At 39.5% G+C, this 144,179-nt stretch overlaps 1 protein-coding gene across 1 annotated transcript; it reads right to left on the reverse strand.

The window, feature by feature from the left end:
• Nucleotides 1-6,990: 6,990 nt before the first annotated feature.
• Nucleotides 6,991-79,079, reverse strand: CDS1 (CDP-diacylglycerol synthase 1). Its single transcript, XM_047856831.1, has 13 exons — nt 78,440-79,079; nt 60,898-61,025; nt 53,938-54,034; nt 46,980-47,077; nt 43,579-43,718; nt 26,215-26,273; nt 24,442-24,524; nt 23,080-23,167; nt 20,608-20,676; nt 17,864-18,016; nt 16,279-16,398; nt 13,669-13,772; nt 6,991-9,762 (listed from the first exon to the last, which is right to left on the reverse strand). The coding sequence occupies exons 1-13, from the start codon at nt 78,554-78,556 to the stop codon at nt 9,633-9,635; spliced, it is 1,386 nt and encodes a 461-aa protein (XP_047712787.1). The 5' UTR covers nt 78,557-79,079; the 3' UTR covers nt 6,991-9,632.
• Nucleotides 79,080-144,179: the final 65,100 nt, after the last annotated feature.

The following is a 144,179-nucleotide window of genomic DNA, read 5'->3' on the forward strand; positions in this document are numbered from 1 at the left end:
TAGAGGAGAACACCACCAACTTGGTAAAGACAATCTATAAAAAACCTATTGGGGCACCTAGATGGCTCAATTAAGCGTCCAGCTCTTAATTTTGGCTCACGTCATGACTCATCATTTGTGAGATCAAGTCCCATATCAGGCTCCATGCTTGCAGCACAAAGTCTGCTTGGGATTCTCTCTCTCCATCTCTCAAAATAAATACGTAAAATTTTTTAAAAACTTAAAAAAAAAAAGCCAAAACCTAAAATTAACATCATACCCAATGGTGAGAAACTCAGAGGTTTACCACTAAGATCAGTTATAAGGCAAGGATGTCCCCCCACTTACCACTCCTTTTCCAAATCATACTAGAAGTTCCAGCTCATGCAATAAAACAAAAAGAAATAAAAATATACAGTTTGAGAAGAAAGGCATGAAACTGTCTTTGTTGGCAGATGACATAATTGTATGTAGAAAGTAAAAAAAAAAAAAAAAAATCAACCAAAAAACCTCCTGAAACTAGTAAGTATAGAAAGGTTGCAGGATATAAGGATAATATACACAAGCCAATCATTTTCCTATATACCAGCAGTGAATGAGTGGAACTTAAAACCACAATGCTATTTACATTAGCATCCCCGAAAATGAAATTCTTACATATAAATCTAACAATATATATACAAGATCTCTATGAGGAAAGGTATAAAATTCTGAGACATAAAATCAAGGAACTAAATAAATGTAGAGATATTCCATGTTTGTGGATAGGAAGAGTCAATATTGTCAGAATAATCAGTTCTTCCCAATTTGATCTATAGATTCAATGCAATCCTAATTAAAATCCCAACAGATTGTTTGTGTATATCAATAAACTGATTCTAGAGTTTATATGGAGAGGCAAAAGACCTAGAATAGCCGACACAATATTGTAGGAGAACAAAGTTGGAAGATTGACACTACCCAGTCTGAAGACTTACTTAAGGTAAGTGATAAGTCACAAGCTTACATATAGTAAGCTGTAAATAAGACTTAGCTACAATAATCAAGACAGTGTGGTATTGGCAAAAGAATAAGCCTACAGATCAATGGAACAGAACACGGAGCACAGAGGTAGAAGCACATAAATATAGTCAGTTGATTTTGAGAAAGGAGCAGAAGTTATACAATGGAGCAAAGACAAAAAGGGTGCTGGAAGAGTACCTGGATGGGTCAGTCGGTTAAGCGTCCAACTCTTGGTTTCGGCTCAGGACATGATCTCACAGTTTTGTGAGTTCGAGCCCTGTGTCAGGCTCTGCGCTGACAGTGCAGAGTCTGCTTGGGATTCTCTCTCCATCTCTCTCTGCTCCTCCCCCACTTGCACTGTCCCTGTTTCTCTCAAAATAAATTTTAAGAAGGTGCTGGAACAACCAGACATCCACATGTAAAGAAAAAAAAAAAGTAGACACAGATGTGACACCTTTTACAAAAATTACCTCAATGCCTCATAAACCTAAATGTAAAATGCAAAACTATAAATCTAGAATATAACAGAAAACCTAGAGGACAACATCTAAGTTGTTGTGACATCATAGTAACTACATCATAGCAGCTACAGAATAGCCACATACCACATGGTAACCACATCATAGTTACAACATCAAAGAAGAAGTTACAACATGAAAGAAGGAACTGATTAGCTGGACTTAATGAAATTTAAAATTTCTGTCCTGCAAAAGATAATGTCAAGAAAATGAGAAGATAAGCCACAGACTGGTGGAAAATATTTGCAAAAGACACATGTGATAAAGGACTGTCATCCAAAATATGTAAGAATTCTTAACAGTAAGAAAATAATCCCATTAGAAGAAAAATGGATCAAAGACCTTAATGGGCATCTCACCAGAGAAGATGTACAGACGACAAGCATATGAAAAAATGCTGTTCTGCCACGGGTCCTGCTGCTTGTGTGGTCACCGCATGCAGACCTGGGACCTCCTTGGTGAAGCAGTAGCTGAGAAGACTCCCGCACTCACCATGGCTAACAAGAAGCCCATGGATTCTTCATCTTTCAGATTTCAGCAGATGAAAATAGCTGTATGCTCTTTTATCATACGGAATGAGAAAACTGTGGGTATCTGAAGCAAGTTGGACTGGTGCTACTTTAAAAGGGTTTGTTGATGAGGCAGATCAGATTCTGATTGGATGGGCAGCCAATCAATGAAAGACACACCCGCACAGTTGAGGATGAAGGATGAAGATACAAATGATGTGTCCCAGTGGCAGAAAGGCCGTGTCTACCAAAAAGTGAACCTGCTATTTCACTCCAGAACTCTGTTCCTCCAGACCAAGAAGACATTCTCAGTTAGAAAACCGCAGTTTGGTTCTACCACATTCTGACTACTACAGGATAATTTTCTCTATTCTTTCATTTTCCTCTTCTCCATTCCTTTATTGTACATAAAGTAACTATATGTGCATAAGCATATTGCATTTTTTTAACTAAATGGCCAGTGATATGTTTTGATCAATATTAGATGGAAATGGGATGGGGAAAAATACGGATTCTATGGAAATACTTCTTTTCTCCGTTAGTGGCATGCTCATTTAGATCGTACCTTTATGTCCCACTAAGTTATTTTGCTCTCACTGTTTAACCAAAAAAGAACAACAGAAAAATACTTGCTCACTTTGCTCAATTGGAGAACTTAATGTTTCTTATTTCCCATTGTAAAACCAAGGTCAATTTTATAACTGTTTTTGTACATAGCTGTTGCATGTAGGGCAGTCTGTCTTTAAATAGGGATAAATTTAAAAGAAACATATCCTAAGTCGTTTTCCCTTCAAGTCAAATGTCTTGTTGTTTAAATAAACTTCTTTTTTTTAATAAACATTTTCTTTTATTTATTTTTAATTTTTGTTTAATGTTTATTTATTTTTGGAGAGAGACACAGAGTGTGAGTGGGGGAGGGGCAGAGAGAGAGGGAGACACAGAATCGGAAGCAGGCTCCGGGCTCTGAGCTATCAGCACAGAGCCCGATGCGGGGCTCGAACCCACCAACTGTGAGATCATGACCTGAGCCGAAGTCGGACGCTCAACCGACTGAGCCACCCAGGCGCCCCTAAATAAACTTCTTGTTAAAAAAAAAAAAAAAGATGCTCCGCATCATACATTAGGAAAATTCAAATCAAAACACTTCCATGCCTATTAGAATGCCTAAACTCTAGAATATCAACAAAACCAAATGCTGGCATGGAGGTGAAACCATGGGAATTCTTATTCGCTGCTGGTAAGAATGCAAAATGGTGCAACCACTTTGGAAGATATCTTAGTAGTTTCTTACAAAACTGAACATACTCTTACCATGTCATCCACCAACTATAATTCTTGGTAAATTTTACCCAAGGGAGGTGAAAAATTATGTTCACCCAAAAACCTGACGTTACAGCACACTGATGTTTACAGCAGCTTTATTCATAACTGCCAAAACTCGGAAGCAACCAAGAAGTCCTTCAGTAGGTGAATGGACAAACTGCGGTATATCCAGACAATGGACTATCATTCAGCAGTGATAAAGGAGCTATGACACCATGAAAAGAAGGAGGAAGCTTAAATGCATATTACTAAGTGAAAGAAGCCCATCTGAAAAGGCTACATACTGTACGATTCCAACTATATTCCAGCTAGAGGACATTCTGGGAAAGGCAAAACTATGATTCCTGAAAAGATTGGGGATTAGGGGTGTGGGGAGGAATGAACGGGAAGCACAGAGGATTTTTAGGGCAGTGAAAATACTCTGTATAATACCATAATGGTGGGTATATATCATCATACATTTTTTCAAATCCAAAGAATGTACACCACCCAAAATGAGCCCTGGTGTAAACTGTGTACTTGGGTGACTATGATCTGTCAGTCCAAGTTTAATCAGTTGTAACAAATGCACCACTCTGGTTGGGATGTAAATAATAGGAACGCCATGAATCTGGTGATAGCTGGAATGGGGGGGGGGGGGGGAGTGGGGAGTGGAGCTATGGGTTAATGGGAAATATCTGTAACTTCCCCTCAACTTTAAACTGCTTTTTAAAAAAAGTCTTAATGAAAAAAGAAAGAAACCAAAAAGACAAAAAAACCACAGCCTGGGAGAGAATAATTGCAAGTCATGAATTTGAGAAGGGGTTTGCTATCCAGGACATATAATGTTCTCTTACAACTCAAGAGGAAGAAAAACGATCCCATGTAAAAAAGGGCAAAGATACAAACGGACATTTCATCAGGGAAGATCTACAAGTGGCAAATAAGCGCATGAAAAGATGCTCAGCACCATTAGCCACTTGGGAAATGCAGCTGAAGTCACCGTGAGACACCTCTATATCCCAGTGAGAATGGCTACCGTTAAAAAGACAGCCGGTGCTGTTTTGGTGGGGCTGTAGAGAAATTGGAACCCTCGTATGCTGCATGCAGGAATGTAAGAGTGTACAGCCACTTTAGACGGCTTGGGCATTTCTTTAAAAGTTAAACACGAACATCATATGACCCTGCAATTCCACCTTTAGAAATCTGAGAGAAATGAAGACATAACCAAAGACATGTCCACATTCATAGCAACATTTTTCATAACCAAAAATTGGAGCTAACCCAAATGCCACTAGTAAGTAGGTCAGCAAAATACTGTATTCCTTAAAAGGAATGAAGTACTGATACATACATTATGCCAGACGCAAAACACTACCTACTCATGTGGATGACATGTCCAGAAAAGGCAAATTTATAGACACACAAAGCAGAGTAGTGGTTGCCTAAGACTGGGGGTTGGAGTGGGGATTAGCTGCAAATGGGCACCAGGGAACTTTGTTGAGTGATGGAAATCGTCTCAAACTGGATGTGGTGATGGTTGTACAATGCTATGGTACATAAACTATATCTTGATAAAGCTGTTGAAAAAGCAAAAGCAAATGGAATTGCTGGCAATTCAGTTGTGTGTCTTACCTATACTAGCTGAAGCCTTTGGGTTCCTTTTCTTCGCAAGTTTTTCGAGGTTAAAACTGATCAAAAATATACTTAGTAGAGTACTCAAAGACGTTCTCCAAACTTACCGCTCTTTTAGGTCCTGTCTGAAGTTTGACACTGCAGTTTTTATTCAAAAGCCACCTGGACCCATCAGACTCAAGCAGGATGCCCAGTGGAAAGAAGGGTAAGAGCTTATGCCCCCAAACCGTACTGTTGTGTTGTAAGTTTGACAGAGCGCAGTTTGAGATTTCATTCTCTAAGAGGACACCATTGGGTGGACCATCCCTCAATAATTTTCTCTATCTGAACAAGGCTTTTGCTTTACAACCACATGTCCTTTGTACACAGAGAACCAAGCTGTATTTTCTCAGCTCCTTTTATTTTTTTTCAACGTTTATTTATTTTTGGGACACAGAGAGACAGAGCATGAACGGGGGAGGGGCAGAGAGAGAGGGAGACACAAAATCGGAAACAGGCTCCAGGCTCTGAGCCATCAGCCCAGAGCCCGACGCGGGGCTCGAACTCCCGGACCGCGAGATCGTGACCTGGCTGAAGTCGGACGCTTAACCGACTATGCCACCCAGGCGCCCCTCTCAGCTCCTTTTAGAAACTCACTTTGCCATTTTCTAACATTCCATTCATCAACGCTTAGTCTCTATGTTATCTAATGATTCAAGAATGTTCTCCCCTTTTCCACAGGAAAAGGATGACAATGGGATTAAGGCAGGACAGGTATCTGATTTTGGCTCAATTGTCTAGACCTGTCTTTTTATTTGCGGACACAACGTACAGCATCCCAAATGGAGCCCCCCTTTAAGGCCTGACTTTTAAAGTTTGTAAAGTTTCTGGAACAGGTGGCAAGAACTGGCTGTGGATGGTCTATAGGGCAGACAGATCCTCTGTGGAGGCCAGAATGGTGGTCTCCCATTTCCGCACTCTGGTTTACACATTTGTTATTGCCCCAATCAACATCCGCCTCATATAGTATTTCCCTACTTTTGTCACTAGGCAGAGAACTACAGTTCTTGTTCTTGGGGCTGGATGTCTGGGAAACATTCTAGGTTTGCTGAATTAGATGGGCTGCTACCATTCAAGGGACTCTTCATGTTAACACCACCTAAATCGTAAGTGGCCAAATGTGGTTACCTTTTTGGTCAGTTCTAGCAAACTGTCTCACTTTGCACTGGATATGGGCAACAGATGAGCAGATAGGAAGAAAGGAAACTAAGGATTACTAAGCTCCTCTATGCTGGACAAAATCATGGTACATTCATATGAGTTTTTACTTAACCCTAGGAACTAGGAAAAATGACATCCATCTTAGAGTTATGCAAAATGAGAACTGGGGCAGGTGAGGAGGGGCTAGCCAAGAAAGATCAGTAGGAATGTACACATTTGGGTCTTAAGACTCCACACTCAATCATTGTTCGGAAGCTTGAGGGCCTCGAGAGTGCTGGCATGGGAGCCAAACACCGGAAACACAATGGCTGATCAAAACTGACGCTATTGGGGCGCCTAGGTGGCTCAGTCGGTTGGGCATCCAACTTCGGCTCAGGGCATGATCTCGCAGTCCATGAGTTCAAGCCCTGCATCGGGCTCTGTGCTGACAGCTCAGAGCCTGGAGCCTGTTTCAGATTCTGTGTCTCCCTCTCTCTCTCTGACCCTCCCCCATTCATGCTCTGTCTCTCTCTGCCTCAAAAATAAATGTAAAAAAAAAAAAAAAAACTGACACTATTCAGCGTCCATATAGCTTAAATCCAGATCAGAGGTTCACAAAAATAAATGTGTAATTATAAGCTGTGGAAAATATCATAAAAATTCAGTCCTCTATTGAGGACATCATTTTCAACAAACACACATTCCACCATCACAGAACCACATATCCCAGCCCTGAAGGTGTCACTGTCAATGTTGGTGATGGAATATACCCAGTACACGATGCTTACACATCAGCTGTCACTTTGTAAACACCAGCTGAATGAATGATTCTTCTCTGATGAGAAAATGGCACAACAAAGTTAAAATGTGATTTGTTTCAATTTTATTTTCCTATCTCAGTTTCAGTAAAAGATTCAGAGAACTTATTAACACAAATCATAAGCTATCTCCCACCCATATACAGTATATGTCCAGTTTCTTTTTTTTTTTCACTGAACAAAGTGATACTTTGTTCAAACCAAAGTACCAAGGAAGGGGGGGGGTGGGGTGGGATATGGGTGTGGTCTTTTTATTCACAGACAGTAAATGTATATGCACCACCACTACGGGAAAAGCACTGAGGAAATATTTGCATCCCACAGGTTAAAAAGTCAAGCAATTAATACAATTAGAGTACCTCCAAAGATAGCAGATTTGGAACAATTAGCCATTACTGTGAAGGAAGTCCCTAGTCGTCTTTTTCTGCCACCACATTCCTACACTGGAATTTAAGCCCTCCTCGTGGTGCAAGTATAAAAATTATCGAAGTCAGGGTTTTATGGCAATCTCTTGCTAAAATATATTCTATTTTAATATACATGCTACAAAAGTACACTAAAAAGGTCAATCTTTAGAGCTCTGTTAAAGAATTTACTTTTTCACACATAGAATAATGTTCACCCACCTCTAAAACCATATTTGAGGGAAGCTATTACTGTGACCCCAAATATTTCTAGCTTAATATTTTATTGTTAATAGTATTTTGTTTATAATATTGATTTTATAATACGTGTATTCAGTAATGCTCTTATAATTCTGTATCGCAGCGCCTCACCCATCACTTTAAAAAAAAAAAATGCAGAAGGAACTGTGTGCCTCCAAGCAGTTCTTAATTGGGCAATCACCAAGTTTTCAAAGTTCCTGTTACAAATTTTTTCATTTTATTTTTTAAACTTTGTTACTCTAAATTCTTTTAGGATCAACATCTGGAGCTTTTAATTAGGCAAATACAAATGAGAGATGCTAAACATGAACTTGTAGGTAGCCTTTGAAAGGAAAAATTCCCTCCTGTAATAACATTCCCAGTGCCAGTGCTAGGTTCTTACAGGATAGAGTGAAATGACACTGACTGAGCACCTCCGGGGCAGATGAACTGGCCGCACGCACGCCAAACCAAAAAACCAGACTCTTGGTACGGAGTTTAATTCTATCTATTATAATCGTGTGGTGCACGGGAGGAAGCTGCTAGTTATAGATTTACATCCAGGGATCCCAAGCAGATACGTTATCTTTTATCTCAGAGTAGAACGGAAATATAAAATAATTGAAATTTATTTCTGATTTAAACAAAAATAGTACTCTTTTCATTAGCAAAACATTCTTGAAAATATATCTATTTCTCCTCTTTGAACAGTTAGCCAAGGAGCACTAGGCAACTTCTGAAGGTTTAATGCCAACTGTTCAATACAATAAATACGGATATAGAGAGCACACAGCAACAGCAGCTTATTTACATTCACTGATGACAACACATTTCTTATCCGGTTACAGTGTCCAGTCCAACAAAGGAAAGGTTTGGCATTCATGTGCTTTCTGTTCTGAAGATGAGAATCACTTCTGCTTGATTTTCATTCTTGGAAGAAAAAAATAACGAGCTGTTGTCCTCGGATTTGATGACATGATGTGAAAGAGGAACGGAACAAAGATTGGCTGTACCCACAGAGTTCGTCAGGGATTGGGTCTCCAGGCAGATTTCTTCTTCCCGGGTGAGTGTCCGGGGGGCTTCACAGGCACCAGCAGGGAGGCACCCAGGACACAAGTGGGCAGACCCTAATCTGGGGAAGGGCTACTCTTGCACCCCCTCTGTGCTTCAGCCTCCACCCCTACTTGCCACCCTCTATATCGATCGTATGTGCTTGAGGCTGCAAAACTGATGGAAATCAGTTTAGAGGGAAATGAGGAAAAGCAGAGAATTCGACCAAGAGGTGGCCTGTTGTCACGCATCACTGTCTTATGCTGCCTCCTGAGCTCCTGTCATCTGTGGAGGATGCGTACATGATGTTCTTCATAGCACAATTCTCCTTTGTTTTTCTTGAAAATTTTTTGCAAGGTCATGTTTTTCCAAACAATTTTATCAGGAGTTTGAGGTCTGCTCTTTTTGAACCTACCGAAAAGTGGAATGTTTTTCCCTGGCAAATGATTACTTCTTTGAAAAGCAGACAAGCTTCTTTTTTTTTTTTTTTTTTTGGATCCAACTTAGCCCTTCAGAAGCAACTTCAGACTAAGAGGAGGAAGTACAGGAGAACTAACTTCCTGTTGTGCCTTACATAAAACATTTTGTTAAAATTAAGAGCAGCTCCAAGTACAAAAGTAAATATTTGTGCAAAGGGCACAATGCCAGATGCAATCTTAAGACATCCTCAATTTTTACTCTTTTTCTGTCTGACTCTTTAAAACACAAAGTCTTTTACATTATGAAATCTAGGCAAGTCAGGGGAAGGAAGTTTACATCAGAAAATACTCTTTAGAAAAAAGTACAGGATCTTTTGCTGATCACTTGTTACTCATTTCATAACTTAGCTCAAGTGTTGGTTAAATATTCACAGTAATTTTAGAGAAGAAACATTCATGTCTTTAAAACTTCAATCCATTGCATTTTCAACCAGTTTTCTGTACAATTACAAAATTTCATCTGTCAGTGCTTTTCTGTAGAATTCCTTATTGTCAGTCCTTCCCATTCCGGACCCAGCTATAACTTCAAGGTGGGCTGCAGAATTCCTTTCTCAATTAGATGAGTCTTGAGGGTTTTGTAAATATTTAACTGCTGTTCCGGCTGAAGCACCAACAGCTGCTGTAGCACTTTGCTGGGATTTGGACCCCTGAGGACAAAGCGGAGAAGACCAAGTTCAGGCTATTTTAAGAGAGCTCAAGGAGGCATATACCCCCAACTGAAAATAAATCATGCACTTAAGCGCAGAGTGACAATCTTTACTTGACCAAGCTCACTTTCGTGCCCAATGTTAGTGGCAAAGGGAGGAAAAAAACCCAGAAACATTCTGCACTGAGAGGCATACAGTCTAGATTTGGGAAGAACGCACCAACACAAAACCCAGGAACGACACTAGGCAGTTTAGGGGATGCAAATCTAAGTTCTACAAAACTTCTCAAAAGGGCAACCTGACTGAAAGGTGAGAACAGCTAACAAGTCCTGAGACTGGACAAGACACAAAAACTACCAAAATTCCTGGTGGATGAAGATAAGCCAAAAGAGGACATGAAAATATACTTTACATTTTTCAGCCTCAGGGGCGCCTGGGTGGCTAAACTGGTTAAGGGTCAGACCTCAGCTCAGGTCATGATCTCACGGTTCATGAGTTCAAGTCCCATCAGGCTCTGTGCTGACAGCTCAGAGCCTGGAGCCTGCTTCAGATTCTGTGTCTCCTTCTCTCTGCCCCACCCCCACTCACACTCTGTTCACTGTTTATCAAAAATAAACAAACATTAAATTTTTTTTTTTTTAATTTAGCTTCAAAGAAACTTCAAGAAATGCCCCTGGGGAATTATGAATGTTCAAGAGACAGGGCACAAAGGTGCTGGCCCAGCACAAAAGCCCCAACCCAGGATTTGCAGTAGATGCCACAGCCTTTGTTCCAAAGAAAGTCTTAGGTGAGCCCCAATATAAGAAACAAAAGTGAGTCTTTTCTAGTTGAAAAAAGGCGGACAGCCTGCCCCCCTCACCCCCACCCCCAGCAGTCCCTGTGGTGACGAGATAAGCCTAGCTGGAACTGAAGCAACACCAAGGCAGCCCGTGATGCCCTCACCCTTCTCTCCAGGGGACATCCCAAGGGCAGCGTAGGGCCTCTCCTCAAGCAGCAACCTCAGCAATCCTCGGGTTGGCTCCTCCAGCATCCCCACTCCAGCCCTTCTCTTCCTGCCCTTCGCACTCTCAGTCAGAAAAGGTTCTAAACAGGACTCCTACCCTCTCCCTGCTGTGACACTTTTGCAGTCAGGGGATTGTAACTTCCCCACCCTTAGACGCTAGAACTCAACCTGTTTATACCTGTGTGATCTTCTCAAGTGTCATTCTCTCAAATTGGGAATGAACTGATTCAGAATTTAATGTGTATGTATTGTTCTTTGCAATTTCTACAGTCTATTTGAATCAGTAAAGGAGAGTATGGTTTACTTTTTGTAAAGAGAGATTAGTAAAATCCAATGGGAAAAAGCAAGACATAAATGATATATGGAGAATGGCACCGAATTCTGAGAAATACTGTAAATCATAAATTTAGTTATCCATGTAAGGACTATCAGTTCAAATGGAATTATAGGAAATAGGAAACCCAGCAGCAAAGAAATGTCTGTTATGCAGGGATAACACAACAAAAATCTTTGATTAAAAAAACTGCACGATGTCATAGATCAGCCATCCCATGGGTTACCTTCATGCACGTGGCTCAACTCGTTTGCCAAAAGTGTGGCCATATGTCTCTCACGGCCACTGTCCACTCAAGTCAGGGCACAGCTTGTCTTACATCTCTTCAAAAGATTCAGCAACTTCAGAACAAACCCAGAGTAGGGACCCACAGAGAAAAGGAAGGGTATTCTAGCAAGTTCAGCTAAATGCAAAATTATGTCAGCAGGTGCTCCCAGCTAGATGCATCCTGGCACTTGCCCTGTATTTCTAATAGTCTAAATATTTGCTTTCAAATGGTAGACAACATGGCTCAGCATGATTCTTCTCTATGGAGAGAATAGCAGGTTAAAAAAAAAAAAGTTTGAGTTAATGCCCTAAAAGCTGCTACCATCTGAAAATAGAGTTCTAAGGATTTGAGCATTAAATACTAATAAAGATATCAGTAAATAAATCATATAAATGGATTAAATATTCCAATTAAAAAGACAAAGGCTGTCATCTTGGTTATAAGAAAACAAATCAAGCTATATGCTTGTTAGAAGAGAAACACACTTTAAATATAGGGATAAAGGAAAGCTAAAAATGAAACCCTAGACAAAGAAACCCTATATAAACACTAACCAAATGAAGGCTGATGCAGCTCTTCTAGGATCCAACAAAATAGGCTTTAAGCAAGTAGTATATAAAGATGGATGTTATATAATGACCTTAGGAGCGATTCAATAGGGACACAGGACAGTCCTACATGTGTATATACCTAAGACAACATCAAAATACATAAAGCATAAACTGACAGGACAGAAATAGGTAAATTTACAATCACAGTGGGAGATTCTGACCAAGCTCTCTTCCTCACAGAATGATGAGATGGGAAAAACAAACCCCAAAAATCAGTACAGAAGATGTAGCTAAACTTCACCTAACTGGCACGTACTACCCTATGTTCCCAAACTGTGGAACGCACACTTGTTGCATGTGCACATGAACACATCCCTGCATAGATGGTATGCTGCGGCATAAAACAAGCCTCCACCAAAAGAAGGAAAAATAAAGAGTATGTTTTCTGACCACAATGGATGGAATTAAGGCAAAAATCAATAAAGGAAGGAGAATGAGGAAATCTCCATTTGTATGGAAAGTAATCAACACCTTTCTAAATAAAGCACATGTCAAAGAAGATATCCTAGTGGAAATCAGGAAATATTTGTAACTGATAATGAAAATACAAATATAGCATATACTATGAGAATAAGGCAGTACTTAAGAGGGAATTTACAGTATTATATGACTATATTAGGCAAGAAGACTGAAAATCAATAAGCTTTATCTCATGAAGTTCAAAAAGCAATAGCAAATTGAATCTAAAGAAAGATGAAGGAATGAACGATGTGAGTGGACATCAATGAAATAGGAAGTTAACAAAGCCAGAATTTGATTCTTTGAAAGATCAATGTAGTAACAAGACTGCTCAAGAAAAATAAAGATTAATACAAAAACTCCTATACTGCTCAGGCTATATATTTAAAATGTGTATTTAAGGATCTACAAATATGAGTTTCACTCCAGATACTCTATAAAGGAAATACATGTGTTCTGTGGTCAGGCACTTAGTAGAGACTATGGAAAATAAAGTTCATGTGTGGTTGCTGTGGTTTGCTTTCACACCCCAAGCTGGCATTTTAGGGCAGATCCAAAACCTTAGGTTTAACAAGAATAAGCCACCCTTTATAAAACAGCAATACCCTCCCACTCACCCACATCTCCACCCCCACAACCATAATCCTCAGCCCGCTCTACTTTTCTCCATCACACTTAGAACCACCTAAAACGCTATGTTTAGTTGTTTATCTTTCACTTCTCCACCTTCTCCGTCCAACTCCCCAGTAAGAATATAAGCTCTGAGGTCAGGAACTTTGTTTTGTTCTCTTTGTGATACATCCTAGAATATTTCCCAATGCATCAGAGGCACTCAAGCAATAACTGGGGGACTGGATGAATTATTATGTCCTCCTCCTTTTTAATTAGTATTCACTAATTAAAAAGAAAATGTAACACCATTGTAACACCACAGAAAATGAGAAATTAAATTTTCTAATATTTCAATCCAGTATTATCCACATTAACTAGATCTTACCTTGGTCCTATTAAAGACCATGACATACACTATTGTTTAAGTTGTTCAAATATATGTAACATAATTATAATGTAACCATACTTCTCAGGGCAGTAAGATGTGACAGCTCCATGGCCACCATTCCCCTTTGATATTACATAGTACCACTGACAGAAAAAGCAACTCAAACTAATGCCTACGGGAATGAGAACTCAAATCATCTAATAAAACATTTTTTTAAAAATCAAAAAGTACCTTATAAAACTTGTGATGTACACATGCACAAAAGTTGCCATCAAATACTGACAATCAAATCTGTCCATTATTCCGCCATGTCCAGGAATGGTGTTTGCAAAATCCTTCAGAAACAAACAAACATATGAGTAAATTTTAAAAAGATCACCTGCTATCGGGGCGCCTGGATGGCTCAGTGGGTTAAGTGTTTGACTTCAGCTCAGGTCATGATCTCACAGTCTGTGAGTTCTAGCCCCACATCAGGCTCTGTGCTGACAGCTCAGAGCCTGGAGCCTGCTTCAGATTCTGTATCTCCCTCTCTCTCTGGCCCTCCCCTCCTCATGCTCTGTCTCACTCTCTCAAAAATAAATAAACATTTCAAAAAAATAAAAAAAATCACCTGCTATAAAACTCCTACCTGGAAATGTCTCTTTGGGACCACAGGCTCTCAGAAAAATACTACAGGATTTTTCCACTTAATACAAACTTACTGTAACATGTCTAACAAATTAAAATCACATCTTTTAAATATGCACCGATGTTGGAATGATTACCAAATTGACTAGCAACATACAAGTAACACTAATTAAATATTAAATCCAGCACTAACTTTTTTTAGTTAATAAAGCTTTTTCTAAATAAAAAGCGCTATCATCTATTATTAATCTAATACTGCTCTAGTCTCTTTTCCTGTTTAACCAGAAGTTATTTAAGGAGCTATTCTAGTGTTGAGACAGATTTACAACTGGTTCTAACTCATGTTTAATAGTTTTTACTCTGAAATATTTTGCTATTATAATATATATTCTTTTTTTTTTAAGTTTTAGGATAAAAAGAAAATCAAAATAGATCACATGGGACACATTAGTCCATTAAATGGCCAAACTGAGGGAATGGTTACTACATCTCTCCAATGGGCTCTGTACAGACATAGCCACATGTCTGAGTGCTGAGGATATAGAAATGATGGATCACCCTTCTAGTTTACTCAGGCAACCAAAAAACACCTAAACAGTTGTTATACCTTCATTTCAGACATGCAAAATGGTATCATCATTCAACAAGAAACCCTGAATTAGAGACTTCTGAAGAAAGTATCATTCTAAATGCAATATTTCTCTATCTAAAACAATTATTGAAAAATTCTTTGGTTACTTCTTGCCAACACATCTCCTTACTTCTCTTCCCTACTAACCAATGCACAAAAGAGCCATATTAACTCAACTCCATTCTGCTGTTTGCAGGCTTTACAGGACAGTCTTCACGCATGGCTGTTGTTGTGGTTCACTGTGGATGTGTGTTATCTCCCCTAGAAGGCAGTGAGCATCTTGAGAACAGAGACATCTTATACACTTCTGCATACTGCTTTCCACCTAACATAGTATCTTCCCCACTGCAAGTGTTCACTGAGTTTTTTTGTTTTTTTTTTCCCCTGGCTTCTGGGCCCTGTGGGATCTGGCCTTATCAATTATGCATTCTGATCACTTACTCTCTACCATAGCCACACTATTCTTGCTCCCTTTCAGTCTAAGCTCCTTGTCTCCTTTGTACTTTCTGGAACACTCTTCCTTAGATTTCTCTACAGGACTCATCCTTCTTCTTTTGTCAGACCCCTGCTCACATGCTACCTCCTCCAGAGAGGCCTGCCCTGTTCACCCCACCTTCAGTAGCCACTCTGACTCCTAATGGTACAACATCCACTCTTAGGGAAGGCATGTAAGGACAGCTGAGATAACAGGGCAAACATATGTCACTTTATGAGAACCTAAATTAAACAAAACATAGGGATAACTTTAAGTATCTGGAACAGGGATCTGCAAACTATGTCCCACAGGTCAAGTCTAGCCCACTGCCTGTTTTTGTAAATAAAGTCTTATTAAAACCCAGTCATAACCATTCATTGACATATTGCCCATAGGGCTTTTGCACTACAGTGGCAGAGTTCAGAGTTCAGTAGCTGTGATAGGATTAATATATGTATGATTTCTCCATTTACACAAAGAGTTTACTGAGCCCACAGCTAGTAGAATGAATGGTCATATGCAAAGGCTCTCCTGCTTGTGTCTTTAAGGGAGACTATGGCATAACACTAAACCTCAGACAATTCATAGTTGGATTCTTGCATGAGCACTTGAAGTCCCAACATTAAGTGACACATGCCATTCTATAAATGAGGTGGACATGACATTTTAAAATGTATTAATATGGGGCGCCTGGTGGCTCAGCCGGCTAAGCATCCAACTCTTGGTTTTGGCTCAGGTCACAATCTCGCAGTTTGTGACTTTGAATCCCACATTGGACTCCATGCTGACAGTGCAGGGCCTGTGTGTTTGGGATTCTCTCTCTTCTCTTCTCTCTGCCCTTCCCCTGCTCGTGCTTGCTCTCTCTCACAAAATAAATAAACTTAAAAAAAAAAACTTAAAAATAAAATGTATTAACCTGACCTGACCAAAATTTAATGAGATAGAATACACCAAAATTAGCCAGGAAGCATTTCTATGAGGCCAAAACAACTACAATGTAAAAGTTTTTGCCCAGAGGCTAAATGTGAGAGACCAAGGGAAAACCAAATTACAACTATATTACATTCTCTAATTCTCTAATAATGTAACAAAGATTCTAAACACATACCTTGATTTTGAAAGCTCTTTTGAATCCACTGGCAAAGAAGCCTCCAAAAGGGCCAATCAATGACGCAAATGTTGAAAGAGCAATGCTGTGTATCTGGAAAGGATACAAGCTCACTGTTTCCTAAACAGAAAAAAAGGGGGAAAGGGTTTAACTGCAATAAAATTATATTTGAGCATACCACCTAAACTAAGAACCAAGATATAAATATTAAGTCAAACCATTTGCCACATTTTTGTTAACTTCACAAACTTTCAGGATCGTGGGAGAAAAATATTTTGTACGCTCTCAATACTATTCTCTACGTAGCCAGCACTCTCCATTCCCTCCGTAGGCATACTGGCAGCACTTGGAACACTCAACTCTTGCAGTTGATAGGATACTCTAGTTTATCTAGAAACTTCTACAACACTTGAGCTGTAGGCTAAGAATTGGTTGAGTTGATTTCTGAATTTGTTTCTTACCAGTAGAACTTTGTAATTATATATTTTAATTCTGTATTTTATTTCACTTTAATTTTGTATGACAAAATAAAAGGAAATTTGGTCTTTGTCTCAAAGCTGCTTTCAAAAAGACCACCAAACTGAGCACCAGCAAGACAGTTATAAAAGATTCAGAGAGGAGATAACAAAAATTGAGAAGAATTCTACAGTCTAATTATTTTGTAAATGCTTGGTTCTTGCTCCATTTTAAAGAAACTAAAACTACAAGTTGTAGACAGTACATAAATACTGTGGTTTAAGAAAGATTCTTTAGAACACCAATCTCTGGACCCATTCTCAAAGTGAAGGCCTTACCCCAAAGCAAAGATCAGTAGTGTCAAAAAGTTTTACAGCAGATAACAGATGGCTTGGACACTGAAAACAATTCTTGGAATCCGTGCATTGAACACTCAAGGAGAGAAATAATTTACTGGTTAATCTGCTCCTCAAAATTGTGGATTTTAGTTAAAAATATTTCAGATACACACACGTACACAGTACACACCTAACTGTTTCATCCCCACTTTAACCAACCAACCACCAATCCTGATGGCATGGATCAGCAGGGTTCTACCAGACAGCTTGTCAACATCCTTCAGTGAGAGACGTCAGTATTGCTTTTAAATGCCAACAGTGTGCTTTTTGAAGGTAAACTGATTTCTTAGAAGCAGCTGCTTTCTGTACTAGTACAGGTCCCCTAAAAATCAAGGGACTTTGAGCTGCTGAATTTTAATTATGCTTTAAATTGAGTCAATTCATACCAGTTACAAGGGAAGCTCACTGTAAACCATTTGATTTGTAGAAATCTAAGAAATACTGAAAAATATTTTCAAAAAAAATACAAGATAAATTAGCATCAGTAATCAAATTATCAAGTAAATTCCTAAGAGACAACTGGTTTGTGATAGTAATATTCATTTTATGTTTGAGAAAGGGAAGTCACAAGGGAATAGAAAATATTATTGATGCTAAGTAGACAGTGATACCACTTCTGTATCATTGAATTTAAAATTCTGTACAAATTGATTTCTTGCAAAAAGTTTAGTCCTATTTTTAAATGAACCTTAAACTCTGGGATGCAGGATCCTTAACTATGTTTATCTTACCCGTCTCAACACCGCCTTTAGAAAGGGAGGAAGTGAATAACTCTGAAGCTGGAAAAGTTCTGAGGGTTCACATTCTGTAACGAAGGAGTTTACATCACTTCGGTATTCCACTGGGCAGACGAAGTACTGATATTTGGATAACATGTAGGCAGCCTGAATAACAAAGCAGGAGTCCATGAAACATTGAATGAAAAAAACCTGTCTATCATATTTCTTAACTATCATAATGTGTCAGAAAGACCAGAGACAGAATGCCAAAATTTCTTTGCATTCACATTTTGCTATGTATTTTAAAAGTTAAATGGTCTTAAATGACCCAATAAAAGACTCTGAAAAGCCATTAGAAAACAAAAAGGTTTTCCGGGCGCCTGAGGGGCTCAGTCAGTTGAGCATCTGACTCTTGATTTCATCTCAGGTCACGATCCCAGAGCCCAGCATTGGGCTCTGTGCTGAGCATGGAGCCTTGCTTAAGATTCTCTCTCTTTCCCTCTGCCTCTCTCCGTGAAGGAAGGAAGGAAGGAAGGAAGGAAGGAAGGAAGGAAGGAAGGAAGGAATGGAGGGAGGAAGGGGAGAGAGAGGGAGAGAGACACAGAGAATGAAAGGAAGAAAGAAAGAAAGAAAGAAAAAGGTTTTGGAAATCAGTGATCTTACAATCTTTGTACGACGACAAAAAGAAGGAGGGGGAAAGAGAGAAAAAGAAAACTGCTGTTTTACAGCAAGGTTTTACTTTTTTAAAGTACACATAATGAATGTTAGCAGAAGCTAACAATTATAAAGGGATGAGAGAGTACAGGACTGAAATTTATTGCATAAATTATGGTTATATTAATTTCAACAATAAACAACTGGTTATTCAAAATTACTAATAAGTGAAAAACACCATTGTTTTTAACCAATCCAGGAAACTATTACTAAAGTATTCTTATAGCCATATCACTACAATTTTTAAAACTAGCTATCCTCAGCCATGGGAGAAGATACATAAAATATTTCATTATAAATTTAAATTGCTAGACAACAGTAACCCTCTTATTTTGCAGCCATTTGCCCCATTATATTGCTGAAGAATGGTTAACAAATGTACAAATATGACACTAGGAATGGATTTAATCCAACCATTCCAACCAGTTTACTCAAAATCATTTATTAAAAAATATATGTAAGTAATTTCCTTCCTTGTTACTTTGTCATGCATTATATTCTTATAGAGTAGCTCTTTATTTTCTTCTAATGATATGGCTATTCTTGTAGTATTTCTAAATAAGTCTTTAATGATACTAATACCACATTCTTATAGTATTATTTAACTTAATATTCTAATTATACCTGCTTTGTGATGTAAAAACATCGGACAAGCCTGGATCTCTTTTCGTTGTTCTATTTATCAATTATTATCTCACCAGTATTCTACCACATAAACATCAGAATAATTTTACTCAATTCTATTGCCACTTTCTTGAGAATCAACTAAACTTGCGAATTAAACAGGGCAATTATGGTAGTATTCCCATCCAGGAACCTGGCACATTTCCACTTATTTGTATTTTGCTCCCTCTCAAAGCTCCATGTTGTTACCAGTTACTCCACATCTGGCTACAGAATATATTCTAGAACTATCAGGGACTAGACTCTTTAAAAATTAAACTTCCTACCAGTTATTTTTTTTGCATACTTCTATCCAGCCATTTTACTGTATCTTTATTAATTCTCATGAGACCTCTTTTAATACAAACATAAATTCCATAATTGTACACTAATTATTAAAATGTTAACAATATCTATTATGCATGGCTAAAAGTAAATGTCAATTATTTTTATCAAACTTTTCCTGCAAGTTGGGTTTACAGCAGCAAACACCCCCACTAAATCAATTAGCCAGCATGCATTAAGGAGACAGAGTTCTTCAACATCGTTTATATTCTCTGCTTTTCTCAAAGCCACCACTTGTCCCAGCACCTGTGTCCCTGTGTCCCCCATAAGGCAGAACAGCTGTTAGAAACTGCCAAACACAACAGCACAACAGCGGGTCTCAAATCTAGCTGTACGTCAGAATTAACGGGGAGTCCACTGACGGGATAGGGCTGGGACATATATTTTGTATAAGCAACGCGGACAATTCTATTTTTCTTTTTTTTTTTTAAGATGTATGTATGTATGTATTTACATATTTTTAAAGTTTTTTTTTTTAATGTTTGTTTATTTTTGAGAGAGAGTGACAGAGCATGAGCAGGAGAGGGGCAGAGAGAGAGGGAGACACAGAATCTGAAGCAGGCTCCAGGCTCTGAGCTGTCAGCAAAGAGCCCAACACAAGGCTCAAACTCATGAACTACAAGATTATGACCTAAGTTGGACGCTTAACTGACTGAGTCACCCAGGCGCCCCTACTTATTTACTTAAGAGGGAGGGTGTGGGTAGAGGGAGAGAGAGAGAATCTTAAGCAGGCTCTACACCCAACAGGGAGCCTGTTGTAGGGCTTGATCTCAAAACCCTGAGATCATGACCTGAGCTGAAATCAAGAGTTGAACACTTAACCAATGGAGTCACTCAGGCACCCCTCTCCCCAGGTAATTCTGATATGAGGCCATGATGAGAACTACTGGAGTACAGAATTGGCTCTGTTTAATGGGTTTCAATAAATACATTATTAGCATTTTGTGGTTCAATTTTTTTAGGTTCAAAATAGATTGATAAATTTGCCACCATTTTCAAAATATAAATAAAATAAACATCTCAGTAAAACTCACAATGAATCCAAACACGACTGTGGAAAAGAAACCGCCAATGAATCCTTCCCAAGTCTTTTTAGGAGACAACTAAAAAAGGCCAAATAAAATTAAAAAGTTACTACACTCACAAAACACACAAATACATATGGCAAATTGTTTTCAGTGAATTCCCACAATACCTTATACATCTCTCCGTACTTTTTTCTTGATGGAATGGCTTTGCAAACCTTTTTCCTTCATTCCATGATCCCGATTTATTTGTACAAATTTCTCTAGTAATATCTAACACATTTTAGACCCTCAAACTGTGAATATATGTTTCTGTATAAATAACCTCGATTTATTTTTTTCTCTCCCAAAGAATTATGAACTCTATATTGAAATCATCGTCCCATGACTTTTATGCTTATATAAACCCCCACAATAGGGTGGTTCTTGCAGTAAGGGTGAGATATAGTCATTCCAAGTACATATGGTCTGTATTGACCTACTACTGACAAAAAATAGAAGAATGAGTATAACAAAACACAGACATTGCAGCACATGAGATTTTCATATATTCTCAAAAATGCCATGCATTCAACAGACCTCTTCCTGAAATGGCAAAACACTCCAGATACAGTATTTGCTCCACAAGTATTCACATATCCTTCTCCCTTGGGTCACAATCTATGTCTGTCTCCATGAAGAAAGGAACATGTTGTGCTTCTAATAATAGATACTGTTTCAGATTCCGGCTATTGTTTCTCAGTCAATGGGGCATTCAGGCAGAGAAATCTGGAGGAAAGTTTGGAAATCAGTGATGCAGGGGCAGGAGGAAAAGATTTGGGAGTGCACAGCTCTAACTGCCTGAGGTGCCCTATATGATAAGGACTGATGTATGGGGAGATCACTGATGGCCTCTGTGATGACTCTTTCAGTGGATGGGTGGGGACAGAAGCCAAATAAATATCAGACAGAAGTTTCTGCAGACAGAAACAGGTGACAGGCTAATCTACATGATCTCTTTATAGACCTTTTGTCCTAATGATGTTCATAAAACCCAAAGCCAAAGTGTTGACAGAAATGGTTTCTTGACAAATCTGATAACAATTCTTCCACAGAGACAATTTCCTAGGATGATTCAGTATTACTGTCATGAAGTAGTTGACTCAAATTCAAAAGTGCCTGTTGATTATTTTAAAGATGACTTCTCAAATTAAATTGACCTATATAAAACTGATTTAGGGGTTAACTTGCTTAATCACACATGGGTATATTATACAACTAATCCAGCCTGGTAAATTCACTAGAAATCTGTGTCCAAAATCAAACAGTAAGATTCCTCTACAACCATAACAGCCTCTCTGAAGGCTTTCTAAGCCAAAAACTTACCTGGTACAGAAGTCTTGAATATTTAATCACTTGCTCTGATGCTGCAGCAGCTTTAGAAACTTTTAAAAATATATATATACCTTGCTTGCTGTATCCCTCCCTATAGCTCAGCCTGATGCTGTATGCTGCTGGACTCTTACATGGGGAAGAACTTATGGAAGACTTTTAAAGGACAGGCACATCCATGTGTTCCTCTGGGAACACTTAAGCTACTCTTGTATCATACTTAACAAACAGGTTTTGTATCTGCACAATTGTCCCAGTCCCTCCAAACTGCCTTCATACAGTAACATCAAAATAGCCAACCAAAATATTCCTGGGGATATTATTAAAGACTTTGCATAATACATGAATGGGGAGAACCCTATCTAAAGCCCCAACACAAAAAGTTTGTTTAAAGGTAATCAGTTCTAATAAAAGGTCTATTTTTCCATGAGGAATCAGTTTGTTTCTTTCTTCCCCAAAATGAGCACTGTATAATTCATTAATTCATTTCTTTCTTTGCCTCCACTGAATGTAAGCAGAACCAAATCTAAGGCAAAACAACATGGTCTTTTCACATGTATTTTCCTTTCCCTTATCTTAACCTTTCCTTATTACATGCATTATCAGTATTTTATTGTAGGGCCTCAAATTTTTTCAAAATAAGCTTGGGTGTAAAAGTCTTACAAGTGGACAGGACTATGGGAAGGTGATGAAGTGTACACTTTTAAAAAAAATTTGGTAAAGGAGGTGATAGAGGAGACAGTGACAGAGGAGAGCAGAGTCTAGGAAAGGCTTGTTTGTAGGGTTGCTGGGGAATGAAGAAAGAAGAATTGCACTATAGCTAACAGAAAGAAACCAGCAGAAAGATGAAATGAGCCTTCTTCACAAGACAGAGGACAAATGATGGAGTCAGGTCCTTACTGAGGAGCTAACAGGTTGTCTAAGAATCCACATGGAATCACTGGGAAACATGACTCACTGCCTCTACACTATGGCTGTTAAGCACAGCTAAGGAAAATCAAAGCACCTCAGAAATAAAAATGTGCAACAGCACCAAATTGTTGGAGATCTTCTCCAGTGGCTAATCTTTAAGGTTATGGTAATGGCTTGCTTGTGATGTTGTTCCATTACCTTAATTAATGGAGTCCTCCCAAAAAAAAATCCAAAAAGGTAAGCAGTTATGTCATTGCAAATAACACTTGATATTGGAACAAGGAACCTTAAAAAAAATCAGAAAAAAGTCCATATGATTAAGTGGCAAACATTTATATAGGTTTATGACTCATATTGAACCAATCCAATAGCCCTTTGGATTATATTGCAGCCTCATCCAGAACATAACACTTGCCAAAACATTAGTAGAAACAATAAGTATCAAGTAAATTTTCCCACTAAGCAATTCAGCAGAGCAAAATCTATAAATAAACTAACATACCAGGAGAATATTGCTAAGGAAAATATTAAATAATCAATTTAATTTTAATATTAAGCAATCCATTTCTATAGCTATAAACTTTCAAATTTTACTTTTATGAGGAACAAGTTATAAATAGAACAAAGAATTTAAAAAGCAGTCTTTCAAAATGGAAATAAGTCATCTGTTTAGACACAGTATAATCTTCATAAATTTATACCAAGCTCTTAATAAAAATTCTTTTTCAGGAATAATTATCAATTTCAATTCTATCTTAGCCTATAGTTACATTAAACCCTACTAATTGTACAGAACCTACTAATTTCAGTAACTGCTCCCCATCAATTAAAAGTCTGCATATGGAAGACAATCTTTGTTATACACACACCTCAGTATAAACAAATTAAAACACAGAGCTGTGAAGGGTTTTATTTTGACAAAACCTATCACCTCTAAAAGATTTTAATTAATGGACTTAAAAGAACGCAGGGAAAATATGGTCAGATTTCTTAAAGCATAAGTTTTTCTCCACTCTGATTTTTAAGTAATAACTTTCGTAATTTTAAACAAAAATGCTTTCTGAATCTGCAAGGCACTGCTATGTAGCAAGTAACTCCATCTGAAATCTGGACACCTACTCCTGTGTAAAGGCAGAGTAAAACCTACCCAACTTTCACCCAGAGAAAATACATTGCCAGCATTCTGTTTGCTGACAAGCAAACATTCATGTACTTTTTGCATTCCACAAAAATAATATACTCTTTTTAAAGTCTATGTGTGCTTTGTAAAAAGGCACACTAAGGTGCAGTAACACCCGAAAATGTTAATTAATTGTGGGAGCTTTTAGGAAGACTTCCTGCATTTTATTTGGAACCCGAATAAGAAGGGTTTTCAAGTTGTTAACAAAGCATTTGTCTTCAGGTGTCAAATGGTAAGCAAAACTCAGGAAGACATTTTAATGAAATAGAGCAACAACAGAGAGCACATTTTAGTAGAAATCTGAAAGACACTGTCCAATGTGAAAGAGCTTTAAAAAGGCTAGGATATAAATACAAAGCAGCATAACACTGTCCCCTTACCATATCATGCCTTCAAACAGATTTTGGATGACAAGATGTGACTGGGTAACTGTTATCAGTAAAGTGACATGAGTCCACGCGAACTGTTAATAGCCCAAGAACAAAACAATTAGTGAACACAACTCATCAGTGCAGCCCTGGAGCAATAGCAATTTTGAAACACAAGTTTCTAGCATGACTTTCAGTCAAATTTTAAAAGGTAGGGTCATACAGAATAAATGCTGTTAGTAAATTATATTCATTTTGGTTCCTACTGGAACCTTAAAACCATGAAGACATTTAACAAAGTAATCTTAATTCATACACAAATAGAAAGCTAACAGTATTGATACACTACTAAATTTAAAAACATATACAAAATATACAATAATCTTGAGTCATTAGTTAAAATGATAATGAGAAAGTTATGGTGGTTGTTTCAGAATTTAGAGAGAAACATTTTCCTTGGCATTCTGCAGTTATTAAAAATGCTAAAAATGATTTTTCTTTCAGAATTCACTATGGTAGCTTTTTCCCATTAGGAGTTATTTCTGACTTCAAATAACTCAAACCAGCAGGGACCAATTACCCTTAAGTGCCAGCTCTTCATTCTCGAAAACTGGTCTTTACAGCACTATTCAATGACAGTATTTGATTTCAGATTTTCAAAGACTTGTGTGTCTCATCAAGTCCATCTAGCCTGAGAAATGTCACTTTAGTAATTTTTAGCATCATCAGTATGAGGACAATATGAATGAAAAAAACTAATGTTTCTATATGTTTGTCTTACAATTTTGATTAGAATTTATAAAATGTTGATAATTCTTAATATTTTGATTTATTCATAACTTATTTCCCATTTTGGCAAATAATATATTAGTTGTTTTGTTTTGTTTTTTATCTGTATAAAAGATCCAATTCTTTTTATCCTGGTTTCTTCAAAACGTGTATTTAATTTTTTTCAGTAGGCACCATTTATATTTTCATAGCACATTCTATTATTTCTAACTTGTCTTGATGATTTCTAGATTCTTATGGAGAATTTTAATCTCCTCTCAAGATCCCCAGAAATTAGAAATGTAAGAAATTCTAGCTTCCCAGTGAAGATGCTCAATAGAATGTCTTAATGGAGAAAAGCAAAGGATAAAGAATAGGAAATATATCCAAATCCAAAATAAGCCTAACACATAAATTCACAGATTTAAATACCATTGTAAATGTAAATTTTGTAAAATGTAAATTTTGCATTTTACAATCTTATAATTGGCCAGCTTTTAAGAAAATAAGTTCATAATGCACAGTGATAAATTTCATTAAACACTGAACATACTTCAATGATACAGTGCAAAAAAAACACCTTAGGGCAAAAAGAATTATGCAATCAACTGTGTGACTAACCACAACTACCAAGAAAATATATGTTCTGTTCTCTTTATGCTCAGGCTAACAACAAATAAACATAGATACTTTCTCTAGAAAAACATGGTATGTGTTTTCCTTACTAACTGTTCAGGAGACTATGAACATGCTTCAAATATTTGATTTTCATTTTATAGGCTTTGAAAATATTCAAAGAAAGAGTTTGGGAAACTTTGAAAACAGTTAAAATTTTTAAACCTTCAAAAACTTTACAACTTAAACCTTGTGTATTTAATAGTCAACCAAAACTGAAATGCCCCCACGTTAGGCAAAACACCAACTAGCAGATTAGATCTACTCACTACAGAAAAAAAAAAATTAAAGGTGAGTGTTTTTATTATATACAGTAACTACAGAATAATAGTTAATACAGACCATATAAAACTGCAGACGATAATGTTTCTTCACCAAGCTCAGCACAAACATGCAGAAACCTGTTCAAGAACAAAACACATGCGCTTGTGCAATTTGTTACAAAATGTAAGATTCACCAGCTCAAATAAGCCAATTTTCTGAACCACTTCTAGATATAGTTTAGCACTTACTCATAGGTCACCTCTCCTACTCATATTAAGCATTTTATTTTTTTTATTTTTATTTTTATTTTTTTAGGTAGGTTTCATGTCCAGTTTGGAGCCCAATGTGGGGCTTGAACTAAATGAAGGCCCTGAGCTCAATACCTGAGCTGAGATCAGGAGTCCGACACATAACCTACTGAGCCATCCAGGTGCCCCTTATAATAAGCATTTTAAATAAAAGCTTCTTGAGTGAAATGATCTTGTATTCTCCAAAATGCCTACTATATTCCATGATATAAATTCAATAAACATCCCCTGCATTAAGAGAATTAGTCTCTTGCAAATATGTGAACATGAAAAAACAGATCTTGAATTTCAGCTGAATAAAAGTTATCTGCGTAGAGAGAAACAAAGTTACCTCCAAGGGAAAACCTATAAGGCTATCAGCTGATTTTTCAGCCAGAACTTTGCAGGCCAGAAGGGAGTGGCATGACATATTCAACGTGCTGAAAGGAAAAATCATACAACCAAGAATACTCTATCTGGCAAGTATATCATTTAAATTTAAAGAAATGATAAAGAGTCTCCCAAACAGAAGATAAAAGAGTCTTACAAGAAGTATTAAAGGGGCCTCCTTAAGTAGAAAAGAAATTACCATAAGTAAACATAAGAAAATTATGAATAAAAAGATGTAAAATATGATCACATACATATAATACATGGGGGGGAGTAAAAAAAAAAGGAAAAGAAAAGGTGTTTGTTTCTTTTTCTGTTGTTTTTTTTTTAAAAATGTGTTTGAGGGGCGCCTGGGTGGCACAGTCGGTTAAGCGTCCGACTTCAGCCAGGTCACGATCTCACGGTCCGTGAGTTCGAGCCCCGCGTCAGGCTCTGGGCTGATGGCCTGGAGCCTGTTTCCGATTCTGTGTCTCCCTCTCTCTCTGCCCCTCCCCTGTTCATGCTCTGTCTCTCTCTGTCCCAAAAATAAATAAAAAATGTTGAAAAAAAAATTAAAAAAAAAAAAAAAGAATGTGTTTGAACTTAAATGACCATTAAATTAATGTAGACTGCTACTTAGAATGTTATATATGAATCTCATGATAACCACAAACCTAAGATCTGTAATCAACACAGTAAACAAAGAGAAAGAAAGTCAAACATAAGACTATTGAAACGTATCAATCACAAAGAAGGAGAGCAAGAAGGAATAGAGAAGAAATACAAAAACAGCCAGAAAACAAGTAATAAAATGGCAATATCTATCAACAATTATTTTAAATGTAAATGGCCTAAATGTTCCAATCAAAAGACATAGGATGACAGAATGTATAAAGAAAAGAGGCCCCTCTGTGTGCTGCTTACAAGCAATTCACCTCAGATCTAAAGATACATATGGGGGAGGTGCCTGGGTAGCTCAGTCATTTAAGCATCCGACTCTTGATTTAGGCTCAGGTCATGATCTTCTGGTTTGCAGGATCAAGATCCATGTCAGAGTCTGTGCTGACAGTGCAGAGCCTGCTTGGGACTCTCTCTCCCTCTCTGTCTGCTTCACCCCCACTCATTCTCTCTCAAAATAAATAAACATAAAAAAAAAAATAAAGACACATACAGACTGAAAGGGAAGAGATGAGAAAACATCTACCATGCAAACATAAGTGGGGAAAAAAAAAAGCCAGCATAGCAATACTTATATCAAACAAAGTAGACTTTAAAACAAGGAATAACAAGAGACAGAGAAGGGCATTATATAATGATAAAGGGGTCAATCCAACATGAGGATATACCAATTATAAACATCTATACACCTAACACTGGAGCACCTAAAGCAAATATTAATGGACACAAAGGGAAAAACTGATGGTAATTCAATAATATTGAAGGACTTTAACACACCAGTTACATCAATGGATAGATCATCCAGGCAGAAAATCAACAAAGTAAACAGTGCCTTTGAACGACACATGGGACCAGATAGACATAAGAGATACATACAGAACATTCCATCTAAAAACAACAGAATACACATTCTTTTTAAGTGCACTTGGAACCTCTCCAGAATAGAGCACATATTAGGCCACAAAACAAACCTCAATAAATTTAAGAAGACTGAGACCATGTATCTTTTCCAATCACAATGGTATGAAACTAGAAGTAAATCACAAGGAAAAAATGGAAACACCACAAACATATGGAGGCTAAACAATATGATCCTAACAACTAATGGGCCAAAGGAAATCAAAGAAGAAATTTAAAAAAAATACATGGAGACAAATGAAAATGAAAACACAATGATCCAAAATGTTTGGAACACAGTGAAAGTAGTTCTAAGAGGAAAATACATAGTGATAAGGGGCTACCTCAAGAAAGAAGAAAGCTCAAATAAATAACCTAACCTTCACCTAAAGGAACTAGAAGAAGAACAAGCAAAGCCCAAGGTGAGTAGGAAAAAAGGAAACAATAAAGAGCAGAGCAGAAATAAGTGACATAGAGACTAAAAACCACAGTAGAAAAAAAAGTCAGTGAAACCAAGAACTGGTTCTTTGAAAAAATAAACAATATTAAGATACATCCTTAGCCAGACTCATAAAGAAAAAAAAGAGAAAAGACCCAAATACATAAATCAGAAACAAGAGAGGAGTAACAGCTAAAACTAGAGAAACACGAAGGATTATAAGAGAATACTATGAAAAATTATATGCCAACGAATAAGACAATCTAGAAGAAATGGATAGATGAAATGGATAAATTTCTAGAAATACACAATCTTCTAAAACTAAACAGGAAGTGGGGTGCCTGGGTGGCGCAGTCGGTTGAGCGTCCGACTTCAGCCAGGTCACGATCTCGCGGTCCGGGAGTTCGAGCCCCGCGTCGGGCTCTGGGCTGATGGCTCAGAGCCTGGAGCCTGTTTCCGATTCTGTGTCTCCCTCTCTCTCTGCCCCTCCCCCGTTCATGCTCTGTCTCTGTCTCAAAAATAAATAAACGTTAAAAAAAAAAATTTTTTTAAATAAAAAAAATTAAAAAAATATATAAAACTAAACAGGAAGAAATAGAAAATCCAAAGAAACTGATTATAAGAAATTGAATCACTAGTAAAAAACTACCAAAAAATTAAAGTTCTGGACTAGACAGACTCACATTCAGAAAACATTTAATACCTATTCTCCTCAAACTATCTCAAAAAATAGAAGAAAAATGTCCAAATATATTCTACAAAGCCAGCATTTGTAAAGAACTTCTACAACTCAACACCAAACACAAACACCTTACACAAAAATCAGACAAAGACATCACACAAAAAAACCAAAAACTACAGGCCAACCTTCCTGAACACAGATGCAAAAATCCCCAATAAAATATTAGCAAACCACATACAACAACAATACATTATAAAGATTCACCAGGATCAAGGGGGATTTATTACAGAAATGCAAGGATGGTTCAATATTAACTAATCAACCAACAAGATATACACCATCATCAATAAAATGAAGGACAAAAATCATATGATCATCTCAATAGTTGCAAAGCATTTGACAAAACCCAACATCCATTAATGATAAAGTCTCAACAAAGTAGGGTTAGAGTATGTATGTGTACACACACACACACACACACACACACACACACACACACACACACACACACCCTACAGCTAACATCACACTCAATGGGGAAAAACTGTGAGTTTTTCCTCTAAGATCACAAACAAGACAAGGATGTCCATGCTCCCCACTTTTATTCAACATGGTACTGGAAGTCCAAGCCACAGCAATCAGACAAGAAAAAGAAAGAAGAGGCATCCATATTGGTTAAGAGGTTAAACGGGGATCAAGACATGATACTATATACAGGAGATCCTAAAGACCCCACCCAAATACTACCAGAAGTAATAAATGAATTCAGTAAAGTTACAGGATATTAAATTAATGCCTAGAAATCAATAGTGTTTCTGTCCACCAATAATGAAGTAGCAGAAAAAGAAATTAAGAAAACAAGACCATTTACAGTTGCACCAGAAAGAATAAAATACCTAGAAATAAATTTAACCAAAGATGTGAAAGACCTGTACTCTGAAAATTATAACCACTGATGAAAATAATTGAAGATAACATAAACAAATGTAAAGATATTCCATGCTCATGGATCATAATAATTCATATTGTTAAAATGTCCATATTACCCCAATCAATCTACAGATTCAATGCAATTCCTAACAAAATACCAAAATACCAAGCATTCTTCGCAGAACTGGAACAAATAGTACTAAAATTTGTATGGAACCTCAAAAGACCCCAAATAGCCAAAGTAATCTTGAGGGGGGAAAAAAAGGCTGGAGGTATCATACTCCCAGGTTTCAAGATATACTATACAAAGCTGCAGTAATCAAAACGGTATAGTACTGACACAAAAACAGACATATAGATCAATGGAACAGAATAGGGACACCAGAAATAAATTCCTGATTATATGGTCAATTAATCTATGACAAAGGAAGCAAACATATAAAATGGGAAAAAGATAGTCTCTTCAATAAACAGATCTGGGAAAAATTGGACATGCAAACATACAAAAGAATCTAGACCATTTCTTAACACCATACACAAAAATAAACTCAAAATGGATTTAAGACCTAAATGTGAGACCTGAAATCATTAAAATCCTAGAAGAAAGCACAGGCAGTAACTTCTCTGACATCAGCCATAGCAATATTTTTCTAGATGTGTCTCCTAAGGCAAGGGAAACAAAAGCAAAAGTAAACTACTGGGACTACCAAATAAAAAGCTTTTGTACAGCAAAGGAAACCATCAGCAATATAAAAGGAGACCTACTGAATGGGAAAAGATATTTGCAAATGATTTATCCAATAAAGGGTTAGTATCCAAAATATATAAAGAACTTCTACAACTCAACACCAAAAGAACACAAACAATCCAATTAAAAAAATTCAGGACCTGAACAGACATTTTTCTAACACACTGAAAAAGTGCTCAACGTAACTAATAATCGGGGAAATGCAAATCAAAACCACAACAAGCTATCGCCTCATACCCATTAGAATGGCTCAAATTAAAAAGACAAGAAATAACAAGCACTGGCAAGGATATGGAGAAAAAGAAACCCTCATACACTGTTGATTGGAGTATAAATTGTTACAGCCACTGTCTAAAACAGTATGAAGGTTCCTCAAAAAATTAAAAATAGGAATATCACATGAATCAAAAATTCCACTAATGGGTATTTACCCAAAGGAAAGAAAGAAACTAATTTGAAAAGATACATGCACCCTATGTTTATGGCAGCATTATTTACAATAGCCAAGACATGGAAGGAACGTAAGTGTCCATCAATAGACAGGTTAGGAATATGTGGCAATGTGGCTATATACGTGTGTACACACACACACACACACACACACACACACACAGAGGAATATTACTCGGCCATAAAAAGGACGAGCTCTTCCCACTGCAACAACATGGATAGACCTAGAGTATTATGGTAAGTGAAATAAGTCAGAGGAAGACAAATGCCATATAATTATATTCATATGTGGAATCTAACAACAACAAATGAGTAAATAAGCAAAAACCCAGAATCTGACCTACAAATACAGAAAATAAATTGACAGTTAATAGAAGGAAGGTGGTGGGAGAATGGGCAAAGTGTGTGAAGGTGGGTGGGAGATATAGGCTTCCACTCATGGCATGAGTAAGTCACAGGAATAAAAGGCACAGCATAAGAAATACAGTCAGTGATATTGTAATAGCATTGTATGGTGACAAATGGTAGCTATACTTGTGGTGAGCATAGCATAGGATATAAACTTATCAAATCACTTTGTTGTACACCTGAAACTAATATAATATTGTGTGTCAACTATATTAAAAAAACACAAAATATGAAAAAAAAAACGTACTTGCTTTATCAGTCCATCAGGTGTATGTACAGAATGTTGTAATCTCTACATAAGACCAAAAATTAATACTAATTATATGGCAGCTAACATCTACTGAACACTTATTATGTTTCAGGCTCTCATTTAAGCATTTTACAAATATCACCTCATTTAATGCTTCTAACATCCTTATGATGGTAAGTATCTATTATTATCTTCATTTTATGTATGAAGAAAAATGCACAAAGGACTTTATTAACTGAAAATCACAGGGCTACAAAACAGTTAAACCCTCAGATCCTATGGACTCTGAAGAGCCATGTGGCTCCATAAATCCTTATTAGTAAGATTCAGGTTAAGAATGACTTGATACTTCTCAGAACCATATTATAACTGTAGTAAAACATAATATTCTTAATAATTTAAAGATTTACAAGCAGCAAATGTGTTTGGGTTTATGTTTATATCCCACAAATTTATTACAATAACATTTTACTAAATAAAAATTATACCTAATTCAGTGAAATAATCATATACAAAATAAGGAGACGCAACGGGAAGCACTTTTTGCCTAAGATATCAGTAAACTTCTAAAGAGAAATATTCCTTTACAGAAGTAGATATTGCAAATACATAAATTAAGTTTAACTTCAGTTAAGTGCCATCCATGCATTCTATTCTACGATATCCTTACTGTGAGTTCCCCAAGATAGAAAACGAATTGTCAGGTAATCTATCCCATATGAAATAAACACTAGCTTTCATATATCTAAGTTATATTTACCAAGGCCATTCTACCTACTAGAGCAACCAAGGTGGATACTACACTGACCAGAGTAAATAATCAACCAGCAGCTTCCTTTAGCTATTTTTTGAAAGCTAATTCAAAATGTCAGTGTAAAGGAAAATGACAAAGGAAGAAAATACATACTGGCTCCCAGATCCTATCTCACCTCCTATGTGTCACCTATGGAGTTAATGTGACTGACTGAACTGCAAGATAAACATGGGAACGTTTTCAAACGGAAGCACAACTGAAAGCCCTAGGTCACTTTCTTGAGACAAAGAAAGAAACTGGAAGGAGGTACAGATTAAAACATGAAATTCATGGCTTTGAAATCACCAGTAGCATAAAGAACCTCTTTAGTAATTATTATTGCTTTTAAGATTTTATTCTCTAACAGGTAGACTTATTTTGTGGCTCAAGTAACAATGCAATTTCTGTGCTGTTTTATGCTATTGGTTCACAGTTAGAGGCAAATGTAAATCGGACGTGGTGTAGAGTCTAATGGGTAAGAGCTGAGCAGAGACAAGATAGATGTTTCTGGAAGCTCTACTTCTGTCCAAACGGACCCCTCTGACTCTCCCAGCACAACCGTGGGAACTTCTCAACATCATTAACTGTGAATTATTGCCTCACAAATACCACTCTCACATGTATGGTTTTCTCATTTTTGAGATAATATAACACCATTCACCCTTAAGCATTTCTTCAAACAAAATCACTAACAGAATTATTCAATATTTTCCTAATGGTGATTTTATCTAGGACAGTCTTGGTAACTCACTTTTACCTGGTCCAATTTCACTGTTAAATCACCAGTAACACGCAGCTTTTTATGGTGCTTTAATAAAGGCTATAATTGTCTGACTCTTTTTTTTTTTTTAATTTTTTTTTTTCAATGTTTATTTATTTTTGGGACAGAGAGAGAGCATGAATGGGCGAGGGGCAGAGAGAGAGGGAGACACAGAATCGGAAACAGGCTCCAGGCTCTGAGCCATCAGCCCAGAGCCTGACGCGGGGCTCGAACTCACGGACCGCAAGATCATGACCTGGCTGAAGTCGGACGCTTAACCGACTGCGCCACCCAGGCGCCCCAATAATTGTCTAACTCTTAAGATACATTAAGATAATATAATTTTCTGAATTTGGCGAGGGTATATTTTCCTAGAATATCTAAGGAATATTATTTTTAAAGAACAATCTGAAAAAGAAACACATAAATTTATTTTTTCATACACAACCATAAAGCTATGTGTATGTTTTATGCTTAAATGTGTAAAAATACATTATACTGGGGTGCCTGGGGTGGCTCAGTTAGTTAAGCATCCAACTTTGGCTCAACTCATGATCTCACAGTTTGTGGGTTCGAGCTCCTCATTGGGCTCTGTACTGACAGCTCAGAGTCTGAAACCTGCTTCAGATTCTGTGTCTCCCTCTCTCTCTGCCCCTCCCCTGCTCGCACTCTCTCAAAAATAAATAAAAACGTTTTTAAAAATTTAATAAAAAATACATTATCCTATATTTCAATAAACCTATGGAAAGCATAACTTTGTCCATTTGGATACATAGTTTTACTTTTTTTTCCTAATTAATAAACAATACCTGAATGGTCACATCTCCCAATTAAAAGTAGGATTTCTTGGGGCATGGTTCATGGGTTTGAGCCCCACATCGGGCTCTGTGCTGACAGCTTGGAGCCTGGAGCCTGCTTTTTGTTTTGTTTTGAATTTTGTTTTTAATGTTTATTTTTTTAATTTATTTTTTGTTAATATGAAATTTATTGTCAAATTGGTTTCCATACAACACCCAGTGCTCATCCCAACAGGTGCCCTCCTCAATACCCATCACCCACCCTCCCCACCCTCCCACCCCCCATCAACCCTCAGTTTGTTCTCAGTTTTTAACAGTCTCTTATGTTTTGGCTCCCTCCCTCTCTAACCTCTTTTTTTTCTCTTCCCCTCAGCCATGGTCTTCTGTTAAGTTTCTCAGGATGCACACAAGAGCAAAAACATATGGTATCTGTCTTTCTCTGTATGGCTTATTTCACTTAGCATCACACTCTCCAGTTCCATCCACGTTGCTACAAAAAGCCAGATTTCATTCTTTCTCATTGCCACGTAGTACTCCATTGTGTATATAAACCACAATTTCTTTATCCATTCATCAGTTGATGGAAATTTAGGCTCTTTCCATAATTTGGCTATTGTTGAAAGTGCTGCTATAAACATTGGGGTACAAGTGCCCCTATGCATCAGCACTCCTGTATCCCTTGGGTAAATTCCCAGCAGTGCTACTGCTGGGTCATAGGGTAGATCTATTTTTAATTTTTTGAGGAACCTCCACACTGTTTTCTAGAGCGGCTGCACCAGTTTGCATTCCCACCAACAGTGCAAGAGGGTTCCTGTTTCTCCACATCCTCGCCAGCATCTAGTCTCCTGATTTGTTCATTGTAGCCACTTTTAATGTTTATTTTTGAGAAAGACAGAGCATGAGTAGGAAAGAGGCATAGAGTAAGGGAGACACAGAACCTGAAGCAGGCTCCAGGCTCTTCTCTGTAAAGAGCCTGACAGGGGGCTCGAAACCATGAACAGTGAGATCAGGACCCAAGCCAAAGTCGGACACTTAACAGACTGAGCCATCCCAGGCACCCCTATAATTATGTTTAATTACTACTACTGGTCAGCATTTATGTACATAGCACTGCACCTAGTTTTGTCCATACAAAGATGTGTACATCCTGTTGTCTAGTATATCAAAGAGTTCCCAGGTAGTTAGGGAGATCCAATTACCCAAAAGACTGGAGACAAATATATTCAAAAAGAAAATGAATGAGATTTCTAAACGAGTCAGGAGAAGTAAAGGAGAAAAAAGGCATTAAAAAGCCCATAAAGATGAGATTGAGGCAATTTCAGAAAAGTGGACAATCAAAAAATATTTATTGAACAGTGAAGATATGCCAGATACAAAAAAAAAGAATAAAATGAATATGACCAGCACTCCCATTCAAGGAGTTCAGTCAGAATCTAACTGAAGAGACAGAAATCATAATAAAGTTGTTTCTAAAATTTACTGTTGGTGATTAACCAATTCAATACATGTAGTCCTTAACTCAAAAAACAGACATTAAGATGGACCCAGGATTAAATATTGGAGCTTAATGACTCTTTCTCACTCTTTCATGTGGCCATATTTTTCAAAATATTTCAAATATCATGTTACGTGAAATCAGAAGCCCACTGCATTATGTGGCCCATATTGAGACATTAGACTCTGACTGAGTTGTTTTTAAAAAGTTTTAAATGAATCTGTATTGTAGAAACTGTCACGCAAACCAACCATTATGTTAGCTTAGACAAAGAAAGTTTTCTATCATCTATATGTTGAGTTTAAGGTATAGAACAACACTGGCATGTGCACAGATTCTGTCTTTAACTCAAAAACTGTAAATGGTTTTGGAGGTAGAGTCCTCTGTGAACAGTTGTTTGTGATGTCTTTCTAAAGATTTCATCAACACCCTTTGAGGTAATTAGATATCTAGGATGTCTGGGGAAAAAATTCTTAATTATGCATTAACTTTAGCCATGATTTAATTTTACAAGTCTACTGATGTTCTTGAATTTTCAAAGTATTATGTTCCAGTCACACCTTCTCCTTTAGGGTTTTTTTATAGATCAAAATACAAGCATACACGCATACATTTCAAGCAAAAAAAGTACTAGAAATAACATGCATCTCACTGGTCAGCTAAAGAGATGTTACAGTGATGATATTAAGAGTCAAACATCTTAAGCTTATTCACTCATCACTATTTACATAATCACATGGCTGCTCTGGTTCCTAAAGAGCCCCAAATCCAAATGACCAAGAGCTTTTTAAAAATGTGTTTAGACCCTAGAGAAAATGTTTTTTCTATTACTTTCAGCCTTGCTGATTTTTTTCTTCACTACCAATTAAATTCATTTTACAACAAAATTATCTAAATGTCAGAATGACTTTCTGGGTCTTTGTCAGTGAGTTGCTTTGTATGGTATTAGACAGGTCATTTAGTCTCATGGGCTTTGGTGAGGGGGTCAGACCTGGAGATACCTACATTCTATTTTAATAACATTCAGTATCAATGAAATAGCTTGGGCTGCATCTGCTGTTTAAATCTGCTAAGACCTACACCTTCCAAAGCCATTTGATCACTGAAGAACTAAAATTCTTATAGGACTCCTTTGAATATTTTTTTACAAAAAGAATTCCAAAGATTTTCACAGCATAATCTGAGAAAAAAGTACACATTCTCAACATAGCATGCTTTCTATTTCCTCACTCCTGTTTTAAAGTCAAATTCCCTTTGCTAGACTAAGCCCAAGAATGTTGTTAACTACTTCAAGAATCACCAATAAGGCCTCAAGATGTGGCAAGCAAAACACAGATGCTGAAAATATATCTATAAGAAGCACTGGGTGTGAATGTCCATGTTCCCGGCCTCTTGACCATTCATCCAAAAAGTATGTATTGGAAACATAAATGCCAGGCCTTGCACTAGGCACTGGGCATTTAAAAAATAAGAGAGACACAAAGTAGGTTGTTTATGTTCTAACAGGACCACATCTAGGCCACACGTAAAATGATAATAGATACAGAATACTATGCATGATTTATATTAGAAGATTTATCATTTAACACAGCAGCTCCTAGGTTACTACAAGGTTGCATTAGGAAACTACATTCATAAAACTGTAATAATGTCAATATCCTGGTGTGATATTGTACTTTAGTTTTGCAAAATATTACCATTGCTGGCAACTGGGCAAAGTGTATAAGGGATAGCTCTTATCACTTCCTACAACTACATGTAAACAGGTGGTTATCTCAACAAAAAGTACATTTTCGGCCAATAATTTGGGATACAAAAGCAATTTTTCATAGACTGTTATAAAGAGCAGTTTGGGGGCACCTGGATGGCTCAGTGGGTTGAGCATCTGACTTCAGCTCAGGTCATAATCTCGCGGTTCTGGAGTTCAATCCCCGCATCGGGCTCTGTGCTGACGGCTCAGAGCCTGGCACCTGCTTCAGATTGTGTTTCCCTCTCTCTCTGCACCTCCCCTGCTTGCACTCTGTCTCTCTCTCTCTTTTCAATGTTTATTTATTTTTGAGAGAGAGAGAGTGTGTGTGAGCAGGGGAGGAGCAGAGAGAGAGGGAGTCACAGAACTCGAAGCAGGCTCCAGGCTCTGAGCCATCAGCACATAGCCTGACATGCGGCTCGAACTCACGAACCGTGAGATTATGACCTGAGCTGAAATCGGATGCTCAACCCACTGAGCCACCCAAGCACCCCCACACTGTCAAAAATAAACATTAAAAAAAATAAAGAGCAGTTTGTTTCTAAGAATAGTCACAGTTATTTTTATTTTTTAATATATAACCAACCCTCTTAGTATTTAAGTTTTTTATGTTTATTTATTTTTGTGTGTGAGAGAGAGAGAACACGAGCAGGGAAAGGGCAGAGAGAGGGGGGTACAGAGGATCTGAAGCAGGCTCTGTGCTGACAGCAGAGAGCCTGATGTGAGACTCGAATTCACAAACCATGAGATCATGACCTGAGCTGAAGCTGGATGCTTAACTGACTGAGCCACCCAGGAACCTCCAACCCTCTTAGTATTAAATACAAACTCAGGCCCTCCTTATATTTAGCATGAATTACAGTACCAGTTTCCTGTCTGGTCATCCTATTAATGTCTCCCAACTCATCCTTCACTACACTACAGATCTAGTTATATCATCTCTTAATTTAAAATTCTCCATTGGTTTCTTAGGGATAAAGTCCAAATCCTTCCCATGATACACAAGGCTTCTCAAGATGTGGCTTCTTCCCACCTCCTTTCCAACCTTTAATGCCTGCCAGCGGCCCAGAACATGCAATCCTCTCTCATTTCCAACCTTTGCACCTTTCCTCTGCCTGGAATGCCCTTTTCCTCTATTCACCTAGCAAGCGTCTGCTTGTTCTTTACTATTCATGACACTTGTCATCTCTTCTCAAAGGCCTTCTATGGTCTCCAGCAGAGTAAAGTCCTCCTTACCCTTCATACTCTTCGGGGTCCCTGTCCACATTTCAGCAATGGACTAGAGGAGTCATGTCTCACCAGTTTCAAGACCCAGAAGGCATGCTATCAACCTCCTTTCCCTCTGTATATCCTCAACACCATTTGTGGTAGGATTTGGAAAGCACTCATATGTTTGCTGAAAAAATGGCTTTTGATGAGTTTTTATGATTCTAATAGCCTAAAACAGCAAGCGGTAAGCTATTTCTATGGCAGAAATTAAGTCAGAAAAAAAAGGAAGAAATACTGATTTTTCTTTAGAAAAGTAGAGTCAGAAAGTTTAGCATATGAAGCAAACAATTACTAAAAATTAAGAGCTAAAGAAAACAAAGAAAATAAATTACATTGTCTTTACCCACTCAATGGAGAAGTTATTCTTAAGTATTAGTTATAGCAAACCACAAAGGGAAAGTAAGAAAAGGAAACAGTAGTCACCTTATTTTATGACATTCTACCTCAGATTTGTTGTACACACATCAATACAGATGTAACTGCAGATATGAAAAAACTGGATTCAGATGTGCTGATATAAAACCATGCACAAACTGCATTAAATGGAAAAAAACAGGTAGGTAATAACCTGTTCTCATTTGTATAAAAAAAAGTGTGGAGAGGATATAAACATATAAGCTTTAATACTTAGAAAATGTCTGCAAAAGTACTGGCCAACTTCTGGAGACATTCTGGAGATTGTAAATAAGGCTCTGAGGCAGGAGGGAGATTTCACTGAATACCGAGCCCAACATTGATTGTGGATAGAAAAGAAAAGAAAAGAAGAGAAAAGAAAAGAAAATTACAGTGAAAACCCAGAGAGCAAAGAGAACTGAAGAAACGTCAAGGAAAATAGAAGAGAAATGGCTACAAAATTTTGAAGCTGGAAAACAGACTTGATAAATTTTACCAGACCTGAGAAATCAGGGACTAGCAGTATTTTCCAGAAAAAAGTAAACAGAGATCTCTCAGTAGAAGGCAAAGGTAAGGCCTAGACTTCTAGACTATAGTGCTAAGTACCAGTCTACTAATAACAAGTGCAAGCCCCAGCAGAAGCAGTCAGCTGTGACAATGAAAATATTTTTAGAAATGTATGAACATAAAACATTTAGCATCTATGAACATTTCACAGGAAACTATTGGAGGCCATGCTTCAGCAAAATAAGGGTGTCAACTCAGAAACTGGAAGATGTGAAATATAAGAAATGAGAAGGCCAAATCATGAGGACACCTAGGCAATAGGCCCACAAGCAGACAGTCCAGACAAGACCAGACTAGAGAGGTTTCTAGGACAGAGGTCTTGAGGAAAAAAGGAGATTGATACACTGATTTGTGTGAACATTTGTAAAAACTACCAATAGGCATGGAACAGACCCAAAAGAAATATTAAGGATTCCTATACAGAAATTTATCGATGTGTTGGGGCGCCTGGGTCGCTCAGCTGATTAAGTATCCGACTTTGGCCTAGGTCACGACCTCACAGTTCCTGAGTGCGAGCCCCAAATCGGGCTCTGTGCTGACAGCTCAGAGCCTGGAGCCTGTTTCGGATCCTGGGTCTCCCTCTCTCTCTGCCCCTCCTCTACTCATGCTGTCTCTATCTCTCAAAAATAAATAAACATAAAAAAAAAAAAAGAAATTTATAGATGTGGAAAAGAGAAGATGAAGCAGTTCTAAGTTTAAGAAAAACAAAAAGTTGGGGCGCCTGGGTGGCGCAGTCGGTTAAGCGTCCGACTTCAGCCAGGTCATGATCTCGCGGTCCGTGAGTTCGAGCCCCGCGTCAGGCTCTGGGCTGATGGCTCAGAGCCTGGAGCCTGTTTCCGATTCTGTGTCTCCCTCTCTCTCTGCCCCTCCCCCGTTCATGCTCTGTCTCTCTCTGTCCCAAAAATAAATAAACGTTGAAAAAAAAAATTAAAAAAAAAAAAAAAAAGAAAAGAAAAACAAAAAGTTGTATAAGAATGGAAATGTACGGGCTCTGTGCTGACAGCACGGAGCCTGCTTAGGATTCTCTCTCTCCCTCTCTTTCTGCCCCTCCCCCACTCATGCATGCTCTTGCTCTCTCCCCCTCAAAATAAAAAAAATAAACTTAAAAAAATGTAAACAATGGCAATAAAAAACAGTATGGAGAAGAGAGAAAGGTTATAAGAGGTAGTTAATAGGTAATGCCTAATATGAATTAAGAAATGGGCATATTACTTAGAAAAAAAAATAATCTGTAAGTGATGGGGTACAGGGTTGTGGTCTACACTGTGTTTTTGAAACTGATTTTTTAACTGACATACACTGATACAAATGATTTCTATTTTCATTAATCATCATTTTGTTATTCAGTAATTATAAGACTGATATTATAAAATAATGTGAATTTGTTGGGTTCAGCAGCAGAAGCCAATACGGACACTTTTTGCTAATATTGTTTTTAAAATTTAAAATACCAATAAAGTCTTGCCAGTCTAAATACAAAGTAAAAAGGCACTGTATTCTTTGCTCTTGTAGCAGTAAAGAATCTATCCCCAAATCCAACTTACATTTAACAGTGTAAATCAAATCTGTTAGTTTGGTAAGTGAGATAAACTACTCAAAGTTCCTACCAAGAAAAAAATGTCACAAATGTGCTTTGGTAAACGTAGAATCGGAGTCAATGTTTTTCTATCCAAATTCTACCTGTTTTCAGTCATCATTAATTTCTCTATTATCATGATTCTTGTAAACTGATTCGAATTTAAAATTGAATGACTACCTAAAATGAGTAATTTCTCTTGCCCATGAAAGAAAAGAAATGCTTTTCAATATCCTCTTTCAGGCATGTACTTTCTTTAGATGTATCAGTAACAATTTTTAAAAATAAACTAACAGAAAACTGGACTAAGCAAAAACAAACAAACCCACCAAAAAAAACCCTGAATGTAAAAGAGTAATAAAACTCTTTAGAAAATGTAGGTTCCTCCCATCCCAAAAATGATTCTCTAAAAACTACTATTCTCATTTCAGACTGTTTCACTTTCTGGGTTTCTAGATCCAGAAACAAAATCAAGTCCAGGGTCTGAAGAAGGCTTTATTAAAGCAAGAGCATCATGCAGAACAGCACAAAAACTGAATACAATGACATACTTCTAAAGGACTGGACGTACTTCTCCATACACTCTTCATATTTCTAGTTTAATGAGAAATGAAGAGTCATCCGTATTGTATTCAGTTTCCAAAACTGTGCTAATAAGAAAAGAATTTATTGAAAAACTTGTAAGAGCTAAAGTAAAAACTCAAAGTTCATATCCTCCTTTAAGAAGAAAGTAATGATAACAACAACAAATATTTAAATAGCGCCAGGTATTGTTCTAAGTGCTTTACAAAGAAATTGAGGTACAGATAAATTAATTACATTTCCCAATGTTTATTTAGCTAGTAAGTAGTAGAGCCAAGACTCACACTGGCAAGCTGACTTTTAAAAAGTACATATCTGGGGCGCCTGGGTGGCTCAGTTGGCTGAGCATCTGACTTTGGCTCAGGTCACATGATCTCACGTTTTGCAAGTTCGAGCCCCTGCTTAGGGCTCTGTGCTCACAGCTCAGAGCCTGGAACTTGCTTCGGGTTCTGTGTCTCCCTCCCTCTCTGCCTCTTTCCCACTCACACTCTGTCCCTCTTAAAACTAAATAGACATTTAAAAAAATTGTTTTGGGGCGCCTGGGTGGCTCAGTCGGTTAAGTGTCCGACTTCAGCTCAGGTCATGATCTCGCGGTCCGTGAGTTCAAGCCCCGCATCGGGCTCTGTGCTGACAGCTCAGAGCCTGGAGCCTGTTTCGGATTCTGTGTCTCCCTCTCTCTGACCCTCCCCCGTTCATGCTCTGTCTCTCTCTGTCTCAAAAATAAATAAATGTTAAAAAAAATTGTTTTAATAAAAATAAAAAGTACATATCTAAATCAAGTTTTAGAATTTTTTTATGACTGATAAACTTTTATTAAAGAAATATCTGTTAATTCTAATTTTATCCTAGTATCTAATTCTTAATCTAAAATCTTAAAAACAAATGGTACAGTGTACTATAAACAAATATGTATATATATATATCATATATATATGCATGTATAGAAAGAATATATAATAAACCATGTCAGTAAAACTAAATACCACAATACTATATAAATAAAGCAATATATATGTAAAAGTTTCTTTGTAAATCATACTTGGTTAACAATCAATCCATGTATTTAAAAGTTTACTACAATTTCCAAATAAAATTTTCAAATATGTGGAGTATTAAGCAAGTAGGTCCTTTTTTTAAATCACCATGAAGGAGTAATTGCTGTTTAAGACCATGATGAAAGCAACAGCTTTTTATACATGGAACAAATAAAAATGGAACTGGATTAAAATGTAACAAATAGAAGATGTCATAAATTCAAATAACGTAAGTAAAAATAAGCATGTAATATATATCAGCTACATACCAATACGGACTATTTTCCTTACCTGCCAGATAGAGGGCAAATGATATAAATCTATGATAGCGAATGAGGAACTGAAGTTGCTCTTCTCTTTGAACAAATGTAGCAAAATAATCGGCTACGGTCTCTCCATAGAAAAAGTAGTTTACACACAGTAGAAAGTACCTATAATTGAAACACAATTAGCTTTTTCATATTTGAAGCCTTTTTTTCCCTCTCAAACTCAGCAAAACTATTCTCTATATTTTGATGATGTCACAAAGATCAAAAACTAAGTTCAGGACACAGGTTCAGGATATTACACCAAAACATTTTTTTCCTCTTTTAAACTTAATTTCAAATGTGTCAGTCAACAAAAGTTTACTGAATACAGCTCACACCTCTACTTAGCTCAAAATCTAGTACCAGAGATTGGGAAACAATGTAAAAAATACTATGCATACCCAAATACACACACACACACAGACAAACACACACACATGCACGCAGATACACACACACACACACACACACACACACACACAGTATTTTATAATGAAAATCCACTTTCAACTATTCACAGCTCTAAAGCTTTTTAATAGTGGAGATTCTAAGCCAAATTCCCACCTGCCCTGAGGAGGAAATCAATAGGGAAAGCAGGAAGAGGCAATTCAACCTCTGACCCATCCTCACTGCATTATGCATATTGGTGTCTTTCTCCCCCTCCTCCATGTTCCGGATAGACTCCAGATGCACACGGATTCTTTTTTTTAATTTTAATGTTTTTTCATTTTTTGAGAGAAAGATGGAGACAGAGTGCAAGGCGGGTAGGGGCAGAGAGGGAGACAGAATCTGAAGCAGGCTCCAGGCTCTGAGCTGTCAGCACAGAGCCCGATGCGTGGCTCAAACCCACTAACTGCAAGATCGTGACCTGAGCAGAAGTTGGATTCTTAACCGACTGAGTCACCCAGGCACCCCCAGTTGCACAGTGATTCTTAAGAGGAAGTAGTGGGGGATAGAAGCAGGCAGCAGGTAAAAATCTCTAAGAGAAACTTTTTTTTAACGTTCATTTATTTTTGAGAGCGACAGACAGACAGGCAGACAGAGCATCAGCAGGGGAGGAGCAGAGAGAGAGAGATGCAGAATCTGAAGCAGGCTCCAGGTTCTGAGCTGTCAGCACAGAGCCTGACGCGGGGCTCAAACTCACAAACCGTGAGATCATGACCTGAGCCGAAGTTGGATGCTTAACTGACTGACCCAGGCAGCCCTCTAAGAGAAACTTCTTAAAACTGCATAAATCAGGGGCGCCTGGGTGGCTCAGTCGGTTAAGCGGCTGACTTCTGCTCAGGTCATGATCTCACAGTCCGTGAGTTCAAGCCCCACGTCGGGCTCTGTGCTGACAGCTCAGAGCCTGAAGCCTGTTTCAGATTCTGTGCCTCCCTCTCTCTCTGACCCTCCCCTGTTCATGCTCTGTCTCTGTCTCAAAAATAAATAAACATTAAAAAAAATTTAAAAAAAAAACTGCGTAAATCACCCGTCCCTCCACCCAACTCTGATATATCCCTCCCCCCCAGGGAAAGGAGAACCCATGAGAATTGACTGATGGCACTTGTGTGAGCCAGGAAAGAAGGCTGGGAAGCACCGCTTCAGAGTTCCTCCGTGCCTCATCCTTTGAAGGGCCGAGTCCTACTCGGCCAGGAGAGCAGAGGAGGAAAGGAGCGATTTCCCTCTGGTCCTCATGGATGGAATTAGACCCCACAGTTTTCAAAGTAAAGTACTGTATTCCCATTTCTATCAGCTGCATTACCATTTTTCTATTCTCCTACAATGGAAACTGTCTTTGACTCCTCCATCAAGCTATCAAGGCCTGCCCTAGTCCACCAACCCAACTTTTCCCCCATTATTCTGCTCAAGAAGGCCAGGAATGTCTTTGCCTCTGTGGCATGTTCCTCCTAGTCCCTCATCTAGAACTTGATAGGTGATGCTTCCCCACTGCGGAGCACTCTTCTCTATCCAAAACTTGTCTTTATTTCAAGTGATAGTTTGTTTCTCACCTTCTCCATAAAGACTTCTGCAATCACTGGAGCCCATCCTGACCTATGTTTTTTTTTTTTCTTAGAATTGATCAATCCTGCATGGTTCAGCATTTAATTATTCTCCAACTACTTAATCTAACATTTCCCATACATTTTGCCCTTCGTGAAGAAACTTGCCATAAGGAAAAATTAGAAACTATTTTTTGACTACTCTAAACCCCAAAGGTGATACATCTGTTTTCTTAAGACACTGGACCCTCTGGCTGATACTAATCAAACAGCTATATTCAAAGGCATGGTCAATTTGGTTCATTATGAACTATTATCATGTTTCCTTCCTGGTCAAGGTCTTGATAATTGAGAATTATAAATGAAAAGTTATAAAAAGATATATTAAACTTTAAATATTAAAATCGCATGCCTTTTTTTAAACTAAGTTTTACATGCATGGTACATATACAGTATTTCAAGTGCTGGTAACTGCTGGTGCTATTTACAAGACTGCCTTACACACTGCTCCTCAGAGAGTATTACTCTTCTAACAACCCTCCCTGTAGCAGGTCACCAGCCAGGGGCCTGAAGACAAGATCAAACCAGGAACAACAAAGGTAGGAGCTGCCTCTCCTCTAACTGCCCCCAGGGCCTACAAGGAGGTGGGCCAGCTTTGCAGTAGTGGGGAAGGAAGGGTGGGGGGGGACAGACATTCATCATGGGCTTTCTTCCCCATGAATAAACCACTGACCACTCAACAAAACAGAAAACTCACAACTATTTTCATATCTCATCTTTCACTCTCTGCAGAAATAATCTAATTCTGTGTGTGCTCTCATTTCAACTGAGGCAAAGAAAGCAAAAGATTACACATATTTCTAACATTTTACAAAACGAAACTTTATTAAAATTGTAACTATAAAGGATATAAAAAGGTGTCCAATACAATGTTTTTTAAAGAAGACAACAAACAGCACAGGGGCGCCTGGGTGGCTCAGTTGGTTAAGTCCGACTTCGGCTGAGGTCATTATCGCACAGTTCGTGACTTCAAGTCCCACACTGGGCTCTCTGCTGTCAGTGCAGAGCCTGTTTGGATCCTCTGTCTCCCTCTCTCTCTGCCCCTCCCCAGTTCTCACGCGCTCTCTCTCTCAAAAATAAACATTAAAAAATGTTTAAAAAAAAGAGGTCAATAGTGTATACATTCAAATATAAAGTATCTCTACAAAGACTGAAAGATGAGATATGAAAATAGTAGTGTTAGAAAAGGAGAGTTAAAGGTGATTTTCTTCTTATCAAAATCCAATCTCTAAAAATCAATCTATAAGGTCAACTGTGTGATACTGACTCATCAGGGTGCTTCCTTTAAAAACTTTAGAAAAGAACCAGATTTTCACATCTGAAACAGTTTTAAGTTACTTACCAGCTCAATGTTCTAAACCATGGCAGGTCATAAGAACGATAGACTCTATAACCTATAGTGATAATTTCATGGAAGCATTTCACTTGGATGCCTAGTACCTGAAACCAAGAGAACACATTAACATACATTTCTTAGTGTTTACATTTGTGCTTAATCATTTAATAAGTCATTTCTTATGTCATATGTGTTTAAAAAAATCTTTAGCCTGCCCAGTTTTAATTATTCTAAATGTCAGTAGCAAAAATTCAGTAAGTCAATGTCTCTAAAATCAAGCGATATTTCAAAGGGGTAAGCAAATGAAAGTTTATCCAAAACATGAAAGCTCCATCCTGGGGTAGGAGGTCACACTGTAGCTTAAAGTTTGAGGGATACAGTCTTGTTGGTCATGGTTGATTAGGCTTTATCTCTCATTACTACTTCATTTCTTGAGTTCATCTGTACTGAGATGGACAGTCTTTTCGTCCATTTTGTTTCTTGAGTTACCCTAGAAAAAGGATCATATGTGGAAGTTTGCATTTATTGATTTACTTAGAGAGCCCGTGCATGGGGGGGGGGGGGGCAGAGAGAGAGAATCCCAAACAGGTTCCGCACCGTCAGTGCAGAGCCTAACGTAGCTCTAATTCATGAACTATGAGATCATGACCTGAGCCAAAATCAAGAGTCAGATGGTTAACCAACTGAGCCACCCAGGCGCCCCTGTATATATTTATTTTTAACCATACATCCTGGTATGCCTTCCAAGGATAAAGACACGGTCAAAACAAATGACTGTAATTAAAACATCTTCACCCTGTCTCCTAGCAGGGTTTGGGCATGGTCTTTTCATTCTTCCAGCTGTGCCAACTCTCACATAGCCAGCTGCATATCTGTCTGATACATCTAAGTGGAGTTACACTGGCAAATTATAAATAGCCTTCTACATTTGCAGCCACTTCACCTGGTCAATTGATTCTATGCAATTCTGTTTGCACAGTGTTCTTTATACATTCCTAACAAATTGTTTTATATTTATGAATCCTTTTTTGATGTTCTACTTAGTAGTCCTTCAAACTGTTGTATCCACCAACTTGGGTACAGGTAATCCCTGAGGATGCAGCATCATATCTAATGCTTGGTTTAAGTCAATTCCAAGACTCGAAAAACAAGTGGCAAGTTGAACACTTATTACCACAAGCTAAGAGATTAAAATCTTTATGAGTATAGCAGACTTCTTCAGCCTCTGGAGAATATACTCAAGGGCTTGGTCTTGTACAGCCCGTGAGCTAAGAATGGATTTGATATTTTTTTTTAGTTAAAAACAAAAACTAAAAATGATGTTACAGAGAAATATGTGGTTCCTTAAAGCCTAAAATATTTTTACCTGTTTCTATACTCAAAAAGCTTACCAAACTCTGCCCAAGAATATACTTTGGTATTTCCTTTTAAGCTCCCCCAAAATCAGCTTTCCCAAACCTACTGTTCAGGATATTCTTAAGCTATATTTCTCCATTATACCTATTGTGTCCAATCACATACTTAAAGCAATTGTGTCCCCTCAGCCATGTGCTAAGAAAATATTAGATCAAACTACTATAAATACTTATTTTAAGAAGAAGTCATTAATGTTTTATAATATAAAGACAAGAGGAAATTCAAATATCGTCCTTCAATAAACTTTGAATGTGTCAAAAGTTATTTTTTTAAAATAATCACAAAATGAGGACAATGCTAGGTGTTAAAATAAAATGGCAAAGCCTGTACTATTTATAGAACCAAGGGCTTTTAAACTATCAAATGCACTGATGCAATTTCTATTTGCTAAATGAACACATTTGCTCAAGAACAACCATTAGCACTATACATGGTATTTTACTGAGAGGAAATAAAACTACTTTTAATAGCACACACATACATATTTATATGATTGTCAATTACAGTTTGCAAGTAGAATCAATATAGAGCCACTGGGAAAACAGAAAACAGGGGGTTCACAACAGTACAGCTAAAATCCTTAAAATGTATGTGTATCTTCCAGGCCGGGTGATCACCCGGAAACTGATATTCCAGGCCACCAATACTGGTAGCCGTGCACACTGGCAGGACTCTGTTGGCTCAATAAATGTGTTAAGAGCCTTAAAGACAACCACCAATATTTAAATGCCTACTCTGCTAGTTACTGAGGATTCAGAGAAATAATACAGGACATCTGTCCTCAGAGAAGCATAGTCTGTCGAGGAGGACACAAATGGCTACAACGCCACGTGGAAACTGCCACATGGATATAAGCATGGGCAAACAAAACGGGGTGGGGGGTAGAGATGGGCCACAGTTGGGACAGAGGAGAAAGATATACAGAATTACATATATGGGAGAAGACAAGGCATGTTAGGGAACTACAAGTATTTCAGAGTTGCCTACTCACAGAGATGGGGGTGAGAAGCAGAGAGAGACAAGAAGCACAGCAAACAGTACAAAGGACTACACGTGATCAGATGTGTGTGTTTGGGGATAGGAGAGGTGGAAAGAACAGACTGGAGAGGCAGCAAGAGTAGAGAGAAAGTAAGGCAGGCAAGATGCCACCATCCAGTTGAGTGTAGATGAACCTCTAACTGGGCGAGCGGCAGGGAAGTGGAGTACAAGGAATAAGACATTGAGGAAGCAGAACTGGTTGGATTTGGTGGCTGAGGAAACGGGGGGGGGGGGGGGGGGGCCGGGTAGCAGCTAAGGGAGTCAGAGGAACATAGAATAACACCAGAGAAGGCTTTTGGGAAAGGAGACATATTTATGCAGAATGGATGGGGATGGAAGGGAAGTTCAGATTTGGATATGTTGAGTTTGAACTATGGTATTTATGGGTTATCCAAATAAAAATGCCTATTTTCACTTTGGGAATCTATTCAAAGAAAATAATCCTGCATATGAAAAAGCTTTACATTCTATTATGTTCAGGATAGTGTTATTCACCATAGAGAAAACCAAAACATAACCCGAATGTCTGAAAATAACACAGAGGTTCAAATAACTTATGATACATTCCATTCCATTCAGTCAAGGAATGTATTAATGTTGATGGTTGTAAAGATGGAGCAACACAAAACACTCGATAAAATACTTAGTTTAAAAGAGAAGGATACAAAATTCTAGTCATGTTATGATTACAACCATGATTTTTAAAACATAAAAGAAAAAAAGGACTAAAAGAATATATCAAATAGTATTAATTGGGTTTTGGTAGTTGATGATAGGGCTAGGGGTGATTTTCAAAAAATTAACAATTTCCCCAAGTAATTTTAACACACTTTTATAACTCTCACAATGGGGAAAAAAAAACTACTTAAAACTAAATTATATATGTGAATTAAAACTTATTATAGGAGTTTCCAAGAAGGTGAAGGTGAGAACCTCTTACACTATCTTCCTTTAAATCAAAGTATGCTTTAGTAATTCCATCACCTAGAAAGTGTGATTCCAGGGTGCCTGGGTGGTTCAGTTGGTTAAGCATCTGACTTTGGCTCAGATCATGATCTCAAGGTTCATGGGTTAGAGCCCCGCGTCGGGCTCTGTGCTGACAGCTCAGAGCCTGGAGCCTGCTTCGGATTCTGTTTCCCACTCTCTCTGCCCTTCTCCCACTCAAGCTTGGTCTCTCTCTCTCTCCCCTTCTCTCAGAAATAAATAAACCTAAAAAAAAGTTTTTAAAAAAAGTGTGATTGCAAGCTATGAATGCAACATGTAAGTGCTATAAATAGAAGATTGAAGAAAAAAAAGTTCCTGTATGATTCCATCTTAAAATAGTAGCTATCATTTGGTAGAAATAAGTTTTTAATAAAATGCTCTTGAATCAATCATTTACGAGTGCTGATATTGTAGGGCAAATGCAAGCCTCTCAAAATATAAATGACCTAGTTAGGGATATGAGCATAAATAAGACTTGAAATCACATAAAAGTAGTATCACAATTGAGTACCAACAGTGTGTGCATATGTGTATATCCACCCATATTTCCTTAATATACGTATCATAAATACAACATGTGTATGTATGCATGGTACATGTGTGCATGCATTACAATAAACCTAAATAAGAGCAGTAACAGTTCAAATCTACTTAACTCGATCTTTAATATTCTTCTGATTAAGCTCACCAATGAAACAGAACTCGTATTAAAATGGTATTTTCCTTTCACAACAGAAAAAATAAACAAGAAAACTCAAGTACTTTAGGTATGCTTATGATTCTCTTTTAAAAAACCAAAATCCGGGGCGCCTGGGTGGCGCAGTCGGTTAAGCGTCCGACTTCAGCCAGGTCACGATCTCGCGGTCCGTGAGTTCAAGCCCCACGTCAGGCTCTGGGCTGATGGCTCAGAGCCTGGAGCCTGTTTCCGATTCTGTGTCTCCCTCTCTCTCTGCCCCTCGCCCGTTCATGCTCTGTCTCTCTCTGTCCCAAAAATAAATAAACGTTGAAAAGAAAAATTTTAAAAATAAAATAAAATAAAAAATCAAAATCCAAATATGCAAGGATATCTTTAAAGGTGTTTTGAATTTTCTCATAAAAGGGTGCTTGAAAATTAGTCTCTATCTACAAATTCTGGCCCAAGCTACCACACCAAATGGTTTAGTTTGGAGAACAATGTAACTTACTCACAGAGAGCCCACCAGACCAGCCTGTGTCCATGTATCAAGGATGCTGGTGCTTTACAGTGTCTTAGATCAAAATTACCTCCTAAAGGGGAATAATAATTTAAATGATCTTTAATATTTCCAATGGCTCCCCAATCCTTTACAAATAAATCCTAAACTTCTTCACACAGTATTGCAAGGCCCTCTAGCATCTGATCTCCAAATATTTTTCCAAGTTCAAAGGCCCTATGCTCCAGGAAAAAGACATCGTTTGCCTTTTCCTGACACATCTAGCCATTTGGACCTTTACTCTCGGTGCTCACTCCACCCTGACAGACCCTCAAGGTCTGATGAAAGGTCCCTTCATCCACAAAGCCTTACCAAGCTGTCAGCTATCACCCAATCCCTTCGTCCCCTGGCCCGTCACTCAGCACACAGCACTGAGAAGTGCTCTGTACCCACTCACTCCTGAAAAGCCCAAACTCACTGGCACTCACAACCCTCCATAGGTGCACACTGAGAAGAAAAGAAGTGGGCCCTTCCCTGGAGTCACCCCTGGAGCGTGCTCACACCGGCCCACCTGGTTTTTAGACTCAGCATCTTCTGGCCTCACATTAAAGAGGTCCTATGCACTATCCATTGTTTTTCTGTGAGAAAAAGTTCTTTACGATGTCAGCAAAAACAGAACAGAGAAGATGACTTCTTATTCACTCCTGTTACCTTGATACCCCCAAAAAGTACAAAATTAATGAGGGAACAGAAAGAAAGTGAAAGGGCTTGATGGTCAGGAGTTGATGGGATTTTTTTCCCCCAATCGTGTCTGATTTCACTTCAAAACTTATTTATTCTTTTATAGACTGAAAGGAAAACCGTATCACATTGCCCATGCCTATCACTAGGAATAGGACTGGGCATGGAGGGGAGCAGACAGGTCGGAGCAGCCAGAGAGCGAGGTGGTGAGAATGAAAGAGGCTCAGGTAAAGGAGATGAGATGAAAAAGAAACAACAAAAAAGAGGGACACTGTGCATATCCCTGAGAGCAAGGCTCTCCCTGTGCTAAACACACTCAGCACCCTCAAGTGCTTGATGAATCTATTAAACAAACGCAGGTCTCCTTCCCACTCCCACCACTTCCAAATGTTTCACGCTTCTTTGGATATCAAGGCTTTCATAAACAGGAATCCTCTGCTGTGACACTCCTGTCCCCAAGCTCCCCCTTTACCCCCCACCTGTTCAAGCTTTAAATTGCAGCACACGTGCTGGACAGGATGCCTCTGGAAAGTCTTCCAGATCCCCCCTTGCTCTCACAGCACCCTATCCTATATAAATATATTCTCTATATATGTATATTTGGGTGAGAACACACATGCACAAGCAGAGGAGAGGGGCAGACAAGGAGAATCTCAAGCACGCTCCACGCTCAGCATGGAGCGCAAAGCAGGGCTCGTTCCACAACCCTGGGAACATGACCTGAGCAGAAACCGAGAGTCAGACGCTCAACCGACTGAGCCACCCAGGTGCCCCTGTAATTATATTTCTGATCAGTTCTTTGAAGCACAGACAGTAAACTCCCCAGGGAAGAGACATGTGTGCTTTTCTCAGCACTGCTGTATCATACCCCAGAAGCAGCACAATGCCTGTGCATCTTGGGAGCATTTACTAAACGAATGATTTAAAATCTTAAAATACTTGTCTGGCTTCATGACTTGTTGGACTTCCCGTACACAACAAAATCCCACACTCCCAAAATGGCTGTTCACCTCTCTGGTCTCATCCCTAGACACCCTCCAAAGGCACCAGTTGCAAATCCCCCAACAAACCACACTCTCTCATTACCTCCATGTCTTGCTTATGATATCCCCACCTTGGAAGGCCTTCCCCTGTCCAGCCCTTTCTTCAGGGTTTAACTTTGGCATAAACTCTTCTGGAAGTCCTCTCTGCTCTCTTTCAGGCTGGTTTAGATACTTTTTTTATTGTGCTCTCCCAAAAAGTTACCCACTTATTTACTATTTATTCATATGGTTACTTATATATCTCTGCCATTAGATTGAATTCTTTCAAGTTAGGGATCTAGCTAATAGTCCCATATGATGATGTCATGAGTGTGTGAAGTCGTTAGCAATCTCTAATACTACATATTACATATACTTGGTCTCTGCTGAGTGAATACACTGAATGGCCATTTTGCAAACAGGAAAGGTTGGTCCAGATAATTTCATGAACAAGAAAATGCTTAAGGGAAATAAATTTGTTGTTACCAAATCCTGAACTACTTTATTTTTTATGACATGTTCAAATTACTTCAATCATATCAGTGCTGAAAAACAAAGCAAGAGATACTTGGAAAAATGTAAAACACTTACAAGAAGCATCAGCATAAAGGATCCCATATAGATGATCAGGAAAAACAATGAAATCATAGTTAGAGTAAGAATTCCACGAATCCACCAGTTTTTCCACCTATAAAGAAAATGTTTATAAAGTTAGCATTTAATGTATTGAGTTTTTTGTGTGGTTTCAGTATTATCAGACTTTCATATTTTCCCTAACTATACTTTAAGAATCCCTTACTTCAGGGCACCTGGGTGGCTCAGCTGGTCGAGGATTCAACTTCGGCTCAGGTCATGATCTCACAGTTTGGTTCATGAGTTCAAGCCCCATTTTGGGTTCTCTGCTGTCAGTGCAGAGCCCACTTCAGATCCTTCGCTCCCCTCTCTCTGCCCCTCCCTGACTTGCGCTCTCTCAAAAATAAATAAAATATTAAAAAAAAAAAAAAAGAATCCCTTACTTCACCTGTAGTAACAACAAAAACAAAAATCTAACCAACAGCATTTGTTCACTCACTCAGAGCTAAATTAAGTGTAAAATTATGTTAGCCAAAGAAAGAAACTAATTTTTGTTCAGTGTGAATGAGGATGAATCACTAGGCTAGGAAGTGAGGTGGTCAATGTGGATATGTGCACACCCCACCAGGGTCATTCAGAAGGGAAGAAGACAGGTGCAAAAAGCCCTCTGTAAAGATGCTCTATCCTTCTCTCCCTCAAAATAAACAAAAAAAACTTAAAAAACACTTTTTTAAGGGGTGTCTATGTGGCTCAGCCGGTTAAGTGGCCAACTCTTGATCTTAGCCCAGGTCATGATCTCACAGTCTCTGAGTGTCAGCAACATGAGGTTCTGTGCTGACAGTGCAAGCCTGCTTGGGATTTTCTCTTTCTCCCTCCCTCTCTCTGCCCCTCCCCAGCGCATGCATGCACACACTTTCTCTCTCAAAATAATAAATAAACTTAAAAAAAAAAACCATGATCTATCCTTTGGGGTGGTATATAACAACAGTGATTTTATTAAGGTGGTATAGACAGAGAACACAGACTTCCAATGAGAGAAAGTAAAGAAAGGATAATACAGAAGCCAACTACAGAGCACAGAAATCTCAGTGAAATGAAGAAGGCAAGCAGGTCAGTCACTGAGGGCAAGGCCAGACGGATGATCACTTTCTCCTAGAGCTCTAAGTGTGCTGCTGGCTTTCTGCACTTAGACACAGAGTCTTAAAAGCACAACATTATTTCCTCATCCTTGGGCCTTTAATTGTTCCTTAGAGCAGGCCTTCCCTGTTGAATGTCTGGCTAGGCTGAGAACTCATCTCCCTCAATCCTCTCTGGCAGTTAGGAAGGGCCCGAGATGCCCAACAGCCCTCCCCTCACACCCAGGACACTCACATTTCACCCCCAGCATATTTGACAGATACTGTCACTATTTCTTTGGCCATGTCATGAAAAATGTCAGCAGCCACTGTGTAAAACCAAAAGGATTCTAATAACACCTATATATGGATGATATTTCTGAATCTAAAATTGTTTCCCCCTGCTTTTCTTCATTCTACACTCATTTTACATTATACTCACAGTAAAGTTTTAAGACTTTTCTTATGTCTATTAATTCAAATGGCAGCATTTAAATTATGATACAAGATACCTGGATTCATCCTAAAGGATAGCAGCATATATATACATACACACATATATGTACACACACGCGCATGCACACACAGTGTTCTAAGCACAGGCTTTCATTCTCCTCTCTATAAAAAAATTAGCTGACTTCATCCATTTATCAAATATTGATTACATTCCCTGCTCTCACCAATCTTCCAGATATTTATTAAATATCCCTTTTATGAGGTCATTTCTGTACTCAAGGTCTAAAATGTCAACAACATTAAGTCCAAACTCTTTCACCTAACTTCCACGGTTTCTCATGAGGTGGTCACATTATACTTACACGACTTTCCTTCTCTCTGCTGTGTGATAAACTATGTGGCTCATAAATTTCTCATTAGACTCTCAGCTTTAGGACTGAACCGAAATGAGCAGAGAGTCAAAAACTGTTAGAGCTGAAAGGTTCCACTGAGTTTTATATACATAACTCTTTATGGATTAATGAATAGATTTGGGAACTGGGCTAGGTCACAGAGCTAGTCAAAGGTACATAATGGACCATAAACCAGTCTCTAATGATAACAGAGATAATGATAGTGATCCCGTCCTGTTTGCATGAAACCCAGAAGTGTATTTAGCTCTCCTGTATAACTGATCCTCAGAGTCAGAATTGTTGAGAACCCATAGAAGATGACAGACACTACGTAAGAGTCACCAATCAGTCCCTAAGTGGATGTTGCCAATGTCCACATGTACCTCTGTTAGACGCCTCTGGCTTTGAACTTAAGAGGATGGTAGCTGCTGAGAACCAGAGATCTTAAACAGAAGACCTACTTTCTTCCTACCATCCAAAAGTTCTGTGATAACTGAAAACCTGAGCCATCAAGAAACATATTTCACCTAGTTATCTTTTATATACCTATTTCCCTTCCCAGAAAAATTCCCCTCCCCCAACAAGGTGAAAGACTAATTCTCTTAATTATTTTCACAGACTCCTCAAATCTCTCAAGAATACTTAATACAAAGAAAATAAAAGAACATACTTATACATATCCATGGATACAGTGACTGAAAGACATCTCTTAAGGGAGAACCACTGAATTCAAAACAGAGCACGATATGAGGGAAAAAAAAAATCACTGTTACCAAAAACCAGAGGATAACCTGATTCTGAATTCAAATTATTGATTTCTTTTACCATGCTACCATGAGCACATTAGAGACAGCTTTGATTTCAGGTCCAAGTTATCACCTCCCAATTGCTTTGGAAAAAGGAACTCAGAATCAATATAGGAGATTTTTATTCAAGTCCCATATCTCCAGAACTACATGAGCTAGAAATAAGGTTTCTAAAAAGTATATAATTCAGGAGTCTCCTTACAAGTGTTTATCTAAAGTGGTCATATACTTATTGTTCAAATCAGTTACAAGATGTACAATGTTTTACTGTCACTACAGATATTAAGTGGTTTTTATTTCAAAAGTAATGATGAGGTTTTAAAAAAAAAGTATTTTCCTAGGGACACAAACATCATGAGTCATCAAGAACCTGGGCTGGCAAAGCAGTTCACCTGAGCCAAGAATTGGTACACAGAGACACTCCTCAAGAATAAATAAGTACTTTGTGGGCCATCTGGCAAGAAAAGTTTTTGAAAAAGTCCATCTACCAGCCATTGGAGGTTGGACAGGAAGTGTGCAAGTTCTTGGAGAGAAGGAAAATGGCATGATAAGTACAAGAGCACCCAGTATAAGGCTATGCCTGTATGTTTCCTTGGTTTCTCAACCTCAGTGCTAATAACGTTGTGAGCCACAGAATTCTTTGTTGTGAAGAGCTGTTCAGTGTACTATAGGATGTTTAACATCCTCCCCGGCCTCTACCCATTATCTGTTAGTAGTGCTATCTCTGTGACAACCTAAAATGTCTCCAGTCAATGCACATGTCCACTTGTGCAGTTTCGGGTGAGGGGGAGCAGGGCATTGCCCCTGGATAAGATAGATGATAGCTGAAGAAGAGCTTCACTAACGGATAGAATCAGACTTAACTGGTTAAGTGACTATTCATCTCCACAAGACCCACACACAGGTCAATTGGGACAATGTGCCAAGTGCCTAAAAACCTTCAGGCCTCTTCCAATTTCAACACCTTATGCTCTATTTAATATGATATATTAAAGCCTTAAAAATGAGCATAAATCTAGTGTTGCCTGGGTGGCTCAGTGGGTTAACCGTCCACCTTTGGCTCAGGTCATGATCTTGCGGTTCGTGGGTTTGAGCCCCTAGTTGGGCTCTGTGCTGACAGCTCAGAGCCTGGAGCCTGCTTTGGATCCTGTGTCTCCCTCTCTCTATGCCCCTCACCCGTTTGCACGGTCCCTCTCATTCTGAAAAATGAATAAACATAAAAAAAAAAAAGAGCATAAATCTTAACCTAGCTACAAAGAAAAATGTTTAATACAGAGTTGTTTTTAATTGTGAAAATCTGGAAACAAGCTAAATGCCCAGCAATTTTAGTTTAGTTGAATAAACTGAACTACAGTCATACAAAGGAATATTATCATGCAGTCATTAAAAAATTTAAGTCATTAAAAAAATGATATAGTTTCTAATACCACAGAATGAAAATGTAACCAGAAAGGTAAGAAACAGTACAATGCTATTTTTATATTATACACCACACACACACACACACACACACACACACACACACACGCAGAATACACACAACGCAGAAGAAAAAAAAAACTTCAAAAAGTAAACATCACAATATTTTAGGTATCAATGTTTTGGTGGGAAGATTACAAGAGGTTTTTTTTCCCCCCCTGCAATTCATGTAATTTTATAATGCAATTAATATTTTTAATTCTATGCATCTACAACTTCTAAATTTTTTCAAGACAGACCATTTTGGGTATGAGATTAAAAAGAGCCTAAAATGAATTAAGATAGAGTTTGAAACATTCATGTAACCTTTAGAGCAAAGTCTGAGAAGACTGAAACTTGTTATATATTACTTATTGTTCATTTTTTCAAACTAATTGTAATTTTTTTTATTCATCTTTGAGATACAGACCATGAGCGGGGAAGGGGCAGACAGAGGGAGACACAGAATCGGAAGCAGGCTCCAGGCTCCGAGCCGACAGCACAGAACCTGACACAGGGCCTGAACTCACAAACTGTGAGATCGTGACCTGAGCCGAAGTCAGACGCTCAACCGACTGAGCCACCCAGGTGCCCCAAAACCAATTGTTTTATAAACAGAACACAATACCTAGGTTCATAATGTGGTTCTATCACTTACTGACTGCATGATCCTTGACATATAACATTTCTGTGCCTCAATTTCCTCATTTATAAAATAGGTCTATATAACTGAACCTGTTACAGGGTTGCTGTGAGAATAGTCAGTATGCGTAAAGTGCTTGGAGTAGTGCCTAGCACAGAGCATATGCTCAAGAAATAGCAGCTGCTATTATTTGCTATTGTTACTTTACACTAGGGAAAAACCCTTCATCATTAAAGAAAAATCTAATATAAATGACACACTAAAGAAATCATTCTTCAGAGGTATTTTTTTTCATTTTTTAGAGAAAGTAAGAGAGAACAAGTGGGGGAGACGGACAAAGAGGGGGACAGAGGAGGCAGGAGAGAGAGAGAGAATATCTTTTTTTTTTTTTTTAACATTTATTCACTATTGAGAGACAGAGAGAGACAGAGCATGAGCATGGGAGGGGCAGAGAGAGAGGGAGACACAGAATCCAAAGCAGGCTCTAGGCTCCGAGCTGTCAGCACAGAGCTGGATGCAGGGCTCAAACCCACAAACCATGAGATCATGACCTGAGCGGAAGTCAGATACTTAACCAACTGAGCCACCCAGGCACCCCAAGAGAGAAAGAGAATATCTTAAGAATCTTAAGCAGGCTCCATGCTCAGTGCAGAGCCTGGCATGGGGATCAATTCAATAACCCTGGGATCATGACCTGAGCTGAAATCAAGAGTCAGATGCTAAACCTGACTGAGCCACCCAGGCATCCCAGCATCATTTTTATATAACATCAGTATAAAAAAATTTCAGGGGCGCCCGGGTGGTTCAGTCAGTTAAGCGTCCAGGGTCATGTCATGATCTCATGGTTTGTGGGTTCCAGCCCCGCATCGGGCTCTGTGCTGACAGCTCAGAGCTCAGAGCCTCGTTTGGATTCTGTGTCTCCCTCTCTCTCCACCCTTCCCCTACTTATGCTCTGTTTCTCAAATATAAACAAACGTTAAAAAGCTTTTTAAAAAAATTTCAGAGTTGAAATAGACCTGATAAGATTTTAAAGAAAATGTATATGTGTGAATGAGGTCAGAAAAACTAGGATCAAGAACTATAAAAATAATAATCATGTTTTCAATAATGGACAGCAAAAAGTTATTCTATTGGTTAAAAAATATGAAAATTTCTGTTTGAATCAATTTATTCTGATATGGTTATCTCTTAGAAATTAAAAAACAGAAAAATTTGTATTACATTTATTAGATATGACTAACCAGTGTTTTTTGTTATGACCTACTGGTAGTAAAACCAATTTAGTAAGTCACAACTAGCCGTTTTGTTCCATAATATAGAACAGTATCAAAATAAATCAGAGAGTATCACACACAATAGCAAGAATTGCTTCATAACATTTTGCAACAGTTAAAATATACATTTCTGTGTCTCTTGGGATGTGGTGTAAAATATGTCTTTTACTGTGTGTCACAATCAAAAAGCTGGAAAAACACTGTTCTATACCAACATTTAAGATTTCACACATTAATCTGGATAAAGCTTACATTTATTTTGCTTTTGTAACTTTTATAATTCATATTACTAAAGTATACAATGGAGGACAATATAAAAGTTGCTGAATCTTGATGGTGACCAAACATTAAAAAATATAGCAAACATAAAATGATAAAAGGGTTGTGGAGTTTGGGGTGATAATTTAAGCTCAGTAAAAGAAAAAGAATGACCTATTTATGTCTGGCATTTGAAAAACAGGGAACAGAGAATATGGAATTTTCTTTATTAAACGTTCCAATACCAGGAAAGGCTACCTGATGCAGTAAATGGATCAGCGGCTTGAGCAATCTGACAAAACTAGGACAAGAGTCTCGGGTCTACACCTTCCTAGCTCTGTAACCTTCATCAGTTGACCTCTGAGATTTGGGTTTCTCACACTTCACAGGACTGTAAGGATTAAATGAAAGAATATACATCAAGCATTTAGTACCATGCCGCATATTTGGTGAAAAAGTATAAGCCCTCTCTTTCACAGTTCCAAAACTGTGAAAAAGTGAGATTTATTACACCAACCGGCATAACTGCACAACTTCTCCTGAACACCCATTATAGTCATCTTCACCTAATCGTACCTGGAAGATAAACCAGACAGAGCTTTCTTGAGGATCTCAGGGGTTCTATCTGAGGATGGTGGAATTTCTGGAATATCAGAATCGGTTCTGGAATCCAAATCTCCATATCTATCATCAATATCTGTTTCCTAAAATTAAAGAAAAAGGAAAATCACTTTGCAAAATTGAAAAACGAAAAGAGTACATGCTTGCCAAGGTACTTAACTTATTGCTCAGTGTGTCAAATCTCAGTTACATAACTTGAAACAAAAAAAGAACTTTGAATAACCAAGCACTATTGTACTTCCTGTTAGAAAGTTTGATCATCTTTGCTAAAATCTATCAATATAAAGGATTAATTTAACCAAAAGACACAAATAGAAGCTCCTATATTATTTAAATCAGAAACCTACCAACAAGAGTCAAATGTTGGTTGTTTTGCTACTTAACTGAGAGAACATGTTAATTCCGATCAACTGCACAGTTTTCTTTTGATTACAATCAAAGCCATCAACAAAAGAGTGTCTCACACTGGCGTGCATGTGTGTGTGTGTATATATATATATATATATATACACACACACACACACACACACACACACACACACACACACACATATATATGCATATATACCATTTTCACTTCCTTCATTTTTATTAGATCCTCAAGAGACAACCTCAGTGAAGCAGGTCAAACAGACATTATAACCTGTTTTATGGATACATAAACTATGATCAAAAGCATTTTATTTGATGGTAATATTTTTTATAAAGTTATTTAAAATGCAAACTGACCTTTAAGAACACATGTACAGGAGCTGTGTGTAAATGCTCTAGCCTTTGACAAAGGTGGTCACTGTGCAATTTCCAGGGTTTGAGTGACCAAGGAATTTTAAGAACAGATCTATCAAACATTGTTTTAAAGTTGTTCATTCAGCTCTAACGTGTCTCCACCCCTATGTCCTCCCCTTTCCCACACCCACCACCCTCCACTCCCAGCAACCTCGAGTAAAGAGTGCTACACGTACATGTGCTTTGGGAGAGTGGTTTACAGAGGATGAAACTGAGGCAAAGGTGCTGAACTGGGCTGGAGGAAAGGGAATATTTATAGTGAATATAAGCAGAAAGAACACTGAGCAGAACCTTGGGCCAGAAGTGATCCAAGGAATGAGTGCCTAGGAATTCAGAATGTTCCAGAATCTCAAACCGAACTGAGCCCTTACTAGCAACCAAGTTTTGGTAAATGTCATCACCCCTTTTACCGGTTTCTTCATCCAAATAATGGAAGCATTTAATATAACACCAAGGACTCAGTAAAGTCAAAGAAGTAGGAAGCTATTATTATGATTGAATCAAGTCTTTCAATTCCTCATTAAGTAGCTTACCAAATAAAATTTTAGCCTCGGGAGAACACTTTCACAGGTTTTGTAAAGCAATAATAAACTTTTTGTTTACTAACTATAACTTTCTTATTAAACAATTATTAAATTAAATGTGTCATCATACCAAAAATAACAAATGAAACAGACATGCTGAATTCCCACTGCGACACCGAGTCAGTTGTCCTCAAAGCAGCTTAAACATAGAGAGATGTTGATGACTATAACCCACCAGACAGAACAACCCCTGAAAATGTCAGGGCACTGCTGCCAGTCTGACATGCCAGCAGGTCCTTGACATCTAGAATGATGGAACACATCACTTCTCTTTTCCATTTCCCTACCACCCTTTTTTTTAAACTTCAATAACCCAGAGTGTTGTAGGTGTGGTGTGAGTGGTGGTAGAGATGGTAATTAATGGACCTGGCTCCCTAAGGCAACATCACCATGTTGCAAAACAGCACTAGACTAGGAATCAGAAGTTGCCAGCACTAATTCCACCTCTACTCTATTACTGTGATGAAAGGCAAATCACTTGACCCTTTGGTTAAGAAACTCAGCCTTTGGGGGCACTTGGGTGGCTCAGTCGGTTAAGCAGCCAACTTCAGCTCAGGTCATGATCTTACAGTTCACGAGTTCAAGCCCCATGTAGGGCTCTATGCTGACAGCTCAGAGCCTGGAACCTACTTTGGACTCTGTGTTTCCATCTCTCCCTGCCCCTCCCCTGTTCATGCTTTGTCTCTCTCTCTCTCTCAAAAATAAATGTAAAAAACATTTAAAAAATTAAAGAAAGAAAATACAAGAAACCCAGCCTTTGGTTTCCTCGTAAATTAAAAGCATTGGACTAGAACTCAAACTGTGCTCTTCCAAACACAAAGCTCTCAGCAAGCTACCTTAAAGTCTACTTGGCAATAATGGTGATGCGCCACAACTGCCCCCCCCCACCACTCTCAAGATAGCTTCCCTGCTTTTATTTTCATTAATTAAGCTTCTGATTTCTATTTTATATACCTTAAAGAAACTCAAAATGAAACTCTGAAGATTTAACTAGGCTTTTTCGATTCCATTCTAATAACTAAAGAATGAAAGATGATTCCAAAATAATGATATTTTAGAGCTATGTTACTCAAATATTGGAAACCCATTCAGTTAGGAGCAAGCCCATCACTCATCTTTTCCCATCTCCATCCTCACCCACTGCTCTGTCCTTGCTGAACATCATCCCCTCTCACATAGCTCATCCCCCTGCCCTCTATCCTGCCTCTCAAATTCATTTCAACATAAAAATAATCTTTCTAAATTGCAAATCTGATTTTACCACTCTGCAGCCTGAGGCCACCGAGACAAAGCCAAACTACTTAGCATTGCTTTTACTGTTCTTCATGATGAGACCCTGCTCTTCCAGCCCCTCTTTGGTGACTCCCCAGTTTTCACAGTGCTATACTCTCTTGAATGCAGATGTTTGTTCTATGTACAAAGTACAAACTGCACACTTTCTCTCTTGCTCTCATCCCAGTTCCCATCTCCACATCTAGCTACTGTCCCCTCAGCCTGTGACCCCAGCTTCCAGGTTATTTCCTTTGAAAACGTCTTTGCTCACCTCCAGCTCCAGGTTAGCTGTTCTTCAACTGTGCTTCCACAGTTCCTCTAATTTTTACATATTAGTTTACATCAAAACTATTTGCTTGTCTTTATTTTCCAGTAGTCCACAGGCTTTGTGAGAAGAGGAAATACCATTCACTGGCCTCACTCTCAAATCCTAAGAGGTCAGCAAAGGAACTTGCCCAGTGGCTGGCTTTTATGAAACACTACATGAATATGTGTTGAATGAATTGAGTCTGTCAACTCATGCTAACATTTAAGATTAAAATAAGTTCTCATCTGTTCTTGCTAGTTGAGTAGTTTTGGCCAAGTTACCATGCTTGAGACCTCATTGCACTTATTTACATAAAATGAAGGCTTCGGACTATGCAGACCTACTATTTTCCAAATATTAAACGTTAATGAAAATATGTCTGAGAGGGGCGCCTGGGTGGCTCAGTGGGTTAAGCGGCCGACTTTGGCTCAGGTCATGATCTCGTGGTCTGTGAGTTCTAGCCCCACGTCGGGCTCTGTGCTGACAGCTCAGAGCCTGGAGCCTGCTTCCGATTCTGTGTCTCCCTCTCTCTGACCCTCCCCGTTCATGCTCTGTCTCTCCCTGTCTCAAAAATAAATAAACGTTAAGAAAAAAAGATTTTTTTTTAAAAAGAAAATATGTCTGAGAAATGATGGATAAAAGTCAAAGAAATAAGTTTATTATCTTGTAAATCCAATTCCTACGGTAAAAGTATACTTAGAAAATAAGAGCAAAACACTTTAAAAATATGGACTTATTTAACAGCCCTCACATTACCACAGAGGTAGGTACATAATCATTTCCATTTTCTAGGTGAAAAAATTTAGGATCCAAAAGGTTAAGTGCCCATGTTTACACAGTTCTAAGCAATATAGCTTGGATTTGAAACCACACAGGAGGGAAATTAAAAGGATAATTCTCCCCCAAGTTGATCCACAGATTCAGTGCAATCCCAATAAACATCTCAATAGGCATTTTTTTCTTTGTAGACATGTACAGGCTGATTCTAAGATTTGCATGAAAAGGCAAAAGACCTAGAAGAGCCTAAGCAGCATGGAAAAAGAACAAAGTTGAAAGACTTACTTTAAGAGTTATTATAAAGCTGTAATCAAGCTGTTGTACGGGCATAATAGAAAAAATGATCAATGGAACAGAATAAGGAGTCCAGAAATAAATCCACACATACAGTCAAATGATTTTCAACAAAGTTGAAAGGTAATTCAATATGATGCTAGAACAACTGTATATCCATATGTTAAAAAGGGAACAGAACTTTGCTTTATATCTCATATCACTTACAAAAATTAATTCAAAATAGATCACAGACATTTACATAAAACTATAAAACGTACATATCTTTGAGAACTTGGTTTAGGCAAAGATTTCTTAAATATAACAATGAAAGTGTGATTTATAATGGATAAAATTGACAAACAGAACTTCAACAAAATTAAAACTTTCTGCTTTTCAAAAGACACTACTAGGTGAGCAAGAAAACAAGCCATAGACTAGAAAAAGATATTTGCAAATCACATTATCTAGTAAAAGTCTTGCATCCAGAATATATAAATAATTCAAAATTTAATTTTAAAAAATCCACTCAAAATACATGGGCAAAATATCTGAATAGCCAATACACCAAAGGCAATACACAGATGGCAAATAAGCATGAAAAAAATGTTCAACATCATTAGTTATTAGGGAAATGCAAGTGAAAACCACATACAACACTACTATGCATCTATGAGCATGGCTAAATTTAAAAACAATACCAAACTGATGGAGAAAATGTGGAGAAACTGAAACTCTCATGCACTGCTGGCAAGAATGTAAAACGGTAAAACCACTTTGTAAAATAGTTTGACAGTTTCTTAAAAAGTTAAATATACATCCATCACATGATGCAGTCATTCCACTCCTAGGCATCTGCCCAAGAGGAATGAAAGTATATATCCACACAAAGACTGTACATCAGATGTTCACAGCAGCTTGATTTGTAATATTTCCAAACTGGAAATAACTCAAATGTCCAAGAGGGAAAAGAACAGGTTGGGCTATATCATATAAAGGAATAATATGGGTGACTATCAAAATAATTTACACTGAGTAAAAAAGCCAGATAAAAATGTACATACATATGTTTATATGCATACACATATGCATAGAATTCAATTTATACAAACATTTTAGAAAATACAAACTCATCTGAAGTGCTAGAAAGCAGCAAAGTAGTTACCTGGAGGTGAGGGGGGAATCACAAAAGGGCAGAAGTAAACTTTTGGTGGTGATGGATATGTTTATAATCTTGATTATAGTGATGAATTCACAGATACATGTGTATGTCAAAACTTACAAAATGTTGCAGTGTCAGTATGGTTTAGTGTATGTCATTTATAGATCATGATGACTCCTGAAGACCACAGGTGAACCAGTAGTCAGGGAAAGAGAACTGAGGTACTTCCCAATACTGGGGACTGAAAAGACAGGAACAAGAGAATGGGCTCCATCCAGTCTACTCAAGATCATGGTTCCAAAGTCTCTAAACTAATGAAGGTAAGTAAGCAGTTTAGAATTCAACAAAGGATAATGTATTAAATCACTCAAAGTTTCCAACCTTTTTATATCAGATCCCCTAAAAAGTGAGTCAGTCAGGGTCAGCTTCTCCACTATTGGTCCCTTGAGGTTCATGGTGATCCCTGTACTAGTTAGCATTAAAACTGCAACCAAGCAAAAGGACACAGAGCTCTCTGTGCATAAAAGGAGGAGACCTTTTAAAAATCTTGAAGCTGAACAGTTTTTACTTGAAATAACATTAGGTTATATTCCCGATTTCAGCATTTTCTCTCCGTTCCTCCATTTGTCCATAAACACATGGATTTCCTTTGCTTTCTCCCAGGACAAGAAGTGAACACTGGACAAAATTGCCTCTATCTGTGCTTGGGAGGGAGACTAAATCAACTTATTTCCTAGTGAGTCATCAGTATTGTGAACTAAGAGTGGGGTACCGGGGTCTTCAAGACCTCTGTGATGAAGATGAACAGTCAGAGGACTTTATATTCTACAAAAATCTGATTATCTCAGTGATCAGCTCTATGGTCCTATCCTGCACTTATTATGATCGATAAAGCCTCTTTGCCTTTTCTAATTTTGAATTGAAAAGGAAAAGACTGGTCCTCCAAATCTTTGCAGCCCTGTTCTAATCCCCTAGTGAAAGAAAAAGGTGATTGTATGCTCCAATGCACAGCCATACTATTCTGATCAGGTGTTACACTATTTAGTGCATCCCAATGCTGGGATCAGAAAAAACCCAATGTGCATCAGCAGCACATAAAATGCCTTAGTAAAAGGCAAATCTGATTATGTCAATCATCCATTTAAAATCTTCCAGGAACTTGCCACTGCTCAGATCCAACCGCCTCGTATTCTCCAGCCAGGGCTCTCGGCATGCCCACCATGCCACTTCATGCTCTGCAGAACTGAACTTCCTGCATGCCCAGAATGAACAGTTTTATTCTCAAGACATTTTGCTCTTGTAACGTGCTTCCCTCCTCTGAGCCTGGCTTTGCTGGCTAGTGTCTGTTTATCCCAAAGGTCTCAGCTTTGATATCACTTCTAGAAAACCTTTCTTCAGGGAGCCTATCAAAAGCCTAATAAGGGTGCCCAAGTATGTCCATGTCTTGAGGAACCTGTGAATATGTCACAATGCAAAGGTGAATTAAAGTAACAGAACTAAGTTCACTACTCAGCTGACCTTGAGATGGGGAGATTAGCCTGGATTATTCAGGTGAGTTTCATATAATCACAAGGTTCCTTAGAAGCAAGGGAGGAGAGTCAGAGATGTGATGACAGAAACAAGAGGTCTCAGTGATGCTGACTTTGAAGACAGAGGAAGAGACCATGAGCCAAGGCATGCAGGCAGCCTCTAGAAGCTAGAAAAGGCAGGGAAACAGATTTTCCCCTAGAGCCTCCAGAAGGAACACAGCCCTGCCAATGCCTCAATTTGGGCCTAGGGAGACCCACCTTGAACTTCTGATGTCCGAAACTGGAAGATAGACTTGTGGTGATTTGGCAGAGCAGCAACCAACAACTAAATTCATAGCCCCTCAGAGCAGTGGTGTAGCTCCTGCATGTCCCTCAGGCAGCCTAGCTCTGCCACAGTTTACAGGACGCAGTTAGGTTTCGGGTTCGCCCACCAGAGTCTTGTCCGCCACTGCCATGCCTGTAACCAGGAGCTCAGCGAGTGTGTCCTGAGTAAATGGTGACCAGTCATCTCTACCTCCAAATGGAGTCAAGCTGATTCTCCCAATCTGCAGTACCGTTACTCTATTTTTTGCCAGTCCTATAATGCTACCTACAATATTCAAATCTGATCTAGTTTCCAGGCCTGTTTTAAGTGTTTGCTAAATTTTTGGCTCATTCTGATTTTTCCCCAATGACACCCAACTCTATTATACATTAAAATTGTACTATATCTTATGGTTTCAGTTATATGAGTGTTAAATTCCAAATTAGGAATAAAGATCCCTGAAGATGAAATGCATGGGATAATACAAAATAACTTAGAAATCTGAGGAGTTTTATTCAAATGTGGAATATTACTGTCACCACAAATTTGCATTTTATCTGAGATCATATAGTAGTGCTGAGCTCTCCAAAGGGACATCACTCTTTCATGGCTAAGAAAAATAATGCTTACAGCTCTTCTTGCCTTTTGGAGGGAAAAACAAGTATATGCACTAAGAGTGATTAAACCTGTCCTTGGATATTTTCTACAATATGTGAACCTTGACTGGATCCTGGTTTGAGGGGGGAAGGAAGAGGGGAATCTTCAATAGACATTTTGGCACCAAAAGGGAAAATATGAATATGGATCCCTTTTAGTCAAGAAAGTTATTAATTTTTTTAGATATGATAATGGTATTGTGGTTACAAAGGAGAATGTCTTTAAGAGATGCATGATTTAGTATCAGGAGTGAAGGGCCATGAGGTCTGCAGTTTATTTTCAAATGGTTCATTAACAAAATATTTGCATATATGGCAAGATAAAGCAAATCTGTCAAAAATCTTAACAGTTGTTAAATCTAAGTGCTGACTATATGGATGATCATCATACTAGCCTTTTAACTTTTCTACATTATTAGACACTTTTATAATAAAAAGCTAGGAAAAAATTCAAAACTAAACAGTACACTGGGTATACAAATATCTTATAAACCTATCAAGAAAAGAAAATATTGAATACAAAATTCAAGGTATGATTAGCCATGTGCCTAAGGGGTTCCTTGTATCATGATACTTTCGTACCGATACTATATTTATTTATAACAATTTTATAAGTAGTACCACCACCTGTAGAATTCCAGGGGACACCATCTACATTAAGCCCTACATGAATGGTGTCCCAGAGTTGTTCAAAGACAACACAGAAACAGTTCATGTACAAACACAGTAAGTAGGTGAAAAGAAAATAAAAACCAAAACCCTGAAAGAGACAGGAGTCCAATTTTGTTTTCCAGATCTGGATTTCTGCATTTCAAGGTAAAATGTTAAGCCCCCGGTAGGCTTAATAAACATTTGCTGCCCCACAGCACCACACTGTCTTCAAATAACCTGCTTGGAATAGAAACTTGGCATTGAGCCCAATCTTAACTGCCACGGTTTGGTCCCACCTGGGCCAGACAGATGAAGAAGTCAGACTGGCTTCATCAGACCTACATAAAGCTCTTAAACAGCTGGCCATGGATCCTGGCAAATAAAGGGAATTGCAAGCATAGCCAGGAACAGAAAAGTATCGCTGGTTCCCTAACCACCACATTAGCAAAAAGGAACTTGAAATTTCTATAGCTAGGAGCTCCTCACATTGGACTGGACTCTTGTTTCTCCCTTTCGGTGCATTTCAATTTTATATTTAAAAGAAAGTTCACAACACTGATAGTTCTGAGTCTTAAGCAAACAAACATTCAACGACATGACATGAAAAACAACTTTGACCTCTCCCCGTGGATAAGAAAATTAGTAAATGCTTAGAAAAATAACTAAACTTGGCATGTGACCAACAACCAATGGATTGCTAATGAAATTAGTTCCTTTTCTGGAGTCACTCAAAATGTGATGTCATTCTCATTAAATAGGTTCTGAAACATTTCCCAACTAAATGAATCAAAGTATAAACAGCTACAAAATAAAAACAAATGATTTCTTCTCCTAATCAATCACAAAATAAGTGTGGAAACACTAAAAACTATTTTGTGTGAGTTAAATCCAGGTGCTGGAGTAAAATCACAGAATTATAGATTTTGAGCTAAAAGATTCTAACCAAATTCAGAAAGGCCATATTAGTTCAAAAATCACAGGGGCGCCTGGGTGGCGCAGTTGGTTAAGCGTCCGACTTCAGCCAGGTCACGATCTCGCGGTCCGGGAGTTCGAGCCCCGCGTCAGGCTCTGGGCTGATGGCTCGGAGCCTGGAGCCTGTTTCCGATTCTGTGTCTCCCTCTCTCTCTGCCCCTCCCCCGTTCATGCTCTACCTCTCTCTGTCCCAAAAATAAATAAACGTTGAAAAAAAATTTAAAAAAAAAAAAAAAAAAATCACAGAAAGTAGTAAGAGTAAAAAAGTTCCTAAGTAAATATTTTAATTAATTTTTAAATTTAGGGCCACATACCTAATTTCTCCTTTATGTTTTTTTAGACAGAAAATTTAGGGTAAATCCTAGGTCTTAACACTGTGTGACCTTGGGAAAGGAATTTAGCTTTGCTCAAGGCTATTTCCCTTGTCTACACAATTGTTAAGAGATTGAAATAGGCATTATGTACAAGTGAGTATTTTGCAAACTATGATTACTTTACTACCTTTATTCCATACGATTGAAGTCCACAGTCCAAGAAATCAGTATATTCTACAATTAGTTGTTGAGCAACAGACAAATCCTGGCCTCACCCCTTTTTCAAAGGTACAAAGAGCCACAAAAAAGGTGACATTTAGTCAGAACCCCAAACAGGCATCCAACAAGTATTTACTAAATGCACAGAAGGAAGCCAAGCCTCATAAAATACATCTGTATACAAATTCTTAAGTGACATACTTTCCTTATACTAAATCAAAACCTGTATTTTTTTAAAAAGACATTCCCAACCACAAAACAGTTAAAGAAAAACAAGCAGAAAAAACCTTTGTATTTAGCTGTGCTATCCATGAAGAAACAGAGGAAAGTCTGCTTTATAAAAATGCACATATATAAACATGAAGGATAATCATACTTCACATGTATACATCTTAATTTTTCTGTAGGAGATAATTTTCCAGAGTATTACTTTAAATTGTGCTACATTTCCCTAGGACATCTGTGCCAAACAAAATATTGTTTGCCTCAAAAAGTCCACTGCAGTACACATCCAAAGCCTGATATAGCTGAGGACATCCTATGGTCAAATTTCTCAAAATATTAAGAAAATAAACTGTTGAAAGTCAAGATCACAAACAATAAGGAAAAACTCATATGGGATGTCCCAAGAATAGAACACATCATTTAAAGGTATGAGAACAAACTACCCACCCTCACCTCCACATAGTTTACTACCTACACTAACATGACTTTAAAATGTGACTGTTGGGGCGCCTGGGTGGCTCAGTCGGTTGAGCAGCCGACTTCGGCCCAGGTCATGATCTCGCGGTCCGTGAGTTTGAGCCCCGCGTCAGGTTCTGTGCTGACAGCTCAGAGCCTGGAGCCTGTTTCGGATTCTGTGTCTCCCTCTCTCTGACCCTCTCCTGTTCATGCTCTCTCTCTCTCTGTCTCAAAAATAAATAAACGTTAAAAAATAAATAAAATAAAATAAAATAAAATAAAATAAAATAAAATAAAATAAAATAAAATAAAATAAAATAAAATAAAATAAAATAAAATAAAATAAAATATAATGTGACTGCCTACATTAGCAAAACTTTACTATTCCTGACACTTAATCTACAGTTCACTGTTCACCAAAAGACCTTCTGAAAGACACATTAACTCTTTAATGGGAAGCATCAACAAGTTTCTTCCTAAGATTCTTTAAACCCTTGCCTTAAAATCCTTGTGTGGCTACTGCCAACAACCCCAAACTGTTATTTGTGATCTTTACTCAGTCCCAAACAAGTCCTTGCATTGAAAGACCTGCATTAAGCCAAACTTCCGATTCTCACTAAAATCCAACCTTACCTTTCCCACTCCATGACTCTGTCAAAGCTCTGTTCAGGTGCTGTTCTCCCTCAACATGGGAACCCATAAACTCACCTTTGTCTTAGTCTTATTAATTCGTAGGTTGGTAATATTTGGGAAGCCTGCATTCAAAATATGTTGTTAAATAAAATGAATATGCTGCAAATGATAATAGAACCATGAACAATTATTTAGGTAGTAATACTGACTAATAATTGATCAACAACTGGGGAGTATCAATCTCAACAGTATTCTAGATGTCTAGATCTAAATACTAGTATTTATTAACAGCCTAGATTTAAATGAAAAAAAAAGAAAAAGAAAAAATGTTTATTACACCTACAGGTGATCCTAAGACAAACCCATCATGAAGTGTGGCAAAATGATGAATTTATAGAAACACAAGTTCCAAAACTAAAAATTAAAAAAAACAAAACAACAACTATAGTTGTTTATGAAAGAAACTACACACATCTGAAATAGGGAAGGACAGAAATTAACTGACCAGATCGTTTCACCCTCAACCTCACAAACCAAAATCTGTACCAAGGTAGCAGCCCTACCTTGTCCCCCAGCCCTCTATTCCACATGTGCCCCTCTTTACTAGCCATGACTTCCATGTGCACCCCTCTCTCTCACTTTGGTCTAGGAAATCAGCTCTTAGCTTGACTTCCAACTGCTCAATCCCTCTCAATCCATCCAGAGCTTCAATAATCTACTTTGGTCTTCAGTCCACTTCCTTGCCTACCCTAACGTGTGGTCAACCACTTCAATCTGGCCTCGATGATTTGCTCATTCCGTTGGCATTCCTGACCTGGCATTCCCAGGCTGAAATCACACTCAGTGCCTTTCTTATTCTCAGCTATTGAATGGGGGCTACTCCTAACACATATATAACTGTTGTGAGGTGCAAGTAAGGTAAGACGTTATAGGGGCCAAGAGCAGGCAGCCCCAAGATGAGCCACTCTGGCGGGAAGATTATTTTGAATTACAAGCAATCAAAACCCAGCAGATTCAGAAAAAGTTCTTTGCCTCCCCCCACTCCAACTGCCTAAAAAGAATTTAGATAGAAGGAAGCCCTGCTCCAGGTAGAGAGCTATCACCATAGATAGCTACATTATACTATGAACTAGGTATGATACGGAGGAGCCGAGCAAGGCCTGTTTGATCAAAGTCCTCCATGTCCTATTGTTTCTCAGAGGCCCAGCAAACATTTGTTTGCCAACATTTGCTTTTCTTCATCTTCCTGTGAACTGTATTTCTTCCCTCTGAAACTCCAGATCCCTACTCCCTTTCTCCTTATACACCCCCTTCTCCTTACATACCTCATGTTGCCTGTCTTTGGAATTTCCATGTCTGTCTTGCTTCCCTGGACATATAAAATTAAATTTTATTTTCTCCCATTAATCTTTTTTTTAAGATTTATTTATTTATTTATGAAAGGGTTAGCATGCAAGCAGTGGAGGGACAGAAAGAGAGAGGGAGAGAGAATCCCAAGAAGGCTCCATACTATCAGTGTATAGAGGAATGCAGGGCTCAACCCCACGAATCGTGAGATCATGACCTGAGCCATAGTCCGATGCGTCACCAACTGAGCCACCCAGGTGCTCCTCCCACTAATCTGTCTTGTGTCAATTTCATTCTTAGTCCAGCTAGAAGGACCCTGAAGGTCAGAGGAAAGTCTTCCTCCTCAATAATGTAAAAGTACTCTGTGAACTCTAAACCAGTCTACAAGTATCAACTATTATGACTATTACTACTACTGACTTAAGAACTATGCTAATTTGGTACAAATAACAAATTTGTGTTATTTTAGTTCAACTGAATCATCTTTTTATAGAACTTTTTTAATGTTTATTCATTTTTGAGAGAGAGAAAGAGAGAGTACAAGCAAGGCAGGGGCAGAGAGAGAGGGAGACACAGAATCCAAAGCTGGCTCCAGGCTCTGAGCTGTCAGCAGAGTTCCATGCAGGGCTCAAATTCACCAACCTCTTGACCTGGGCCGAAGTTGGACACTTAACTGACTGGATCACCCAGGTGCCCCTCAACTGAATCTTCACTGGTGATAATTCTATTGGTTGCCTCTTGGTCGTTTCATATCATACTCTCTAAAATAAACTCCCAACAGGTCCTAGTCAGCAAGGACTTCTAGTTCCAGCTCTGCTGCTTGCTCTAGGTTATTCTGGGCAATAACAACCACACTCTAGAGCAAGTTTATTATCTATATTATAAGTATATTATGTATATATAGATTGGGTTGAACTAAATTGTTTCTAAAATCCCTTGAAGCTATATGGTTCTCAGACCCTACTTTACTGAGAAAAGTGAAAGCATCAAACATTTTAATCTACTCTCTTCTGCTTTTCAAAATGTTTTTGCACCCACCCTCCATTCCTTCTTTCCTTTCCCTGGATACTCTAATCTGTATTCTTCACACCCATCTGTTTCCTTTTTTCTAAAGCCTGCCCATCCTCATCAGCATCTTGACTCTCATTTGACTTCTTTCATACAAATACCTATCTTCCCTCCTTTGAAAAAGGAGATTTTTTTAATTAAAATTTTTTTTATGTTTGTTTATTTTTGAGAGAGAGAGAGCACAAGCAGGGGAGGGGCAGAGAGAGGGGGACAGAGGGTCTGAAGCGGGCTCTGTGCTGACAGCAGACAGCCGGATGTGGGACTCAAACTCACAAACTGCAAGATCATGACCTTAGCTGAAGTCTGACACTAAACCGACTGAGTTATCCAGGTGCCCCTGAAAAAGGAGATTTTCATTTGAATGTCTTCTCTAACTGCTATCCTGTATGCCCCTTCAATGGCACTTTCTAACAATAACCACCAGTACTCTACCTCTCAACCTAAAACCTAAAACCTAGCTTCAACCTAAAAGCTAGCTTCTAGGACCTTCTGCTAAACTCTCTGTTCCATGCCTCCCCTTCATTCCTAAATACTATTGATGATATCCCTCCTTGAGCCCCCAGGACCTCATTATCTTGGTTCCCTTCCTATATATACAACTCTGCTCTATACATGGGCACCTCCCAAGGTTCTGTTTTCAGTTTTCTCCCCTCTTATATTCTAATCAAAAGTTGACATTTCCAGACCCGAACTTTTCATTTCAGTTTCCATCACTACCTTGAATCACCTCTATTTTATTTATTTATTTTTTTTTTTTTTTGTAATGTTTATTTATTTTTGCGACAGAGACAGAGCATGAGCAGGGGAGGGGCAGAGAGGGAAACACAGACTCCGAAGCAGGCTCCAGGCTCCAAGGTGTCAGCCCAGAGCCTGACGTGGGGCTCGAACTCACAAGCCGTGAGATCATAACCTGAGCTGAGGTCGGATGCTCAACCGACTGAGCCACCCAGGCGCCCCGAATCACCTCTATTTTAGAGAATGACGAACCTTGCACAACCCAATCCACTCATGCCAACTCCCAACCTGCAAAACTACTCCCAAAGTTTTGCTTCTTCCCCTAAAGCCTCTTAAGTTATGGATCAAAGTGTACCTGCCAGCAGGTTCTTCCTGTATTACTCTTAACTCTGATCACCCTAGTCTAGGTCCCACAATCATTATCTAAAATATACTTTCTCTCTCAACCCTTATTTCCCTGCCCCTACCAGATCTACTACAAGCCCTGTCATTTCACATCTATCACATTTGCAATACACGCCTATCTGGCTTCTTTGCAACAGGTATCTCCTGTTTCTAATGCTTTTTCCAGGCTGCTGCTGCAGTGATTAGCTAATGCCTCTGCAAAAACCCTGCAGTTACTTCCCAGAGTCCATAAAATAAAGCCTAACCTCCTTCACAAGACTTTCAAGCTCCCAGCTGCACCTCCCAAACATACACAGTTTATGTTCCAGGATCATCAACTATTTCCAGTTCTCAGTGCCTGCAACGCTGACTCAAGAAAAAGTTTCCTCATGCCCTCTGCCCAGAATGCCCTGCCCCAATGCTTGCACACCTGGTGCGTCCCCAGGCATCTTTTCATTCCAGGCTCAACCCTCATCTCCTCTTTAAAGCTCTTCCAGTTGTCCCATGGAGAGTGCAACTATGCCCTCTGTGCTCGCAATTAGCCTTGTTCAGATTTATAATAAATCTAACTCATGTGTCTGCTGGGAGGTTCCTTGAGGGGGCGGTCTTGTCATCTTTTAAGTATTACTCCAGTATTTTAACAACTGGAAACACTCCCCTGCAGGTAAGACACACTTTTTCACTTGCTAACTCTCTGGAGCACAGATCCTTCTCCCAGCATGTCTCCAGGTCCTGAACAATGAGAAAGTCATGTTAACAACACCATTACAAATGGCTTAGGGGTGTACTGTAACAGCAGAATATAATAATACTTCATTACTTCCCCAAGAGTTCAGCCTTTACTTCAACTTGAACAGAGAAAAGACTTATAACAGTTTAAATAGACCAAATATTAACCCGCCTCTGATGTGCAAGCTGTTTTTAAAACAGCCCTTGACCTGGAAAGACAGGTGCATTCAAGCATACACCCTGATAATAAAGAACAGATAGAGGATAGAGTTCAATGTCTTAGGGCTTGCCCAGTCAAGAGTTCCTTGTGATAAACTCTAAAAGTGCAGCAGTATTTTAGACAGTTTGAAAATGCTCATCCTTGCCTAAGGAATCTTGACAGAATGGGTTGCATATGGCAACATCTACTCTCAAAAAACAAAATCCAGCTGGGTACATATTAATGAAAACCAATAGTGCAGTGTTTATAAATAAATAAGTGAGTATGCCGTAAGGTAACCCAGTCATAGATAGAGACAACAGTTCTAATGATCAAATCAAACCACAGTAGTTTCCATTTTAAATACATTAGGGTGTTAAGAAACTAAATTAATTTGAAAGTTATTTTATGCATGGCTTCCTGAACATGTTTTCTTTTATTAAAAGCTTGTTAGCTTATGCTGGTTAAGGAAGTCAACATGGCGAAGCTGGTATTTCCTTGATTCTAAACTATACCAGTGCTAAAACAAAACAAATCCCAACCTAATTAATTCTATTTTTGGTCTAGTTTCCAAGGCAGTTTTCACAGACTATTCTCAGCCCACTGTTTCTAGCTTTTTAACACCAACCTTCAGTAACTGAAAACTGTTATATTTTGTGTAATTCCTTGACACATACGTTCTATCACAGGCTCTCTACCTGCTATCAAAGGTAGAAATTAAAAAGATCTGTCATCCCACTGATTCTAAGGTTTAATTCCTAAAATCACTGTTAAAGTTATTATTTCATGATATCCTGTGATGTTCCTACCAGGGCCTTGTAACTTGGGTTACATCAAGTTCACCAACATCAAGTTGCAGGTGGAACACTCCACAAATCAGAACTGCCCAGTGGGTCTCAGCAACAGGACAAACCAGAAGAAAGGGTATCAGGAAACACTTCTACTTCCAAAAGGCCACTGATTTGACCTTGGGCAATCCATTTATTTCACTTCTGTAATTCAAACTGCGATGCTTGCTTCTAAAAAAGAATGCCTCTAGGAATAGTTCAAGAGCTTTGAGCTTCTAAAATACAATGGAATTGTCTAAACAGATTTTGGGAAGCAATCTATTCTCTGGCCCAATTTCCTAAACCACCTAGTCTAAAAGGTCATAAAAGTGCTTTGTTTTCCCAAAATTCCTACTTGGACCACTGTATTAAGGACTACGCTGAGCTTTGACTCTTTTGCTACCTTTAAATAGAATGCGAGTTAAAAGTCCTCATGAATTACCATATCAGGTCAAATGAAATCCACTAGAAGAGCTGCACTGTCTTGGGACTCTAAAGAAGCTGGAGGATTACAACCGTGTCACGAGTATGATACACACCCCCCCAACATCCCCCCCCCCCCCCCAATCTATCATGCAGAGAAAGGGCACAGGAAACGAAACAGTGCTAATGGAGGAGCTCAACAGGCCAAGCCTCCAGCGCCAGGATCCAATGACATGTTAGAGACGAAGGTGTACGTCTTAACTTTAGTCCTTCCTAAGTTTGTTCCCCTATCGAGAAGAGGTGTTAGGTGGCAGCTACTAGAAATCTGCACCTCCTAAGGTGGCAGGTTCCAGCTAACTCCAGCGTCGGCTTCAGACGCCACGAAGGGGAACTGGCACGGGAAGAAACTAAATTATAGTCAAGTCGAATCATCCAGCTATCCTGGGCAGCGGTCGTGGCCATCCTGGGAAACGCACCGGCTCTGGCGTCCGGGTTCCCGACCCCACTGGAGGAAGGAGAAAATACTGCCAGGCCGGAGGAAGGCGCAGCGGGCAGCCTGCAGCTTCCCCACACATTCCTCGGGCCCCACCCTTGCTCCCAGGTGTCCCGGCCCAAACCAGGACCCAACCCGCGCGCAGGTGTGCGCCTCTCGCGGCTCCACTTACTTTGTCACTGGTGCTCTCGGTTTCGTGGTCGCCGCCAGCCGCCTCTCCCTCGCGGGGTGGCGGCGCCACCGCTCCCCCGGGCCCAGGGCAGCCTCCCCGGTGCCTCAGCTCCAACATCTCCCGCTCCCGCGCGGCCGTGGCGGCCTCCTCCAGCGCCCCGAAACCCGAAACGCGCGCGGCGTCTCACTGACGGGCTGCTCGGCTACCCCGCAGCCGCGCACTCGACGTCCGGCAGAGCCGCGGCCACTAACACGCCCCCACCATGGAGGCACCGCCGCCGCGTCGGGTCACCCCCAAAACGGCATCAACGAGCGAGCGCTCGAGGCCGCCTCCAGCGAGCGCGGCGCCGGCGGAGAGACGAGCGCCGGGGGCCGGGGTCGGGCTCGGGGCACCGGGCCCGAGCGGAGGAGGCGGGGACGCGGCGGAGCACGGCAGCCGGTTGCCAGGTGCGCGTCTCCACGCAGAGGCCCAGGTGGGAGGAGAAGAAGGGGCGGGGAGGGAAGGAGGAAGCGTGACCCGCTTTAGCACTCCATCGGACGCCAGCCGCCTCAGCCCGGGCGCTCCCTGCCCCGCCCCCGGACTCAGGAGGCTGCTGGTCCCGGCCCCCCTACACCTTTTCTCCGGGTTCCTGCCTCCCGCAGCCAGGTCACGCGCCGCAGGCCCCGCCCCGCCCCGCCCCTCTGCGCTGCACTGCGGTTCCCACAGCCCCGCCTCCGTGGCGGAGAGGTGACGTCACGGCCTCCTCCCCCCCCCGCCCCCCCGCCACGGCTCCACCCTGGTCTCTGCACGCACACAGGTGGAGGCCACGAGAAAAGGTGGGAGCCCTGCGGACTGGAGAAAAGGGGAGGGGCGGGGAGGTGGAGGAGAGACGAGCACACTGATTAGAAAGAGGGAGGAGTTGAGACCTTGGAGACCTCGTCTTCGAGCAACCGGGAGGGCTGGAAGAACAACTCGAAGACGCCTGGTAAATATTGACAGCACTATGCACTACCGCCTTCCAATGACCAGGGTCCCATCAGCCCCGCACACCACGGCGTGTCGGAGCCCCAGAGGCGTCCAGAAGCGGAAACTTGTCTGGCAGGATGGACTCGTTGACTTCGCGGCATTCTAGCCTGGTGTCATCACCTTGAAAATAGATGCTGAGAGATGCATTTACGCCGCTGGGCGTCCCAGGATGGACTGGCCCGTTTCAATCACAAACCCAAGCCCTGTCTCCGAGGACCTCGAATATTGGATCTAACAAAATTCCCTGCCTAGGGTCTGAAGAGAGAACCCAGACCCTAAAACGCCGCGGGGCGCAGTTACCAGCCAGCTAATCTGTAAGCAGTCCTGGACCTTGGGCTGCTAAAGTTGGAACAGGAAGGGCACAAGATCCGCATTAATTCCGTTCCAAATCCTGTTAGAAGGTGATTAGTTTTCTTGACATGTATCCACCACCTGGTTGTTACTGACAGGCTGACAAATGGCCGGGGGGGGGGGGGGGGGGGGGGGGGGAGACAGGCCATCACACAAACGGAACAACGTTCAAGAAAACATCCTTAAAGGAAATAAATAATATAAATTTCTCAAGGTCGTTACTGACATGTTGAAAATAAGTAGCTGTTGTTCTGAAAATTTAATAAGAAGCAAAACCAAAAAGTCAAAGTAGAATGCATTAAAAACCAGAGCACAAGGACATCATTTTGTTTCACCAAACAAATCTCGAAAGCTCTGAGTTCAGATTGGGTCATCATATTTTCAAAAGGATATAGAGAAATCAGACTTATGAGAGGGGAAACAAAAATAATAAAATATATGAAAAAAGTCCTTTGAGTGATAGACGTGGTGTGGTTTTCTTCAAGGAACAGAGCTATGGGGTGACTAGGTTAATCAACTGTCCTCCATTTCTCTGGAGGACCAGAAATGAAGGACTACGTGCTTGTCAAGAACATAGGGTTGAAGAGGCTGCTGAAGACAGCAGTGAAGTTTCCATCTTTGGCTCCTTCACCCTACCCAGCAAAAAGGGGCATTAGAAATGCTTCATTGGTCCATTCTAGCTTTCATGGAAGTTAAGAAGCCTGAGTTGTGGTCTCGCTGATGTCATTGGCTTGAGTTAGTCATGAAGGCTCAATGCCCCCAGCTATAAAATGGATACTAAGGAAGATGGCCTCTACGGTCCCTTCCAGCGCACACATGATTCTGCAACTAACGTCTCACGTTTCCAGAATCCAGTCCTTCCTTTCCCCCATGACTCAATAAAGGGGGACCTAGCATAGCAAGGTACCTGAAATGTTTCCTCTAACCCCTTTCCCTAGTCAACCCAATAAGAGGTCCTTTGACCTCCTTCTCCTTTTGCTTTAGGAGGAAAAAAGAGTGAGAGATGCAGCAGGAGGAAACAACAGAGGAAAAAAGTACAGGACAGGAGGAATGGTATTCCCTCACCTAGGAAAAGTGGAAACAATGTACAGACGGCCAAAACAGACTTGTTTACCACTTTACCTCACCCTTCGTTAAGCCCTGCCTACTGCCTGGATTTCAGCTAAGATAGTCATTTCTTTCACTTCTTTGTTATAGTTATTGCCTCTCATCAAGTGATCACACTGAGTCCAGGCAACAAGAACCACAGTTTATTCATCTTCACAGGCCACGCCATTGCCACAGTGCTGGCCCACACCGCCATATAGTTAATACATTTGTTGAAGAAGTGAATGAAAAAACGAATGAGTGGCAGCGGTATAGCATAACCAGGGAAAGGTATATGGTATTTGGGGTTTTGTAAAAAGGTCTATTTTAGAATTAGATAGGTACTCATTTGTCATTTTTCACTTTATATGGAAAGAGAAAGATTGATTTTTTTTATTTTTTTATTTTTTTTAATTTTTTAAACGTTTATTTATTTTTGAGACAGAGCATGAACAGGGGAGGAACAGAGAGAGAGGGAGACACAGAATCCGAAATAGGCTCCAGGCTCTGAGCTGTCAGCACAGAGCCCGACGCGGGGCTCGAACCCACGGACTGTGAGATCATGACCTGAACCGAAGTCGGACGCTTAACCGACCAAGCCACCCAGGCACCCCGAGAAAGATTGATTTTTAATATATATTAAGAGATTCCAGTAATGGCTTGCACATTTTTTATAAGATATATTATGATATAGTCAACCATGGCCTTACTGAGCTCTATGTTCTCAGGCTTTCTTGGTGTCTTTTTTTTTTTTCTTTTTTGACACAATGTTACATTAGTTTCAGGGGTGCTTTTTCATTTTTATCTTCCATTTTTCATTTGAGGAGCTTACGTTCTTGAAGTTTATTACATTTATGTTCAGTGACACAAAATCTGGCAGGTAATGGTTTCTAAGTCTTCACCTGTTATTATGAGAGTTTAATCTGCTAAAGGGCATCATGTAGACCCCAAGCACATGCAGGGACTAATCACACAGGAGACATTTTGCCAATACTTCTCAGTTGGCTTATAGATTTTCTACGTTAGAGATATTGGAATGATTTATAACCCTTAGCAGGGGATTTGCTAGAGGGGAAAGAGAGAGAGTACTAACATTATTATTTATATGGTTTTGATTTTAGTTTTATGTTACCCAAAGATGGACAGACCTTGCCTGAAGTGGTAAGTGGATGAGATGGAGAGACCTGTTATCACTGTCTTCCCTGGGAATCCTCAGAATGTTCCCAGACTGATAAACATACCTCTTGTGTGGGAATTTGAGCTGCTTTCCACATTAGAGCCTCAAAGGCACCTGACTGGAATGTCCCCAACTTGCCAGGGGACCAGGAAATCTTCCTCTGCCACACTCGTGTTATAGCTTTCCTCACTTGACCTGTCTTTCTCTGTTGCCCTCTGCCAGTCCGTAAGTTGCAGGTAGGAATTTCCAACATAGGCCTACTAGAGAAACATTTGTGGGAAATCCCTGAAGGATAATTTATGTTTGCAATCTTATTTTTAAGGAAACAACACAGGAAAACAACGGTGTACCATCAGGTATGATAGTGACTGAGTATCAGAGGGGCAAGCGCAGTAGTGCAGTTAGACACACAGGTTTAACATAGGGGCGGCCATGCCTTCCAGTCATAACCCTACCACCTTCTAGCTGTAACGCTCCTTCGCGGAACACCACATGCAGCTGAAGCCATATGCTAACTGACATGACCATTCAAAGTTTACGTAGTAGCTCTTCATGTAACACTTCACAAAGCACCTTTGCATACATTATTTATTCTACTCAACAACCCATAATTTCGGTAGGACAAATATCATTATTCCTATTTTTCAAGTTAAAAAAAATCCAAGGTTCAGTATGTAAACTGCCCAGGTTTGGGATTGAAGCCTAGGTTTTTTGTACTTCAAATTCTTCCAGGTCCACTGTGTATTACAAATAGGTAGTAGCAGAAATAAATAACTTCTAAGAGGGGGCAACTTCTAACAACTGAGCACAGAATTCTGGAGCCAACCTGAGTTCAGATTCTAGCTGTGCCACCTACTGGCCTGTGCCAGTAGTCAAGTAACTTAACCCCCTGTGCCCCAGTGTCCTCATGTATACAATGAGAGTATGGGTAACCATATTTCCCTCCTGGAAGTCTTATGAAGATGAAATTGGTTAATACATATAAAATACTTATAACCTTATCTGGTCATATTGAAGGACTATGCAAGTATTATCTGTGATTACCATTTATATTAATAAAAGCTGTATTTGTCAAGAACAATGTTCAACTTCTAAATTCACTGAAGCCGCAACACCCCGGAATACCTTGAAGCAAAAAGGACATGCTGACATTACTTTGCCCAGGTGGGTAGAGATTAAAAAATGGGGTAGGGCAACTTTGCAAATAGGTACAAAGAAATCATCAGCTTGTCAGATTAATAAATCTTTGCTTTATCCTCCAGTGGTAGTGAGATGAACGAAATTGGCAGTCCCTATTGTTAACTGGAATCCACTACTACCGTGTAGCCTTTATATGATATGGTGACTGCAGAGTTCCTTCTCTAGTTTCTGTACGGAGTCAGAGTAACTCTCAGCAAATTATATTTTGGTACTTTAATTCTTCTGGAAAATAGGTAGTATATTCCCTCTCTAGCCTTATAAGTTATGTTCTAAAAGAGTAGGCTGGGGCGCCTGGGTGGCGCAGTCGGTTAAGCGTCTGACTTCAGCCAGGTCATGATCTCGCGGTCCGTGAGTTCGAGCCCCACATCAGGCTCTGGGCTGATGGCTCAGAGCCTGGAGCCTGTTTCCAATTCTGTGTCTCCCTCTCTCTCTGCCCCTCCCCTGTTCGTGCTCTGTCTCTCTCTGTCGCAAAAATAAATAAACGTTGAAAAAAAAATTAAAAAAAAAAAGAATAGGTATACATGTGCTTTCAATATCTCATGGTTCAACGATTTTGTTACTGTTGAATCTGGCTGGATTTGCATCTTTTTGGAGGTGGTCATTTAGAGAAGTGGGGGAGATTGGTTAACTGCCCTTCAAGAGGCTGAATCACTGATTTGTTTCAAATTATATCAATTATCTCTGTCAACAAATTGCTGAGATCCAGAGGTATCCGTCAAGGTTCTTAGATGCAAGTCTGGCGGACTTAGGCAGACAAGGAATTTACTAAATGGTTAAGAAGCTCACAGAACTCTTGGGAAAGCTAAAGAACCCACGCAGAAAACTGCTAGAAACAAAAGATGCTAAGCAGCGGCCAGGACTGGAGTCCAAGCCATACCCACAACCAGCCAACGGAGGCCCCTGCGGCTAGACCCATTGGGACAGACCACCACGGCTTGCACCTTCTCTGTGGGGCACCGGCCACTAGGTGCCACAGTTGCCACCACTGGCTCTTTCTCACTTAGGTTTTTCTTCACAAACTCTTATTTACTTACACTTTAACAATAGGCAGCATTTCCTAATAAGATGCAATAATAATGAACACATAAAGAAGCCAAGAGACAAACAAACGAACAGACTTTTAAAGCAGTAGTTGCCAGAGGGGAGGTAGATGGGGGTCTGTGTGAAATAGGTGAAGGGGATTAAGAGGTACAAACCTCCAGAGACGGAAAGTACAGCATAAGGAATATAGTCACAGGTGGTAACTACTCTTATTGTGATGAGCACTGAGTAATGTATAGAATTGTTGAATTATTATGTTATACACCTGAAACTAATATAATACTGTGTATTAATTATATTTCAATAGAAAAAAGGAAAAAAATAAAAAATAATTTGAAAAGATGTAGTAATAGCCATAAGATATATCTGTAAAAAACTCTTGGGGCGCCTGGGTGGCACAGTCGGTTAAGCGTCCGAATTAAGCCAGGTCACGATCTCGCGGTCGGTGAGTTTGAGCCCCGCGTCGGGCTCTGGGCTGATGGCTCAGAGCCTGGAGACTGTTTCCGATTCTGTGTCTCCCTCTCTCTCTGCCCCTCCCCCGTTCATGCTCTGTCTCTCTCTGTCCCAAAAATAAATAAACGTTGAAAAAAAAAATTTTTTTTAAACTCTTTACTGATCAGAAATAAAAGATACAGTTCATGTCTGTTGGAAAACATAACAAAAACTGTATTTCATCTAAGGCTCCCTTTTGAAAAATTATTTTAATGTCTATTTATTTATTTTGAGAGAGAGAGAGAGAGCACAAGCAAGTTTGGGAGGGGCAGAGAGAGGGACAGAGAGAATCCCAAGCAGCATGGAGCCCAACATGGGTCTCCATCCCACAAACTGTAAGATCATGACCTGAGCCAAAACCAAGAGTTGAACGCTTAACCACTGAGCCATCCAGGTGCCCCTAAGACTCCCTTTTTATTTACCTTTCAACCTCTCTGAAATCATAGTATGTCTTACAGTTGCTGTGATAAGAAAACACTGTGTCATATTTAATTGGCCATTTTATTTTTCTTCGCAGTACATGAAATAATAGTGCATTTTTTAAATGATGGTTTAAGTGAGTCAATGAAGTATAGCACTTTAGAGATTGACTATTGTTGGTTAAGATCACATATCTTGGATTTTTGCAGATGGTTCCAATTACATGCATTTATTTTCTTTTCAGTAAAGGGTATTTATTCAATATATAACTATGTATTATTAAGGTTTCAAAAATTTGAAAAACTTTTCCACATTTATATATTCTCATAGCAAAAACCAACAAACAAATCAAACAAACAAAAAACAAAAATACCTTTTGCTACATTAATTTTTTGGAGAAAGCAGGATCCAGGCTCTGAACTGTCAGGACACAGCCTGACAGGGGGCTCAAACTCACGAGCCGAGTTGTGAGATCACGATCTGAGCCAAAGTCAGGTGCTTAACCTACTGAACTACTCAGGTGCCCTGAGGCCTAATTTTTTATTTGGAAAATATCTTCAGCAAGCATGTTTAACAATTTATTTCATAAGTGAATCTATTATAATCCTGCATATGACAAAAGACCTTTAGTGTTAGATGTATCTCTGGTAATACCTATTGTCTGTTGCCCCTCTTATAGTCCGATTTACTTAAAAATATTCTTATCATATTTTAAGAGATTTGATATGCTCCCAATTAATATTAATATCCCAAATTATTGCAGAGATTAAATTAATCCCCTCTGTCCCCTTAACAATAATTGGTGCCTTGATCATGGAGTATTTGATGCATTTTCTTGTGTTTAAACTTCTGGGGGTGGAGAGGGACTATAGCCTCCAGGCAGCTGGAAAGAGCCTAGAACAGGAAACGGATGAGAATATCTGGGTGGGCCAGGAATGGTTGCTAACCTAAGATACTTAAGAAAGACCGAATACCGTTCACTGTGTGTTTTTGTCAACAAACCTGGCTTTAGCAACATATCATTCAGACTGTAAATACTGTACTGTTGCGTTTAGGAAACAAATGCCAAAATAACTTAACTGGATTGTGCCAAGTTATTTCCAGCATTTTTGAGGAGGAGATTAGTAGTGCAATAAAAAAGCATGTTCTACAAGGACACTGAACTTTTCATTAGACAAAACCTTGAATTGCTTTACTTGCAAACCAAATTTAGACAGCCTTGTCACTTGGCAATCTTGTCAAAAGAATGCATGAATAGTATCAATTTGCATATATGTGAATTAAAGAAGTTACTCAAAACTATGGAATCATTGACACATGTTAGAAGAGAGATTCATAAATGTTTCTTTCAAAACATCAAGACCAATGATTGTTAACATAGCAGTGTCAGGTAAAATTGACAAGTTTTGGAAAGGAGAAAAGGAGTTTTTCTTTAATTTTTCCTAATGTTTATTTTGAGAGAGAGACATAGCACCAGCTGGGGAGGGGCAGAGAGAGACAGAGACAGAATCCAAAGCAGGCTCCAGGCTCTGGGATGTCAGCACAGAGCCCGATGTAGGGCTTGAACTCATGAGCCGTGAGATCATGACCTGAGCTGAAGTCAGACACTTAATCAACTGAGCCACCCAGATGCCTCAATTTTTAGAATTAATTAATTTATTTATTTATTTATTTATTTATTTAGAGACAGAGACAGTCGAGTGGGGGAGGGACAAAGAGAGGGAGACAAGAATCCCAAGCGGGGGCTTAAATCACGAAACCGTGAGATCATGACCTAAGCTGAAACCAAGAGTTGGGTGTTTTACAGACTGAGTCACCCAGTATGCTTAACCAACTGAGTCCCCCAGGTGCCCCTAAAAAGAAGCAAAAGAGATATTTAGTGGTCCTTGCCATGGGTGTTGGGCACTGCCTAGCAGGTCCACTGGAGATTATCTGATACTATAGAGGGATGCACCTTTTTTGTTGCTTACACACCTCAGGCTGCCATAACCAAAATACCACACACTGGGTGGCTCATAAACAATAGAAATTTATTTCTCACAGTTCTGGAGGCTGGATGTGTAAGATCAGGGTGCCAACTTGGTCCAGTTCTTTTAAGGGCCTGCTCTCCAGTTGCAGACTGCTGACTTCTCAGATCCTCACTTGGCAGACAGCAGAAAGAGGAAACAAACTGTCTAATAGCTCTCATAAATCACCAATCCCATGCATGAGGACTCTCCTCAGGGCTTCATCTAATCCTTATTACCTCCCAAAGGCCCTACCTCCTAAGACCATCACATTGGGGGGTACAGTCTCAACATATGAATTTGGGTGGGAGACACACATTCAGTCTATAGCAATTGTGTTTGATCACCTAGGCTATTTTATAACTCTGTAGGGATGAAAGTTGATTTGTGGAAAACTAATAATCATGGACTTGGTTCTTGCTCATGACAATGTAAATGAATTTTTTCTGATAGAGAATATGTCATTTTAAGTCAAAATCCCATTTGAACTAATTTTAATATCTTTCTGGCTCCCTCATTAATTAATGCATCAAATAAAATCTTTAACGTGTTTGTTTCATATTTTTATGAGATTCATGATTCATGATTTTTGGAAATTATACTTTAGAAACAATAATAATGCATATCTGTTTTCATTCCATAGATACTCATCTGTTTATGTAACAAATATTTATTGTGCACCTACAAACGTCAGTACACTCTGCGAGGCACTTTATGGGATTTGGAGATAAGAAACAAGTGAAATTCTAATATGTGGGGTTTTTTAAATTTATGTATTTATTTTTGAAAGAGAGAGAAAGAATGAGTGGAGGAGGGGCAGAGAGAGGGAGAGAGAGAATTCCAAGCAGGCTGTGCACTTTCAGCACAGAGTCCAATGCAGGGCTCAGTCTCACAAACAGTGAGATCATGATCTGAGCCGAAATCAAGAGTAGGACGCTTAACTGACCGAGCCACCCAGGTGCCCCTGGATTTTTTTAAATCTGTGTACATACACACATACACACACATACACACCTATCCAATTACAAATGATACATGAAAGTTAAAAAGTTAAACAATACTGTACTATCTAGAGTATATAGTAACTCTTGAAAATATACTATTTTCCTAGACAAAACTACTGTTTAACTGTTTGGTGGACTTCCTTGCAGACACACACACACACACACACACACACACAGAAATATATACATTATATACATTACATATTATATACATGTATATGTACTGCATAATATTCTATAGCATACTTTTTAATTTAATAGTATGCCTTGGAGCATATTATTTAATGATATGCCAGCTGTCACGATGGGGAGTGAGACTTGAGCTGAAAATGGGCATTAAAGCCGTTCCTGGGTGGCTCAGTTGGTTAAGAGTCCAACTTCAGCTCAGGTCATGATCTCACAGCTCGGCTTGTGAGTTTGAGCCCCTCGTCAGGCTCTGTGCTGACAGCTCAGAGACTGGAGCCTGCTTCGGATTTTATGTCTCCCTCTCTCTCTGCCCTTCCCCTGCTCACACTCTGTGTCTCTCTGTTTCTCAAAAATAAATAAACATTAAAAAAAAAGAAAAAAAGAAAATGGACATTAGAAACCAATGTATTGAAGAATTGACTCCATCTCATTATGCCTGTTTTTCATCCATGTGCACAGAATGCTTGGCAAATATCAAATACTTTTTCTAAAGATAGTGGGCCAATCCAAGAGGAAAAAAATCTCTCCAATGCCTACATCTCATCCAGTTCTCTAATGTAAATTCCCTTGGTTGACCAACCTCTTCCACGGGCAGTATCACAATCCAATATTTCTAGTTGGTTCTTTAATATGAAGGGGGAAAATGTCACCAGGCATTTAAAGAAAAGTATGCTACAAAATGAAAATATAGATATCTAAGTGGTACTTGGCAAAGGTAATTTAGAAATTAGAAGAGGGGAGACTGGTCGTCTCAGTCTGTTAAGCGTCAGACTCTTGATTTCAGCTCAGGTCATGATCTCACAATTCATGGAATTGAGCCCTGAGACAGGCTCTACACTGACAGTGTGGAGCCTGATTGGGATTCTCTCTCTGTCCCTCCCCTGTGCATTCTCTCTCTCTCTCTCAAAATAAATAAATAACTTAAAAAAAAGAAACTTGAAAAGACTGGGTATCTCAGTCAGTTGAGCATCCGACTTGGGCTCAGGTCATGATCTCATGGCTCATGGGTTCAAGCCCCACATTGGGCTCTGCACTGACAGTATGGAGCCTGCTTGGAATTCTCTCTCTCACCCTCTCTCTCTGCCCCTCCCTGACTCGTGCTTTCTCTCTGTCTCAAAATAAATAAATAAACTTTTAAAAAATTAAAAAAAAAACCTAGTGGAGAATTTTGAAACAAGAAGGGAGTGCTATTCTACTGTCACAAACTCTTTTTGGTTCCTGGACCCAATTCCAGTGTTGGGGAAGGGGGAGCACCCTTCCAACAGCCAGCAATTCTCAGACACCAGCAGAATGTCTGAGAATTCAACCCAAGTCTGACACTATCTACCTACAGATAGCACCGATTTTTTCAGGTTGAGGGGTCAGTCCTACAAGACTGCCTCTAACCTCCCCCACCCTCCACTTCAGACACCATTCTCAAGCCCCAAGTTGTTACTTGTGCTTCTGACCAGCCCGCTGCAGATTAAGGGTTCCAACTGTCTTCTCCCTGGACTTGCCAGTTGTTACCTTGTACTCTGACCAATTGGCTACAAATCAGAGGTTCCCAGGACCTCCTTCTTTGGTTCTTTCAATTTGCACAGAACTCAGGGAAACACTTAACATGTACCAGCTTACTAAAGGATATGATAAAGGTTACCAATCAACAGCCAGATGAAGAGATACATAGGGTGAGGTATAGGAAAAGGGCACAGCACTTCTGTGCCCTCTTCAGGGATGCCACTCTCCACACATCTCCACTTGTTCACCATCCTGAGCCACAGGAATACAGTCCTTTTAGGTTTTTATGGAGGCTTCATTACATAGTCAGGATCGGCTAAGTCACTGGCCATTAACTTATTCTACCTCCAGCTCCTCTCCCCTCCTTGTAGGTCAGGGGGTGAGGTTAGAAGGCCCAACCTTATAATCACATGGTTGGTCCTCCTGGCACCTAGCCTCCACCCTCCAGTGGGATCCCAAATCCCCTTCATTAGTAACAAGACACCCATGCCACCTTTATGGCTTCAGAAACTATGGATGAAGACCAAATATATCTGAGAAATATATGTATTTCTCAGAAAGCATTATATCACAACTATAAAAAGGGAAAAAAAGAGTAAGAGCTCTTAGAAATGGAAAATATGATTGTGAAAAAAGAAAAGATTCTATAGTAGATAAATAAAACCAATAAGATCTATATCTGCAGAAAGGGATTTATTATAAATTATTGACTCATGGGATTATGGAGGCCAAAATTCCCCATATCCATTGTCTGAAAGCCAGAAGCCTAGGGATGCTAGGCAGTATAGTTCTGGTTCGAACCCAAAAAGCCTGAGAATCAGAGGAGCCAATGGTGTAAGTCTCAGTCTAAGTCCAAAAGCCCAAGAGCCAGGGACCAAAGGTATAAGTCCCCACCCAAATCCAAAGGCCCAAAAGCCAGGAGGACCAATGTCCAAGAGCAGGAGAAGATGGATGTCTTAGTTCAAGCGAGAGAACAAATTCACCTTCCTCCGCCTTTCTGTTCTGCTAGCTCTCAAGGATTAGATGATACTTACCCATTGGGAAGTGTGGATTTTACTCAGTCTATGGATTCAAATGCTGATCTCTTCTGGGAACAGCCTCACAGATGCACCTAGAAATAATGTTTTCCCAGCTCTCTGGGCACCCATAGAAGTTGACACATAAAGTTAACCTTCACAGATCCAATCCACATCCCACTCTTGTCAGCACAACTTCTGCCTTCTCTCCAAGTTCATCTTTGGCTACTTGTCACTGCAGTGGTCTCCTTAGCGTTCCCCTGACACAGCTCCACCTCTGTATCATCCACCCTTTTGGCCCCCGTCTCTCATCCTTTTCATGAAGTACACTTGAACTTTATCTCAGCTCTCTCAGTTGTGCTTCCTACTCCTACCATTTCAAATATGCAAAAGCCGTTATCTTGAAAATGACAAGCAACTACACTCCAATTACCAACCGATATCCACCCTCCTGAGAAGGGTGGAGGGGGTGTGTGAGGAGGGGGGTATGGGGTGGGGTATAGATTTTAAATAACTAATTTTGTTTTCCTGTCAGATGTATCTTTGTAAAGACGGTAGTTTTGTTTTTGCTTTTCAGGGATTTTGACTTCTCTTCCTGGTATTTGGGAGCTGGCCTAGTGCCTTGGTTATTAAGTGGACGTGAAGGATAATAGAAATGGATATGTCAAAGGTGACTCCAAAGTTTTTACCTCAGAGACCACTAGAGAATGACAGTGTTTGCCAAAAGCGGGGACACTGAAAAGAGCTGCTACTTCCCGTGTAACCCCAATGAAAATTAGCAGTGGGTGAGAGCTGAGAATCTTATTTGGACATGCACGTTTTGAGACAATAATAATTCTCTGAAGTAACAACGTTGAGGTGGTGGAAGTTGTATGAGACTGTGGCATAAGTGGGAGAACAAAAATTGAAGGTAACAGACAGGAATCGCCAGCATGGAAGGGGTGGGGGGGAGCTGGAGCAGAGACACTGGATGAGTGTGCAGAAGGCTTCCTGACCAGGGTAAGGAAAAGGAAAGAATACAGGGCGGCAACAAGCAAAGGATGGAGATGTAAGAACAGAATCAGGGTGTTATAGCACTGTGAATGCCAGAGAAGGAAAAAAATTCAACAACAGGTAACATTTATAAACCTTCAATAATGGCATGCATTATAAGTGAAATAAGTCAGTTGGAGAAAGACAAATACCATATGATTTCACTCATATGTAGGATTGAAGAAACAAAACAAACAAGCAGAAGAAAAAAGAGAGAGAGTGAGCAAACCAAGAAACAGACTCTTAACTATAAAGAACAATCAGATAGGGTGCCTGGGTGGCTCAGCTGGTCAAGCGTCTGACTTTAGCTCAGGTCACGATCTCGTGGTTCATGAGTTTGAGCCCCACGTCAGGCTCTGTGCTGATCGCTTGGAGTCTGAAGCCTGATTCAGATTCTGTGTCTTCCTATCTCTCTCTGCCCCTCACTTACTCACACTCTGTCTCTCTCTCTGTCTGCCCTTCTCCCCTGTTCGTGCTCTCTCTCTCTCTCACTCTAAAATAAACTTTAAAAAAAAAGGAACATTTAAAAAATGGCATGCATTATTTCAGTTAAAATTCTCGATAACCGTATGACCAAAGTATTGTTATTATACCTCTCCTCATTGATGAGGAAATCAATTTATGAAAGTTATACAATTTGTCAAGAGTCACATAGCTGGTAATCAAATCAGATTAGGAGAACCCTAAAATCCAGACCCTTTAGGCACTACTCCAGAAGATACGTTTGAGAATCCAGAGTTTGTATACAATCATAATCCTCATTGTGTACTAGGCTCTGTTATGTGCCTTTTATGGACTTACTGAATTCTCACATACTCGTCAGAACTGCTATTCCCAAGTAAGTTGTAGAGAGGTGTTTGTAACTCAAGTCTAGGCACTTGTTAAATAGTGGAGTTAGAATTTGGACCCTATGGGTCTGTTCCAGTGTTTATTTTTTCACTATTATTTTTACATGTTTTATTTATTTATTTATTCATTCACTCACTCATTCATCCATTAGAAAGTGCAAGTGGGGAAGGGGCAGAGAGAGAGGGACAGAGGGTCTGAAGTGGGCACTGCGCTGACAGCAGGGAGCCCAAAGCAGGGCTGGAACCCAGGAACCTCCATATCATGACATGAGCCAAAGTCGGATGCTCAACTGACTGAGCCACCCAGGCGCCCCCAGAACTTATTTAAAAAAAAAAATGATTGAAAGGGGGAAAAAAAGCCATTATTCCATGTTTGCAGTTAAATATATTCAGTGAAACCAAACTTTGAAAGCCGCTGCAGTAACTTCTGTCAGGTAGCTCTTGCTCCCTCCCTGCACTGCATCCACCTACAGGCTCAGCCTCTGAGAGAATCATAATATCGTATTCATTTCATGGTCTCCTGCCACGTTTTCTCCCTTTTCTCTTTCTTCCACCACAGAGAACTTGACATTTCTGAAGGGCCCAGTAGTCTCAGTTGAACAAATTTTAGTTGCCACTAGAAAATAGCTGACTGCCCAATGTGACAAACATGTTAATCACATAGCTATTATTTTCTTTTGTCCTTCTCCATTTATTTTCTCTGTGATCAAAGCCAAAACAAATAGTAAATATTTTCCACTGCCTCTTACGCTAGGGTTCTTCCCTCCCCTCCCCCATGAATGGATAGAGGAGCAGTGGCTAAAATAAAAAGGTATGTGCTTATTATGAGGAGAAAGTAGGATCATCAGATTTAGTAAATAAAAATGCAGGGTGTCCAGTTGCATTTCAATTTCAGATAGACAACGCTTATTTTTAGTATAAGTATGTCCCATGCAGTATTTGAAACATACTTATCCCAAAGAAGAGTATTCGCTGTTGATCTGAAATTGAAATTGAACTGGGCATCCTCTATTTTATCTGGCAAACTGTACCCGACTGAGTTCAGATCATCTTTTTTTCTGACTTGGCAATCCAAATTAACTCAGCCCAGCAACTCATTGCACAAAAGAGAAATGGTACAAAATGTTGCCTCTGAGGTTCTGTTCCATTTGATTTCACTTGGAGATATTTATAAAGCACATTTTTTGAGTACTCTGATACTGTGGACAGTAGGAGACAGGACTCCCACATTTCCCGGGAATGGAGCGCGACATGTAGCTAACACTGAATTTTATTTGAGCTGCAGGTTCAGCCTGGGTGGCTCCTCGCTATCTGGTTGACGCTGAATTTAAGTATTCACTGGCTAGGAGCGCCTGGGGGCTCAGTTGATTAAGGGTCTGACTCAGGTCATGATTTCAAGGTTTGTGATTTTGAGTCCTGGGTCAGAGCCTGGAGCCTGCTTCAGATTCTGTATCTCACTCTCTCTCTGCCCCTCCCCTGCTCATGCTCTCTCTCTCTCTCTCAAATAAATAATAAAACATTAAAAAAAAAATTAAAAACAAGTATTCACTGGCTAAATCTACCAGTTGAAAATTAGGGTCATTTCTGGGATTTTCAAATTTATTTAAATCAAGTAAATGACTATGCAGATTCCGTCCAAAGTGTTGCCTCTTTATTATTATTATTATTATTATTATTATTTTAGATTTTATTTTTAAGTGATCTCTACACCCAATGTGGGACTTGAACTCACAACTCCAAGATCAAGAGTCACATACTGTACCAACTGAACCAGCCAGCCACTCCTCTCCTCTTTAATTTTAAATACCTAGTTTAAGTCTTGAGATAACCTAATTGTCTACTAGGTTATTCACTTTCTCACTTTCTATAGTACTCTATTAACTTTAGGCCCTTTTTTTCATCTATAAAACCATAAAAGATATCTCATCAGAAACCAATGTGATTGCACCTGAGATGGATAGAGTATATGTTGATTTGTGATTTTCCTAATTTAGGCTACTTTTACTCTGAAAGATCTTGTATCTTTATACATATTGACAGTAAAGAGTACCTATTATATCTCAACACCATGTAATTTCCATACAGTTTATATCCATTAAAAAATACAAAAGAAGAAAAAAAGGAATTGATTCTTTGACATTCATTTATTCAGCCAACAAGGATTTACCTTGAGCCTGGCTGGGGATAGAGCTGTGAGGAATGATAGGCTGATCTTCATTTGTGCCATCCACTGCTCCAAATGCTTTCCACACCCACACGAGTCATGTAACCCTCACAGCATTCTTATGAGTAGGTATTTTACTAATCATCACCCATTTTGTAAGATCATCCATCTGGATATGCAAGGAGAGGCTGAATAATTCACCAGGGTCACATTCCTGGAAGGTGTCAGTGGCAGGATGAAACTGGGGCGTTTACTTGTTAAAGCCCACTCTTACAATGTACAGCTTCTCTGTGAACAAAACAGCATGGTTCCTGCCATTCTGGAGCTCATGACATTTTCAGATGCTACTTCCTTTAATATATGTGCTATGTGCAAAACCCAACATTGATTAATAAAAGGCAAACATACCTATTAACTTTCAAAACACATATTTGCAGTTTATTGTTCATCACGGATATTGATAAAATATTCAGTAATTATAGTGTAAAGTGCTTGTGTTGGATTATACATATCCATTAAATATGAGCAAAAATCTGAGAAGATATTGGGTTTCAAATCAATTTAAGCTTTTAGTGAAATCATTTGTATTGGTGTGGCAACCTTGCTAAAAACATTTCATCAACACTTGTGAATTAAAAGGTTAAGATAATTTAGTAAACTATACTTGCTCCTACTCTGTTTTCTGTGTTAAGAATTTTTAGAATTCAGAAGATCTCAACTTCTCAGAAACCAGTCAGTCTTACACCAAAGCCATTGAACTTGTGGACATCCAGTCTGAATTCACCATGCAGCATATCTACCTGGTTTATTTGTCTACATGGAATAATTGACTTTGTCCCTTTCAGAATAACCATTTCAATCAGATTCCCTTGTACATTTTGTACAAGATCTTTTAAAGTACTTTTTTTCTGTTTTTTATTTACGGGTAATCTTTGAGCCTTTTCCTCATTCCACTTACTCTTTCTAAACAAAATGTTCTCTGGGGCACCTGGGTGGCTTAGTCAGTTGGTTAAGCATCCGACTTCAGCTCAAGTCATGATCTCACAGTTCGTGGGTTTGAGCCCCATGTCGGGCTCTCTGCTGACAGATCAGAGCCTGGAGCCTGCTTCAGATTCTGTGTCTCTCTCTCTCTCTCTCTGACCCTCCCCCGTTCATGCTCTGTCTCTCTCTCTCTCAAAAATAAATAAAATTAAAAAAAAAATTTTATAAATAAATAAATATAAATAAATAAACAAAATGTTCTCTATTTCATAATAAATCCAATGTGTTCTTTAATTTTGTTTCCATTCTATTAATTTCTGACTCCTCAGTTCTGGATGTACTTCGTAAGGGTGTGTTCAAGGTATCAATCTAAACTGAATATCAAGAAACCCAAAATTTCCCAAATTAACATGCATATGTACACACACACATACACACACCCTACACATGCAATCATTGCCTTAGAAATGCTTTATGGTATTACTTCATTTTTATTTTTTTTAAGTAAGTAGCATCCATGCCCAACGTGTGGCTTGAACTCATGACCCCAAGATCAAGAGATGCATGAGTGCCCTTATGGTATTACTTTTAAGAGCAAGTTCCTCCTGACTGATTTTAAATGGTGTTCTAAATAGATATACTTTAAGGAAAATATCTATGTTCTGACATCAATCCATCTGACCTGAGGAGGATAAACTTTTCAATGGTTCTAGACTTGCCCTGACCATCTTTGTCAGTGTGTACCAGGCAGTAGTGAAGGTGGTGGAGGGAAGGGATGGGAAACCAAGAGGTGGGAAGAAAAGGTGAACTGACCATTTAAACCATTGTGGGTGGTTAGTTTTGTGAAACCAAATAAAAGAAACCTCATTTAGAATAGAGCTGGGGGTGCCTGGATGGCTCAGTCAGCTGAGCTTCTGACTCTTGATTTGGGCTCAGGTCACGATGTAACTGTTTGGGGGATTGAGCTCGGTCGAGCTCTGTGCTGACAGCATGGAGCCTGCTTGGAATCCTCTCTCTCCGTCTCTCTGTTTGCCCCTCCACTGCTCTCTTTCTCTCTCTCTCCCAAAATAAATAAATAAACATGACAAACAAATAAATAAATAAAATGGAGTTGGGAGGCCAGAAAGAGGGAGCTCTCACACCTACTACTCCTTGTAGCCCTTTGCAGGCCCGAAAAGAAGAGACATACTTAGCATTCTTACTACCACCCCAGGAGGAGGGAAGATTTTCTCCTCCCTTGGCAACAGCTCAGCCAATTAGGGTCACAATTTAGCCAAATGAAAGGCAGTCACAACTCAGCCAATGAAAAGCCGATACATTTCAAACTCCAAGTTTACTCCAATGGACTGTTTATAACAGCCACTCTGGCACCACCACCCCTTTCTTCTATTAAAGAGTGGTCCCGGAACTTGGTTTTCTGGATTTGCCTATGACTTATGCGATAGCTGGTTTGTTCCTAATTGTTTGCAATTCCTCTGCTATTCCCAAATTAACACATTTTGCTGATAAAACAACTAGCTGTTTTAGGTTAACTTTCTGAAAGCTGGCTCTGGGGGCACCTGGGTGGCTCAGTCAGTTAAGATCTGATTCCTGATTTGGCTCAGATCATGATCTCCTAGTTCATGGGATCCATCCCTGTGACGGGCTCTGCACTGATAGCCAGGAGCCTGCTTGGGATCCTCTCTCTCCCTCTTTCTCTGCTCCTCCCCTGCTCATGCTCTCTCTCTCTCAAACTTAAAATTTTACTTTATTTATTTATTTTTTTTTTTAAATTTAAAAGCTGGCTCTGGTAAGGCCATGTCATCCAGTGGTTAGGAGCATTTCCCAGGCAGGCTGCCCTAGTTTGTAATTCTCACTCTTTTACTTCCTGACATGTGGCTTTGGGCAAGCTATTTAATCTCCATAAGCCTGTTTTCTCATCCATAAAATTGAATGAATTATATGATAGAATTCATCAGCTTAGCCAATAAATACTTCCTATATACTCTAGTATTTAAGACTTGCTACTATTCTAATTAGCAATTTTATCCAGGCATTCTACCTATCAGAATACCTAATTGGCTCCACTGGACAGGTTAAAAAAAAAAAAAAAAAAGGTGTTATTTTAATTATATCTAGTAGGATGTTACCCCTTAAACATGCTATTCCTGTTTTCACAGGCTGCTCAAAATGCCGCACTTAAATTGCTGCTGTGAAAAATGCTTAAGCACAAACAGTATCTCTTTCCAGGAGGAAGTTAAAAGCAGATAATGACAGCCTAACTTCAAACACATTTCAATATATCTTTTAGCAAACGTTTTCTTTGTTTTCTTCTTGAGCCTTGCAACATAAGGAGAAGTCTGAACCTGCAGTATCAGCTTTCTGTGTAAAGGAGAAACAAAAATGAGAATTGTGGGACTCTGGGGTTCCCACTTTCACTACCCTGCTGGCTTCTTCGGACACACCCAGCAACAATCTGAAAGATCATCATCTGAACCAAGAACCAAAGTCTACAAATCAGCATGTCTCATGAATGATGAGATGAAGAGAACACTAACAGCCTAAGGGTTATTTATTTCATTGTTGTTAGGATGATTACATTGATTTTTTTTTCTTCCCAAAATTGAAGTGAATTTTGTGGGGTTTTGGTTGGTTTGTTTATTAACTCTTACCCTTTAGAATGGTTATTCTTTCCCCAGGATTTGGATTTTTCTGATATCTTGCTTTAAACTTTAAATTATTGTTTATCTTTTGGCATATTCCTTTCTAGTCTTTTATGGAAACACACACATGTACACACAAATATATGTATCTCCATACACTGCCTTTTAATCTTTTTTTCTTCACTTAATAGTATATCGTAAGCATTTTCCTAAGCAGAACTCTTAGGGACTGGATTACACAAGAGTTTTTCTCCTAATTCTACTTTAGAAGTCTTAGTTGAAGCAGACCCTCAAGTAACTGGCATCATGTGGCAGTGTCACATCTATGGCTGGGCTGTGGGGAGTCTGGTGGTGTCTGTGGGACGAATCTGCTTGTTGCTGGTTTCCTGGCTTATCCATTACACTACATCCTAAGTAGCACTTTGATTCACACAACCTAAAGTTCTGACAGTCTAGCTATTCAATCCATATTCTTCTAGTCACCCATGCCTACCCCCTGCACAGGTGGTCCATTTTTCTTATATAAATTTTTTTTACATTTATTTATTTTTGAGAGACAGACAGAGCACAAGTGGGGGGGGGGTGGGGAGCAGAGAGAGAAGGAGACACAGAATCTGAAGCAGGCTCCAGGCTCTGAGCTGTCAGCACAGAGGCTGACGCAGGGCATGAACTCACAAACTGTGAGATCATGACCTGAGCCGAAGTCAGACGCTTAACCGACTGAGCCACCCAGGAGCCCCATTGGTGGTTCATTTTATAGTGTGTTTGCTAGAACTTCTGGGGGATGAGGAAAATGGAAGGAAAAAAATGCCAGCCAATTTTCTTTTTTCATAATGCTAAGGTTCCACAGCCAATTATCCACACAGCTTTGATGCAGTCCTATGACCTCTTCCAGCTTTCCTCCCCTTTTCTCCAATACCCCACAATGCAAACTAACATGGGGTTTAGGGTTTTTCATGTGTGGTGACAGGAAGGGGGGACCTAGCTAGGTGCGGTGCCACTTAGGGAGAGCCTACTACAGGCCAGGCACTATTCCCAGAGCTTCAGTTCTTACAGTGACAGTACTAGATATGTCATTCTTTTACATGTGCCTAAACTGACCTTCAGAGAAGGTAAGGATAAAAGATTTGCCAAAGACGTCATAGCTAGTAATAAGCAAATCTACCCTTTCAACGCAAGTCTGTTTTATGCTAAAGTTTAGTTCTTTCCGTTTTGACAACCTGACTCCAACATATGGTGATATTTTGAAGTCCTATCAAGTTAGCTTATTCCAGTGAATCCAAGGGCCCTTCTTATGTTATTTTATTTATTTTCGACTTTTTTGTTTGTTTGTTTAACAATACATGTTCGAGCTGTTTGTATATAAAGGCATATCAATGAACTTTGTAATTTTAATGTCTGAATAGCATTCCATTTTTCATCGTTCAGTATTCTTCTGGGTGCTTTAAACAGAAGAGATTTTGTGGAAGACCACTGAGCAGCTGAACAAATCTCTGGGACAATCAGAGAGCCAGGCTCTGAAGCCCTGCAGCCAGCAACAGTGCCCCTGCAACTCTGCTGGGCATCCCTGTGCATGGTAGGCCTTGATGGTGGACTTCACACTGCATGATCAAGGTATCGAGTGTCAAAATCCCTTTTTTTTTCTTGACTTGATCAATTTCACCAGAGGGAAATTCTTCAGTCATCTGCCATGGTTTTAAATCTGCCTCTCATGTTCTTGAAGCCATATGGATGTTGGTGTTGAGGGGAGCAGATTTGGAAATCTCACTTTTGAGGATGTAAATTTCTGTGTTTGCTTTCAGTTCAGTCCCTCTCCACTGCTCTCACCCCTGTCTAGTGTCTCCAAGTCCATGGACTCCATGGTTCAAAGAGAACCAACCTGTCTTCTGCCTGAGGAGGGAATGGTACTAGCCTAATTACAAAGGATTTGCATGAGGATCTTGAACTCCTTATAATTATATTTGCTCCTTACATAGAATCTCAATAAATCCTTCAGTTTTTCACCCTTTTCCCAAATTCCCATCTGCAGGCAAGCATGGTGTTATCATGTCTTCTCAGTGGCAGGGGTTAGGGGCGCAGGTGCCTTGTGTGAGAACTACCTTGCTTTTTATTGGCTTTTCTCCCTGGCACAAGTAAACTTCAGCTTTCTCTGGTCTGCCGCCTCAGTTATTATTCATCTATCTACTTTCCGGTTTCCAAAATGTTGCTGACATTTCCTCTGCTCTCTTCTCATTTCCATTTTCTTTCTTTCTTTATTTCATGTCCCTTTTTCTTTATCCTCTTGACTTTATATCTTTTTAAATTCCCTTCCTATAGTTTTAGTGGAATCCCCTAGGTAGTAGTGATAAACATGGTATTAAGTATACCATGTTTAAATGGAGATCCTGGGGCGCCTGGGTGGCTCAGTCGGTTAAGCGGCCGACTTCAGCCGGGTCACGGTCTCGCGGTCCGCGAGTTCGAGCCCCGCGTCAGGCTCTGGGCTGATGGCTCAGAGCCTGGAGCCTGTTTCTGATTCTGTGTCTCCCTCTCTCTCTGCCCCTCCCCCGTTCATGCTCTGTCTCTCTCTATCCCAAAAATAAATAAACGTTGGAAAAAAAAAAAAAAAAGAAAGAAGATCTGCAGCCCTGCCCTTATTTATTGAGTGATATTGTTGTAAGTCTTCCTAAGCACATCATATGAAGTTACTCAGCTCGTCCCTGAGGAAGCTCAGGTCACTGACTTCAGCATTCCAGGAGGGTTGGCCAAGTTGTGCCTCATAATAGCTTACTTGAGTGGTAAATGAGAACTCTGTCCATGAAGAGGTGTCCTGGTGCCAAGAAAATATGATAATAAAAGCATGGGTTTTACCTCTTAAAATTTATTAAAGAGTCATAAGACAACTTAGACACTATTTTGTAGTGTTCTGTTTTTTCTCTCTTAGAGCTTTTGTAAATTATTCATTCTGTCAGTACAGTGGTCATGATATTTTTCAATTTTTATGAATAGATTTTGTTTAGAAAGTATAGAAAAAATTAAATTTGGAGGTTAAAAAAGATGGACATACTATGAATTTAGAGAAAAACCATCCAAAAATGTTTAGACATAAAAGGAAAAAAATCTAAAAGCAAAATACAGTAAAAAAAATTCATATTATTAGCTTAGGTGAATGAATATAAATTGAAGTTATTTTGAAGTTTCTATTTAAAATAAAAGAAATTTCCATTTTTAGCTATTATTACATGGTAAGGGCCTTTGAGAACTTGTTTTCATGAGTCCCTAATATGCTTGATTCAGTCTTTCTCAGCTCCTTGAAATTAACTTGACTCAATGAGATAGTTTGTTGGCTGGGATTTGTTTCAGAATAACCCGGTGGAGGGGGCGGAGGGAAGTGAGTGGGAGTATAGATTAAACAAGATTGGCTATGTGTTGATAATTACTAAAGCTTGTCTGATGGATTCGTTCTATTTTTTCTCTTTGTATTTTTGAAAAAAAAGTTATAATAAAATCTTAAAAAGAAAAAAATTACTTAAAAAAGAGACCTCAGTTTTTAAGAGCAGTTTTGGAGCATAGTGAGATCGAGCAGAAAATGCGGAGAATTTCCATATATCCTTTGTGACCTTCCCTTCACCCTACTCAGCCTACCCCACTGTCAACATCCCATGCCAGAGTGGTACATTTGCTACTATCAACGAACCCACATTGACAGGTCATTATCACCCGAAGTTTATAGTTCATATTAGGGCTCACTCTTGGTGTATGTTCTATGGGTCTGGACAAATGTATAATGATATGTATTCACCATTACAATATCATACAGAATAATTTCACTACCCTAAGAATCCTCTATACTGTGCCAACTCATGCCTCTCTCCTCACTAGTTTTGCCTTTTCCTGAATATCATATAGTTAGAACTAACTACTTTTTAAAAATTAGTACAAAAGGGGCGCCTGGGTGGCGCAGTCGGTTGAGCGTCCGACTTCAGCCAGGTCAGGATCTCGCGGTCCGTGAGTTCGAGCCCCGGGTCAGGCTCTGGGCTGATGGCTCGGAGCCTGGAGCCTGTTTCCAATTCTGTGTCTCCCTCTCTCTCTGCCCCTCCCTCGTTCATGCTCTGTCTCTCTCTGTCCCAAAAATAAATAAACGTTGGAAAAAAAATTTTTTTTTAAATTAGTACTCAAAATTAAAATCATATATTGCCATATAACTTTATGTAAACATAAAAGGAATGTAAATATAATGACGATTTTTTAAATTAAAAACCTGGATTTCCCACAAAAGCATGAATGAGGAATATACAAAATCATTCCAGAGAGTATTATCCCAGCACAGGAATAAATACACAACTATCTCCTGCTTGCCCAGTTGAATCCACTTCTTTTCTCTTTGTCTCCCAAGATGCCTACTGATATTCTCTTAGACTCCTTTGCATTGGAGACTTGAACTGGACTTGTTTTTCTGCCTTGATCTTAACCCTTTCCTAAAGCCTCCAAACCCTGTGACTGACCCAGTTAAGATCTTTGCTCAGCTGTCTTGACAGAAGATTAGACACCAGGCTTAGAAATAAGCCAGGCCCTTCTTTGTTAAAGAAGGGCCCTGTTTGCTCTTTTTACATTTGCAATGGTAAATAATATACTAACAATAAGAAACATTTTTTTGAATGTTAACTTATATGCTTTGACTAATTTCATGCTCAGAACAACCTTAACAAGGTAGGCTTTAATATTATCTCCATTTTGTAGATGAAGACACCAAGGCAATAGAAATTAAGTGAGTAGGTCAAGTTTGCCCTATTGGTAAGCGGTGCACAAACTCTGGACTGGGAATTAAGAGGCCATGTTTGCTTTTGCCTCTGCAGTGAATCAGCTATCTAACTTGAATAAGTTTCATTAACTTCCTGGGTCTGAAGGCTATGTGTTGGACTAGTAATAGATTATCTTCTGGATCCTCTTCAGCTGTGTGATTCTCTACTTGGTGTTCACTCAAAAGGAGGGAACTCAGAGGAGGGAACTCAAAAGGAGATATGCCAGTCTTCACTTGAGCTCTTTTAAAGTTTTTCTTTTAGGAGTGCCTGGGTGGCTCAGTTGGTGGAGCATCTGACTTCGGCTCAGGTCATGATCTTGTGGTTCATGAGTTCAAGCTGATAGCTCAGAGCCTATAGAGCCTGCTTCAGATTCTGTCTCTATGCGCCTCCCCTCTTCTCTCCCTCTCTCTCTCCCTCTCTCTCTCAAAAATAAATAAACATTAAAAATAAAATAAAGATAAAGTTTTGCTTTTGGTTAACTTTTCAACTAAATGAAATGTGTCCAAATAGTATATATTGCTTTACTTCTTTTCTTTCATTCTTGCATCCCCAAATGACTCCTCAAAGTATGATTTGTAACTGAGTGGCAGGGGCAGCATGTTCTCATGCAGTGACTCCTTTCTCTAAGATTTCAGGAGAATAATGCACTGTATAATTCATCAAGTATCTATCTGGAATCTACTCGTCAATCATTTGTAATTCTCCACTCTGCCTTTGTTATACTTTTGAAGCAAAACAAAAGGCCCAGCAAAACAAATTTGCACCTGTGGTAGCCAGCTTCGGATATGGCCCCCCCCATTCCTTGCTTCTTGGTATTCAACCCCTTAAATGTTTCCGTCTCATATTGTTCCAGGTGGTCTGTGTGACCAACAGTACACTACATGGCAGAAGTGATGCTATATCATTTCTAAGATTGGGTTATAAAAGGCATGATGGCAACCATTTTGGTTGCTCTCCCTAATTTTTCCTGGATCATTTGCTCTGGGGAAAGCCAGCAACCATGTCAGGAACAGCCATATGGAGACACTCCTGGAGGGAGGAACTGAAGGCTCCTGTTTGAGATGACAGCAGTCCCCACTGACACCTTGACTGCAACCTCATGAGACACCCTGAGCCAATCTACCCAGCTAGACCGCATCTAAGTTTTGGGGCAACTGGTATATGGCAATAGAAAATTAATTTTAGAGATGAGAAAACTGAGGTGCTGAAAAGTTGAGTGAGTTCTCTAAGAACGCTCAGCAAGAAAGTGGTATTGCTGAATGAAGAAAGTTGCATTTCCTTCCCATTTTAACATTGCTTCTCAGTGGCACATTTTCTTGGTCACTTTATGTAGTCAGTTTTGTTTAGATTGATGACATAAAAATGACTCTTGTTATACCTTTAGTTTGTAAAATTACTCATTTTTCCTTGAACAATAAAGGATTGATGTGTTTTTAAGCTCCTTACCGTTTTTAATTATTCTAAGAGAATAATTACATAAGAATTGCAAAAAAATGAAGGTAAATTTAAAATGACTTCTGCCTGGAGCACCTAGGTGGCTCCCACAGTTAAGCATCTGACTTTGACTCAGGTCATGATCTCAGGGTTCATGGGCTCGAGCCCCACGTCAGGCTGTGCGCTGACAGCTCAGAGCCTGGAGCCTGCTTCAGATTCTGTGTCTCCCTCTCTCCCTGCCCCTCCCTCACTCACACTCTGTCTCTCTCTCAAAACTAAATACAAATTAAAAAATAAAACAAAATGACTTTTGTGTATTTATATTACACAAGGTGCCTGATTACCAGAGTGACAAGGTGTCACAGTGCAGTCCTGCTTTTTGCCTGTTGTCTGGCATAATTATTAATAGTGCTCCCTTGTACTCTCAAAAGTAGACTATGAATTATATACTCACTGTGGGTAGACAAGTCAACAAATTAGAAATTGTTTGTTTTCTACAACATCAGTTCCTATTTCAACCAGAGCTATCTGCCTGGCCCCTTAAAGCTTAAGCTCATTCATGCCCATTTTCAGATTGGTTCTGGCCAGGTGAGGCCATCCTCAGTGAATCCTGGTCTTGGACACCTTTCGCTCAGAATCAATCAGCACTCTTGCTTCCCATTCCCTGCTGGTATGAAGAGCAGGCTTGGCAGCCAAACAGATCTGCTCTTAAACCACTGCTCTATGACTTACCACCTATTGGGTCAGGTTGAATTACTTAGACCAAGCTGCCTAGTAGTACTTCTCCAAGAATAGAAATGTTCTATAATTTAGCACTGCCCAATACAGTAGCTACTATCCAAGGTGGCTATTGAGTATGTGCAGTGGGGCTAGTGTGGATGAAGAACTTGATTTTTAGTTTAATTTAATTTGAAAATAAATAGCCAAGTGTGGTTAGTGGCTATCGTGGCATAAAAAGTCTGAGTTTTTCAGTTTCCTCTCTTTAAGAAATAGAGATGATGCCTACTTTTCAAGGTTGTAAAAGATTTTTTAAATTTTATTTTATCTTTAAAAATGTTTTTAAGGGGCGCCTGGGTGGCTCAGTCGGTTGGGCGGCCGACTTCGGCTCAGGTCATGATCTCACGGTCCTTGAGTTCGAGCCCCGTGTCGGGCTCTGTGCTGACAGCTCAGAGCCTGGAGCCTGTTTCAGATTCTGTGTCTCCCTCTCTCTCTGCCCCTCCCCTGTTCATGCTCTGTCTCTCTCTGTCTCAAAAATAAATAAATGTTAAAAAAAATTAAAATAAATAAATAAATAAATAAATAAATAAATAAATGTTTTTAAAATTTTATTTTTAAGAAATCTCTATACCCAAGGTAGGGCTCAAAGTCATGACCCAAGATCAAGAGTTGCATGCTCTACAGACTGAGCCAGCCAGATGCCCCAAGGTTGTAAAAAAAATCAAGAAAATGCTTCACACATAATTGACACACAAATTATCATTGTATTTACATGTGTAAATTCTTCAGTAGATTCTGTCCTCGGGTTGACCACTCTTTATGCCTTGACACCTCCTTCTTCCTCACTTCCCCCATATGCAATCAGTCACTTTCCAGTGTTACTGTATCCTCCGCAAGCACGTCAGGTGTCCCACATCTCCCATCTCATGCCAGCAATTCAGCCCAAGCTATCTTCATGACTGGTCGATTTTGTCCTAAGAGTCCATCTGTTTCACTCTTCTCTCCCAATCACTCATGACACTGCAGCCTGAGGCATATTTAAAAAAAATACAGGGGCACCTGGGTGGCGCAGTCGGTTAAGCGTCCGACTTCAGCCAGGTCACCATCTCGAGGTCCGTGTGTTCGAGCCCCGCGTCAGGCTCTGGGCTGATGGCTCAGAGCCTGGAGCCTGTTTCTGATTCTGTGTCTCCCTCTCTCTCTGCCCCTCCCCCGTTCATGCTCTGTCTCTCTCTGTCCCCAAAATAAATAAAAACGTTGAAAGAAAAAAAAATTTAAAAAAAATACAAATATTATTGCTCCTCTTCCCTGAACTCCTTCAGTGGTTTTTTAATTATTAATGAAAGATAAAGACCAAGACCCTTCCCGAGACCTAAAAGCTGTACGAGATCCCACTTCACCTGCCTCTCCAGCTCTCCTTCCCCTCATTCTTAAGCCTCACAGGCCTCCTTGCTGATCATCAGGTACAGCAAGTCCTTCATGCCTCAGGCCTTTTACATGTACTGTTCTTTTTATCTGGGCTGCTCTCAGTCCGTTCTCTCTTTGCATAGTTAACTCCTTTTAGTAAATACCTCCAATCTAAAATATCTCCTTCTTGGGCTGCCTGGCTGGCTCAGTCAGTGGAGCATGAGACTCTTGATCTCAGGGTTGTGAGTTTGAACCCCATGTTGGGTGTAGAGATTACTTAAACATAAAATCTTAAAAAAAAAATCTCCTTCTCAGGAAAGCACAGTCTCCTGGCACAGTCTCCTAAATTAGGAGGGAATCAACTCTCATTGCACTTTGGCTTGTCCTTTCGAGGTGCTTATCACAGTCTGAAATTCTGTAATTATCCATAGGATTATTTTTTTAACGACTAACACCCATGCCTGACCATAAGCTCCAAGAGCATGGGCACTGGTTTTCTTTTGCCCAGCATTGTATTCTTAGCACCTGATACAACACCTGGCTCATAGCAGATGTGCCATATGTATTTGCTTAGCCAAGGAGTGGGGCCATGGAAAAGAATGGATTTCACAGTAGGTAAACTAAACCTGCAGTTAGGACAGCAGCAAAATAGGACACATACACAAAAGTGAAGAGAAAGAGAAAAGGAAAGAAAGGAAGGCTGGGGAGTGTTGGGGGGGGGGTGCAGGAAGGAAGGAAAAGAAAGGAAGGAAGGAGAAAGAAAAATTTGGTTTCAAATTACTGCTTCAGAAAAATCCAGAAATAACCTATGCAAAATCAACACATATGTAAGTTTTGTGTTTTTGTGGTTTAAATTTTTTTTTTTCAACGTTTATTTATTTTTGGGACAGAGAGAGACAGAGCATGAACGGGGGAGGGGCAGAGAGAGAGGGAGACACAGAGTCGGAAACAGGCTCCAGGCTCTGAGCCATCAGCCCAGAGCCTGACTCGGGGCTCGAACTCACGGACCGGGAGATGGTGACCTGGCTGAAGTCGGACGCTTAACCAACTGCGCCACCCAGGTGCCCCTGTGTTTTTGTGGTTTAGATAGAATTATACTAGGAGTGGGTAAGCAATCTTTTCAGTTCTTAGAGCTTCTAATGTTCATCATCTGGCTCTAATTATGACTGGTTTTTAAAAACTTGTATGTACCTTTCAAATGAAAAAAAATGGACTGTATTACTTTAAAAATTTTTATTTAGGGGCGCCTGGGTGGCGCAGTCGGTTAAGCGTCCGACTTCAGCCAGGTCACGATCTCTCCGTCCGGGAGTTCGAGCCCCGCGTCGGGCTCTGGGCTGATGGCTCAGAGCCTGGAGCCTGTTTCCGATTCTGTGTCTCCCTCTCTCTCTGCCCCTCCCCCGTTCATGCTCTGTCTCTCTCTGTCCCAAAAATAAAATAAAAAACGTTGAAAAAAAAATTTTATTTAAAAAATTAGGCTAAGGGGCGCCTGGGTGGTGCAGTCAGTTAAGCGTCAGACTTCAGGCAGGTCACGATCTCGCGGTCAGTGAGTTCGAGCCCCGCCTCAGGCTCTGGGCTGATGGCTCGGAGCCTGGAGCCTGTTTCCGATTCTGTGTCTCCCTCTCTCTCTGCCCCTCCCCCGTTCATGCTCTGTCTCTCTCGGTCCCAAAAATAAATAAAAAACCTTGAAAAAAAAATTTAAAAAAAAATTAGGCTAAAAGATGTTACTTAAATTGATAGATATTTTCAAATCCAGCACCACTTTATTATTTAGATAGTATGAAAAACAAAGGAGTGTGCTAAATTTGCACGGGATATATCCATACCATCTTCTTACTCTTACTTTTAGCACATTAGACTGAAGTAATCAGAAATCAGCATTGAGCCTGTGCCAATTTGCAGAAGAAATCCATTTTGTGGCAAAGATATATATGTACGATCAGGAAAAAAAGTTTGAAAAAAGGCAAGAATATTGAAAACATTTGACATACTGGTTTTGAGCATCACAGATTTGATAAATATATTAAAAATTTGAAAATAAAAAGCAGCATCATTGGATGAGTTAAAAGTCTCTGAAATTTTCAAAATAGAAAAAAGAAAAACCATACATATTCAGAATGAGATTAGCATCATATTGTGCAGAAATGCATCAATGTGATTTTAAATCATACTACAAGAACAACGTTGTTAGAAATGTCCTTAGACAAATGTGGTATTATTGTTATTATTACTTTAATTTAATTTAGTTAACATAGAATACAACGTTGGTTTCAGGAGCAGAATTCAGTGATTCATCACTTACATACAACACCCAGTGCTCATCACAACAAGTGCCCTCCTTAGTACCCATCACATATCTAGCCCATCTCCCACCCACCTCCCTCCATCAACCCATAGTTCTAAACAAATGTGTTTTTAAAAATCCTTAAAGCTAAATAGTAGGTGAAATAGAAACCCTCTCCCCCACAGAAACAGAAAGTACGCAGACATTCTTAAAAAGGGGCTGACACTTGCCTAACATATATGGAATGCTTCAAATGAATTTTAGGTGACTAAGTAAATAGTTTGATCATAGTTAAGGAAAATTGTTTTAAGGCCAGTTGGTCTGATCCTAAGGCAGGAGCAATGATGTTGGTGAAGAAGGGCATTATTTAGAAGGCAAAAACGCAGGACTTGGCAACCACTTAACTGTATGAAGACAACACAAAAGGTTGCTATCAGGTTCTTTTCTTGAACACCTGTGCAGATGGTGATACTCTATGCTGAGAGGATCGGGCTCAGGAGGAGGGGTATGTTTGTGGGCAGAAACAAGTTCATTTTGGAGCAAACTGAATTTGAAGTGCTTCTCCAAGAGCAAGATATGCCCATTTGACAGTTACAAGTATAGAACTCTGAAGAAAATTAGGGAGTGATACAAAATTTAGGATTTATTTATATATAAATGAAATCTGATGCCCTAGGAGTAACAACAACAACAACAAAAGCTTCCACGGATTTTGTGTCAAGTCTTGCTCTTCAGAGCATTATCCACAGACCAGGATGAAAACTAGCCTCCAGGTAGGTCCCCACCTCCAGGTATGCATGACCTTGTGTAGTCCCCTCCCACAACAAAAGGGCTTGCTTGTGTAACTGGAGGATGTTGTGTAAATGACAGAGTGTGACCTCTGAGGAGAGCTCATTAAGGGATGTTGCGGCTTCTCTTTTGCTCTCTCGAATCACTGGCTCTGAAGGAAGTCAGCTGCCATGTCCTGAGGACACTAGAACTACCCAATGATCAGGAGATGAGGGCTCCTTCCAAGGGTTATGTGGATGAGCTACCCTTGCCGCAACCCCACCTGAGCTTTAGATGACTACGGCCCTTGCCAACATTTTGCCTACAGTCTCCTATGAGGCCCTGATCCAAACCCATCCAACTCCTGGGACTGGGGACCCATCAGAAACTGTGTGAAATAACACATTTGCTGCTTTAGGCTGCTAAACTTTGGAGTAATGTGCATGCTGGCAGCAATTGATAACTAATACAATCAGCATCAAAGCTGGAATCTGAAAGCCTGTTGAAATGCAGAATCTCAATCCTCACACTGCACCTAATGAATTAGAATCTGCATTTTAGCTCCAGGTGATTTTTATTCACTTTAAGTTTGAGAAGCTCTGAAATAGGCTAAAAAGGACAGTACCGGGGGAGGGGGCAGGGCTGCTATTGAAAAGTGGGGCAGAGATACAGGGGTGACAGTGGCAGAGGAAGAGTTGCTAGAGAAGAAGGAGGGCCATGGGGAGAAATAAAATAACCGGGAGAAAGAACCGCTGAGGAGGACAAGAGAGAAAAACGTTTCAAGAAGAAAGAACATGGCACCATTCAGATGATGCAGAGAGGCTGAGTGCGAGAAGCAATAGAAAAGGCCATTAAGGTTGTGGTTATGCTTTTTTTTAAAGTGTTCTTATATTTTAGAGATAGATACTGAAATATTTAAGGATGAAATGACATAATGTCTGGAATTTGCTTCAAAATACTGTGAGAGGGGAGGGGACAATGGTACAGGTGAGACATGCTTGACCATGAATTGATAATTGTTGAAATGGGGAGGGGGGATGGGTACATGGGACAAATAGCACATTATACCAGTTGGCGCATTTAATTATGTTTGAAATTTCTCACATTAAAAAGCTTTAAAATGCCATAAAATTGCTTTAGGAGATTACGGGTGACTTTTGTCAGAGTAAATTTATTGCAGTATTAGAGCAGGAGCCAGCCTGCAGTGGGCTGAGTGAAAGATTAGCAACTGGTGATTATTCTTTGATTTTGAAGGAAAGGAGAGAGAGAGAGAGAGCAAAACTTCAAGGGGAGGAAAGGTTAATGTGAGTTTGTTAGAATGAGAGAGAGAGAGAGAGAGAGAGAGAGAGAGAGAGAGAGAGAGAGAAAGCTAAAGGCTCTCTAGAAACTAAAGAATAAAGAACACAAATCCAATTGCTATGACCCCCAACAGCCATCAACATCCACCTCAAGGCTCTGAATCTTCCCCTTGCTGTTCTTTAGCTTTGTTTGAGAACTGTAGAATTTCTCTGAATTGCCAATTTGACATTTGTTGATCATTCAATTACCAGAACTACAGTTAAGACAAATGCTTCCATAAACAGCTATGGATAGCACTATGTATTGCACTTCAGTGGTGAAGGTGTTGCCTAAGTTGAGAATTTAAGGGTTGTTTAATGAAATCTCAAACACAAGTAAGTGGCCAAAATCCAAAGATACCAGCCCTGGGGGTGTGAGGATTAGGTAACATGAATAATAGTGCTCAGCAAGAGTTAACTTTTGTTTCCTTCAGTGTTATAAAATTACGTTTTCCAAAACATGTTTGAAGGACAGCAATCCTAAAGGATTACTAAAGGTGCCTAAAGGATGTTAACAAGTGTCACAACAAAAAGTGTTCCATAGGCAAATAAACTTGGGACATGTTGGCTTGACAGTTAAATACTCATTCTTATTTCAGAGCTTCTCAAAATTATTTGCAAGTGAATTTCTTTGTGAATTTCTAAAGATATACAATAGTTTCCAAATGTTTTAACCCTAGAATTCTTTCAGAAAGGAGAGTCTCTCAGAACTGCTGTTCCTCAGAACCTACTTTGGGAAGTAATTGCACTAAATCATGTGATCTAAATAATCATCACATTTAAACATTTGAATGCATTTAAACACTTATCACCAAAAACAGTTCCTTACAGAGATGGGCTTACTTTCGCTTTTCTGGTTTTATCAATTACTGATAAATGCCCTATACATTTTGAACAATGAATTTACACAGATTCGTGAGGATATCAAATTCCCTTCAACTCTCCATCATATTTGGAAGTGCTCGTTGTTGTTGTTGTTGTTGTTTTGTTTTGTTTTGTTTGTTGTTGTTTGTATCCCATTCTCCCATGGACTCTTAGGAGAGAGGGGCGCCTGGATGGCTAAGTCGGTTGAGTGTCCAGCTCTTGATTTCAGCTCAGGTCGTGATCTCGAGGTTTCTGAGTTACAGTCAAAGTCAGGCTCTGCACTGACAGTGTGGAGGCTGCTTGAATTCTCTCTCTCTGCCTCTCCCCACCCCTCCCCTGCTTTCTCTCTCTCTCTCTCTCAAAATAAATAAACTTAAAAAAAAAAAAAAGAATCTCAGGAGACAGTTTTCTGTAGTAGTTAAGAATATCAGCTCTGGGGGCACCTGGGTGGCTCAGTTGGTTAAATAATTGACTCTTGATTTCAGCTCAGGTCATGATCTCACAGTGGTGAGATCAAGCCCCAGATCGGGCTCTCTGCTGAGCTTGGAACCTGCTTAAGATTCTTTCCCTCCTTCTGCCCCTCCCCTGCTCACTCACTCGCACACACACTCTCTCTCTCTTTCTCTCAAAGAAAAAAAAGAATATCAGCTTTGGAATCTGATAGCCAATATGGATTTAGAACCAGCTGTGAGATTGGGGCAAATCTCTTGAATAAAACCCTGAGCCTCAGTGTTCTCATCCATAAAATGAGGATAAACTTTAGTCATATCTGTTATACAGTTGACCCTTGAACAACACAGGTTTGAATTGTGTGAGCCCACTTGCATGTGTATTTTTAAAAATACAGTACAGTACTATCAATGTATTTTCTCTTCCTTATGGTTTTCATGATTTTAACATTTTCTTCTCTCTAGCTTACTTTACAGTAAGGATATAGTATATAATACATGTAACATATAAGATCTGTGTTAACTGATGGTTTATGTTATGGGTAATGTTTCCAGTCAACAGTAGGCTATTAGTAAAGTTTTGGGGAGTTGAAAGTTATAGTTGATTTTCAACTGTGCAAGGTGCCCCAAACCCTGTATTGTTCAAGGGTCAGCTATGTTTTGTCGGCCATATACCCTAGCGAAACCCCTTTGTCTTGTCATTTGTTCACAAATCTATTGTTTTTTTCTCTAAAAGGTATAAAACCTTCCTGCTCTGGTCACTTCTTTGAGTCTCATAACTTTGTGGGGCTCCTGTATGTTTTTACTTGTACACATAATTAAATTTGTTTTTCCCCCGTTAATCTCTTTTTATGACAGGAGAGTATCAGCCAAGAACCTAAAAGAGAACATTACTTTTCTTCCCCCACTCTTGAATATATTCAAGAAACAAAGAAGGAACAATTTCGGAGAGTGAAAACCTTTGCTGTAAACAGGGCTGAGTCACCCTGAGCTCTCTCTTACTGTGGGCTGGTGGAAGAGTGGTTTGGCCTGGGTTTAAGGCCTTGTGTCACAGCTGGAAGGTGCCTCAACTGCTCTGATATCTGTGTGTCTGTCCAGTTCATTACAGATGCATTAGCTGCTTAGGGAGCTGGCTCTTCCTTCTCGGGCTCATTTCTTACTCCCTCCCATATTCCTACTTCCAAGTATTACTTGCAAACCCTTTCCTATTTGTATTAGTCAGTGTTCTCTAGAGAAACAGAACCAATAGGATAGACATCTCTATCTATCTATCTATCTATCTATCTATCTATATTTCTATCTATCTATCTTTCTAATCAAGAAGTAAAGAGATGGAGGTTTATTTTAAGAAATTGGCTCTTGGACTTATGTGATTGTGAGCTGGTAAGTCCTAAATCTACACGCTGGCTGACAGGCTGGAGACCAGGGGAAGAGTTGATGCTGCAGTTCAAGTCCAAAAGTAGTCTGCTGGCAGAATTCCCTCCTCTTTGGGAGAGGTCAGTCTTTTTTTTATTAAGGCCTTCAACTGATTGGATGAGGCCCATCCACATTATGGAGGATAATCTGCTTTCTGCAAAGTCTACTGATTCAAATGTTAATTTCATCTAAAAAAATACCTTCACAGAAACCTCCAGAATAACATTCAACCAAATATCTGGGTACCATGGACTAGTCAACTTGACACAAAATTAATCACCACACTATTCTTTCTTCTTTTCGGCAAAAGCCAGTTAGAATATTAAAAAGAGAATTCGTTGATTCTTAGAAACTTGAAACTCATTGTAGAAATGTGTATTAATTTTTATGCTCTTGTTATAGGGCTCTCACATTAGCATGGCCTAATTTCTACTACCAGGAATAGGATGTGTGCTGTGCTAATGGGAAATGATATATTTAGTGTTTTCTAGGATTATTCTTTAGTGTCTGTGTCCCTTTTGTTGGATGAGAGCCCACATGGATGGGGCTGGATGAAAGTGTCCTTTCTGCTTACCACTGCATTAGGAATAAAAGAGAGAAAATATGTGTGTGCTAAGGGGGAAAATCCATTATTTTACCATTATTTATGGTATAATAATCAATATAAGAACTTTCACATACCTTCTAGTTAGTAAGCTCTGCAGAGGATAAAATAATTCCATATTAGCTGAAGCCAGGGACTTCTCCCATGTTGGGTTCAATTCCAGTTGTGCTTTAAGTGATACATAAAACCTTATATTAATACATTGTGCTGAGCAGATAGATCATATTTTTTGAATTAGAGTAATTTAAATCAACTCACTGTCTAAATACCGCAATTTAGCCTCCATAATACGTTAAATAGGCATAGTCAGTTTACAGAATAGCATAATAGTATGAAACCAATTTTTTTTTTAAATTTTTTTTTCAACGTTTTTATTTATTTTTGGGACAGAGAGAGACAGAGCATGAACGGGGGAGGGGCAGAGAGAGAGGGAGACACAGAATTGGAAACAGGCTCCAGGCTCTGAGCCATCAGCCCAGAGCCTGACGCGGGGCTCGAACTCACGGACCGCGAGATCGTGACCTGGCTGAAGTCAGACGTTTAACCGACTGCGCCACCCAGGCGCCCCATGAAATCAATTTTTAAAGTATCTTGACGTTTCTCTTTGTTGATGTGTGGGAAAAGATAACATTTTCTCTTTTTTAATTTTTTTTAATGTTTATTTTATTTTTGAGAGAGAGAAAGACGGAGTGCAAGCAGGGTAGGGTCAGAGAGAGGGGGAGACACAGACTCTGAAGCAGGCTCCAGGCTCTGAGCTGTCAGCACAGAGCCCGCCGCTGGGCTCCAACTCACGGACCATGAGATCATGACCTCAGCCAAAGTCTGACACTTAACCGACTGAGCCACCCAGGTGCCCCATAAAAGATAACATTTTCAAGTCAATCTATTTATTTCCAATGAAGATGAAGAGAATGACAGATAATACAGATTTCTTAAAGGTAGAGACCAAATCTATTTACCCAGACCAGGGGACCTAACGTGATGTTTTAGTTCAACTGATAAGAAAAGTTGGCTGTTTCTAGGGTGAACCCAAGAACATCCTGTCAAACTCCAGTTAGGAATGGCTATAAATGGTGCCTTGTGGGTTCCTTAGCAGAAAGAAGGGCAAGTGACCACAGAAGTGGGTACACTTTGTTCTTTTTCCTGTAACTCTTTCAGTGCTTTATGAACTTAGGTGGAGTGGCTTACACTTGGAATAAAGGAAATAATTCAAAGCTGTGTAGTTTACAGAAATATCAATACAAATGTCCCTAAACATATAAAGAGAACATGCCAGTTAGGCTCATACAAATTAAAAGTCTACTATATTTCACCTTAATAGGCAAAAATCTAGAGGTCTCATGATTTATTCTGTGGGTAGGACTTTGGGGACAGTCACTATCACTCATTGATGTTAGGATTGCAGGGGAAATGCCCATGTCTTCCAACAGTGAAATGCATTTATCTTTTGTACAAATTATTTTATCTTTGCCCCTTCTCCTAACCCTGATCCATTTTTTGCCCTTCTCTGTGTTACCCTGTACCTCTTGGAAGGCCTTGCCTGGGTCTCCTTAGAGCTGCCTTAAACGTCTGCCACACCAAAGTGGTTTGCTAACAGACTGTTGGCTCCATGGCAACATAGACAAGTCCACTGCACATGCTGGGTTTCCAGCCTGTCCCTTCTGTTCTCCCTTGAGTCTGTAAAATTCACACATGCTGATAAGAGAAAGTTTCCTAGAGTTTTGAAATACAGGCCTTAAGTGAGAAGTGTCAACAAATGCCTTTGATATGATTAGAGGCTGTCAAACCTGAGTGATCTGATGATCACTGGGGTGCTTTGAAAATCAATGCAAATTCCTGGGCTCTATTGCAGAGCAATCTCAGGTGGGAGGGATGGCAATCTATTGTTTGAGAATCCACCAGGTTGGGTAACTTCTGACCTAGAGTTGCTTCGCCAGCTGCTACATCTGATCTAGATCCCTGATGTGTTAATGTGTAGTCCTCTGAAATAGCACCTAGAATTACAATAACACAATCTAATAGTAACAACAGCAACAACAACAACAACAATAATATAGCAACAGCAAATACATTTCTAGTGTTTACTATGAGCCAGGTAGGGTTCCAAACCTTACATATGTAAACTCCCTGTGTCTTCCTAACAACCCAATAAAGTAGGTATCTTTGTTATTTCAACTTTTTAGATGTATAAATGGAGGCATAAAATGATTAAGTAACTTGTTCAAGATGACATAGTTACTAGAGAGCATTTGAACAAAGGCCATCTGGCTCTGGAGTGTGTTACTAAAATAAGGGTTCTAATGATCAAATATTTGGGGGGAAATTCTACTCTTTTTTTTAGTTTATAATATAATATTTTACTAGAGCAAAGTTTTTTGTAAATAGTCCTGCTCAACATCACATTATCAAATACAGTTCATAAATTTAGCTCTGGAACACTTTTCTGTGTACCATTTATTAACATCTTGAGAAATTGTATTCCAAGGGACACAATCTGGTAAACAATAGTATAGAGATATGGTGTCTTGATTACTCTTGATTATGGGTTTTTTTTTTCTCTTTATAAATAGTATGATGCTGTGGACCTCAACCTGAAGTCCAGAGACTTAGATTACACTTCAGGCTGTCTCTCCTGCCAGCTCTATCACCCCAACTGCCTACTTATTGGTTATTTTTGCCATTGTTGTTATTAATATTATTATACGAACATTTTCATGGTAAAATGTTTTAAAGTTACGTAATCTCTTTTTTTAAAGTTCATTTATTTATTTTGAGAGAGAGCATGAGTGGGGGAAGGACAGCAAGAGAGAGAGAGAGAGAGAGAGACAGAGAGACAGAGAGAGAGAGAAAATCCCAAGTAGGCTCCATGCTATCAGCACAGAGCCCAACGGGGGCTTGATCTCACTCAATTATCTTGACTGATGTGGACCTTAGTTCAGTTGGATGCTCCATGAATGATGATGAATGGATCCATTTATTTTCCCTAAGAAGAATAAACTTCAATTTTAGCAGGAGGAATTTGGTAAGTTTTAAGAAAATCATTCAGAACATTCTATTATATTACTTTGAGGGGCACCTAAGTGGCTCAGCCGGTTAAGCCTCAGACTCTTGATTTCAGCTCAGGTCATGATTTCACAAGCCACTGTGAGATCAATCCCCATGTTGGGCTCTGTGCTGACAGCGCAGAGCCTGCTTGGTATTCTCTCTCTGCCTCTCTCTCTGCCCCTCCCCCACTCATGCTCTCTCTCAAAATAAATAAACTTTAAAAAAAGATTATATTACTTTCAAACATTTTACCATGAAAATGTTCTTATAATAATATTAATAGCAATAGTGACTAAAATAACCAATAAGTAGTCAGACTGCCACAGCATACAAAGCTCTTTTACCTCCTTGTGCTATATTTGGCATTCCTGTAGGTGGAGATTAATATCTTTTCCATTTTAAAGATGAATAACTAAAATTCAGTGAGGTTAAATGACTTGCCCAAGAATAAGAGCCAGTAGTAAATAGTTGAGCTACTTCAATCCATTGCTTTTAACTTCAAATCCCAGATTCTTTCAAGGTTGCCACACGAGCTTTGGTTTACATGGTGACTGATACCCTACTGATTAGGCTAGATGGTCACCCATCTGGCAGAGTTTGAATGTAGAGCTTTTGGAAGGCAGGGCATGGTCTTTTGGTTTCAAGGAAGTCCTGATATTTTTTAGGAATGTTCTTTGCTTTTTTTTTTTCCTCTTATGTTTTCCACAGATTTTCTCATATATTTCCGCAGATTCTTTTCCAATAAAGACATAGGTACAGTTAAGCATTATATAGAACACAAAACAATTCAAGAGCAGTGTCTATTAAGTGTTATGATTCTAGACATAGTTATAATGAGAATGATGATGTTTATATTTGTGAGAAACTCTTATCATCATCATTGTCAAGCTCTGCTTTTCTCTTTGTTAGCTCTAGCTAGGGTATTTCACTGTCATTTTTTTGGATTATCTGTCAAAACTATATTTCTGCAAGTTGAATGATAAGATTTCACTGATAAAAACCAGACCTGACATTTGAATATGTTATAGAGGGACAACTGTGTGGCTCAGTTGGTTAAGTGTCTGACTTCGGCTCAGGTCATGATCTTGCGGTTTGTGAGTTCAAGCCCCATGTCGGGCTCTGTGCTGACAGCTCAGAGCCTGGAGCCTGTTTCAGATTCTGTGTGTGTCTCTCTCTCTGTGCCCCACCCGCCCCCTGCTCACACATTCTCTCTTTCTCTCAAAAATAAATAAACATTAAAAAAAATTTTTTTAAAGATTGTGAATATATGTTACGGAATCAGAGAGCTGCATGTTAGTAAGTCTTCTTGGACAGGTGTTTTCCACCTTAGAGTTTCAGGGAATTTTTACATTTTTATATGGAAAATTTCCAGCATATACAAAGGTAGAGAAAATTGTATAATGAATATGCATGTAGTTACCCAGTCTTAACAATGATCAGCTCATGGTCAAGTTTCTTGAGTCTATACCCTTACCCACTACCCTGCCACTCCTCATCTTGCAAAACCCAGACATTATACCGTTTATATCAGGACATATTTTGATAATAAAGCTTTCCTGTTATTTTAGTTAGAAACATCAGTGGGAAAAAATGAGAAAGGATTAAAGACATACCTGAATTTTTAGCTAGGAGGGTAACACAAACTGATTTTAAAGAACAGTTAATTAACATCAATTTTCATGACAAAAAGCAGGCATCATATCTCTTTTTGGAATGAGGCAAAATAACGTAATTAGACATTAATAACTTACATTTTCAGACTGCTATATAACTTTCGAATATATTTCACATTTGATACACAAACAGATCTGAGAAGTAGAATCTTACCATTTTATTTTATTTTATTAATGTTTTTAAATCTTTATTTTTGATAGAGACAGAGTGTGAGCGGGGGAGGAACAGAGACAGAGGGAGACACAGAATCCGAAGCAGGCTCCAGGCTCTGAGCTGTCAGCACAGAGCCCAACGTGGGGCTCCAACCCATAAACTTCGAGTTCATGACCTGAGCTGAAGTTGGATGCTTAATCGGCTCAGCCACCCACCCAGGTGCCCCAGGATCATTTTAAAGATAATAAATGAGGCTCAGAAATGACTGCTCTAATGTGTCTTAGTCTGTTTGGGCTGCTATAACAAAATACCATAGATTGGTAGCTTATAAGCAACAAGTTTATTTCTCACAGTTCTGGATGCTGGAAGTGTGAGATCAGGGTGCCCGTGTGGTCAGGTGAGAGCCCTCTTCCAGGTGGCAGACTGACTTCTCACTGTGTCCTCACATGATTGAATAGGCAAACATATTCTGTGGCCCTCTTATAAAGACATTGATTCCATTTACTAGGGCCCTACCCTCCTGACCTAATCATGTTCCAAACCTTCTCCTCCCCACCCCTTGCTCTTAATACCACCACCTTGGGGGTTAGGATGTCAATGTACAAAATTTAGGGGCAGATAAAGACCTTCAGACCACACCACAATGTGAAGCAACTGATAAGTGGCAGGACTTGAAACTTAAACTAGTTTAAATTCCAGTTTCTCTTTTTTTTCCCCCTCTACACACTGCAAATGCAATCTCAACAAAGGACCAAATATATATGTAGCCTGTGTTATTAGCAATCTTTTGTTATAAATGACAGAATATCAACACTAATAAGGTTGGACAAAAGGGGACTTGGTAGGTTTAGGACACAGGAAAGTGCCAGGGCAGGTCATGCTCGGATACTGCATGGCCCAGGCACTCAGATGGAAGTCCATCCCTTCCTCTGCCTTGGTTCTGCTCTCTTTTGCTCTGATCCTATTCTCCAGCAGGGTTTTCCTTTGGTGGCAAAGATCGTCACCAATGATTCCAGGCTTCCATTCCACCGGTTACCGACCGTAGCAGAAAGTGATTCACATTTATTGGCCCCAGCGGGGTCAAATGCCCACCTTTGGAATGGGTATGTGGTTAGCCTCATTTGTACTGTGCCCATTGGTAATGAGGAGGAGGTGAATCTAGAAAGGGACATTTGAGTGCTGGTGCTAGTTCAGAAAGGAGGAAAAAGTGCTAGGTAGATTAAAGACATCAGGTATACTTGGTCCAAGTCCTTACAAAGAAGCAGGAAGTTCCAAATAGCTTATTGGGAAGGGGTGGATGCTCCCAATTCTCTCAGCCAATCAATCTGCTCACTCCCAAGTCTTACTGGGGAGATGACAGTGCTATTACATAAAGCCCCATAACTGGAGTGTTTTCATAGTTTAAAAACTAGATGGTTCTAAAAAAAAAAAACAAACTAGATGGTTCTAAATTAAAAGGCATTTTCATGTTCACAAAGCACTTTTATATACATTATTTGTAACCTTCACAACACTGTGAGGCAAATATCATCTGCCCAACAGCTTGCAATTCCATAGGAATGTAGGAATGGGCTTCACTTGGACCTATCTCCTCCTCTTTCCTAACAATAACATTCCAACCCCACCAGTAGGACCAGAGAACTGTAGAGTCCACAGGGTGCTTGGCCACTCCGAGCAAGGGCCTGAGCACCCAAGGGAGTTCCATTTGGGCAAAGCAAGTCACTAAACCCAAAAGGATATGGTGTATTATTTATATCTACTTATGGGAGTGAGCAGGACACCTGAGGCAGTGTATCCACCCCAAAGGGCTAGTTAGATATGATGCCAAAACTCTGTAGAAGGTCTAGTTAGTTAAACAGGAGGTAAATTTGAGAGACTGTCCAACACTCAGAGAAAATGACAAAATGATGAAAATTATGAAAGCTTTAAGTGGGACAGGTGGAAGAGACCTAATCTCTTCATAAGAGGAATTTCAGAAAGGATGACAGAATCACCACAGAAGCAGTAATCAAAGAAGATACATTTCTTGATCCAAACAAAGACCCCAATTTGCAAATTAAGAGCAAATACCATGCACCAGGCAAATTATTAGAAAAAAGGTAGCATGCCTGAATGTATTGATAGAATTGAAAATTTTAATGACAAAGAAGAAATCCTATAAGAATCCAGGAAAATCATTGTCCACAAAGAAGTGGCAACATCAGGCAGGTCTCGGCCTTCTCTGTAACATCTAGTATTGGAAAGAATCTCAGTCTGGTTTCTCCCAGGTAGCACAGTCTGAGACAATAGGTTGAGTGCACACAGTTTATGGGGGGTCCCTGGAGAGTTACATGCAGTAATTTCCTTGACATTCATTTTCTTTTCTTCTGGTAACATTGGTTGGATTTAGGTGAGCACGTTACCCAGGTTGGCTCTGTTGGTTCTGTTGGTTCAGTGCCCTGCAGTTTGAGTTCTGACTGGGTGACACAAAGGCCGCGAAACTGGATGCACATTCATCCCAGAGCTGGTGCTCTGCACAGCATCCTGTTTCCTGCCACCCTGAGCCCTGGAGCTGAGCGGGTTCTGGACTTTCGGTCTGGTTGTTCAGCTTTTCCTTTGACTCTGGGAGCTACCACAGGTCTGTTTCAATTCTTCTTCATCCAAGTGAGGCAGAAGTCAGTCCACTGGTTGTAAAGAACACCGATTGACTACTACTGTAAAGGGACCTGCTTTACTCAATTGACTTTAACTTGCGTGCAATTACAAAGAAAACTCCATTTGGAGAGAATAAATAGGCCACAGACAGAATCCATAATATAAAAGGAGTTGGCATACAATGAAAGGTGTACCATGAATAAACAGGAAAAATAATAGGATATATTAGGAAAATTGGTAGTTTGGGAGAAAAAAAATCTATTTGGTTTCCATACCTAATACCATGCACTAAAGTAAATACATAAAAATAAATTTCAAATGGATTAAAGTTTGTGAAGAGGAAAAATACAGGGAAATTATATGGAAGTTGAAAAACTGTGAGTGGCTATGTCTCTGATCTCTGCATGAAACACATTATAAACATAAAAGGAAGTAAAGGTATGCAATAGAAATAGATTTAACATAAATATTAAAATGTTATGTTGATGTAAAAAAAAAAGAGGCACAAAGTACCAAGCACAGAACTATTTATTGCATATCTCCCCTTGCTTTGCTAATGATCAGGGACCCACCTGGAAGGGTCAAGGAAAGAAATGCCAGGGATGTTGGCAGACAAACTCTGAAGTACTTAAAATAGTGAGCTTCTGGGGATACCTAGGTGGCTCAGTTGGTTAGGCATCTGACTCTTGATTTCAGCTCAGGTGATGATTTCACAGTTCATGAGTCTAAGCCCCATGTGGGGCTCAGTGCTGACAGCCGGCAGAGTCTGCTCGGGATTCTCTCTCTCCCTCCCTCTCTGTCCCTCCCCCCACTAGTGCTCTCAATCTCTATCTCAAAAACAAACGTTTAAAAAAAATAGTGGGCTTCCTTTAAAGTTCTGTGGTTTGGGGCGCCTGGGTGGTGCAGTAGGTTAAGCGTCCGACTTCAGCCAGGTCACCATCTCGCGGTTCGTGAGTTCGAGCCCCGCGTCAGGCTCTGGGCTGATGGCTCAGAGCCTGGAGCCTGTTTCCGATTCTGTGTCTCCCTCTCTCTCTGCCCCTCCCCCGTTCATGCTCTGTCTCTCTCTGTCCCAAAAATAAATAAACGTTGAAAAAAAAATTTTTTTAAGTTCTGTGGTTTATCTTAAACACTCCATATGAACGTAATAATCTATTACATAAGTTTGTTTGAATGTGAAAATGCATTAAAATGATCATAGAATGAACTTTTCCCTCTCCTTGTCATGTCCTTTGGATCTGCCACCAGCTTCCCATGTGACATACCAAGATTATGTGTGTGTGTGTGTGTGTGTATATATATATATTCTTACCTTTTATCACTCTCAGGTACAGAAAGTTGAGCCAATCCAACTCCTCAATTCCTGCTCAGTGAAGTCGTCATTCATCCTTCAATAGTGACCTTGATACAGAGGCTTTACCTAACTGCACAACTCTGCAGAGAAGAGGGCCATGTCCCATTACTATCCTGTGGACATACTGTTATTATACAGTACATTAGAGCACCTTTTAACGTCTTTATCTCCCCCCTGGACACTGAACAGCATCTGGAAACTGCACAGCAGTGATCGTTGAGTAAATCCTTGCTAAATAGTGACACTTTTCTTGTTTGGATTACTGGAATCTTCTACTCCCATCACTACTCCCAAGCCTTGGACAGAAGACCTTGCCTTTCCAGGCAGCCACTACTCCCACTATTCCCCATGAGTATTAGGGAGTATTAGGAGATGGGGAAGGGCTGGGGAGGCTGAGAGCTTCCTGACGAAGCGTTGCCAGTTCTACTTCCTGTCATTTCCTTTTACTCAATTAGAACTGAGGAGGAATATGGGTCAGTTCTAATACATATATAAGAGCCCTGGAGTGCGCACACACACACACACACACACACACACACACACACACACACATTTCCCAGGTAAAATAGCATCCACCAAAATAGGCTTCTTCCAACCTTTACTTCAAATCAAGGCACCTGTATTTGAACTCATTGGTAAGTACTAGGCACAAGGAGTGGAAGTTTGGTCCAGTTGTACTTGCATGTCCTTATATTTCCTTCCAATTTGACATGTGTCTGTGAATATACACCATTTTTGGATAAAATATTTATATTTTCTTCCAAACTGTTGCCCATTCCTCTTCCCTGTGCTTAACTCCATTTTTCTTTCTCTTCCCACCCATCTCTGTGAGAATTTATATTAGCTAGACAGTTAAAAACAAAACAAAACAGAGGTGCCTGGGTGGCTCAGTTAGTTAAGTGTCCTACTTCAGCTCAGGTCATAATCTCACGGTTTGTGAGTTTCAGCTCCATGTCAGGCTCTGTGCTGTCAGCATGGAGCCTGCTTCAGATTCTGTGTCTCCCTCTCTCTCTGCTCCTCCCCCGCTCGCACTGTGTGTGTGTGTGTGTGTGTGTGTGTGTGTGTCACACTCTCTCTCAGAAATAAACATTAAAATAAAACAAAGAATGCTTTAGTTTATTTTTCAAAAAAGCAAAACCAAAACATAGGGGGAAAAAAAGACCTTTTCCTTCAAGGATATGAAGAAAGAATGATAGTAGAAATAGAAAAATCAGTAAAGTTTAGATCCATGAAAACTAGCGAGGGGAGATGGTCTCAGAAAGAATGGAAAGGCTCAGTTAAATGTTTCAGAGAAATAAGTAAAGTCAGAATCAGAAAATATGCATGGATTTACCAACCAAGAGGTTGTAGGTGACCATAGCCAGAGCTGTTTTGGTGGATTGGCTGTGGTGGGAGATTTCAGTGGTTTGAAAGGAGAGTGCGAAAATGAAAGTAGAATTAGAGATTACAGATAGATGGTGGGTAGCACAGTTGGTGACCTTGAATTTATAATGGTGGCTTCTCCAGCAGGACTCAGAGGTGAGGGGTTGGGGGTGGAGGTGTCCTGTAGATTACATGCAAAAAGAATGTAACCTCCAAAGTAACAGTTACGACCACATGTGTTATTTAGAGCATTTGGCCCCTAAAATGCCCAGAATCATCCAGAATAAATTATGTTCCTTATATTTTGTTTAGAACATCATAAATATGTTAATATATTTATAAGTTTGTTTAAAAATTTTATATAGGGGGGTACTTGGGGGACTCAGTCAGTTAAGCGTCTGACTTTGGCTCAGGTCATGATCTTACAGTTCCTGAGTTCGAGCCCAGAATCGGGCTCTGTGCTGACAGCTCAGAGCCTGGAGCCTGCCTCAGATTCTGTGTCTCCCATTCTCTCTCTGCCCCTCCCCCACTCATGCTATCTCTCTCTCTCTCTCTCTCTCTCATAAACATGAAAAAAACATATAGCCATTGGAAGGTCTACCCTTTAGTTTTCACTTGTGTTTTAGAAAAGTGATTTCGGTGAATTATTTCATTTCTCAATAATGACAGATGAAGATAGTATATTGTAATAAAATCATAGAAACAGCACTATTATTATTGTAATAAAAATAATAGAAAGAGCAATATGAAATTTCTTAGAGTGTTTTTAATGTTTATTTATTTATTTTGAGAGAGACTGAGAGACAGCAAGGAAGCAGGGAGACAGAGAGAGAGAGGAAGAGAGAAACTCCCAAGCAGGCTCTGGGTTGTCAGCGCAGAGCCAGAAGCAGGGCTCAAACCCACGAACCGTGAGATCATGACCTGAGCTGAAACCAAGAGTTAGAAGCTTAACCGTCTGAGCCACCCAGGTGCCCCTAGAGTGTTTTATCTCAGATATTTTCTTGTTTATTTATTTTATTGAGCTTTTTATCTTGAAAAATATTTCAGATCCCAGAAAAATTATAAAAATATTACACAGAACTTCTAGATTTTACCCTTTTTGCCACTCCTTTATTTGTAATAAATACTATTATAATATACTAATACACACAGTATTTTTTTTATCCTTTTCTTTAATTTATCCTGAACAAATTAAGAGTAGGTTAGAGATTATGACACTTCATAGCTAAGTACTTCAGTATTATCTCCTGAGAACAAGGACATTCCCTTATGTTACCATGGTGCTATTATCAAATTCTGAAATTTTAACAGGAAACAATTGGCGACTGTCCCAATAATGTATTTTATAACAGTAACTCTTTTCTCCCTAATTCGTGATCCAATCAAGAACCACATACTCAATTTAGTCATGGTGCTTCTTTAGTTTTCTTTATCCTAGAAGGCAGTTTCTCGGTCTTTGTTTGTCTTTCATGACAGTGAAACATAACAGGCCTGTTTTGTAGGAAAGAAATCTCACAGGTTTTGAAATTTGGGAGAAGAGTATCAACACAGGATCAGAAATCTGGGATTCTGTGGAGCCACCACAAATAAGTTGTGGGAGTCACAGAACCGGTCTACTCGTCTTTAAAATGGGGATAATGTTGCCTGATCCATTGTCTCACAGAGTTCTTCAAAAAATAAGGTAAGAACATGGATCTGGAACGACTGCCAAACTGCAAAGCATTTCACAAAATGAAAGACATTTTAGTTGTGAAGTCATGCTACAGATTTTTTTTTTTTTTTAGTGTTTTGGCTCTTTATTAAAAGCAGTATTGTGAATTCTGTTCAGATATTCTTTAAAGGGCATATAAAATTCAAATTACATTTTACTGACCATGCTGAAGAAACTGTACTTCTTTTACCACTTGCTTCCAGGCTGTGTCTGTCCCAACATACCCATTTTTTTTCAATGCTGCACATTTTTAAATGTCATCATTTAAGATGACATTTAAGATGTTGTCTTTCCTGATAGACTATCGCTCTAGATGTGCGTGTGTGCGCACGCACGCACACACACCCTTACCTCTAGCTGCTCTAGAAACCAAAACACCAAAAGGCAAGAAGCGCGAAAAAAAAGTAACACGTGGAAGGTCTCAAATCCTCTGTGGCTGTACCATTATAGAGACATACTGCCTACTGCTTCATCGGTGGCGGTTCTGAGAAGTGGTGGGTGTAAAACACAAAAGCATAGAAGGGACTTTAGACAAATTCCAGTCTGACAGGTTCACCTCCCAGCGGTGGCGTGACTTGCTCAGGCCACACGGCGGAGCCAAAACCAGCCGCGCAGACTCCTCTGCTCCTTGTCCAGAGCTCTTTACCTTACACCCACTCCCGGAGCTTATCCAGGCCGCAGGGAACCAGGCAGTTCATTTAAAGAATGCAGTCGGTTTGGTCGCTGGGCCTCATGGCAGACATTTGAAAGAAAGGGCCACGGCTGGCTGGGCGCAGGTGGCAGGTCCCAGAGGCCATCTCCAGCCGCTACGGAGGTAGCTGTGACTGTTGCCATTACTTTATTTACATATAAAACTGTATTTGGAAAAATTTCAAACTTGCAAAAAAATTACAGAAGTAAAAGTAATATGAAGAACATCCAAATGTCCTTTACCCCAATTCACCTATTCTTAGCATTAGACCCCATTTGTTCTATCATTTGCTTGCCCTCTCTTTCTCTCCCTACCCCGTGTCTCTCTCTCTTTCTCTCTCTCTGTATGTTTAATTGCAGTAAAATACACACAACGTAAAATTTGTCTTAACCATTTTTAAGTATACTGTTCAGTGGCATTAAGTACATTCACATTGTTGTGCAACCATACCCCCATCCATCCAGGGAACTTTTCATCTTGTAACACTGAAACTCTGTACCCATATGTATGTACACACGTCCCCTTTTTCTGTACCATTTGAGGTTAAATTATGTACACCATCACCCTTTACCTCTAACTTTCCTATATAGTTACCCCTATATGCGTCCTATGTATATTTCTTAACAATAGAGATATATATATATGCTCAAGTTCAGTGAGTTTGCATTGATGAAATACTTTTCTTTTTACATTGATGCCACACTTTTATGTAATCTACCATTCCTGTTTATTAGTTAGCTGACCCTCTAATGCCCTTTATAGCACTTTTCCCTCCCATAAGAATCAAGTCTAGAAACAGGTATTGCATTTAGCTCAAGTCTCTTTAGCCCCTGACTCTTGATGGTTTCCACAGCCTTTCTTTGTCTTTTGTGATTTTGACCATTTTAAAGAATATACTTCCTCCTCCCAGCCTTTAAAAAAGCAGAACATCCACCACCTTTTTTCCTGATGTTTCCTTGTGGTCATAGTCAGGTTATGCATTCTCAACAAGAATATTACATACATGACATGCTTTTCTGAGGGTCTCACATCTGGAGGCACATGATGTCCAGTTGTTTTTCACTGGTGATGCTGTTTGATCACCAGCTCAAGCTGTTGTCTGATTTCTCCACTGTGTAATTCTATTTTATTTTCCTCCCTTGCAACTAACAAATAGTAGGTGAGAAGACACTTCAAAATCATGCAAATATCCTATTCATCAATATTTCTCCTTTAGATTTGGAATTTACTGGTGTTTCTTGTCTGGTTCAAACTCATAATGATGGTTGTAAAATAATCATTTTTTAATTCCTGCAGTCCCTCCACATTTACCAGTCTGCCCTCAAAACTCTCCTATCAGCAGGAACCCTCCCTTTTTCTTTAAAAAAAAATTTTTTTAATGTTTATTTATTTTTGACAGAGAGAGAGACAGAGCATGAGCAGGGGAGGAGCAGAGAGAAAGGGAGACACAGAATCTGAAGCAGGCTCCAGGCTCTGAGCTGTCAGCACAGAGCCCGACATGGGGCTCGAACTCACAGACCGAGAGATCATGACCTGAGCCGAAGTTGGATCCTCAACCGACTGAGCCACCCAGGTGCCCCAGGAACCCTCCCATTTTCTAATCTGTTTACTTGTTTATCTAGCATTAATTTCAACTCATGAATTCTTAACTTTTCAATGTTTACAATGAATCATTTTTGTGCGCAAATTGTCCCAGGTTTGACCAGAAGTCTCTTCAAGCTGGTACTACTGTTCTTATTACTTAATCCTCTTTTTTTTTTTTTTTTTTTTTTTTTTTTTAGCATTTCCTTACTTTTATACATAACAAGATGTTCAAGGCTCATCGTGTATTTGTCCTGCCCCAGCTCTGGAATTAGTTACTACTACTTCTTAACTAGGTGGCAGCAATAGACTCAGGTGAGTGTGCAGAAAGGAGGAATCATAACCCTGAGGCAGGAGGACTTTGGGTCTCTCTCTGACATAAGCAAAGTACAGTGGATAAGTAATGCTATGATCTGGCAAGCAGAAGGCACCTGGGTGGCTCAGTCAGTTAAGCGTCCAACTCGGGCTCAGGTCATGATCTCAGGGTTCATGAGTTCCAGCCCTATGTCAGGCTCTGTGCTGACAGCTCAGAGCCTGGAGCCTGCTTCGGATTCTGTGTCTCCCTCTCTCCCTGCCCCACCCCCACTTGTGCTCTGTCTCTCAGAAATGAATAAACATTTAAAAAAATTAAAATAATGTGGCAAACAGGTTTGCTATTATAAGAAAAACCAGATTTTAGATGTAATTTATCTTGTAGTTGTGCCAGTGGAATAGATTAATACCTTGGAGTAGGGACTCTGGAGTCAGACAGTCAGCTGTCACATGCTAGCTTTATGTCCTTAGGTCAAAGACTTCATTTCCCAATCTGTACAATGAGATTAGTAATAGTATTAACAGCATAAAGTGATACAAAGATTAAATAAAAAAAAAAACCAAACACGTTAAGTACTGAGCTGAATGTGTAGCATATAGTGAATCCGCAGTAAATCACAGTTATTATTATCAATCATATTGCTGGATTCTTTGTTCTTTTTCATTTTCTCTGTTTTAAGTTTAATGAAAAAAATTATACTATTCTAGTTGAAAACCATTCTGCTGATAGGGTTAATTCTTGTGAGTATATGTAAGGCTGAAAAGACCATTTGGTAACACAACTTTTGTTTGCATGCATGATAGAAAATTTCTAAGAAACAGTAACAGGTATTAAAATTAATAACCCTAAATAGTGTTCAAAAAACAATAGTGGGAATGTTCGCTAGGGGGAGCTATTATAACAAATTATGTGGTATTCTTTTTAAAACTATTTTTCATAGTTTATTGACAATGTATCTTTGCTGTGAAGTAAATTGCTAAGTAGTATGCTATACTTTTGTGCTGACTTATAAATATGGCAGTTAACTGTTTTAAAAGATAAACATTAATTTCACTTGAAGAGAATAATTATTTACTAAACTTTGAAAACTGCATGAGGATCTCATTCCATCTTGGCTAAAAGGACTTCATAGAAACTGAGAAGCAAATAACCAGTAGGGCTATATAGTTAAACAAAGTTCGTATTAAATTGCGAAATTAAAACAAACCGTTTCAAATAGTTAACAGCGTTCTATGAAATAACTGTAGAAAGTAAAATAAAGACAAATGACAATTTAAAAGTTGTTCTCCCAAGTCTTAATCCACGAAGAGGAGGGGACACTTTTAACAGAAAAGGAGTGGCTTTGAATCAGAAACAATCTGGCAATTAGGGACTCAGTGTGACATCGCAGCAGGAGAAAGGATTGGGTTATTAATTAGGTAACCTGGGTTTGGGGGCCAGCTTTTCTGCTGTTTGATGCGAGGCAAGTCACTAGCCTCAGTTACTTCACCCCTAAGGTTCTTCCAGTTCTGACACTCTATGATAGTGACAGTAAAAAGCAGCAAGTTAGTGCAATTATGTTTAAAGTAGTTATTGGCGTAATTCTTAATACCTTAAGTGTTATGGTCATAGGGTCCTTGTTTTGCTGTAGCCAATCCCCCCCAACACCAGAATCAGTCATAATTTACTTACACAGAAATTTCTAACATGTGATTATGATTATTTGCTTTGTTTTGGTTCTTTTTGAAGGATAAGTGAATAGTTTCTTGGGACTGGACTGAAAAGGACTAAAGGATGTTTCAGCTGGTTATGTTAGTACAGCTGGAAGAATGGATCGGCTGCAGCTTACAACACAAAGCCATGACAACTAAAAGAAATATGTATTAAAAAAAAATAAGATGTAAGTTTTCACCTGAAAACTTTCATGTCAATCATGAATGTATTTGTAATTGGTAGCCCCAAATCGTATCTCCACCTTTTATTTTGTTTGAGAAAATGCATTTCAATATTTGGAAGATTCGTTACACCCTACATTGAATTATATTTTAAAAAATACACTGTTCTCATTTCAAGCAAAATGAATTTTATACTATCTACCATAACACTAAAGAGCTGGTAATTTGCAAAACTGTCTTAAAAATATCCATTTGTCTCTTTCCAAAACGATGTGTCCATTTGTAGACCTTGTGAGGATCCTGATGCAAATAAATTATACATAAAAAGACATTTATGGGACATTTGAGAAAATGTGAACTGAAGAATTTTTGGATGGAATAAGGAATCTATCTAGTTGTTAGGTGTGAAAATGATAATATAGTGAAAAATACAATGGGCTTTTTAAAAAGAGTCTTTTTCCTCTTTTAGACATGCACACTGAAATAATTACAGATGTAATCATAGGTTGTCTGGGATTTATCTCAAAACAATCCAATGCTGGAGGACAGAGAAGTGGGAGAGGACATAGATGAAAGAAGCTTAGCTGCAAGGTGGTAACAGTTGAAGCTGGTCCTCAATATACAGACAGGAGAGGGTCATTATCTATTCTCCCTACCTTTGCATATCATGAAATTTTTCATAGTAAAAAGTTTGAAAACAAATTACATGCCCCAAAACTCCAAAACCCAGTGGTCATTATTTAATAACTTTGAACTTGGTTTGTACCTATGAAGACATCTTTTACAAGAGAAATTTGCAGTTCCAAGTCTTTTTCTTGATGATTGGGTCTGAATGTGTTAATCAATGCTGCCCTGTCATAGCCCCTGACATAAGGAAAATGCTGAAATGTGATTTTTAAATCATAAAAATGTGCCCATAGTAATAGCTCCATCTTTTGCATAATATTTAAATCAATTCATTGATTTCCAGTTGCCTGATACTCTTATTTCAGTAACAAAATAAACGATACATAGTTCAGTAAAGTTGAATCCATTTGAGTTCATTTGTGCTCAAAGTCGGAAGCCGATTACGATCTGCCTCTTAGCTGCATGTCGGGGGATGGGGTATCGGTCTCTTTGTAAGGCTTGGTTTTTTTCCTTCTTTATTGTACAGTTGCTAACCATGTTTATGAAAAGAGAAATCAAGAGTAAAACCCATCTATGTCCTACCTTGGCTCCTTGTATATTTGCATACAAAGAATTATAAATAAAGTGTCTATAAACATCTTATAAACATTTCCATAAAAAAAATCCCAGGAGACAAAACCTCTCAATCTCATGTTCTCCTTCTTCCTAATTTTGTTTCTTTTTTATAGTATAACTCCTCAAAAGAGTCATCTTTATTTGCTGCTTCTAGTTCCCTTCTTCACAATCTCTCTTGAATTTACTTCATTAGGGCTTCTGCCAGTACCACCCTGCGCTCGTCAAGGTCAGTAATGACTTTCCCTTTGCTAAATCTGAGTGTCAGTTCTTAGTCTCCATCTGACTTGACCTATCAGCAGCATTTGCCATGGCTCACCACACACTCCGTGCCCCCTGATATGCTTGTTCCCTTTCAGATCGCAGAAATCTGTAGGTTTTCCTTAGACTTCACTGGTCACTCCTCAGTCTTTCATGTTTGTTCTTCCTTGGATTCTTGACTTCAAAGGCTCAGGTCTCAGTCCTTGAGATTCTTCTCTTCTCTATCCATATTCATCAACTCAATAATATCATTCAGTCTCAAAGTAGCTCTAAATGTCATATAAATTTAGATGCTCCCAAATTTATATCCAGTTCAGACCTCTCCCCATGAATTTCAGACTCATATTTGACTATCTCCTCATCTTGGATGTAAAAAGCACCTCAAAATAAACATGTCCAAAACAACTGCTATTCCTCCCCCCGCCCCCCCAACTGGCCCTCCTTCAGTCCACCTCATCTCAGTTAAAGGCCACTCTGTTATTCCAGTTGCTCAGGCCAAATCCTTGGCCATCCTCTTATAAACCACACCCAATCCTGCAAATCTTTTTGTTTCTACCATCAAAACATATCTAGACTGCCTACCTTCCACCATCTCCATGGTTACCACTTGGATCTCTCTCTTGTATCATTTCCAAAGCCCCCTAGCTGGCCTTTCTTTGTCTTTGCTGCTCAACAGTTTATTCTCCACACTGTAGGCAAAATGGTTCTTTTAATACCTGAATCTGGTCATGCAGGCCTCTGCTCAAACCTCTTCATAGTGATGTGGGAAGCCCCAGATTCCTCATCTATTGAAGAATTCCTCCTCACCACCTATTTCCTCCACACCACTATGTCTCTTACACATTTTCTATTACTGTCTCCCTACTTTAATTTCCACAGGTATCCTACTTCCTTGTTGTACCCTTTGCTGTATACTAGGCCTCAGGACCTTTGTGCCTGACGTCTTCTTTGCCTTGAACCATCTTCTCCATGGTTAACTGCATTAGATATTATCTTCAATAACATTATAATAGTGAAGCCTTTGTCTGGTTACATAATTTATTCCACCCTTCTTTCTGTCACCAATGCCCTGCACTCTCTATCCCCGTCCCTTCTTTTTCGCTATAGCTCATATCACCCTCTGACATAGTGTTGGCCTTCACTTATTTATCATCTCACCCTCCCCCCTTTAGAATATAAGCTCTCTGTAGGCAGGGATTTTTGTATGTTTTTTTCCGGCTATATCTCCACTGCCTTGTTTAGAGCCTGACACTTTGTAAATACTTAAATATTTATTGAATGAATTATTGATTGCACAAGTCAGTCACTGAGCATAAAAATTCTTGTATATACACAATATTGTAAAATGTTAATAAATAAAATAGAGGAAGGTATAGAATTGAGTAGAGAAATAATTAGAACAGAGAACGTAGAAGATGTCTGTGGAGAAAGGTTTTGGGAGTAACAGTTTGATTGGAAGAAGAATAAGGTAAGTTTGCATTTTTATAGCAAAAATTATGATTTTACCTTAGTTGTATTTGAGCTGAAATGAGAGTGGGGATGACGAAGCTGGAGGGAGAAATAAAGTTACCCTATCAAGTTCTCCTTTAGTGCTGTCATTTGTATACGACAATTTACAGTATATTGAAAAGCCCTCCTACATACATTATTTTTGTTTTTGAGCCTCCCAACAACTTTCATGGATAGTCAGTACTCTCTCTAGGTAATAGATGAGGAATCTGGGGCCATGAGAGGATAAGGAAACATCCCAAGACAGAGTATAAAGATCACATATTCTCTTTTACTAGAAAAATTGTTACTCTAGTGTAGCAGTCCTCAAACATTTTGGTCTCAGGACTCCACTATATTCTTAAAAATTATTGAGGACTTCAGGGGTGCCTGGGTGGCTCAGTTGGTTGAGTGTCTGACTTTGGCTCAGCGTTTGAGCCCTACATCGGCTCAGTGCTGACAGCTCAGAGCTTGGAGCCTGCTTCGGATTGTGTTTCTTCCTCTCTCTCTGCCCCTCCCCTGCTCGCATGCCCATGCATGCACTCTTTCTCTCTCACACAATAAATAAACATTTTTTAAAAAAAGCTTTTGCTGGGGCGCCTGGGTGGCTCAGTCGGTTGAGTATCTGACTTCAGCTCAGGACATGATCTCACAGCTTGTGAGTTCGAGCCCCATGTCGGGCTCTGTGCTGACAGCTCAGAGCCTGGAGCCCGCTTTCAGATTCTCTGTCTCCCTCTCTCTCTCTGCCTTTCCCCTGCTCACTCTGTCTCTGTCTCTCTCTCTCTCTCAAAAATAAATAAAAACTTTTTTTTTAATTTTAATGTTTATTATTTATTATTGAGAGAGAGCGAGAGAGCACAGGCAGGGGAGCGTTAGAGCTAACAGCTCAGAGCCTAATGCGGGGCTCGAACTCATAAACTGCGAGGTCATGACCTGAGCTGAAGTCGGATGCTTAACCAACTGAGCCACCCAGGTGCCTCCTAAATAAAAACTTTTAAAAATAAAAAAATAAAGTAATTAAAAAATTAAAAAGCATTTGCTTATGTAAGTCATGTCTATCAATATACATTGTTTTAGAAATGAAAAGTAGGAACTTAAAAATGTGAATTTATTAATCCATTTAGAAGTAACAATAATAAACATATAACATGTTAATATGGATAACATATTTATGAAAATAATCATGTTTTCAAAAAAATTAGTGAGAAGGGTGGCATTGTTCTATATTTTTGTAACCCTCTTTAAAGTCTGGCTTTACAGAAGGTATCTAGTTTCTCTTATCTCCTTTTCCATTCAATCTGTTGCAATATACTGTTGTTTTGGTTGAATTACATGAAGAAAATCTGGGCTTACACAGATATGTAATTGGATAAGAGGAGTGGCTTAGTAGCCTTTTCAGATAATTGTATATATTCTTCTTTGATGATACATCAAAACTCAACAAGTACTAGTTTCTAAAAGATGAATGAAATTTAGAATCTGAAACCATGTCAATAAAATTTTTGTACTCTAGAATCTGAAATCCATGTATCTTGCAGTTTGAATGGATCTTTTTACCCATGCATGATTTTCAAGATCAATTATTCGTCCATTTCAAAAATGTTGATTCACTAAATTATGCAGATCTTTCAAATGTTGATACACATCATTTTAAAATATAAAAAAAATCATGTTTGTTAAAATCACTACCTTGTAGATAGAATAATTGTTCCCCAAAGATGTCCACACCCTAACGCCCAGAGTTTGTGAATATGTTAGATTACATGGCAAAGGCGAATTAAGCTTGCAGATGAAGTGAAGTTTGCTAATTAGCTGAGCTCAAAATAGGGAGATTAGCCTGGATAATCTAGGTAGGTGCAATGTAATCACAAGGGTCTTTAAAAGTGGAAAAAAGGTGTAGAAGAGAGGGTCAGAGGAAAAACATACGATGACAGAAGCGGAAGTCAGAGATGCTCTGTTGCTGTTTTTTTTTTTAAATTTTTAAAAAATGTTTATTTATTTCTGAGAGACAGAGAGATAGAAAGTTTGTGGGGGAACGGACAGAGAGAGAGAGGGAGACACAGAATCTTAAGCAGGCTCCAGTCGCTGAGATGTCAGCACAGAGCCCGACGCGGGGCTTAAACCCACAAACTGCAAGATCGTGACCTGAGCCAAAGTTGGATGCTAAACTGGCTGAGCCACCCAGGCGCCCCACTCTGTTGCTTTTGAAGACAGAGGAAGGGTACAAGCCAAGGAAGCCTCTAGAATCTGGAAAAAGCAAATGAACCATTTCTCCCCAGAAGCCTCCAGACAGCCTTACCTTGATTTTAGTCCAGAGAGACCTGTGTTGGACTTCTAGCCAACACAACTATAAAGCAAAAATTTGTGGGGCGCCTGGGTGGTTCGGTTGGTTAAACGTCCGACTTCGGCTCAGGTCATGATCTCACGGTCCGTGAGTTTGAGCCTCACGTCGGGCTCTGTGCTGACTGCTCAGAGCCTGGAGCCTGTTTCGGATTCTGTGTCTCCCTCTCTCTCTGCCCCTCCCCTGTTCACGCTCTGTCTCTCTCTGTGTCAAAAATAAACGTTAAAAAAAATTTTAAAAATAAATAAATAAATAAATAAATAAAGCAAAAATTTGTGATGGCTTAAACCACTAAGTTTATGGTAATTTAAAAGTTTATGGTGACAACAGGAATCATTTTTCCAATCACCAATGTCATCTAAAGTTTTTAATTGTTAATTAAATTAAATTTTTGAATATTAAAAAGTGGTTAAGCTAATGGTGGCAAATAAAATATTCAAAAGTTTTGCTTGAAATCTTACATTTTATCATTGACAAAATACTGTCAGTTGTTTTCCTTAAAGTGAAAGGCTTATCTTGTTTATATTTGAGAAAATGCCTGCCAAATACCTAAGTCTGTTTGTCTATCAATTGTTCTATCAAGTAAAAATGGTATTTTCAGGGAGGGAAAAATGTATAGCTCAGCTCACAAGTTAACCACAAACGAGCTCTATGTCAAGGCAACCATCATATTTTGGTATGCATCAAAAGTGCTTTACATATACTTCCAATTTCATGACACAGAATCATTAAAAGATATTTACTCAAAGGTCAATATCAATAAGATTGAAAATTTTTACAGCTTCTTTGAGGACATTATTAAGTAAAAACGTCATTATTTAGTTTGTCTTTATCTATAAGTGCACGGTGGTGAAGGATGAAATGACTACTCGTATAGTTTGGTGCCATGACCTGAATTCATTTTAAGTTAACAGTAGTCTAACCACCACTGCCTTTATACCATAAGTATATATGTCAGCATAGTGAAAAAGGCCAACATGTCCTGGTTTTGTTATAAAAATAGTTTTGACCTGGTGGATCCCCTGAAAAGGTCTTGAGACTCTTAGGGTTCCATAGGCCACTCTTTGAGAACAACTGCCCTACTATGATTTGGAACAAAAATTTTTTTAAGTAAAATGCTATTCATTAAAAAAAAAATGATACCCTTAAATAGCTTGGAGAATATTAAAATGCTGATTACTCTTTAGCTTTCTTAGTTTCTATTTTTAGGTGGTTTTCAGTTTTCAAGTCATATTCCAAAAATATCTGGGAGGGACTCCCTGGTATCCAGAAAGGAAACTTTTTCCAGTATTAAAAATATTTGGAGTAAATTTTAAAAATAACCTTGTGGTTGAAAAATGAAGTCATAAGTTTTGAGTTGAATTGGCCCTGTCATCTTAAGTGAAGTATAACTTTCTTTAAAACCAAATTTATTCATTTATTCAACAAGTATTTACTAAATGTATTAGGCACTATGCTTTGTATTGAGAGGGAGAAATAATAAAAAGTGTCCTTACCTTTAAAGAGTTTGCATTCTAATGAGGAAGACCGGAAAAGTGACAATTTTGGGAACTAGGGGTAATACTATGCTGGAGATGAGCACAGGGTGCCATGGAAACACATAGAAAGGGCACCCAATAGGGGAGAGTGGGAGGTGAGAGGCTCTGGGAGGCTTCCCAGGGAGCTGGCAGGTGTATGGAAGCACAAGTGGTGTTAAGTGGGAGCTGGTGTGTGAAGGTGAGGAAGGGTTAGCAAGTGGGTTCCAGTTCGGGGGAGTAGTAGTAAGAAAGGCTTCGTGGTGAGCAAGCTTGGCATAGTTAGAAAACTGCAGGTAGACAACTGGGACCACTGCTTTGGGTGTGTGGGTAAGCCAGGGTTCATAGGCTTGGTAAAAGGTGACCCTAAAGAGACAGGCAGGAGCCAAAGTAAGAGTACAGGACCTTGTCTTCCCTAGCAAGCAGATGTGTTTTTCGCTGAAGGCTTTAGGCATGGGACACTCACTTTTCTGGGAGGGAGTCATCCAGTGCTGGGCCTGATGGCTCCCAGATCCTTTCATAGCCTTTCCTTTGTACTTCCCCATCTGATCCCTGCAGGCTGCATTTCCCAGGCTCTAGCATCTGTTGGCTTCTGGCTGGGTTTGGCCAAAGGGAAATCCTGTTGGAAAATTGGATGGTGGTGGGAAGGCAGACATCAGAGTGCTTCTTCTTAACTCTTTCCACTTTAGGCAGCATTGCCAGCTGCAGCTATACCTGCTGTGTGGCCTTGTCTCTCACTACACAGGCTGGATGTCATTCCCACCTGTGCTGACTGACCACAGACTCTGGACTCCAGTAACAACCACATTCCCCTTTGTCCCTCCCCCAAGCTTTGGTGGTAATGGGTCTTTCTTCTGCTGATCCTAATCTGTATGTTGCCTCTCCATCCTTTCTTTGACTTCTAGGCTCCTTCATCACCTGTGTAACCAAGTTTCAGTATGAAATTACATCTATTTTTCAGAGTAGTTTGTTCCTTGGCTGGACACTGACTGGTACAAAAATGATATAATTGATTCACATTTGGGAAGGATTACTCACACTGCAGGGGAAACATGAATTGCATGGAGGAAGACAGAAGCAAAGAGACCAAGTGAGGGTGGTGCTGTAACCTAGGTGAGACATGCTGAAAGGTTGAATTTGGGCAGTGGCCAGAGTTTAAGATGCAAAGAGGTTAATTCAAGAGATACTAAGATGGTGGAATCCATAATAGCTATGCCTGCTGACTAGGGGGTGGGGAAGGAGTTACAGTGATATCCATGTTTCTAGCTTGAGCAAATGGGTGGATGATTAGACCATTCCCTGAGGTGGGAAATACTGAAGAAGAAAGGAAGATGATTGGCTCAATGTTGGAGCTGTGGAGTCTGAGGAGCCTATGAGATCAGTTATTGGACAGGTGAGTGTAGAGCTCAAGTAAGAGACCTGGTGAGAGAGGCATCAATGTTTCATAGCCACAGAAGGGGCAGAGATCATACAAGGTGGTGCATAGAATAAGGACAGTGAGAGGAGAAGGGAAAAAACAGATGGGAAGAGAGGCTTTGGGGGTCTACACAATTCTGTCAGCAACCTACTTTCAGATTTATGAGAAAATGCAATTCTTTCCTGGCCTGTTGATTCAGAGCTTCTAGTTACTTAGAGAGAAGTCTGGTTAGAAGACACTTTGGGGGGCGCCTGGGTGGCTCAGTTGGTTAAGCAACTGACTTCAGCTTAGGTCATGATCTCATGGTTGGTGAGTTCGAGCCCCGCGTGGGGCTCTGTGCTGACAGCTCAGAGCCTGGAGCCTGCTTCGGATTCTGTGTCTCCCCCTCTCTCTATTCCTCTCCTGCTCATGCTCTGCGTCTCTCTGTCTCTAAATAATAAACAAACATTTAAAAAAAAAAAAGACACTTTGGGAGGGGTGCCTGGGTGGCTCAATTAAGCATCCGACTCTTGATCTCAGCTCAGGTCTTTATCTCAGAGTCGTGAGTTCAAGCCCTGTGTTGGGCTCCATGTTGGATGTGAAGCCTACTTTAAAAAAGAAAAGAAAAAAAGAAAAAAAAAAAGACTTAGGGAAAAACTGATTTGAACAAAGGAAGGGGGTTAGGAGGTACTAACTCCAGTATGTCAACCCAGGATCTGGTGCTTGAAGCTGCCATTTCATCAAGTTCTCTCTATTAAATGAGAAATTCAGTAACTTCTCAAAACTCCATTTGCCTAAACACTGATAAATACAAGCCCATCTTTAATTACTATTTAGCACAAAGCATTAGATATTTTTTTTAATTTTTTAACGTTTATTTATTTTTGAGAAGAGAGAGACAGAGCATGTGGGGGGGGGGGTGCGGTAGGAGAGAGAAAGAGGGAGACACAGAATCCAAAGCAGGCTCTGGGCTCTGAGCTGTCAGCACAGAGCCCGAAGCGGGGCTCAAACTCACAGACCATGAGATCATGACCTGAGCCAAAGTTGGATGCTTAACCGACTGAGCCACCCAGGCACCCCACAAGGCATTAGATGTTTGACAAGGAAGAGATTGCCCCAAGTTGGCAAGATCAAAAAATGATTTGTAAAGGTGAGGATAGGCCAAGCCTTTAGGACAGGCTGGGTGTCGGCCAGCAGGAGAAGGGCAGGTGATCCCACTTTGCAGGAGAGGTCAGCAAAAAAGGCAGAGACATAGGTCTGTATCCATTCACAGGACAGGAAGAAAACAATTTGAAAGAAAGCAGAGAATATACAGGAGGCATTGGGACAAATATGGTAGCCCCAGAATACCGATGCCAGGTGAAAGACTGGCATGATAAGGAGAAATCTGACTTCACTGAATGACCAAAAGATGGCAGTCGAGCTGTGTGAGACAAAGTTAACAGACATCAGATTTTTGGCATTGTCAGAGATATCCAGAGATGAAATGGCCAGCCTTGAAAGGTAGTGAGTTCTCTGTCATCACACATGTTCAAGATGGACAGAGGATGCTGGAGAGGGTGGTGAGACCAGATGCATTTTTTCCAAGCTGCTATTCATGGCCTATTAATGGATCATGAAATTTATTCAGTGTGTTGTATTAATTTGCTGGGGCTGACGTATAACAAAGCATGACAGACTGGGTGGCTTAAGTAACAGAAATTTATCATCCTATAGTTCTGGAAGCAAGAAGTCTGAAATCAAGGTGTTGGAAGGGTTGGTTCGTGCTGAAAGCTGTGAAGGAAGGGTCTGTTCTAGGCCTTTCTCTTTGGCTTGCAGTCGGCCATCTTCCCCCTGTGTCTCTTCACATCATCTTCCTTCTGTGCAGGTCTCTGTGTCCAAATTTCCCCTGTTAGGAGGACAACAGTCATCCCAGATTAGGGCCCACTCTGATAACATCATTTTAACTTAATGACTTCTATAAAGATACCATCTCTAAATAAGGTCACCCTCTGAGGTACTGGGGGTTAGGATGTGAACATAGGAATTTGGGGTGGGATACAATTCAACCCATAACATGTGTCTTCATCAGAACTTAAAAAGAATGATAAAGGATAAAATAGAATAGAAAACATTAGAGGACACCATCTCTCTCCACATGTGTGTGTGCCCTGGGTTGCAATGTGAAATGTCACAGTTCAAATCTCTAAACTGAGAATTTGCACTTTGGACTGAGGGAAAGTTCAAAGGAGGATTTCAGAGTGTTTTTCACTTTTACTCAGAAACGAGAAAGATGAATCTGAGCAACTCACCTTGCTCCCTGCCACTCAAGGACCATCAGCTGTGTGTGCATAAGGTGGGCCAAGTTATCTTGGAAGCTCATGTCTGCAGGTCGGTTTCGGCTATGTCTGTGCTTTCCTGACCCATGCTGGTGGGTGCCTGCTTTTCTATTCCTATGTGTCGTGCACACTCGCCTTTATTAGATTTCATTCCATTGGTGCAGGAATCTTCTTATGCCGTGATTTTGTTTTTTAACAATGCTTTTACTCTTACTTAAAATTCCATTTGTGAAACTAATTTATTCTAACCCTAGCATTAAACTGAGTTACGTGATACGAATTCTATCTTGTCTTTGTTAAGGGAAAATATTAGTTATCAAAATATGCTGTGGAAACATACCATATTTCAAGTACCTGTGGTGTTAGGGCTAAAAATATAAGTCCCATCACCCTCTGCTCGGCTTCTGTAGCAAGTGTTCCAGGTACAAGTTCCAGCAACAGTTCTCTGCCTATTAACAGAGGAGGTAGGACTCGCTTGGCCATGTGTATTTTATGGCTGAATAATGTTTCACTTCACTCAGAATTTAATCACATTTGTGACTTGGCATCTTTAGTCATTTGGGTGACTGGATTTTTTATGCATTTGAATCAACTGACAGGAAAATATATCTCTTTTTAAATAATTGGCAGTTTCTCCTAACTACAGAAAGGAGCACCTGTTGGTGCGTGCTGCTTTACTAGACAAATTTTGGAAACAAAGGTCAGGATGAAGTGATATAAATAGATAGCTTAGAGTAGGTCTGCTTCAGTCATACATAATGGATAAGTCTTTTCCTCTGTGATTAAAAAAAAGCTACACATTGTAATCAGTGCGGTGTACAAACATAGTACCAGGGGGCACTCTTTCTGCAGGTGAACAGCTCAGGTCCTGAAAGAGGTACATTATGTGACACATCAATTAACTATGGAGATGAAGGCAATGCGAGTCTGTTATAGAGCTAGTTCATGTTTCATCTCCTTTCCTGTTAATTGAATCTTGATTGGGAGTCAGAGGATATTGGGAATTTCTATCTTGAATCACCATTATAATAAGCTCTTTAGGAGAAACTAATAGGTATTTTCCCTGAGTAACAGGTTTAAATGTAACTCTTTTGTCAGCAATCCTGAATCAAGGGCACAGCTTTACTTTTTAAACTATTCTGATATAATAAAAGTGAGAAACAGTAACAGCATTTTAACTGGTTGACGGAAGAGATGAGCGTTGCCAATAAGCTACTTACAACAGTACTTTTTATACCTCTTATAAAAAGTGCAAATAAAGATGATCACATTTACTGGGCCACTTCTAGTTTCTGCAAAGTCTGAGATCTGGCCAGGCTGAGAAGGCTGTCTTCCTCAAGCCCATGCCTCCACCCTAAAAAGATAGAACCAACTATTGGACCAATAAGAAAAAGGATTCAAGGGTCAGTCCTTTGCCTCCACAGCATTGGCCACAGTGCTGGCCATCCACAAATCCCTCAACAGTCCAGGTTCTAGTGCAGGACGAGTGGTCCTGGGGAGGTGGCTGCAGTCATGGACATCGGACCCTAAAGCATTCGTGCAGTCGTAGCTCCACCCCACCTCTAAGTAACCCTTTATTCACCTCTTCTTGATCCTTTCACATATTTACCTTGGCAACTTTCTTGACTTTCCTCCCTTCTCACATTACCAACTCTTCCCCAAATCTTTCCGTCAAATGGACATTTCCTGCTTACCTGATGGAAGTTTTTTTTACCTATTCTCCTACCCTAAACATCCGTTCTCTTTCTTTCTTTTTTCTTTCTTTCTTTCTTTCTTTCTTTCTTTCTTTCTATACCCAGTCTTTAGAAACTTCACTCTACTTCATTGCATTTTCTTCCCTCTGGCTTTCCGCAAAACTGCACAAGCAGTCTAGGGGACAACACATAAACACATATTCAAAAGTGAAAAGGCCCAGCTTAGATTCAATTCTGTCTTACCTGCAACTTTCTCTCTAACCAGAGGTTCTCTTCCCAATGAACTCCCATCACTACTAGTTGACCAGGCCACTGGCATGGTACTTACCAGTTAGCCTCTGCCCTGCATCGCTAGTTATCTTTTTATATATACAAACCAAGTTATCAGTAGGCTCCTTTAAGAAGTGCTATACCTCTCAGCAACTAGCTGATTTAGAACAAGACTATATTCTATATCCTTAAAGTCAAGGAGAGGATTGGTGTTCTGGGTTATCTAAACAAGAAATCTAAATTATGTAAATAATTCTTATTTATCTAAATAAAAAATTACTCGGGGCTGGAGAGTATTATGCAAAGCAAAATCAGTCAGAGAAAGACAAATACCACATGATTTCATGCAAATGTGGAATTTAAGAAACAACAAATGAACATAGGGGAAAGAGGGACAGAGGCAAACCAAGAAACAGTCTCTTTTCTACAGAGAACAAACTGGTGGTTACCAGAGGGGAGGTGGGAGAGGGGAATGGGTGAAACAGGTGATGGGGATTAAGAAGGGCACTTATGGGCACCTGGTTGGCTCAGTCATTAAGCATCTGACTTCAGCTCAGGTCATCATCACTTGAATCGTGAGTTCAAGTCCCACATCGGGTAACCAAGAGCCCCGTTTTGGGTAAAACACGA

This window comes from Prionailurus viverrinus, chromosome B1 (assembly GCF_022837055.1).
Source record: "Prionailurus viverrinus isolate Anna chromosome B1, UM_Priviv_1.0, whole genome shotgun sequence".
Classification (NCBI taxonomy): Eukaryota; Metazoa; Chordata; class Mammalia; order Carnivora; family Felidae; genus Prionailurus; species Prionailurus viverrinus.

Excerpts from the sequence above, each read along its gene's own strand:
- CDS1 (XM_047856831.1), bottom strand. The coding sequence starts at position 78,556 with ATGTTGGAGCTGAGGCACCGGGGAGGCTGCCCTGGGCCCGGGGGAGCG. Across the intron at positions 20,677-23,079 it reads GGAGGACTCCATTAATTAAG|TTGTCTCCTAAAAAGACTTG; the intron begins GTAATGGAACAA and ends GGCCTTTTTTAG. Across the intron at positions 9,763-13,668 it reads TACATCACAAGTTTTATAAG|GGGTCCAAATCCCAGCAAAG; the intron begins GTACTTTTTGAT and ends CTTTGTCCTCAG.